General features: G+C 38.3%; 1 pseudogene; it reads left to right on the forward strand.

Moving 5' to 3' along the window:
• Nucleotides 1–16,643: 16,643 nt before the first annotated feature.
• Nucleotides 16,644–82,798, forward strand: LOC133765228 (N-alpha-acetyltransferase 15, NatA auxiliary subunit-like; annotated as a pseudogene).
• Nucleotides 82,799–144,179: the final 61,381 nt, after the last annotated feature.

Consider the following 144,179-nt stretch of genomic DNA (forward strand, 5'->3'; position numbering starts at 1 on the left):
TACAGGCTTATTCCAAATTCTGAAAAATATGCCTTGGACAATGCTAAGATTTCAGAGGAAAAACATATATTGATGTGCTTTTGCATCATCAGGCAGAGAGAACACAGGATTGCTGTAGCTATAGCATAGTGATTGATCAGCTCGCTTCATGTTCAATTAGAAGTTTCTAGAGCACAGAAGTTACAAACCTCCCACACAGGCTCAAAAGGATAAAAAAGAACATAGAGTTTGGCTAAATTATTAATTTTAACTGCACTGCAATCCGAAATCTGTTATGAAAATACTTTAGAAGTCAGAGAGCAGTGGTAAAATAGTATGAACTAGTTAGAAAGTAGGATTTCTATAACACACTGTGGACTAAGTAGACTGAATATAGTTTATGACGTCTGAACTACTTTTGGAAAAGGTCTCATAGGAGCATGACACAGCCATTTTTCCCAGAATTATGTATGATGAATTATACTATGTACATATTGGTCATTCTATGAATGAACAGTATGCATGCTATAGACATGTTGCCTGTAGAAAACAAAGTTTCCAGTGATGGATTTAAGACTCAAAGATTTCATTGTCAAGAGAATGCAATTATTTTTATAGGTAGTCATCTACGCTCAAAAGAAACTAAAAACATTTTCTGATTCACTTACAGAAAGTCTGTGAAAGTGCAGGGGAACAAAAGCATTCCAGTAAACCAGTTCATATTCTTCTACATCCTGTCCTTCAGATCTCTAACAGCCATATTTTTTTGCATTTCTTGTTAGATACAGGAAGGTCGATGTTAGCCTATGTGTGGAAGAGGCTGAAGGGAAAAGACAAGCCTGTGAAGGAAACAATATAACATCCTTGGAACGGTGCTTTGAAAGCAGCCTGGAGCTTACAAGTCAAAAGTCTTACTTATGTCTCATAACCTGTTAGGGGTTCTCAAACTTTCCCTTGGAGACATCTCAGGGGAATCTTCCTGGCCTGGTGCCAAAGGGACTATTTGGTCTGATCAAACTGTGTGCTAAAGCCCAGGTGAAACTTCACAAATTTAATGCCCAGAAACAACCCCCCCCCCAAAAAAAGGAGTGATGGAGAAGGAGAAATGGCAGGAAGAATTGAATCTCATACCTATATAAACCCCCGTCTAAATGCAGAGTGGGGTCTCCGTTCCTCAAATACCTGTAGTATCAGGTATACTGCTACATCAACTTTGCTAGCTTACTTACAGCCAATCTCTGTCTCACATCTGAAATTATTATGTGGGACAAGAACTTCTCTTCCAACTGTCTCTGGTAACATCTCTTTGGCAAGCCAGCCAAGAGGGATCTGGAGCCATATAAATCCAAGGAACCTCACCTACAGGATTCATGAATGCTCCATGTCTGGCATACTTCTAACTTTTCTCCTGCCTTGTCTATCATCTCATGGCAGTCATTGACTCTGATACGCATGCAGGCACAGACTGAGCAATGTAGGGCTCTTGCTGCAAGATTTCCACGGTAAAATGAGCAAGACATGGGATAAAGAAGTTTGCATTAGGCACCCACCGTCCTGACGACAATGTCCACACACCACTAGCACACTCTGAAAGCACACACTTGTCTATTCTCTGTGTGCTGCTGTGTTAGGAATGTGTTACAAGAAACCAAGACCTACTTCCTCTCCCTCTTTTCTTATCCTGTTACTTCATCCCTCTTGGCCCTTCTCATTTTTCTCATGGCCTGCCCAATGTATGCCTGCTGCCACGCCATTTCCTTTGTCTCTGGTGTTGGGAGATCAGGGATGCTGCAACTGAGACCAACACCCGATTTCAGCCATCTCAGTAATAAGAAAGAAACAAAAAGCTTCCTGCTTAAGTTTGAGGGAGGCTTTGATCTTTTAAGGCCAAAACCTATTTTTCTTTAACCCTTTCAACTAATTTGCTAGACTGTGGTTTCCTCCTTTTCCACAGTTTGCATTTAATTGGTCACTTTTGTCTTTAGCTCTTGTATCTGAGAAGTAAAAATAACAGGGCTACTTGACTCTCAGCCTATTGCCTTTTTTGACATATTTAAATTGTTTCAAGAAATGGCATGATGTCATGTGTTAATCGTTTTTATTGAAATTTTTCTTTGCTTTTTTTTTAAACTTTTATTTAATGAATATAAATTTCCAATGTACAGCTTATGGATTACAATGGCTTCCCCCTCCCATAACTTCCCTCCCACCCGAACCCTCCCCTCTCCTGCGCCCTCTCCCCTTCCATTCACATCAAGATTCATTTTCAATTCTCTTTATATACAGAAGATCAATTTAGTATACATTAAGTAAAGATTTCAACAGTTTTCATCCACATAGAAACACAAAGTGAAACAAACTGTTTGAGTACTAGTTATAGCATTAAATCAAAATGTACAGCACATTAAGGACAGAGATCCCACATGAGGAGCAAGTGCACAGTGACTCCTGTTGTTGACCTAACAAATTGACACTCTAGTTTATGACGCCAGTAACCACCCTAGGCTGTCGTCATGAGTTGCCAAGGCTCTGTGGCTCTGACCTGGGCATCCTTTGACTCCAGGGCAGGTCCATTTCCAGTGATCCAACTCTTGGCAGAGCTGCCAGGGCTCTTCACAAGCTAACTTCTGCTGAAGCCCAGGCTTACCACATTGAAAGCCACTGCAGTGGACTGGCCAGTTGGGTCTCCTTGAGGGCAGATCACTGTCCAGATCAGCCATTAATAGGCCTGCCACCCATTGCTTCTGATGCCTAGCTTTCTTTTCCTCCTGGTTTTTGTTAAAGCAGACCAGAGGATGCAAGTCAAGGGAGTGCCCATGTCCCATCTCTAATCTTCGGTGGCCTGAACTACAAGTCTATAGTTACAGGCATGTTCTGTAGTAGTTTTTCTAAGGTAGACAATGCCCATGAGGAAAATTATATTCTCACTTTAAAACTTTCTTTCCCTTTGGTCTGAAAGGGAGGTTTTTTCTACTTACTGTATACTTCGCTGATGGCGAAGTAAATCTAGCTATGAGATTATTATTTAAGTTCTTATTTTGGCTATGCTATTACAGAAATATGTTAGCCATCTCTTTTATAAGATCTAAAGATTAAATTGTGCATCCTACAGATTCCTTTATAATAGAATTAGTTTCCTACCTTGAGGAGAATAGAGAAACGAAAGAACAAGTTGGGCTTAGAATAGAGAAATGAGGGAGCAAGTCCTAGATCGCTTGCTGACAATAGCAATATCACATGAATACTTAGCAAATAGTTTCATCCACTAGATAACAACTTAAGAAAACATTTACCAGAAGGTCCAATGCCTTCTATAAATTTTAAGAATCATGTATTTGGAAACACCTCTTAAATATCTAACATGGTGTAGTTTGTTTAACCAGTAAACTTAAGCACAAACATATAAAATGTTTTTAGTTTCTTTCTACCAACAAGTATAAAACATATGATGCAGAGATTCAGGTCACACGATTTAAAATGTATCTTTGATTAATTTTAGCAGCTTAAATTCATGGACAATCTTATCTATAAGCCATTTAAAATAAAACTCTTAATAAAATTTCCCCATGTGGACATACAATATGTACACACATATAACATAATAGACCAATATAGCAATTTTAATAATAGCTTTTAAAATCTGTAACTCTTTTTGTAGATTGCCAATTGATTTGAATTGCTTTTTGTTTTTAGTAATCTCAGTTAACCATACTTCCTCTCAGTTGGTACTGTTAATACATTATTGGCTTCATCTGTTTACAGAGCCATCCCAAAGTACTGAATACAATAGAAGTGGCTGGAAAAAGTCCATAGGAACCTATAGGAGGACAGCTAAACACAGAACCAACAAGGCTTTAGTTTTATGAGCAGCAAATCATATATAACTGTGGATGACAAAAGACTTTAAGTCGCCATGTTTAAAATTATAAACTCATCAACCAACAAGAGGCACTTGCTTACTTCACAGTATTTTTGAAAGCACCTGTAGGATTTTACAAGTATTTAACCCTTTAGGCCTCTAGGGCTTTCTCGTTAAGATAACTATCATGTCTAGTAACACAAGATCATTAGATTTTAAATTCTCAAATATTTGTATTAATAGCATTTTCCATTGTAGAAACTTAAAATTTAGTACCACGACACATCTTGACATTACTTCTAATATAGTCCAAATAGCTTGATTAGTTGGCATCTCTATAAGATGAGAGACATAGGTCCTTCGATTTTTTCAGTTGGGCCCAAACTGGAAAAACCAAAGTCCAAGATTTACTGGAAATTTTAGAGTCCAGATTGTTTGAAACTTTGATTTTTTGAATGCCTGTCAAGAATGCCAAGTAGGCTCAAAATCCAAAATATCTGGTTGAAATGAGATTCCTTAAAATCATGACATAACATAGACCAAATGTGATCATTGTTACAAGGTGATTATTCAAATCTTTGAAAATAAGCACATATTTAAATAACCCATAGCTCTTAATAAAAATTCAGCTGTTTTTGAACAATTAGAATTTAACAGACATCAAGAGAACACAGTAGATTACTTTAACACATTACTTTAACAGAGAATCAGATTTTAATTCTATGTGAAAGAGAAATTGAGCTTCCTGTGATCTTATGCTGTGAGGTTTCCTACCTTTACCTTCTTTCATATTGATGACTGTATTTCTGTGTTTCTGTGTGTAACACATCTTTAAGCATCTTTTGCAGGGCAGGATGAGTGGCAACAAATTCTTTCAATTTCTGTTTGCTATGAAAAGTCTTTATTTCATCTTCATTCACAAATGAGAGCTTTGCAGGATATAATATTCTGGGCTGGCAGTTTTTCTCTCTTAGTACCTGGGCTACGTCTCGCCATTCCCTTCTAGCTTGTAGGGTTTCTGATGAGAAGTCTGCTGTGAGTCTAATTGGAGATCCTCTAAGAGTAATCTGACGTTTCTCTCTTGCACCTTTTAGAATGTTTTCTTTATGTTTCACTGTGGTGAGTTTGATTACAACATGTCGTGGTGAGGATCTCTTTTGGTCATGTTTATTAGGGGTTCTATGAGCTTCCTGTACTAGGATGTCTCTGTCCTTCTCCAAACCTGGGAAATTTTCTGCTAGTATCTCACTAAAAAGGCCTTCTAATCCTTTCTCCCTCTCCATGCCTTCAGGAACTCCTAGAAACCGAATGTTGGGTTTTTTAATAGTATCCTGTAGTTTCCCAACAATATTTTTTAGATTTCTAATTTCTTCTTCTTTTCTTTGGTTTGCCTGTTTCCTTTCCTGTTCTCTGCCTTCTAAGTCTGATATTCTCTCTTCTGCTTCGCCCATTCTGTTTTTAAGGCTCTCTAATGTGTTTGTCATTTGATCTATTGAGTTCTTCATTTCATTATGATTTCTCGTCACTATCACAGTTTCATGTTCTACTAGTTGTTTCATTTCATTTTGATTCCTCCTTAATATTTCATTTTCACGAGAGAGATTTAAGATCTGCTTCTTGCATTTCTTCGATCTCATCATCTTCATAATCTTGAATTGGGGTGTCTTTTTCATTTGGGGGCATCATAGTGTCTTCCTTGTTCTTGTTACCTTGGTTTTTGCGTTTCTTGTTTGACATGTTGGAGATACTCTTTGGTTTCTTCACTGTGGTGTTTTTCTTGTTATACTATGGCTCTATATTAAGTGGACTGTCTGCTTTCAGTGGAGCCTTGGAAGCTTGAGATGAGTGTGGCCTGAGAGCTCTGTTTGGTTCCTCAGGATTGAGGGTGTGTCAAAGGTTAGGCGTGGTAAATCTCTCTTTCTTTCATTCTTTTTTTTTTTTTTTTTTTGATTCAAAAGGGAAGTAATTCCGCACAGCTGAACGTAATTGGAGGTAGTTAGCAGGCAAATGATATACCCACAGGAGGCAGAGATTGGAAGCTCTTTCCCAAGGACCACACAGGGAATCTCTGCTGCCCTCAGTGTGGGCTCCAATTCTCCTGCAGTCTCCCACTGGGTTGCCAAGTTAGATGCTAATCTCCTGTTATTTCACCCCTCCCCCCAGAGTCAGGTTTTTCTGCTAGGCTCAGGGCCAGTGCAGACCTGAGCTTGCCCTGCTTATGACGTATGTCCAAAATGGCGCCTGCTCTTTGTCTTGCTCGCCTTTGAGGGGTGAGCGGAGAGAGAGAAAGTCGTGTCCGTATCGGTCACTTTTTTTTTTTCCCTCTCTCTCTTCTAGTTAGCCTGGTGAACTTTTCCCCAGGGGGTTTCAAGCCTTGTTCCCTCTAGTCTCCTCTTTCCGCTTGCCCGCTGGTGTCTCGGGCTATTGAGGTTCGGCTCACCTCGCGTTCCAGCGCTGGTGCGTTGAGTCCGCCGCTGGTGTCCCGAACTTGGGCTCCCACGCTCTCCAGGCAGGTCCACTGTGAATCACTAGTTCCAGAAGAGTTTCCTCTGCTGTTTCTTCCCCTACTCTTCCCTGAACCTGCAGTATCTCCACTTTTATTAAAATGTCTCTTCCCGGGCTATCAGTGTGCTCCCTCCTATTCTGCCATCTTGCCCCCAATCTCTCTTTCTTTGCTTTTGTAAGTGATCTATGAAATGAGGATTTTGTGTGTCACGCAGAACGTTTCTTGTGTTCTGCTGTCTTCATTGCATTTTGATTACTTGGAGAGGTTGATTTTTAAATAGTTAAGATTATCTGCCTAGCTTAAAATGTTTGAGTGATCGTTTTAAAACTCCAATTGAAAACTCTCGTTAAACACCATGATTAAGTTAGATTATTACTTTTATAATAATCTGAGATCCTATTTTGACCAAATGATTTAAAGCTCTAACAATGTTTTAGATGTGAAGTTTTAAATTAAGTGTTTGAACTTTGAGATTTCCAGGAAGATCCCTGAAATCTCCAAGGATCTGTCTTATCCTAAAGTAAAATTAGTTATTTAAGCTACTTTGGATTATATGAAATGTACTTTCAGGTTATAAAATGATGTCAAACTTATGTTGTGCTTATACAGATACACTGTTGATATGATATAAATATTTTAGAGATTGTATAACATATATAGAGATCCAATGATCCTGGTGTGATTTATCCAGCATCATTGTAGTCTTACAGGAAAAGAAGAGTTTTGGGGTCTTTGAAAGGCTTTGAGGCAGGGCCATCATTTTTACATAGTGGGTAAATCTACCGCCTGCAATGCTGTATAGGTGCCAGTTCCTGTACCAGCTGCTCTATTTTTGATCCAGTTCTCAGCAATAGGCCTGAGAAAAGCAGTGAGGGATGGCTAAAGTGTTTGGGCCCCTGTTATCCGTGATGGAGACTGTTTGAAGCTACTGGATCCTGGCTTTATCTTGGCCTAACCCTGGCCATTGTGGCCATCTGGAGCATGAACCAGCAGATGGAAGACCTCTCTCTGTAACACTGACTTTCAAATAAAAGGAAACCTAAAATCTTCCAGGTTGCTCCTGCAAACAGTGGTACCTACATGCCTGGGTTAATCACTACTCATGGGATTTCCAGAGTGAACCTCTCCCCCATGGCTATATCCTAGACCCCGATTATTGTGCCTCATTTTGCATTTCCCCCTCAAGCTCAGTGGGGAAAATAGAAAGGGCCGCTAGAGAAAGCTCAGGTTGTGCAGCCTGCATGTGTGCAGGCAGTGGTAGAGGTGTGTGCTCTTTCTCTCAACTCTGGTGCCTGACCATGAGCAGGTCAGTGTTAAGTCAGGGGCCTGGCATCCTCTCCCACAATTCTCCCCTCCATCATCACCCACAATCCTTCACCACCACCCTAGATACATAGCACATCCTGGTGTGGAAGTTTAAAACCTCCTAGGAGTGGATTGCCACCCATCAGTCTAAGGGTCAGGGTGATGGGTCCATGGGGGTCTCCACCCCAGGCAGGGCACTGATGTCGGGAAAGAGGGGTTACCTTGCAGTTGTACCTGCTGCAGTGTGTTTACCTGCCCTTCTCAAGTTTACAGCTGCAGGTCTGCTTGGAACAGAGTAAGAGGGAAAAAAAAAGACACATAAAGGAGAAAAGAGCACAGCTGCCCTCCAGGCCACTGCAGGCTGCATTCTTTTATCCTATTAATGGTGATGGATGGACACAGGCTCAGGTAAGGTAAACATTAAGTAGCTAGGTGTTGCCAGGTCAGAATACGGATCAAAAGCAGGGGGTGCAGCCAGATAGGAGGAAAGGCCCCAGATGAAGGGATTTTTGGGATACATGCAATCAGGCTACATAGTAAGACAAATTAAGTATGGAAGCATAGAAGTAATGAACCAGGCTAGCTCTTCACAAGTGAAAGCCAAGACAGGAGTACCTGGTTCCTCTTGTTTCCTGGGACTTCCAGGTTCACTTCACGTGTTTACCCCCAATCCCCACCATTTCTCTTTTATTCTCTTCCAGATGAGATACCAACTATACCATGCATACAGATACTAGGATGTATTTCAAAAATTGGCTATAGTTTGAAAAACAGACTTAAAAAAACAAGGATTTTTCCTGTAATGCTGTCTGTCCACAATATAAATTATTGAACGAAGAAACATGGCAAGAACATGGGTGCTTAAGTTTATAATACTATTTTACAGCTAAATCTATTTTGCAGTGGGCACGGTAAATGGAAGAAGTCCTTTATGTAAAGGCCAATGTGGCACTAAGAGAAAATTGTGAACTGTGCTAGAGTTGTAGGCTAGACCCAGACATGCTAGCCTTACTTAATCAACTGCTGAAAGCCCACCATGAGGCAGAGCCAAAGGAATGAACACCTTGGGACAATGCCCCTACAAAAGCTAAAAATGCCCTATACCCTTCCCTTCCAATACAGGGGTTTCTCTCTCTCACTGAGGGACTTGGACAATAACCTTCAATATAATTGGAATATATACCCTCCAGGAAGCAGTAGGAAAGGATGACCCTATCAAAATACAAGTCCACTTTTCAATTTAATACTTAAGCCAAATTAAAGGAGGGATAAGAAGTTTTAATCGTGAGTCTTAAAAACTTATAAACAGGGGCCAGTGCTGTGGTGTAGCAAGTAAAGCTACCGCCTGTAGTGCCAGCATCCTATATGGATACCGGTTAGAGTTCTGGCTGCTCCAATTCAGCTCTCTGCTATGGCCTGGGAAAGCAATAGAAAATAGCTTAAATCCTTGGGCCCCTGCCCCCACGTGAGGAACTTGGAAAAAATTCCTGGTTTCTGATCCACGTAGCTCCAGCCATTGCGGCCAACTGGGAAGTGAACCAGTGGATGGAAGACTTCTCTCTCTCTCTCTCTCTCTCTGTCTCTCCTTCTCTCTGCATAACTCTGACTTTCAAATAAATAAATAAATCTTAAACTTATAAAAAAGCAGTAAAAGGTGACTTCCATGTTTAATTTTACAAGGACATAGTTCTCCCCATGGGCACCGAATTAACTCACAGTGAAAAACAAGCAGTGACACAGCATTCCAGTGATTATGCAAATGCTTTGCAAAGTCAAAATCAAAGATACCCTTTTTAGAAAGGATGCCAGTGGATTGCCCTTAATTGGATTATAATACTCCTAGAGGACAAGGTAGCCAGGATCCTATGATGGCTTGTGTACTGGCAGGATTGCATACCAGCAAGACACAGTCAATAAACTTTCATGAATTAGCAACAGAACAGGAATCCAGGGAAAGTGCTACTACCTTTTTAAGAGTCTTAAAAAGGCCCATACATAATAAACTGATGTAGATCCTCATTCTACCACTGAGGACCTAGTGATAAAGGGTAGATTTCTAGCTCAAGCCACCTCTGATATTGGAATGAAGCTCCATAAATTAGGGATTGGACTAAGCACCCCCTTGACTGTTATCCAAAAGATTGCTTCCATAGCCTACTTTAACAGTGACCAGAATGAAGACAAGAGAGTAATGAAAAGACAGGTAGCAGGCCCAACTGACAGCCAGCTGTTTTAGGCAGAGATCCGATCCAGAGAAACCTGGCAAAGGCAGTCAACACCCAAACAGACCTCTTATCACTGTGAGAAGCCAGGGCATGGAGCAAACAGCTGTAATAACAAAAGCGGATCCCCACAAAAGTCATGCTAAAAATGGAGTCACTGGAAAAAGAATTGCCTTGAGAGTTGAAAGACTCCAGGGTTGGAACTGCAGATCCTCTTGACCCTAGGCTAAGGAAGCTCTTCTTCAATACTCATGGCCCCAGGCTGACCATTGCTATTAAGGTTACAGAGCCTAAGATCACCCTTGAGGCTGCTGGTAGGAAAATGAATTTTCTTTTAGATTCGGGAACCACCCACTGTGTTCTAACCTCTTATTTGGTGCAACTTTCTTCCTAGGAGAGGCAATTAATGGGAATCAATGAGATGCCTTCCTTAGGAGATGCATGCTCTCCTTAAAATGTCTCTGGAGCCGGACCATATTTTCTCAACAGTTCTTGCTAATGACTGAATGCCCCATACTCCTGCTGGGAAGGGGCACTCTAAGGAAATTAGAAAGTCAGGCACATGAGTTCTGTGCCTTCTCCACACATGAGGACAGCCAAATTACCACCATTGCCTTATGTAATCTTAGATCTTCTAGTATGCAACATGAAGATATAGATCTACAGGTCAACCACGAGTCTGGATCTAATAATTTAACATATCTGGCTGTACCTTAGAAGCTTGCCTGATTATTAAGCTTAATATGCTTCCAAAATTCAAAGCAGTACCTTATGAAGCCAAAAGTAGAGAGGACCTCTGACCCCTAATCAACACATTGCCACAGCAGGGGTTTGTTAACACCCCCTTGCAATATGAGTATTCTACCAGTAAATAAGAAAAATGGAGAATATAGATTAGTTCAAGATTTATAGGTCATTAATGAAAGAGTAATATCTATTTACCCCATCATGCTAAACCCTTACAAAATCTTAGGGGTCTACTAAACTGATCTTTTGTATATAAAGAGAATTGAAAATGAATCATGATGTGATTGGAAGGGGAGAGGGAGCGGGAAAGGGGAGGGTTGTGGGTGGGAGGGAAGTTTTGGGAGGGGGAAGCCATTGTAACCCATAAGCTGTACTTTGGAAATTTATATTCATTAAATAAAAGTTTAATTAAAAAAAAAATCTTAGGGGATATACCTCCTGAGACTAAGTGGTTTTGTTACTGGAGGAGCAAAGGGCCCTTGTCTACACACAAGAAAGAATTCAGGCATGAGACAGAGAGTAGTGGAAAGCAAAATAGCAAGGTTTATTAGGGTAGGGACATCTGTGAGAACGATGGGTACCTCTCCAGACAGGACCTGAGAGAGAGTGTGCAGTTTACATTTAGGCTGGGGTTTTTAAGGGGATGGGTCTTGCCTTCCCTCCCTCTCTTCCTCTCCTCCTCTCGAACAAAGGACTTGTTTGATGTAAATACAAAAAATTCCTTTCTGAGTCCCCTGCACCCTGAGTTATCAGACAGGGGGAAGCCTGGCTGTTATCACCCCACCTTAGAGGAACCTTAGAGGAATGATGGTTATCTGGTAGAAGGGGCAGGACGTTTGAAGTGCAGATACTGGGCTGTACCTGGAAGGTTCTCAGGATGACTTTGAGATGCAGATGCTGGACTTATGTCAAGTCCTTAGGCCTCTGTCACACACACATAAGCTCATTTCTGACATCCTACCTAACAGTTTTAAGTCTTAGCTCTTAAGAATGCTGATTTTTAGATTCCTATGTACTCCTCCTATGGTTCCTATTCACCTGTGAATAGGTTTGCAAATAAGACTTAAAGCAACAGTTAGCCTGGATAGTGTTGCCAAAGGGTTTAGGAAACATCCCCCACCTATTAGGATAGACCCTTATAAAGGATCTCAAGGCCCTATCTCTTGAGGGGTGTGGGGTGAGAAAATGATCTAATATGTAGAAGACTTTCTCATTTGTCCCCACACTGAGACTCCAATTTTGGGCTTTTAACTAGTACCTTTAATTTCCTGGCAGAACATGACTATCAGGTGTCCATGAAGCACAGCTGGTCCACAAAGAAGAAAACATTCAGGGCTTATTCTCACCCCTATGGAAAAAAAAAAAAAAAAAAAAAAAAAAAAAACTGGTCCCAGAGAGCATACAGGCTACCCAACAAATTCCTACACCTACAACTTTAAAGTAGCTCTGAGCATTTCTTGGACTAATAGGATGCTGCAGATTACAGTTCCCCAGGTACAGGGAAACAGCAAAGCTCCTGTATCATGTTCATAGCAGCAAGCTAGAACAGGGGCTGCTCTTGGGAAAGAGAACTAAACACAGACTTTACCTAGTTAAAGGCATGAATGACTAGGTCCCCTGGGCTAGGGTCGCCAACCCCAGATAAATTTTATCAGCTATATGTTAGCAAGGGGTAGATGGTTATGTTAGGAATAGTAAGTCAGGACTTGGGAAAGGTTAAGTGACCTGTTGTTTACTTTTCTAAAACTGCACATGGTTGCATAAGAATGGCCTCACTGCATATGGGTAATAGTGGCTGATTCCTTTCTGACAGAGGAGGACTCCAAAACAATACTAGGGGAAGAAATCATCCTTTGTACCTCATATCAGATAAACGCCCTACTAAAACAAACAGGCGGCCAGCACCTTGGCTCACTAAGCTAATCCTCCATCTGTGGCTCTGGTACTCCAGGTTCTAGTCCCGGTTGGGGCACAGGTTCTGTCCCAGTTACTCCTCTTCCAGTCCAGCGCTCTGCTGTGGCCTGGGAAGGCAGTGGAGGATGGCCCAAGTGCTTGGTTCCCTGCACCCACATGGGAGACCAGGAAGAAGCACCTGGCTCCTGGCTTCGGATCGGTGCAGCGCACTGGCCGTAGTGGTCATTTGGGGAGTGAACCAGCGGAAGGAAGACCTTTCTCTCTGTCTCTCTCTCTCACTGTCTAACTTTGCCTGTCAAAAAATAAAATAAAAATAAAATAAACAAAAAAGGCTCTCATTGACTGATAGGCAGCAGAATACTAAAACGCCAGATCCTCCTCCTTGAAAATCCTCAGATGAAAGTAACACAGTACTTCACCTTAAATGCAGAACCTTAATGTCAGTTTCAGGGGAAAATGGTCCCTTTCATCCTTTTACTGAGACTACCTAGCTGGCAGAAGTGACCTAAAAACCAATGCCTCTGCAGTGCAGATGAGGTTTGGTTCATAGATGGGAGCAGCTTTAGCAAAGATGGGACCGGCTTAGGAATTCACAGTAGTCATACCACAGCAAGTTACTGAAGCCAGTGCTCTTTCCCCAGGAACACTGACTCAATTAGTAGGACTGATTAGCTTAACCAGGGCAATAAAAATAGGCAAGTACAAAACAAAACAAAACAAAACAAAAAAAAAAAAAAACATGCCTTAGGAGCCTTACATGCCTTTGTAGCTATCTGGAGAGGGGACATACTTGACAGCCAAGACACGCTTATCAGGTATGGATCTCAGATTCTCAAACTCTTTGAAGCAGTAAATCTGTTCAGAGAAATTGCAATCAAACACTGCAGAGGTAAAAAAGGGTCTGATGGCATTTCTTTTGGTAACTCTTTTACAGACTCAATGCATAAAAAGGTTGCCACTACTCAGTGTGACATTTTATGCCCTTTAATCCCAACAGTCTCAAAGGAAACCTCAATCTCTCACTGCACTCTAGAGGAAGGTGTCTGGGCCAAAGAGCAGGGATACATGCAGAGAAAGGAAGGATGGTATCACAAAGAGGCAATTACAGATATACCTCAGGCATTACAATGTAAAATTATAGAAGAATTGCATGATTCCTGCCATTTTGGGAGACAAACTTACAGAGCTGTGTGGTGAATTGTTTCCTGAAAATGGCCTGATAAAAACTATAGTTTACCAAAAGTGGAGTTTTTGCATTATTAGGAATACTCAAGTTTCTGGACCTCTATCCTTTGATAAACACATGCAGAAGATTTAAGATTACTCTGGAGAAGATTGGCAAATAGATTTTATACAGATGCTACTCTGTCAAAGCTAAAAATATCTATTCTTTCTCATAGATACCTTTATTGGATGGGTAGAAGCCTTCCTAACCAGGACTGAAAGAGTTCAGGATGTGGTCAACTCCTAAAGGAAGTTATTCCCAAGTTTACTACAAAGCAATAATGGGATTTCTTTTACTTCCCAGGTTATGTTGGGGATTTGCAAGGCCTTACATATAACCTGATAGCTTTACTTCACTTGGACATCTCAGACTTCTGGTAAAATAGAAAAGGTCAACCATATCCTAAATTAAAACAAACAACAACAATCACAAAAACCCGAAACCAACCAAAGAAAAAATAAACAAACAAAAAAACCTCTTTGTCAGGAAACAAATCAAAACTGTCTTTTAGTTCTTCCCATTACCCTGCTCAGAATTAGGATACAGCCCAGCTCTCTCTAATCCTCTTTGAGGCTCTTTGTGAATGGCCTTTCTTGCATTAAGACATCCTACTAGACACAGGAAAAAATAATACTGCTAAATAGGTTATTTTTGTAATTCAATTTCAAAAGGCAATCTGAGACCTCATGTTTCACTTGTGCCAGGATACCAGTCCATCACGTTTATACAAATCCAAACCCAAGTTCTACTTAAAACATTGAATGACAACAATCCCAGGTCCCAACTCACTGCTACACGGAAAGTATCAGACCCTGTCTTACTTCCACAACAACAGCAGTAAGGGTATCTGGACTCTCCAGCTGGACCCATTTTATATACAGATAAAGCCATGCTGCTCTGAAGACCAAGAAGACTTTGGACCAAAATGGCCTTGGTCAATAGAGCCCATAGAAGATTTATGCATATTCATTCAAAGGAGCCTGAATAAGGAAAGACGCAGTCTTATTTTTCTCTTTATGCCAATATGCTTCCAATCTGTTCTCCTAGATAATGTTTCACCCTTTATTAGGCCACTACAGGTACAGTGTGCTTATTATATAACTCTTCTTATGGCCATTTTTGCTGGATTTGTTTAGAAGCATGGGGCTCATCCAGAGAGGCAAGACCAACCTCTCTGAGAATGGGGTCAGTCTGAAGCATTCATATATTATTTAACTTCTACTGAGTATCAGGGTGACATGCAACAGTTAAAAAAGGAACCCTATCAAACCCAGTTATGGAAACTGTTTATACACAGTTCACCCTAAAAACTATAGCCCCCTTCTCCTCTGTTTGCCTGAATTTTCCCAGGAATATCCTGTGTGATCCTTAAATAATTCTGCAACTTCACAGTCACAATAAACACTAATAACTGAACATTGTCCTTTCAACCCTCTTGCTCCACTCTAATATCTCATTGCCACCAAACATATTTACGACACAGCAGCTTAATTATACTGGAAGCTTTCAAGGGAAAAGTTCTGTCATGTAGAATCTAGCTCTGATGATCAATTCCTATTGGGGCAGCATAGGGATATATAATTGTCCCCTTATTCATAAAGAAGGAAAAGTGGCCTGGGTTATCATTGAAACCACCCAGTGTGCATTGTTCTTGAAAGATCAGACAAATAATGCCTCCTAGAGTACATGCCTTGTTTTAGTCCACTAGGTAAAACATCTTTCATTTTACAGACTTCAAATATACTGTTAATCAAATATTCCAATTTAGTATACATCACCTATCAGGATGTCTCTCTCCTACAGGAGGGGTGTACTTTGTCTGTGGAACTTAAACCTAGTAATGCTTATCAACTAATTGGCTAGGGCCAATTAGTTATTATCAACATTGTCCAGTTATTATCAACATTGTCTGTGTCTTACCTGTTATATCCACTGGCAATGGCTGTTCCCCCATACCAATTCCCTTATATACCATTTCTTAGGTCTTCAAAAAAGAGTTTCCCCCTGCCCTCTCATCCTGGTGGGATCAACGTCCATGTTGGGGCGGCAGGGCTCACCACGGGAACAACTGCTATAGTTTTCAGCAACAACATCTTTGTTAACCTCTCCATGAAACTAAATGGACTTAATACCCAGATCGCAGCATCCATCTCCACCCTCCAAAATCAAATAAACTCTTTGGCTGTGATCATCCTTCCAAACAGGTGAGTTTTAGGCATGCTAACTGCTGCCCAAAGGGATGTTTTTGCCATGCTCTAAGAAGAATGATTTTTAGGGGCTAAGCTAGGTAGGTTAAAAAAACATGTTCGGCCGGCGCCGTGGCTCACTAGGCTAATCCTCCGCCTTGTGGCGCCGGCACACCGGGTTCTAGTTCCGGTTGGGGCACCGGATTCTGTCCCGGTTGCCCCTCTTCCAGGCCAGCTCTCTGCTGTGGCCTGGGAGTGCAGTGGAGGATGGCCCAAGTGCTTGGGCCCTGCACCCCATGGGAGACCAGGATAAGTACCTGGCTCCTGCCATCAGATCAGCGCGGTGCTCTGGCCGCAGCACACCAACCGCGGCGGCCATTGGAGGGTGAACCAATGGCAAAGGAAGACCTTTCTCTCTGTCTCTCTCTCACTGTCCACTGTCAAAAAAAAAAAAAAAACAAACAAACAAACAAAAAAAACATGTTCAATATTTCTTGAACAAGGCCAAACAACTCTAGGATTAGACTGAACAAGCTTGGGATTTTGGGCTCAATATTTGTTTATAAAAATACTGGCTAAATTGCCCATCCCTGGCTCTGTAACTTCTACATTCTTACTATTTCTCTGTGGGCCATGTGCCATTAATGTTCTTGTCCATTTTATCTTTAACAGAATACAAATAATCTAGCTCTAGATGGTCATGAAGCAGTACTTCCAGACTATCGCATTGAATGATATGACCAGTGCTCTGAACTGTGCAGGACAATCTTTTCCAGATAACCTCCAAACATTGCAGGACAAACAGCAAGAGAATATCCCTAACCATCTCTATGCCCTCACGCCAGCTCAAAGGTAATATAAAAGTTTGACCTCCTCCCATTCTGATCTACAAGAGTAATGGAATACTTCTCTTGGGGAATGTTAGGTGGGAAGGTAGACGTTAACTTAAGTGTGTAAAAGTGACTGAAGGGAAAAAAAAAACAAGAAGGTCATGTGGGAAGGAAGGTAAGTCAAATATATGAATGTTTCTCCATATTAGTTAGTGATTGCTATTTACCAAATTATCACACCTTGGCTAATAACAAACCCACATTTACAATCTCACAGTTCCTGAGGGTAAGGAATCTGAGCATGGTGGGCTGGATCCTCTGCTTCAGGGTCTCTAACAAATTGTGAGCACAGTGGTGACTGGAACAAATCCATTTGCAAGCTTACTTTAATGGTTCATGTTAGGACTCTGTATCTTGAGGATGATGACACCGAATTCCCAGAGTTCTTGATGGCTGTGAGCTGGGGATCACTTCAGTTCTTCGCTGTGTGGATCTCTCCAGCATGGCAACGTGTCTCATCAAGCAAGTAAGAGTGTAAGTTTCCTAGCATGGCAAGTGACCCAGTCACAGATAATACCTATTGTCTTTGCTATATATAAGCCACAGTCCCAGCTTGACTCCACTGTAAATTATAAAAAGGCACAAATGCCAGGAGTGGAAGATTATATTTAGGGGACTATCCTAGAAGCTTCCTGCTGGATACCACAAGTACATACCCTTTATTTTCTACTTCTCTGCTTACTGATTTGTTCACATGCCAGGTTTTTATCAGAAACAAAACAAAATAAAAAACAACAAACTTACTGGCTAGACAATTCTCATTAAGAAATAAATAGCAGGCCAATGTTGTGATTGAGCGGGTAAGGGCCCCACCTGAGATACCAGCATTCCATATGGGTGCCAGCTTGTGTACTCGCTGCTCCACTTCTAATAGAGCTCCCTGCTAATGGCTTGGAAAAATCAGCAGAATATGGCTTAAGTATTTGGACCCCTGTCACTCACATGGGAGACCCAGCTGAAGCTCTTAGCTCCTGGCTTCGGCCAGATGGAGGATCTCTCCTTCTCTCTTTCTGATTTTCAAATATATAAATAAATAAATAAATCTTAAAAAACAAAATAAGTAAGTCCTTTTTCGTCTTTCGTCTTTATAAAGATATATAGATTGCTTCATTCTACAGACACTATTAAGTGACTGAAAGAATATGTATTGAAGGAAAAAATGGAAAATGTAAAGTAGAATAGATATGCATGGAAATAGATTTGATGTGGGAAAATGTAATGTGTACTTTAGGCACATCAGGTTTCATAGAAGTGTTACTGTTGACATGAGATTTCGGATTTGATTATCCAAGTGTTAAAAAAGAAGAAAAAAAATGGTTGTTTACATAATTGTCCATGTTTTTGAATGAAATTTGAAGCAAAATCTTTTTCAGTATTTATTCTCAAAAAAGTTTTTAAAATGAAACTTTATATAAAATAAACCTAGAGGCATTATTTCAAATTTCTCAACAAATGCACAATATTGATTCTGATAGGCTATTTTCTATACTGTTTCTGGATAAAATCCAGAGTTATATCACTCAACTTAAAGGAAAATAATTCTGTAGAGACCAGAATAATGGGATCAGATTCAGCAACTTTCTCATAGCTCAGTTTAAGTCCTGAACATAATTGAATCTATGTAGATACAAAATCTTATAAAAAACTCCAATACATATGAATTTTATTAGCTGGATTTGGTAACACTTCAGCTGGATAGCAGGATGTTTTGCCCCTTGGCCTAGGCATAGTATGGAGTTCTCCATGTGACACAAATATCATTTGCCTAAGGGATGAAGGTGGTAAAATTGCCATTCTTTGAGAAAATGTAAGAAAAAGTGTTGTTCCTTAGCGCAATTTGCTTTGTAGGAAATGCCTGGAAAGGCAATGAATAAATTAATAAATCTCCCACAGTAAAACTTTAGGTATGGTAATATATGACAGTAGTCTGTTATTTTGTGGTTGTATTGAAATAGAATGAGAAACTGGACGTCTTTAAAGGCCTAAAGCTTCTGTATGGAGACTTGTCTGTTCACAAAGACTCCTTTACTTAAGAACTCTTTGAGTGAATCAACCACTTTCTAATCTATTGTATTTGTGGCTCTAAAGGCACAAGAAGGAATATAAAGTGAAATACATTGGTATTTGCTTTTCAGACACCAAAAATAACGATTGTAACAGAACAAGAATATTATAGCAGCTAATATATATGGAATGCAGTTTGCATTCCAAATGTAAAATAAACTTTAATACAACCAATAAGTAATTTCATCTATGTCTAGCTGTATTTAATAGGTTTATGTTTACTTAGGGTAGATGGGTCAAATGATATTCAGTGGCTTTTAAAAATCAGTTAAGGGAAAAAGAAAATTTGGGGCAGGATATTCAAGGAGACTGAAATGTGAATGTGCATTTTTATGTTTCATATTTATGTAGAAAATGGATAGTCTGGGCCAGTTTTATTTATTTATGTTTGTTTTCTGTTTAGGTTAATAATATTTTTCTTTTTGTTTTTAAACATCCTGTCAGTATCATGAATTTTACCAACAAATATTTGCCAGGTTCTCTTGTGTGAAGGGAACTACTATAATTCCTAAAACCCGTAATTAAGTTAATAAGCAAAAATCAGTTGGGGAATCAGGCTATTGACACCATTTTTATATATTATGCTAAATGTACATATGCAAGATATATATTAGCAAACAGTAGATGCTCTTGAATGTGGTGATGAGACCTGAAGTAAAGATCTGTCTGGGTTATAGTGGTGAGTTTTCATTAGTTCTCTGAAAAGCTGTCTCGACACAGTGTGTATCATCAGAGGACTATCAGAGTTACATGAAAAATCATAGTAGAATTAGGAGGAAACTCAATTCATTTGTTCTGCCTCCCTGCCTTGTTTTATATAGCTTAAAGTTATGGGATATTATTGGAGTGAGAATTCCAGTTATATACCTCTCATTATATTATCGTATGGTTGCAAAAATTTCCCTCCATTATTAAGACATACATGCCCACACAGTTTGTCTTTTTGTAAGGGCAAATGGATTAATATTGTACAAACATAAACAAGAGTGTAGGATGTAGGGAAAAGTTGGGGGTGGAGGTTAACTGAAACACAGGCTGGGAATCTAGAAGTTTACTGGCTTGAGCTTGTTTTTCAGAGAATGTTCCAGGAAAGCTTATGATGCGATGATACTCAGAAGGAGCCAGATCATCACAAACAAGGAATAGCTAAAGCTGCAAGAAACCAGTTTGAGTCAGCTTTTAAAAAAACAATTCATGAATATGTATATTCTAAGGAGGAAAGTCCCTCCCACTCCTCATTTTCTATAACCTAGGCACTCCCTTAACCTTTATAATGAAAGCCCTAGCAAACTGCTTCTCAGGGAGGCAATTTTATTAGGAGACTATACCTTCATACTGTTTCCTTTACTTTATTATTATTACTATTATTATTATTATTTTTGACAGGCAGAGTGGACAGTGAGAGGTAGAGACAGAGAGAAAGGTCTTCCTTTACCACTGGTTCACCCTACAACGGCCACTGCGGCCGGCACACCGTGCTGATCCGAAGCCAGGAGCCAGGTGCTTCTCCTGGTCTCCCATGTGGGTTCAGGGCCCAACCACTTGGGCCATCCTCCACTGCACTCCCGGGCCACAGCAGAGAGCTGGACTGGAAGAGGAGCAACCGGGACAGAATCCGGCGCCCTGACCAGGACTAGAACCCGGTGCTCTGGCTCCGCAGGTGGAGGATTAGCCTAGTGAGCGGCGGCACGGCCTGTTTCCTTTACTTGTCACCAAAATAGAACTAATTTCTGCTTAAAGTGGATTATTTGTGACACCCCAAATGAATAAGCCCTTTTTATCTGCTCACAGTATATAGTCTATTTTGTTATTAATGGAGAGTTAGTTATATTTTTGCTACATTGTTTGGATTTTGGAATAAAGATACATGATCAAACAAATCTGTTGGCTGAAGCTTTTATTGACAGAATGGGAATTGATTTTGTTCCTACTGACCAGTCAAATGAGACAGGGATCAATGTTTCTTGATTTTGAGAAGGTTCTCTGACATAGGAAATTTAATACATAGAACATAAATAGCAAGATAGTCAAATGGGAATATTCCTAGCTAGTCATTCTGAGTGCTGAAAAGTAGGGTTTATTTTTTAAAAGAAAGAAATAGGAAAATTCAAGAAAGCATTCAAATTAGGCCCTTTGCTATCAAATCATTTAAAATACTTTGACTGCTTATTAATTCACTGCATTGGCAAAAAAGCTTCTATAATCACATACTTAACATTAATGTTATTTTAATAGTTGCTGAGTACTTTTATCAGTAACATTTTTATCATACTTCATTCTCAGAGCAATCCTTCAAAGTTGTTGTGCAGTTCTATCAACAATTTACAAATGAAATAAGTAATAAAAGTAAAAGTTGTATACCTCATTGCTAAATTCCTTTCTTAGAGAAATTGTGTTTTGCTTTATAGTTTGTGAAAGAAATTTGATTATATTCATCAATTCGAAGTAGTTGTGTTGATTACAATTATTTTTGGTTTGCTGGTTTTCAGAGTTTATTTTTCTTTCCCACCTAACTCTGCTCATCAGGGCATGTCAAGTTGATCCCACTGACTGAAGTTTGTTGATGAGCAAGCCTTTATTAGCTCATTAGTTTCTAGTCAAATGTGGCTTACTTATGAGAAAAGTAGTCACTGTCAGGCCCCTGCCAGGATTAGAGAGAGTAAAGTTACAGATAGTTGTCTAATGTCATTCTGGTCTCAACAGAGAGAACAAAAATAAATGTTCTCATTTTAAATTGCCCCAGGATGAAGCTCAGAGCATTATGAACCCCGTGTTATATTTTCACGTACTTACCACTCTTAAAATTTAGGGCCCTATAAAGCAGTATTCAATAGCTTATATCGGTTTCTCATGGAAATAGTGTCAAATTGCACAACTTCAGCATTTACTAAATATGTTTCAAAAAGTTAATCACTACTGTTGGCACCAAAAAAAGAAGTCCTAATTCATAAGAATATATCAAACTAATTTCTCATATTCAGGAGAGCGGCAAGATGGCGGAATAGGAAGGGAGCACACTATTAGTCCGGGGGTTGAGACAGGTTAATAAAAGTGGAGTTACCGCAGGGTCAAGGAAGAGTAGGGGAAGAAACAGCAGAGGAAACCCTTCTGGAACTAGTGATTCACAGTGGACCTGCCTGGAGAGCGTGGGAGCCCAAGTTCAGGACACCAGCGGCGGACTCAAAACACCAGCGCTGGAACGCGAGGTGAGCCAAACCTCAATAGCCCGAGACACCAGCAGGCAAGAAGAAAGAGGAGACTAGAGGGAATGAGGCTTGAAACTCCGTGGGGAAAAGTTCACGAGGCTAACTAGAAGAGAGAGAGGAAAAAAAAAAGTGACCGATACGGACACGAGTTTCTCTTCCAACACTCACCCCTCAAAGGCTAGCAAGACAAAGAGAAGGCGCCATTTTGGACATACATCATAAGCAGGGCGACCTCAGGTCTGCACCGGCCCTGAGCCTAGCAGAAAAACCTGACTCCAGGGGGAGGGGTGAAATAACAGATTAGGATCTAACTTGGCAACCCAGTGGGAGACTGCAGGAGAATTGGAGCCCACACTGAGGGCAGCAGAGATTCCCTGTGTGGTCCTTGGGAGAGAGCTTCCAATCTCTGCCTCCTGTGGGTATATCATTTGCCTGCTAACTACCTCCAATTACGTTCAGCTGTGCGGAATTACTTCCCTTTTGAATCAAAAAAAAGAAAGAAAGAAAGATACTTACCACACCTAACTTGGGAGTGTCATCTCTGACACACCCTCAACCCTGAGGAACCAAACAGAGCTCTCAGTCCACACTCATCTCAAGCCTCTAAGGCTCCACCGAAAGCAGACAGTCCACTTAATATAGAGCCATAGTGTAACAAGAAAAAACACCACAGTGAAGAAACCAAATATCTCCAACATGTCAAACAACAAACGCAAAAACCGAGGTAACAAGAACAAGGAAGACACTATGACGCCCCCAAATGAAAAAGACACCCCAATTCAAGATTATGAAGATGATGAGATAGAAGAAATGCAAGAAGCGGATCTCAAAAAATTGATAAGAACATTAAGAAGTTCTCAAAAACAAATTCTTGAACTACAGAAATCCTTAATGGACAAGATAGAAAATCTCTCTCGTGAAAATGAAATATTAAGGAGGAATCAAAATGAAATGAAACAACTAGTAGAACAAGAAACGGTGATAGTGACGAGAAATCATAATGAAATGAAGAATTCAATAGATCAAATGACAAACACATTAGAGAGCCTTAAAAACAGAATGGGCGAAGCAGAAGAGAGAATATCAGACTTAGAAGGCAGAGAACAGGAAAGGAAACAGGCAAACCAAAGAAAAGAAGAAGAAATTAGAAATCTAAAAAATATTGTTGGGAAACTACAGGATACTATTAAAAAACCCAACATTCGGTTTCTAGGAGTTCCTGAAGGCATGGAGAGGGAGAAAGGATTAGAAGGCATTTTCATTGACATACTAGCAGAAAATTTCCCAGGTTTGGAGAAGGACAAAGGCATCTTAGTACAGGAAGCTTATAGAACCCCTAATAAACATGACCAAAAGAGATCCTCACCACGACACATCGTAATCAAACTCACCACAGTGAAACATAAAGAAAAGATTCTAAAAGGTGCAAGAGAGAAACGTCAGATTACTCTTAGAGGATCTCCAATTAGACTCACAGCAGACTTCTCATCAGAAACCCTACAAGCTAGAAGGGAATGGCGAGACGTAGCCCAGGTACTAAGAGAGAAAAACTGCCAGCCCAGAATACTCTATCCTGCAAAGCTCTCATTTGTGAATGAAGATGAAATTAAGACTTTTCATAGCAAACAGAAACTGAAAGAATTTGTTGCCACTCATCCTGCCCTGCAAAAGATGCTTAAAGATGTGTTACACACAGAAACACAGAAACATGGTCACCAATATGAAAGAAGGTAAAGGAAGGAAACCTCACAGCAAAAGATCGCAGGAAGCTCAATTTCTCTTTGACATAGAATTAAACTCTGATGCTCTGTTAAAGCAATGTTTTAAAGTAATCTATTATGTTCTCTTGATGTCTGTTAAATTCTAATTGTTCAAAAACAGCTGAATTTTTATTAAGAGCTATGGGTTATTTAAATATGTGCTTATTTTCAAAGATTTGAATAATCACCTTGTAACAATGATCACATTTGGTCTATGTTATCTCATGATTTTACGGAATCTTATTTCAACCAGATATTTTGGATTTTGAGCCTACTTGGCATTCTTGACAGGCATTCAAAAAATCAAAGTTTCAAACAATCTGGTCCCTAAAATTTCCAGTAAATCTTGGACTTTGGTTTTTCCAGTTTGAGGCCCAACTGAAAAAATCAAAGGACCTATGTCTCTCATCTTATAGAGACACCAACTAATCAGGCTATTTGGATTATATTAGAAGTACTGTCAAGATGTGATGTGGTACCAAACTTTTAGTTTCTATAATGGAAAATGCTATTAATACAAATGTTTGAGAATTAAAAAGTCTAATGATCTTGTGTTACTAGACATGATAGTTATCTTAACGAGAAAGCCCTAGAGGCCTAAAGGGTTAAATACTTGTAAAATCCTACAGGTGCTTTCAAAAATACTGTGAAGTAAGCAAGTGCCTCTTGTTGGTTGATGAGTTTATAATTTTAAACATGGCAACTTAAAGTCTTTTGTCATCCACAGTTATATATGATTTGCTGCTCATAAAACTAAAGCCTTGTTGGTTCTGTGTTTAGCTGTCCTCCTATAGGTTCCTATGGACTTTTTCCAGCCACTTCTATTGTATTCAGTACTTTGGGATGGCTCTATAAACAGATGAAGCCAATAATGTATTAACAGTACCAACTGAGAGGAAGTATGGTTAACTGAGGTTACTAAAAAAAAAAAAGCAATTCAAATCAATTGGCAATCTACAAAAAGAGTTACAGATTTTAAAAGCTATTATTAAAATTGCTATATTGGTCTATTATGTTATGTTATATGTGTGTACATATTGTATGTCCACATGGGGAAATTTTATTAAGAGTTTTATTTTAAATGGCTTATAGATAAGATTGTCCATAAATTTAAGCTGCTAAAATCAATCAAAGATACATTTTAATTTGTGTGACCTGAATCTGTGTATCATATGTTTTAAACTTGTTGGTAGAAAGAAACTAAAAACATTTTATATGGTTGTGCTTAAGTTTACTGGTTAAACAAACTGCACCATGTTAGATATTTAAGAGGTGTTTCCAAATACATGATTCTTAAAATTTATAGAAGGCATTGGACCTTCTGGTAAATGTTTTCTTAAGTTGTTATCTAGTGGATGAAACTATTTGCTAAGTATTCATGTGATATTGCTATTGTCAGCAAGCGATCTAGGACTTGCTCCCTCATTTCTCTATTCTAAGCCCAACTTGTTCTTTCATTTCTCTATTCTCTTCAAGGTAGGAAACTACTTCTATTATGAAGGAATCTGTAGGATGCACAATTTAATCTTTAGACCTTATAAAAGAGATGGCTAACATTTTTCTGTAATAGCGTAGCCAAAATAAGAACTTAAATAATAATCTCATAGCTAGATTTACTTCGCCATCAGCGAAGTATACAGTAAATAGAAAAAACCTCCCTTTCAGACCAAAGGGAAAGAAAGTTTTAAAGTGAGAATATAATTTTCCTCATGGGCATTGTCTACCTTAGAAAAACTACTACAGAACATGCCTGTAACTATAGACTTGTAGTTAAGGCCACTGAAGATTAGAGATGGGACTTGGGCACTCCCTTGACTTGGATCCTCTGGTCTGCTTTAACACAAACCAGGAGGAAAAGAAAGCTAGGCATCAGAAGCAATGGGTGGCAGGCCTATTAATGGCTGATCTGTACAGTGATCTGCCCTCAAGGAGACCCAACAGGCCAGTCCACTGCAGTGGCTTTCAATGTGGTAAGCCTGGGCTTCAGCAGAAGTCAGCTTGTGAAGAGCCCTGGCAGCTCTGCCAAGAGTTGGATCACTGGAAATGGACCTGCCCTGGAGTCGAAGGATGCCCAGGTCAGAGCCACAGATCTTATTGGCTCTAAGCTGAAAAGCCCTTCACTCAGCCCAACTTCCAAAGTGACCACTGCAGCTGAGGGGATGGTCAAGTAGGGTCAGCAACATTGCAGGCAGAACTGTAAATTTCTTGTTAGAGATGCCACCTGCCTTTACCTGGCCAGCTCTCCTCCCAGGCCAGCCAAGTAATGAAAGTCAACAGAGTGCCTTCCCCTAGGAGGTTCACACCTCCCTTAGGATGTACCCCATGTGAAGAGATAGGTAGGTCTGGGCCTCTGAATTTACAAGGCCTAAAGCCCAACAGATTATTATCAAGCCCCTTCTATCAGGTTCTATTTGCCTCTCAATCAGAAAACTTAATTGTAGCTTAGACAGCACCTTTCTTAGCTCCTCTAATAATGACTCTGTCCTTTGTTCTAGACACTGTCTAGCGTACTTGGGCCTCATTCCTTCGTAATCATAACCTCTACCACCAATGGCTCTACTCCCAACCTGTGTGTACTGATGGTCCTCTTCCCCACTTAATGCTGTATAATTGTTCAAACCTGGTAAATGCCACTCTTAGGATCATTGGTTACTATCCTCGCTCTGTCTTTTATGACCTTGTCTAAATATGATCAGAGTCGGCAAACTTGGAAGGCTTCCATAGCCTTGGCAACTCATGACGACAGCCTAGGGTGGTTACTGGCATCATAAACTAGAGTGTCAATTTGTTGGGTCAACAACAGGAGCCACTGTGCACTTGCTCCTCATGTGGGATCTCTGTCCTTAATGTGCTGTACATTTTGATTTTATGCTATAACTAGTACTCCAATAGTATGTTTCACTTTGTGTTTCTATGTGGGTGCAAACTGTTGAAATCTTTATACTAAATTGATCTTCTGTATATAAAGAGAATTGAAAAGGAATCTTGATGCAAATGGAAGGGGAGAGGGAGCGGGAGAGGGGAGGGTTGTGGGTGGGAGGGAAGTTATGGGAGAGGGAAGCCATTGTAATCTATAAGCTGTACATTGGAAATTTATATTCATTAAATAAAATTAAAAAAAATAAAAAAAATTTCTCATATTAAATATATCTCAGCAATAATTCCAAGGAATGCAATTATTTAGTTACCTTCTTATAAAGTCTTTTCGGTCTTATAGATAAACAAAGAAATGGTATATTTGTGATTATTGATAAAAGATATGCTATAAAATAATGGGAAGAAAAAAACCATCAAAGATGAAAAGGTATTTTGATGTTCATTTCCTACTAAGAATTTCAACAGACTTACAAGATACAGAGGCTACATATGACTTTAAAGGAAAATATATATTTCGTCTGGAGTCAAATAAAACATCAACAAGCAATAAGTTTATCATCTTTCTAATGATTCCCCCTGCCTGATGTGAGCTGTTTTATTTGCCTTAGCTAAACCAAATAATTTATCAGTACTTTAGGTGCCATTTCTATTGTTTTTCTTATTTTACAGGATTTTTTCCTATATTTCCATTTACAGTTTGCTTTTCATTAATCAATTTTTGAGATGGTCATGGTTTTAAATCATTCAAGAAAATATTTAACTTGTATATTCATGGTTAGAACATATTCTGTTTCCTAAATACTTTGCCTTTTGAATTTCTTTTTAAAAATGTTATAAATTTTATAACCTTATATAAAATTTATAACATTATAAGTTAGTAAAACTTTATAAGCTTTTAGATGAAATGATTTTTCTATAAAATAGGGACACAATCTTTTCTCTAGACCTGACTCCTCAGAAGACCCTAGTGGTTTTATTGGATTCTGATTCAAATGCAGTAGCAGCAGTATCTATTTTTATTGTAAAACTTTTGTTTAATTCCTGCAGTTCTTGGTCAAATCATTGTCCATGCTGTAATCTTCAGATTGTGGTCTTGAGATAGACATGAATGATTTTTAAAAAAATAAAAAAAAATAAAAATAAAAATAAATAAGATTTCTATTGAACACTAAACTATGATTAGGATTTCCAGAACAATGTGGCTCTAGGACAGGCCTCATAGCGAGAACTGTGAGTAATGTTCTTCTTTATCTTTTTACAGTTTTTGATTTGAAGTCTGTTTGATCTGATATCAGGATGCCTACACCTGCTTGTTTTTGGTTTAACCCTCCATTTTCAGTTTGTGTGTATCTTTGTAAAGTGAGTTTCTTGTAGGCAACTATAGTGGGGTGATTTTTAATATGTATTCAGCCAACCTTAGTCTTTTGGTGAATTTAACCCATTTATGGTCAAGTTTAGTATTGCTAGATGAGAATTAAGATCTGTCTTCTTGCTGATAGGATGATGTTTTTACTTTTTCTATTAGTGATTTGGTGGTGTCATGGGTTTTCATGATGTTTACTTTTAATGCAAGATGCCCTTTGGAATTTCTTGTAAGGCTTATAAGGTCTGGAGGTGGTGAATTCTCTCAGTTTTGGCTTATTTAGATAATATTTATTTCTCCTCCAATTTACTTTTTTATTTTTTAAATATTTATTTACTTATTTGTTTTTTAACTTTTATTTAATAAATATAAATTTCCAAAGTACAGCTTATGGATTACAATGGCTTTTTCCCCCCAAATAACTTCCTTTCCACCTGCAACCGTCCCATCTCCCACTCCCTCTCCCCTTCCATTCACATCAAGATTCATTTTCAATTCTCTCTATACACAGAAGATCAATGTAGTATATATTAAGAAACATAAAGTGTAAAATACTCTTTGAGTACTAGTTATAGCATTACTTCACATTGGACAATACATTAAGGACAGAGATCTCACATGAGGAGTCAGTACACAGTGACTCCTGTTGTTTAGTACATATTAAGTAAAGATTTCAACAGTTTGCCCCCACATAGCAACACAAAGTGAAAAAATACTGTTGGAGTACTAGTTATAGCATTAAATAATAGTGTACAGCACATTAAAGACAGAGATCCTACATGATATTTTTAAAAAATTAATTAATTTTCTATGCCATTTCCAATTTAACACCAGGTTTTCTTTTTTTTTCATTTTCAATTATCTTTATATACAAAAGATCGATTCAGAATATACTTAGTAAAGATTTCATCAGTTTGCACCCACATAGAAACACAAAGTGTAAAAATACTGTTTCAGTACTAGTTTTAGCATCACTTCACATTGGACAACACATTAAGGACAGATCCCACATGAGATTTAAGTACACAGTGACTCCTGTTGCTCACTTAACAATTTGACACTCCTGTTCATGGCGTCAGTAATCTCCCTAGGCTCTAGTCATGAGTTTCCAAGGCTATGGAAGCCTTTAGAGTTCGCCGACTTTGATCTTATTCCGATAGGGTCATAGTCAACGACCTTTTTAAATATTTATTTTATTTATTTGAAAGACAGAGTTACAGAGACAGGTAGAGCCAAAGACAGCAAAAGAGAAGTCTTCCATCCACCTGTTCACTCCCTAAATGGCTGCAACGACTGGAACTGAGCTGATCCAAAGCCAGGAGACAGGAGCTTCTTTGGGGTCTCCCACATGGGTGCAAGGACTCAAGGACCTGGTCTATCCTCCAGTGCTTTCCCAGGTGCATTAGCAGGGAGTTGGATAGGAAGTGGAGCAGCTGGGACTTGAACTGGCGTCCATGTGGGATGCTGGTGCTGCAGAACAGGGCTTCAACCCACTGCACCACAGTGCTATCCCCTAAATAAATCTTTTTCAAATTTGTATATAGTGTAATTTTTTAATTTGTTGACATGACAGGTAAAAATATGAGAAAAGACACTCATAGGATGACTAGCCAGTAAACACATACACAGAGGCTTTTTCTAGTAGGAGCAGTAGAGTCATCACTGTTATGAGAATTGCTGCACATTACTATAGAATTTCCAGAATTAATGATGTGGATTATTTCTGTCTATTACCTCTGTTCCTCTTCCCTCAATACGCTTCAATGCTAAAGTAAAGATATTTGTTTTGGTACTTGCTTCCTTAAACTTCGATAACCCACATGAATCTTGATGAATTGTTTGATTTGCTTTTATTTCATAATTTCAAAATGAGAAATGCGTTTTTTTGTTAAAATGCTTTATAATAATTGTGGATATTATATACTACTTTTTCTTTTGAACAAGGATATTGATATTACATAATGTTTGATTTATGACAATGATCACAAAGTGAAGAAGGGTATATTGTCATGTACCAAACAGTATGTTATACATGCAATTTTTATACTCTGTATATGAGCTTCCAAATATGAGAGAAAATGTGTGACATTTATCTTTCTTTTTTTCTTTATATTTTTCCTTTTTTATTTTTTTATTTCATAAATGTGAATTTACAAAGTGCAGCTTTTGTATTGTTGTGGCTTCCCCCCCAACCTCCCTCCCTCCCGTGGCCCTCCCCTCTCCCTCTCCCATCCCACCCTTTATTGAGTTTCATTTTCAATTACCTTCATATACTGAAGATCAACCTAGTATATACTAAGCAAGGATTTCAACAGGCTGCATTCACACAACTGCACAAGGTATAGGGTATTGTTCGACTAGTAGTGTTTTTAAGTTTCATAGTAAAACACATTAAGGACAGAGATCCTACATGGGGAGCATGTACCCAGTGACTTCCGTTGTTGATTTAACAATTGGCACTCTTATTTATGACGTCAGCAATCACCCGAGACTCTTGCTATGAGCTGTCTAGGCTATGGAAGTCCCTTGAGTTCACCGACTCTGAACTTGTTTAGTTAAGGCCGTGTCACGGTGGAGGTTCCTTCCTCCCTTCAGAGAAAGGCGCCTCTCTCCTTGATGGCCTGTTCCGAGAAGTCTGATGTTAATCTAATTGGTTTTCCTTACATATAACACTTTTTTCTCATTGTCTTTAGGAGTCCCTCCTTGTCTTTATCTTTTGACAGTTGACAATGACATGCCTTAGAGAAGACCTTTTTTCTGTTGAGTTTGCTAGGGGTTCTTTGACCTTCCTGTATCTGGGTGCTCATGTCTCTTAGAAGACCCCATAAATTTTGAACTATATTTCATTTAGTATGCTCTCAATGCCTCTTTCCTTTTCTTCTCTTTCAAGAGTACCTATGGACTTTTTTCTATCTTTTGAATTTTTTCCATATTGTATGATTGGGTTATTTCAAAATTCTTATCCATGAGGTCAGAAATTCTTCCCTCTATTTGGTCTGTTGTTATTAGAGCTCTCAGTTGTATTCTTTTATTTGAAGATTTCATTTCCAAAATTTCTATTTGATTTTTCTTAATGAATTCTATCTCTTTAATAATATTTTTTATTAATGTCACTCATTGAGTTCCTAATTTCTTTAATCTTTGTTATTCTGCATCTCATTGTTTACCATCAATATTTTGACTTCTATATATGCCATTTTGTAGATTTCCTTCAGTTCAGGATGTAATTTAGCAGGAGTATTGTGTTCTTTTGCTTCTTCATGTTTCCTGTATCCTTAGGTGTATTCCCTCTGGTGTATTCCTCTGGTGTATTCATGCCTTATTCATGCCTCCTACTTATGGAGTAGGTTTCATTGTAAGAAGCTTTATGGTTTAGCTGGTATAAGGTTATGACTTGGCTTGTTGCTTTGAGCTGGTCCTAAGTGTGCCCAGTAATGTAGTCTTTGAGTGATTTTTTTGTCTTAATCAATGTCAGCTATGTCTATAAATGACACGGTGTACAAGTGAATTGCCTATTGTAGTACATAGGCTAGTCTATGTCCTCAGAACCTGGTATACTTTTGTTTTCTTATATTTAATTTAGACATCATATTACTTCTATTTCTTCTGTGAACTGCATATTTAGGAGTCGATTTGTCATTAATTGTTTGTTTTCATGGAATGTTTTTAGTAATGTCAATAAATTTTTTTTCTTCTAAATGCTGACAATATCACCTCCTTGTTAACCAAATTGTAAATGCTGTTATTTGAAGGATGTGACTTTGAAGTAGAATGCACTAAAGTTCCTTTTTGAATACAATTTCTACTAAACACTAAATGTGATTAGGCTTTGCACAGAAAGTTTGTTCTAGGAAATAATCACAGTAGGTGCCCTGAGTAACGTTCAGTTGTGCCACTTCTCCATGCTAATTTTAATATTGGAATATCTTGGTTTCTGTGAGTCTTATTTAATTTAGTTAGGAACTAAGATCTAATTTTCCATTCTTCTACTCTGGATTGCTTTTACTTTTCAAATTCTGTTGAATTAAGCTCTTGGACACTTATCACTTTGGAGGCTTCAGATTCCTGATCTTTAATTATAAATTTGATATGATTCCCCGAGGAAGTATTATTCTCTCTTAATTTCTCCCACTTTTCCTGACATGCTGCTGTGCCTGCAAAAATGGTTTGACTTATTCTGGTTTGTCTCCTATCTTACTCTGTTTTCATTCCTATATTTTTATTGTGCTACTTAATCACATTCCTCTATATTCTTTTCTGCATGAATCTGAAGTTTACTACTATTTGTTTTAACTGTTTTCAGTTGTTCTAGTTTTTAACACTTCTCTTCTTGTGTTTTCATCAGTAATGACTCTTGTCGAAGAACTTGGTTCTGTCTCCAAAGTAAGCATTTTGTAGATGCACTTTCCAGTTTGCTATAAGATTACCCACCTAAAGTTTCAGCATATTTTTGTGAATAGCAGTGTCAACCTGATTTTTAAATCTCCATGCAAACTAATCTCTCCAACTTCATATTCACTTAATTTCAATCTTGTCATGGTCAAATTTCTTCAAACTTAGATAAGCAATATATTCTAAAGCTATTACATTGTTCTAGCTTGCTTCTTGATTGTAGCATTTAATTCAGAATTTTCACTTTCAAGCCTTCAAATTCATTTTTTCAGCCATTTCTATCTCCTTTTGATGGCAAAGTAACCAGAAAGAATCCCATCTTGTAATATTATACCACTATGTTTTTGAGATCATTGCCTCTGGGTATCTGTTAGTTCTCTTTATTTTGATGTAAGTGCTATCTCACATCAATTACTTTTGTTGGATCCAGCAATAGGAGCCCATCTGTCATTATTTGTATGCTCTCATGGAGCACTTTCAATAAAATCTATATCATTTTCCTCTTTTCTAATTGCTGGTGTTATAATTTTTTTAAAGGCTTATTTTTATTTGAAAGTCAGAGTTAAACAGAGAAGAAGGAGAGAGAGAGAGAGAGAGAGAGAGAGAGAGAGAGAGGTCTTCCATCCACTGGTTCACTCCCCAGTTGGCGGAAATGGCCAGAGCTGTGCCGATCCGAAGCCAGGAGCCAGGAACTTCTTCCGGGTCTCCCACATGGGTGCAGGGGCCCAAGGACTTGGGCTATCTTCTACTGCTTTTCCAGGCCATAGCAGAGAGCTGGACAGGAAGAGGAGCATCCGGGACTAGAACCGGCGCCCATATGGGATGCCGGCACCACAGGCAGAGGATTAACCTACTGAGCCACGGCGCTGGCCCCTGCACATTATATTATGACTATATTTTCTCCAATAAGGTGATTCTAGGATGGTCCTCACAGGAAGAACACTGACTAAAGTTTTCTTGTGTTAATACCTATTCAAATTTTCATATTGAACTCCTGTAGCCTCTTATTAGTCTTGTTTATTTCAACTGATGATGTTATTCTTTTATTTATTTATTTATTTATTTATTTATTTTTTTAACTTTTATTTAATGAATATAAATTTCCAGTGTACAGCTTATGGATTACAATGGCTTCCCCCTCCCATAACTTCCCTCCCACCCACAACCCTCCCCTCTCCTGCTCCCTCTCCCCTTCCATTTGCATCAAGATTCATTTTCAATTCTCTTTATATACAGAAGATCAATTTAGTATAAAGATTTCAACAGTTTGTACCCACATAGAAACACAAAGTGAAACATACTGTTTGAGTACTAGTTATAGCATTAAATCACAATGTACAGCACATTAAGGACAGAGATCCCACATGAGGAGCAAGTGCACATGGACTCCTGTTGTTGACCCAACAAATTGACACTCTAGTTTATGGCGCCAGTAACCATCCTAGGCTGTCGTCATGAGTTGCCAAGGCTATGGAAGCCTTCCAAGTTTGCCGACTCTGATCATATTTAGACAAGGTCATAAAAGACAGAGTGAGGATAGTAACCAATGATCCTAAGAGTGGCATTTACCAGGTTTGAACAATTATACAGCATTAAGTGGGGAAGAGGACCATCAGTACACACAGGTTGGGAGTAGAGCCATTGGTGGTAGAGTAGAGGTTATGATTACAAAGGAATGAGGCCCAAGTGCACTAGACAGGGCCTAGAACAAAGGACAGAGTCATTATTAGAGGAGCTAAGAAAGGTGCTGTCTAAGCTACAATTAAGTTTTCTGATTGAGAGGCAAATAGAACCTGATAGAAGGGGCTTGATAATAATCTGTTGGGCTTTAGGCCTTGTAAATTCAGAGGCCCAGACCTATCTATCTCTTCACATGGGGTATATCCTAAGGGAGGTGTGAACCTCCTAGGGGAAGGCACTCTGTTGACTTTCATTACTTGGCTGGCCTGGGAGGAGAGCTGGCCAGGTAAAGGCAGGTGGCATCTCTAACAAGAAATTTACAGTTCTGCCTGCAATGTTGCTGACCCTACTTGACCATCCCCTCAGCTGCAGTGGTCACTTTGGAAGTTGGGCTGAGTGAAGGGCTTTTCAGCTTAGAGCCAATAAGATCTGTGGCTCTGACCTGGGCATCCTTCAACTCCAGGGCAGGTCCATTTCCAGTGATCCAACTCTTGGCAGAGCTGCCAGGGCTCTTCACAAGCTGACTTCTGCTGAAGCCCAGGCTTACCACATTGAAAGCCACTGCAGTGGACTGGCCTGTTGGGTCTCCTTGAGGGCAGATCACTGTACAGATCAGCCATTAATAGGCCTGCCACCCATTGCTTCTGATGCCGAGCTTTCTTTTCCTCCTGGTTTGTGTTAAAGCAGACCAGAGGATGCAAGTCAAGGGAGTGCCCAAGTCCCATCTCTAATCAACTGATGATGTTATTCTAACTTCTCATTCTTCTATACAGAGCTATTCATATTGTATAAATTTTGTTTTATTAACATCTTGAGAAGTCATTATGTAGAGTTCTGATTCCATATCACTATCTTTATAAAAATCATTTACTTATTTATTTGCAAGAGTTACAGAGAGAGAGGGAGAGACACAGAAAGAGAAAGATCTTCCATCAGCTGTTGAACTGCACAGATGGCTGCAGAAGCTAATGCTGGGGCCACGTTGAAGTCAGAAGCTAGTCGTTTCTTCCAGGTTTACCATGAGGTCAACACTTGGGCCATCCTCTGCTGCTTTTCCGACGCCATTAGCAGAGAGCTGGATCAACAGTGGAGCAACTGGGACACAAACAGGAGCCCATATGGGTCACCATCATCATAAGCAGTGGCTTTACCCACTTTGCCACAATACTGGCCTTAATGCACCTATCTGGTTCTAGGTCTTAATTCCATTGCCTTCACAGGTGCATTAGCAAGAATGTGTATCAGAAGCAGAAAAGCTGGGACTAAACTGGCACTCCAATATGCAATGCCAGAATAGCAAACAGTGATATAAATGGCTGTCCACAACACTGGCCCCAGTAATGATCTCCTAAATTTTAATGTTTCCAGACAGAACTGTTGGTATTTTTTAAAAAATCTATTGTATTAGACTCCTTAGCAGTAATCATTTTAGTAGTTCAGCTTCCAGATCTTTAATTTTGAGTTCTTTCTGCAGAATAAAGCCTTATTTTTCTCTCTTAACTGCTCTAAGTTTCCTTGACATGCTGGTTGTGACTTCTTTTGTTTTTCTACCATGTTCTATCTTCCTCTTTTTTCAATATCTTGTCAGACCTTACTATTTGACCATGGTCTACCACATTCATTTTCATGTGATTTTTGCCTTTTACTACTGTTGGTTTCACCTTATTTTCCTCCAGTTTTTCACATTTCTTTGCCAGTGTGCTTATAATAACTCTCACTGAAGAACGTGGTTCTTTGTCTCTAGATGTACGGATTATTAAGCTGTACTTTTCAGTGTCACTGCCAGATCACCCATCTGATGTTTTAGCATATCTTTTTTTCCAAAAAAAAAAAAAGATTATTTGAAACGTGGAGTTACAGGTAGAAGGAGAGACAGAGAGAGAGAGAGAGAGAGAGAGAGATCTTCCATCCACTGGTTCACTCCCTAAATGGCTGCAAAGCCCAGGGCTGGGCCAGGCTGAAGCCAGGAGCCTGGAACACCATCCAGGTCTCCCACATGGTGACAGGAGCCCATGTAGTTGTGCCATCTTTCACTGCTTTTCCAGGAACATTAGCAGGCAGCTTGATTGGAAATGGAGTAGCCTGGGCTTGAACCCACACTAATATGCGATGCTCGTTTTGTGGGCAATGGTTTAACCCACTGCATGACATTGCAGGCTCCCATTTTAGCATATTCTTGTGAATAGCTATTTCAAACTTACTGTTCTTTAAATCTCCACGGAAATAAATCTTGCCATCTTCATATTCATTTAACTTTGTTCTTGTCAATATTAAGAATGTTATCAATGAAACTGATTATAAATTGCTTTTCAAAACTGCTCTATTTTGGCATCAGCTTTGTGGTGTAGAGGGTAAAGCCGCTTCCTGCAGTACCAACATCCCATAAGGGCACAGGTTCGAGTCCCCGCTGCTGCACTTCTGATCCAACTCTCTGCTATCACATGAGAAAATAGTGGAAGATGACCCAAGTCTTTGGGCCCCTGCACCCGTGTGGGAGACCCTGAAGAAGCTCCCAGCTCCTGGCTTCAGACTGGCGCTGCTCTGGTCATGGCAATCATTTAGGGAGTGAACCAGCGGATGGAGAACCTCTCTCTCTCTCTCTCTCTCTCTCTTTCTCTCTCTCTCTCTCTTTCTCGCTCTCTCTCTCTCCCCCCGTCTCTCTGTCTTAAAATAAATAAAAATAAATCTTAAAAAAAACTGCTTTATTTTGCTTGCTCTTTGATTCTAACTGTTAACTCAGAATTTTTACATTCAGTGAACCAAATTCATTTTCCTTTTAATCATTGCTATATCCTTCTGATTTCAGCAGAATCTAGTATCAGTTTGTCTTGACAAATCTTGGCATTTTTCTTTTGTGAAAATTGCTCTGGCTGTGTTTGCACTTTTGCAAACTCAGAATCACTAGGTGATTCCTTTCCTTCCTCTTTTCCTAATTTTGGTGTATCCGTTATAACTGTTGTATTACTTCTGTGGACTCCACCGATTGGAGTCAATCTCATTATTTGTTTGCTCTCAGAAAGCAATTTCAATTTCATTAATATCACTTTCTGTCCATCCAAATTGCTGGCTTATTACTCTTTCCCTGGTCAATTATCCATCCATACTGTTATTTGAATGCCATGATCTTGAGGTAGAAACCATTAGGCTTTCTTCTAGAAGTAGATTTCTTTCTTTCTTTCTTTTTTTTTTTTTTTTTTTTGACAGGCAGAGTGGACAGTGAGAGAGAGAGACAGAGAGAAAGGTCTTCCTTTGCCGTTGGTTCACCCTCTAATGGCCGCCGCGGTAGCGCGTTGTGGCCGGCGCACCACGCTGTTCCGATGGCAGGAGCCAGGTGCTTATCCTGGTCTCCCATGGGGTGCAGAGCCCAAACACTTGGGCCATCCTCCACTGCACTCCCTGGCCACAGCAGAGAGCTGGCTTTGAAAGATAAAATGTGATTCAGTTTTACACAGAAAAGTGAGTATGACAGGCCTCAGATGAAGAGGACCAAGTAGTTGTATTTTGTCACTTCTTCATGCTAATTTTAATTCAGTTGGCAATGCCTATCTAGCTTTCCATTCTTCCAGACTGAATCACTTATATTTTTATAAACCTACTGTATTAGACTCTTCAGAAGGTATCACTGGGTAGTTCAGATTCCAGATTTTAAATTCTGAGTTCCATGTAATTCCTTATGAAAGACATATCTTTTCTCTCTAAACTGCTCTCCATTTCTTTGACATGTGCCTTGTGCCTATAAAAACAGCTTGTTTTCTTTATTTTTTTCTAATATAGTCTGTCTTGTTCTTTCTCAGCCTCCTCTTTTGACTTCATTACATGATTAACAAATTCATTTCTCTATGACTTTTGTGTTTTACTATGATTTGCTATAACTTTTTTCTTCTAGTCCAATTTTTCACATTCTTTGCTAATGTTTTCAAAGACAATAATTCTGCTTGAATATCTTATTTCTCACGCATTTTGAGAATGCACCTTCCAGTTTTGCAGTAAGATTATCTATCTGATGTTTTAGCATACTGGGAATAGCTATTTCAAAATGAGTGATCTTTAAATATTAGTGGGAACTAGCCTCCTCATGTTCACATTCATTTAGCTTTGTTTTAGTCATTGTTAAAAGTTTTCTCAAACAGATATAAAGACATAACAGGTTTTTTTACACTTCTCCATTTACCTTATTTGCTTTTTTATCATAACGATTAACACAGAATTTGATCCCAAGAAACTAAATTAAATTTGTCTTTGGCCATTTCTATTTCCTTTTCATCATAAAGGCAACTGGGCAAAATCCTTTCTTCTAAAAGCCTGGTATTCTAATTTGAAAAAATTGCCTCTGGTATCTGTACTTCTACAACTTCAAAATCCCAAGGTGATTCCTGGTTTTCATTTGTTAATATTTGTGATGGAGATATAATGACTCTTATCTCCATATTGATGGGCTCCATCAATATGAATCAGTCATATCTGTTTGCTTTCATGAAACATTTTCAATTACAGCAATATCATTTTCCTCCAATTTCTGGCATTTTTACTCCTTTCTTGGTTAATTACCCCTCATTGCTGATATTTGAATACCATAGAAATGACTAAGTTTTCTTTTGGAGTAAGATATCCATGGAACTCTAAATATGATCAGGTTTCCAGCCCCAAGATGACTTTAGGTCATAGCTATTTAAAGTTGTATTATGTAGCCTCTTCATGGTAAATTTTATAGCTAACATCCTACTTTGATTCAGTTCAGTTGGCAATGATTTTGTAACTTTTCAAAGTTCTGGAAAGAATGATTTTTTTTTAAACAATGATAATAAACTCTTTTTTAAAGATTTATTTATTTATTTGAAGGGCAGAGTTACAGAGAGGCAGAGACTGAGAGAGAAAGAGAGGGAGAGAGAGAGGTCTTCCTTCCAATGGCTCACTCCCCAGATGGCTGCAACAGCTAGAGCTGTGCTAATCCGAAGCCAGAATCCAGGAACTTCTTCCAAGTCTCCTACACAAGTGCAGGGGTGCAATGACTTGGGCCATCTTCTACTGCAGAGAGCTGGATTGGAAGTGGAGGACTGGGGACTCGAACTGGAGCCCATAGGGGATGCTGGCACCATACGCATTAGCTTTACCTGCTACGCCGCACCACCGGATCCTGTAATAGACTCTTGATCAGCTATCATTTTGTTACTTAAGGGTCCAGATATTTAATTCTGAATTCCATCTGCCTCCTCAAAGAAAGACATATCTTTCTCTCTTAACTGCTCTAATCTCCTTAACAAGCTTCATGTCTGTAAAATAGATGACTATTGTTATTATCTCTATTATGTTTGGTCTCTTTTTTCAATTTCCCATTTCAACTTTGCTACTGACAATATTTTACCACATTCATTTCCATATGACTTTTGCATTTTGCTATTTGTTTTGACCTATTTTTCTTCTATACAAAGTTTTCATATTTTTGTTAGTGTTTTTATTGCTAATTCCTGTGAAGACCTTGATTATCTATCATCAGATGTAGACATTTTGAAAAACACTTTCCAGTTTTGCTTTAAGAACATCAACCTGATATTTTGAAATATTCTTTTGAACAGCCATTTTGCTGCCTTGGAAAGCAGTGGAGGATGGCCCAAGTCCTTGGGCCTCTGTACCCACATGGGAGACCCGGAGGAAACTCCTGGCTCCTGCCTTCAGATGGGCACAGCTCTGACCATTGCAGCCAATTGGGGAGTGAGCCAGTGTATGGAAGACCTCACTCTTTCTCTCTCTCTGCCACTCCTTCTCTCTCTGTGTAAATCTGACTTTCAAATAAATAAATACATCTTAAAAAAAGAAATGACAAGATCAAAATTAAACGAAGTTAAATGACATTAACTGTCAAGCCAATTAAAAACCAGTCAGTTTGAAAAGATTCTTAAGAATTTTCTAAAACATTAAGTTGTTCACCTTACAGCAAAACTAGAAAATGTATCACAGAAGGTGACAAAAAAATCAAGATTTTCAATGGTAGTTATTATCTATAAAATACTATCACAGAAATGTGAAAATCTAGAAGAAAAGAAAAATAAGTGGAAAAAAAGCAGTAGTAAGCCACAAAAGTCACGTAGAAATCAATATTGTAGAGCAGAGTCAATAGAAAAGTGAAAACAGAACATTGGAAAAAGAACAAGGCCAGCACCGTGGCTCAATAGGCTAATCCTCCAACTTGTGGCGCTGTTACAGAGTTCTAGTCCCGGTCGGGGAGCCGGATTCTGTCCCGGTTGCTCCTCTTCCAGGCCAGCTCTCTGCTGTGACCCGGGTGCAGTGGAGGATGGCCCAAGTGCTTGGGTCCTGCACCTGCTTGGGAGACCAGGAGAAGCACCTGGCTCCTGGCTTTGGATCAGCGCGGTGCACCGGCTGCAGTGCACCAGCCGCAGTGGCACTGGGGGGTGAACCAACGGAAAAGGAAGACCTTTGTCTCTCTCTCTCACTGTCCACTCTGCCTGTAAAAAAAAAAAAAAAAGACCTCTCTCTCTCTCTCTCTCTCTCTCTCTCTCTCTCTGTGTGTAACCCTGACTTTCAAATAAATAAATAAACCTAAAAAAGAAATAACTGTGCTTTATTCTTGAATGTTATTTCTATCTGATAGTAAATTATTATTCATTTTCCTAATTAAGGATAGTCTCAGGGATTATAGGAACAGCATTGATTAAAATTATTTTGTGACACTTTTTCAGATCAAGTTTGATTTTGATTTAAGTTCTCTTTTGTCTGGTTGAGCTTTGTTGGCAATTATTTCCTAAATTTTGCTTCTCCTAAAATGCTTTTATTTTTCAAAGGCTACTGTATTAGACCCTTAATAAGCTATGGTTTTGGATGGTCCAGATTCCTGTCTTTAATTTGAGTTCTAGAAGCTTTGTTTTGCCACCCTGAGTGCTCTCAATTTCTTTCACATGCAGCTTGTGCCTGAAAAACATTTGATTTCTTTTATTTTTTCTATTTCTTCTCTCCTGCTCTTTCTTCAGTATCCTGTTTAGGATTTGCTACTTGACCTTGTTCTACTATATTAATTTCTATATAGCGTTTCTGGCTTACAATCATTTATTTCAACTTGATTTTTTTCTCTTCTGTATTTTTTATATTTCATTTAAAAGATCATAGCGAACAACTCCTTTTCAAGTTCTTGATTTTCTGTCACCACATGTATGCACTTTGAAGATGCACTTTCTATTTGTTAAGATAATTCATCTGATATACTTAGCATATTCTTGTGAACAGCAATTTCAAATTGATTGTTTTCTAAGTCTTACCATTTTCATATTCATTTAACTTCACTATTGTTAAGAGTTTCCTAAAATGAACTGAGATATAACAACTGTTTTGATGAAGTTGTTCCATTGTTTTTGCTTGTTTCTTGATTCCAACATTTATGTCAGAATTTTCAATTTCTTTTTTTTTTTTTTCTTTTTTGACAGTGACAGAGAGAGACAGAGAGAAAGGTCTTCCTTTTGCGGTTGGTTCACCCTCCAATGGCCGCCGCGGCTGGCGCACCGCGCTGATCCGATGGCAGGAGCCAGGTGCTTCTCCTGGTCTCCCATGGGGTGCAGGGCCCAAGCACTTGGGCCATCCTCCACTGCACTCCCAGGCCACAGCAGAGAGCTGGCCTGGAAGAGGGACAACCGGGACAGAATCCAGTGCCCCGACTGGGACTAGAACCCGGTGTGCCGGCACCACAAGGCAGAGGATTAGCCTAGTGAGCAGCGGCGCTGGCCAGAATTTTCAATTTCAAGCATTTTAATTAATTTTCTTTTCAGCCATATCTGTCTATTTTTGGGTGCAAAGGTGTTTGATCAGAACCCTTTTTTGTAATATTCTTGTCTCCTGTTCTTGTCTTAATTGTCCCTGAGTGTCTGCTTTTCTGCAAGTTCTGATCCCATGGTGTTTCTTGATCTTCCTCTTCTAATTTTGATGCAGGCACAACACCACTGTTACTGCTTTTCTGCATCAGTAAGAGCTAATTTGTTCTTATTCACTCCCTCCCTTGGAGAACTTGCAATAGCTTCAATATCTTTTTTTTTTAAACCATTGTTTGCATTATCCTTCCTTCCTTTGTCAATTAACCATCCACACTGATAGTTGAGGGCTATAGTCTTGTGGTAGAAATCACTAAGCGTCATTTTGGAATATGATTTCTACTAAATGATACGTTATGATTCAGTTATTCTTAGCAAAGTGATTCTAGGCCAGGTATCACGAGAACAGGTCCAAATAAAGTTATGGCATGCTGCCTCTTCATCCCATATTTGATATTGTGATCTGGTCACTTCTTTCTTTTTTTATTAAACTTTTATTTAATGAATATAAATTTCCAAAGTACAGCTTATGGGTTACAATGGCTTCCCCCTCCCCAAACTTCCCTCCCACCCACAATCCTCCCCTTTCCCGCTCCCTCTCCCCTTCCGATCACATCATGATTCATTTTCAATTCTCTTTATATACAGAAGATAAGTTTAGTATATATTCGGTAACGATTTCAACAGTTTGCCCCCATATAGCAACATAAAGTGAAAAAAAAATACTGTTGGAGTACTAGTTATAGCATTAAATAAGAGTATACAGCACATTAGACAGAGATCCTACATAATATTTTTTTTAAAAAAATTAATTAATTTTCTATGCCATTTCCAATTCAACACCAGGTTTTTTTTTCTTTTTTCTTTTTTTAATTAAAATTTTATTTAATGAATATAAATTTCCAAAGTACAGCTTATGGGTAACGTTACAATGGCTTCCCCCTCCCAAAACTTCCCTCCCACCCACAACCCTCCCCTTTCCCGCTCCCTCTCCCCTTCCAATCACATCATGATTCATTTTCAATTCTCTTTATATACAGAAGATCAGTTTAGTATATATTAGGTAACGATTTCAACAGTTTGCCCCCATATAGCAACACAAAGTGAAAAAAAAATACTGTTGGAGTACTAGTTATAGCATTAAATAAGAGTGTACAGCACGTTAAAGGCAGAGATCCTACATCATATTATTTTAAAAATTAATTAATTTTCTATGCCATTTCCAATTTAACACCAGGTTTTTTTTTTCATTTCCAATTATCTTTATATACAGAAGATTGATTCAGTATATAATTAGTAAAGATCTCATCCGTTTGTACCCACGCAGAAACACAAAGTGTAAAAATACTGTTTCAGTACTAGTTATAGCATCTCTGCACATTAGACAACACATTAAGGACAGATCCCACATGGGATGTAAGTACACAGTGACTTCTGCTGCTGACTTAACAATTTGACACTCCTGTTCATGGCGTCAGTAATCTCCCTAGGCTCGAGTCATGAGTTGCCAGGGTTATGGAAGCCTTTAGAGTTCGCTTTGATCTTATTCCGAGGGTCATAGTCAAAGCAGAAGTTCTCTCTTCCCTTCAGAGAAAGGTACCTCCTTCTTTGATGGCCCCGTTCTTTCCACTGGGATCTCACTCACAGAGATCTTTCATTTAGGTCTTTTTTTTTTTTCCATGGTATCTTGGCTTTCCATGCCTACAATACTCTCATGGGCTCTTCAGCCAGATCCAAATGCCTTAAGGGCTGATTCTGAGCCCAGAGTGTTGTTTAGGACATCTGCCATTCTATGAGTCTGCTGTGTATCCCACTTCCCATGTTGGATCTTTCTCTCTCTTTTTGATTCCATCAGTTAGTATTAGCAGACACCTGTCTTGTTTGTGTGATCCCTTTGATTCTTAGACCTATCAGAGCCATCAATTGTGAACTGAAATTGATCACTTGGACTAGTGAGATGGCATTGGTACATGCCACCTTGATGGGATTGTATTGGAATCCCCTGGCACATTTCTAACTCCATCATTTGGGGCAAGTCTGATTGTGCATGTCCCAAATTGTACATCTCCTCCCTGTCTTTTTCCACTCTGAAATTTAACAGGGATCACTTTCAGTTAAAATTTAAACACCTGAGAATAATTGTGTGTTAATTACAGAGTTCAACCACTAGTACTAGAACAACAACAACAACAACAACAACAACAAATACTAAAAAGGATAAAGTATTACATTGTACATCTAGAGTCAGGACAAGAGCTGATCAATTCATTGTTTCTTATAGTGTCCATTTCACTTCCACACGTTTCCCCTTTGGTGCTCAGTTGTCGCCGATCAGGGAAAACAAATGATATTTGTCTCTTTGGGACTGGCTTAATTCACTCAGCATGATGTTTTCCAGATTCCTCCATCTTGTTGCAAATGACCGGGTTTCATTTTTTCTTACTGCTGTATAGTATTCTATGGAGTACATGTCCCATAATTTCTTTATCCAGTCTACTGTTGATGGGCATTTGGGTTGGTTCCAGGTCTTAGCTATTGTGAATTGAGCTGCAATAAACATTAATGTGCAAATGGCTTTTTTATTAGCCAAATTAATTTCCTTTGGGTAAATTCCAAGGAGTGGGATGGCTGGGTTGTATGGTAAGGTTATGTTCAGGTTTCTGAGGAATCTCCAGACTGACTTCCATAGTGGCTTAACCAGTTTGCATTCCTACCAACAGTGGGTTAGTGTCCCTTTTTCCCCACATCCTCGCCAGCATCTTCTGTTGGTAGATTTCTGAATGTGAGCCATTCTCACCAGGGTGAGGTGAAACCTCATTGTGGTTTTGATATGCATTTCTCTGATGGCTAGTGATCTTGAACATTTTTTCATGTGTCTGTTGGCCATTTGGATTTCCTCTTTCGAAAAATGTCTATTGAGGTCCTTGGCCCATCTCTTAAGTGGGTTGTTTGTTTTGTTGTTGTGGATTTTCTTGATTTCTTTGTAAATTCTGGTTATCAACCCTTTATCTGTAGTATAGTTTGCAAACGCTTTTTCCCATTCTGTCGGTTGCCTCTTCACTTTCCTGACTGTTTCTTTTGAAGTACAGAACCTTCTCAATTTGATGCAATCCCAAATGTTAATTTTGGCTTTGACTGCCTGTGCTCCTGGGGTCTTTTCCAAGAAGTCTTTGCCTGTACCTATATCTTGCAGGGTTTCTCCAATGCTCTCTAATAATTCGATGGTTTTGGGTCGTAGATTTAAGTCTTTAATCCATGTTGAGTGGATTTTTGTGTAAGGTGAAAGGTAGGGGTCTTGCTTCAAGCTTCTGCACATGGAAATCCAATTTTCCCAGCACCATTTATTGAATAGGCTGTCCTTATTCCAGGGATTAGTTTTGGATCTTTGGTCAAATATAAATTGGCTGTAGATGTTTGGATTGATTTCTGGTGTTTCTATTCTGTTCCATTGGTCTATCCATCTGTTTCTGTACCAGTACCATGCTGTTTTGATAACAACTGCCCTGTAGTATGTCCTGAAATCTGGTATTGTGATGCCTCTGGCTTTGTTTTTGTTGTACAAGATTGCTTTGGCTATTTGAGGTCTTCTGTGTCTCCATATGAATTTCAGCATCATTTTTTCCAGATCTGAGAAGAATGTCTTTGGTATCTTGATTGGTATTGCATTGAATGTATAAATTGCTTTTGGGAGAATAGATATTTTGATGATATTGATTCTTCCAATCCATGAGCATGGAAGATTTCTCCATTTTTTGGTATCCTCTTCTATTTCTTTCTGTAAGTTTTTGTAGTTTTCATCGTAGAGATCTTTAACGTCCTTGGTTAAGTTTATTCCAAGGTATTTGATTGTTTTTGTAGCTATTGTGAATGGGATTGATCTTAGAAGTTCTTTCTCAGCGTGTATTTCTCTTATCTGTGTATACAAATGCTCTTGATTTTTGTGTATTGATTTTATATCCTGCTACCTTACCAAACTCTTCTATGAGTTCCAATAGTCTCTTAGTAGAGTTCTTTGGGTCCCCTAAATAAAGAATCATATCATCTGCAAAGAGGGATAGTTTGAGTTCTTCCTTCCCAATTTGTATCCCTTTAATTTCTTTTTCTTGCCTAATAGCTCTGGCTAAAACTTCCAGAACTATATTGAATAACAGTGGTGAGAGAGGGCATCCCTGTCTCGTACCAGATCTCAGCGGAAATGATTCCAACTTTTCCCCATTCAATAGGATGTTGGCCATGGGTTTTTCATATATTGCTTTGATTGTTAAATAATGTTCCTTCCATACCCAGTTTGCTTAGAGTTTTCTTCATGAAAGGGTGTTGTATTTTATCAAATGCTTTCTCTGCGTCTATTGAGAGAATCATATGGTTTTTCTTCTGCAGTCTGTTAATGTAGTGTATTACGTTGATTGTTTTGCGAACGTTGAACCATCTCTGCATACCAGGGATAAATCCCACATGGTCTGGGTGGATGATCTTTCTGATGTGTTGTTGCATTCTATTGGCCAGAATTTTATTGAGTATTTTTGCATCTATGTTCATCAGGGATATTGGTCTGTAATTCTCTTTCAATGCTGCATCTTTTTCTGGCTTAGGAATTAAGGTGATGCTGGCTTCATAGAAAGAATTTGGGAGCATTCCCTCTTTTTCGATTGTTTTGAATAGTTTGAGAAGAATTGGAGTTAGTTCTTCTCTAAATGTCTGGTAGAACTCAGCAGTGAATCCATCTGGCCCTGGGCTTTTCTTTGTTGGGAGGGTCTTTATTACTGTTTCAATTTCTGTGTCAGTTATGGGTCTGTTTAGGTTTTCTATGTCTTTCTGGCTCAATTTAGGGAGGTTGTATGTGTCCAAGAATCTGTCCATTTTTCTGATAGATTTCCCTGTTTGCTGGCATACAAGTCCTTGTAGTAATTTCTGATGATTCTTTTTATTTCTGTGGTGTCTGTTGTTACGTTTCCATTTTCATCTCTGATCCTATTGATTTGGGTCTTTTCTTTTTTTCGTTAGTTGGGCCAATGGGGTGTCAATTTTGTTTATTTTTTCAAAAAACAAGCTCCTCGTTTGGCTGATTTTTTGTAATGTTTTTTGGATTCAATCCTGTTGATTTCTTCTTTGTTTTTAATTATTTCTCTTCTCCTACTGGGTTTGGGTTTGGTTTGCTGCAGATTTTCTAGATCCTTGAGATGACTTGAAAGCTCATCTATTTGGTGCCTTTCCAATTTCTTGATGTAGGCACCTATTGATATAAACTTTCCTCTTAACACTGCTTTTGTTGTATCGCATGGGTTTTGGTATGTTGTGCTTTTATCCTCATTTACTTCCAGAAAATTTTTGATTTCTCTTTTGATTTCCTCTATGACCCATTGTTCATTCAGGAGCATGTTGTTCAATCTCCATGTGTTTGCATATGCTCTAGGGATTCCTGAGTTACTAGTTTCCAATTTCATTCCTTTGTGGTCTGAGAAGCTGCATGGTGTGATTCTAATTCTTTTGAATTTGCTGAGACTTGCTTTATGGCCTAGTGTGTAGTCAATCCTAGAGAAGATTCCATGTACTGCTGAGAAGAATGTAAATGCTTTATGTGTAGGGTAAAAAATTCTGTAGATATCTGTTAGATCCATTTGGGCTATAGTGTTGTTTAAATCTACTGTCTCCTTGTTGATCTTCTGTCCTGATGATCTGTCTATCTCTGAGAGTGGAGTATTGAAGTCCCCGAGAACTATTGTATTGGGGTCTAAGTCTCGCTTTAAGTCTCTTAACAAGTCTTTTAAATAAACTGGTGCCCTATAATTAGGTGCATATACGTTGAGAATCGTTATATCTTCCTGTTGAATGGATCCCTTAATCATTAAATAGTGCCTCTCTTTGTCTCTCCTAACAGTTTTTGTGTTAAAGTTTATGTTGTCCGATATTAAGATGGCTACGCCCGCTCTTTTTTCATTTCTGTTGGCATGGTATATATTTTTCCAGCCTTTCACTTTCAGTCTGTATGCATCATTGTTGGAAAGTTGTGTTTCTTGTAAGCAGCAAAAGGATGGGTTTTGTTCCTTAACCCAATCAGCCAATTGGTGTCTTTTAACTGGACAGTTCAGGCCATTAACATTCAATGTGACTATTGAGAAGGAGTAACTTTGCCCTGTCATTTGCCAAAGATATTTTCTAATATATGGTTTGAGATTCCTGTGATCATTTGCTGTGAGGTTTCCTTCCTTTACCTTCTTTCATATTGGTTACTGTGTTTCTGTGTTTCTGTGTGTAACACATCTTTAAGCATCTTTTGCAGGGCAGGATGAGTGGCGACAAATTCTTTCAATTTCTGTTTGCTGTGAAAGGTCTTTATTTCATCTTCATTCACAAATGAGAGCTTTGCAGGATATAATATTCTGGGCTGGCAGTTTTTCTCTCTTAGTACCTGGGCTATATCTCACCATTCCCTTCTATCTTGTAGGGTTTCTGATGAGAAGTCAGCTGTGGGTCTAAGTGGAGATCCTCTGAGAGTAATCTGGCGTTTCTCTCTTGCACATTTTAGAATCTTTTCTATATGTTTCACTGTGGTGAGTTTGATTACAACATGTCGTGGTGAGGATCTCTTTTGGTCATGTTTATTAGGGGTTCCTGTACTAGGATGTCTCTGTCCTTCTCCAAACCTGGGAAATTTTCTGCTAGTATCTCACTAAAAAGGCCTTGTAATTCTTTCTCCCTCTCCATGCCTTCAGGAACTCCTAGAACCCGAATGTTGGGTTTTTAAATAGTATCCTGTAGATTCCTGACAGTATTTTTTAGATTTCTAATTTCCTCTTCTTTTCTTTGATTTGACTGTTTCCTCTTTCCTGTTCTCTGTCTTCTAAGTCTGATATTCTCTCTTCTGCTTCACCCATTCTGTTTTTAAGGCTCTCTAATGTGTTTGTCATTTGATCTATTGAGTTCTTCATTTCATTATGGTTTCTTGTCACTATCACAGTTTCATGTTCTACTAGTTGTTTCATTTCATTTTGATTCCTCCTTAATATTTCATTTTCATAGGACAGATTTTCCATCTTGTCCATTAAGGACTTCTGTAGTTCAAGAATTTGTTTTTGAGAACTTCTTAATGTTCTTATCAATTTTTTGAAATCTGCTTCTTGCATTTCCTCTATTTCTTCATCTTCTTAATCTTGAATTGGGGTGTCTTGTTCATTTGTGGGCATCATAATGTCTTCCTTGCTCTTGTTACCTCAGTTTCTGCGTTTGTTGTTTGGCATGCTGGAGATAATATATGGGTTTTTTTTTTGCTGTGGTGTTTTTTTTTTTCCCCGTTATACTATGCCTCTAGATTAAGTGGGCTGTCTGCTTTGATGGATCCTTAGGCTGTGATGGGTATGGCCAGAGAGCTCTGTTTGATTCTTTAGGTTTAAGCGTGTGCCAATTGTGACTCACCCAGATTGTTCTCTCCCTTGCTCGATCTCTCTCTCTCTCTCTTTTTTTTTTTGACTCAGTTGGGAAGTAATTCCGCACAGCTGAGTGGAATTGAGGGTAGTTGAAATATGGCCTCTGTGAGTATTCGTTTGATCTACCCCTGGGGCCACACAAAGAGTTTATGCAGCCCTCAATGTGTTCTCAAGTTTCTCCACAGACCCAAGGTTACCGAGTTTGGGTACTCTGTGAGTTCGCTCGCCCCCCCTCAGATTTTCACAGTCTCAGATCGTTAGCTCCACCTGCTTTCACTAGATTCTAGCCTCCTGTTATTTCTCCCAACCAGAGTCAAGTTTTTTCTGCTTGGCTACTGGCGGTTGCCGCTTTACATATGTAAAATGGCTCCTGCTCTTTGTCTTGCTCGGCTTTGTAAGGTGAGTGGAGACAGAGGCTAGTGTCTGTGCTGGTTCCCCTGATTTATTCTTTTTATTTCTCTCCTCCAGTCAGCCTGGTGAACTTTGCCCAGTGGGGCCTCAGGCCTCCTTTTGCCTTTCCCCGCCAATATCTTGGGTATCTGAGTTTTTTGTCTTACCTCCCTTTCCCGCACTGGCGAGATTCTGCGGCTGGGCTCCCGTGGCTGGGCTTCCACGTGGTGGGCTCCCTGTAGGTCCTCTGTGTCACATCCACTAGATCCAGAAGCATTTCCTCTGCAGTTTTTTTCTTGAGTCTTTTCCTGAGGCTACAGTAACTCCACTTTTATTAAACTATCTTTTCCTGGACTATCGGTGCGCACCCTCACTATCCGCCATGTTGGCTCCGCTCCCCAGTAACTTTCTTTGTCAATTTTCTGTAAAGTTGATCTGACCATTGACGAAAATGGAGTGATGATGTGTCACATTACTATTGTACTATATTCTATGTCTCCCTTTAGATCCATTATATATATAGCAAATACATGTTAAATAGCCAGGCCTGGCATCAGGTGCATATATATTTATTATAGTCATATCTTCCTGTTGAATTGATTCCTTAATCATTACATAATACCCTTCATTGTCTTTTTAAACTGCTTTTGTGTTACAGTCTATTTTGCTGGATATTCACATGGCTAAAACTTCTCCTTCCTATCCATTAGCATGGGATACCTTTTTCCATTCTTTCACTTTCATTCTGTGTGTATCTTTGTTGGTGAACTGTGTTTCTTGTAGGAAGTAAATAGATTGATCTTGTTTGTTAATCCTTTCAACCCATCTGTATCATTTAATTGGAGAATTTAGGTAATTTATATTAAATCTTACTATTATTTGAATGGTGTGGTCCTGAGGTGGGAACCTCTTAGTTGACTTCCATAATATTTTCTGTTGAACACCAAACTGTGATTACAATTTCCACAACAAAGTATCTATAGCAGAGGACTCATACACAGATTCCTGAGTGAAGTTGTGTTGTGCAGCTTCACACAATGTTCTATACTGACCTCTGCTAAAAGTCTCAATTTTGGATCAAATGATAATGATTTTCTAACCTTTTGTTTTTTAGGGCAAGGATGAGAATTTTTTTTTTGCTAGGGGCTATTTGGATATTTATAACATGCATGGGCTATATAAAATTATCAACTTAAAAGCTAGCCTGCTATATTTGGTCAAACATTTCATTAAATTTCCCTAATGTGATACCTGGAATTGCTTTTATTTGGGAAGGTATGTGATATAAGCTGATATTAATAACATTGCTACTCACAACTGTTTTTCCAGGTTTGTGTCAGTCTGGAGCACAGTTGATTCTTTGTGACGGTAAGTTCTGAAAAGAACTGCTTGCAGCAGTAAATTGTTCTAAACATAGATCCATATTTCAATGCATTTCTCCTCAAAACGGGAAGTTCATCATTGCTTATGTAACATTTATAGAATTCTGGCTGTGGGAGGTTGTTATACCTAGCTTTCTGCTCATCAGCACTTTGCCACTGAACGATTTCATGTTGTAGATTATCAGGCAAATCAGCTGATTTCTCATTGAACAGAGTAGCAAAGATGTTCAATTCCATTGGTTTATTTTTCACATCCTTGAATCTTCCTTAAATACTTCAATTAGTTTAGAACATTCACCAGTTTATTAAAGTGTCACGAAAGTCTTTTATCCTTCCAGAGTGGGGAAATACACCATGTTCTTTCTTTCTTTTTGATCTTTCCACAGCCTTAATTTAACTTCAAATAATTTCATATTTGAAAATAGGGAGCTGAGAAGCTGGTTGGGGTCCTGCTGGTTGGGATCCTGCAGCTTGGCATTCGTCTCTTGGAGGTACTTGGTAGTATCCACCATGAAAGCTAGATCTCACAGCTTTTGCTATCACTGAGGTCCCTTGACGTATTTTCCCCTTCATCTACATGAATTGCTTAACTTCATTCTATATTTCATAAAACCTCATGGGCTTGTTCCTGCAACTCAGCTACCGCACTCGCAGTGATACATAAGATCACCATACTCAAAGTCAAGATCCTTCAATAGCTCCTTAAACTGGCAGCTATTAAACCCTCTGCTTTTCACAAAATATATGCATGACACTACTATTGACATTACATCGTTGAGCCTCAAAGACTGTACACAACGACTTTCTTGGTGTATAATACAGTGGCATATACTTGAATCACATGGATCAAGACTGAGATGACTCAGTTCTTTCTTAAAAAATACAATTAATCATTGTTGTGAGCAAACCATGGGTGCTGGAGCTCCATCTGTAGTAAGGCCATTTAACTTTTCAAACGTTAGCTTTAGTATTTTCATTGCTAAAACAAGGCTGTCAGACAAGTCCTCACATCTTGTGCCATGCATGGATACCAGCAATGCAGGTCTTGCATATCAGACTCTGCAGTTGTTCCATGAACAGAAATGGGCAGTTGATCTGTATTTGTTATGTCCATGGTCTTATCAAAAGCTAGAGAGAAAACGTGGACATTTTCTACAGAATCCTTTGGTGTTTTTTCTATCTATATCTGAGTCATAAACCTGATCTGGCCGGCACCGCAGCTCACTAGGCTAATCCTCCACCTGCGGCGCCTGCATCCCGGTTCTAGTCCTGCTTGGGGCGCCGGATTCTGTTCTGGTTGCTCCACTTCCAGGCCAGCTCTCTGCTGTGGCCAGGGATTCAGTGGAGGATGGCCCAAGTGCTTGGGCCCTGCACCTGCATGGGAGACCAGGAGGAAGTACCTGGCTCCTGGCTTCGGATCAGCATGGTGCGTTGGCCATGGTGGCCATTTGGGGGGTGAACCAACGGAAAAAGAAGACCTTTCTCTCTGTCTCTCTCTCTCACTGTCTAACTCTGTCAAAAAATAATAAAAAAAAGAAGAAACCTGATCAATATCGTTCTCTGAAACAAACTGACAAATTCAAACAATTTCACTTAGCTTGGTTCTAACCACTCTGCAGCAGCCACCATGTACTATTTCACAAACTGGGCCTCTGTGTGAGGCCACAGCTTCCTTGAAATTAACTTGTCCACTAAAAGTCTCATCTGAGTAATATTGTCTCTGTCAGAGGGTGACCTAGTGAGATTGCCATGTTGTGATTCCAAACTTCGCTGAAGAGTGTTGATCTTATCCAGATGCACTTGACCTCCCAATTCTTTGTTCATCACTTTTAAAATTTTTAATTAGCTTTTAACAGATTCAGTGTGACTCATAGAAAGATTTCTAAGAACATAATGTTATTAGCTTCCTCTCTTTTTTCCTGTCTCCTCCTGTCTTGCTCCCACCCTCTTCCTTTCTCCTTTTCTGTTTTTTTTTTTTTTAAGTTCTTGAGATAATACATTTTAGTTAAATTATGGTAAATGTGCTTAATACTTCACCAAATAAGAAGTTTAACAAATAAAAATAAAAAATAACATCATTCACTGGGAATAGAGAAAACGACTATAAACAATAATTGAATGGAAAAATAGCCATTTCACCCATATACAGTAAATTTTCAAGTAATTACAGATCAAAACTATAGTAGTATAATATTCTTTTTTATTTATTTATTTGACAGGTAGAGTAATAGACAGTGAGAGAGGTCTTCCTTCCGTTGGTTCACCCCCAAAATGGCTGCTACAGCTGGGGCACTGCGCCAACCCAAAGCCAGGAGCCAGGTGCTTCCTCCTGGTCTGCCATGCGGGTGCAGGGGCTCAAGGACTTGGGCTATCCTCCACTGCCTTCCCGGGCCACAGCAGAGAGCTGAACTGGAAGAGGAGCAGCCGGGACTAGAACCAGCACCCATATTCGATGCTGGTGCCACAGGTGGAGGATAAACCAAGTAAGCCACGGAGCCGGCCATAGTATAATATTCTTAACAATTGTTTTGACAAAGTTATAAAACAGCTTTACAGATTTATATTTGCAGCAATACTGATGCACACACAGACATTACTTTCTTTGGTTATTGTTTCTATTTGTAATTTTTAACTTCTGCATATAAGAGAGAACATGCAGTATATGTATTTCTGGGTCCTGCTTATTTCACTCAACATGATATCTTCAATATGTGTCCATTTTGCTGCAAACGATAGATATTCGTTTTTTATAGTTCCATTGTCTATATATGCATTTTCTTTATCCATTTATCTGATGATGGTTGGTTCCAAATTTTGCCTATTGTGAACAGTACCACTATTAACATGGTGATGCAGGTACTTTTTGATACATTGTATTCAAGTCTTCTGGGTATATACCAAGCAGTGAGATTGATGGATCATATGGCACATCTATTTCTAGTTTTTTAAAGGAATCTCTACATTGTTTTAAACAATGGCTGCACTAATTTACAATCCCACCAACAGTGGATAAGTGTTCCCCTTTGTCTACAAGTGCTTGTCATCACTTGCTACTCTCTGTTTTGAATTTTAGCCATTTTGAGGAGAGTGGAGGTGTTATCTCATTGTGGTTTTGATTTGCATTTCTTTGATGGCTAGTAATTTTAAGGATTTTCTCTCATACTTGTTGGCCATTTGTATAACTTCCTTTTAGAACTGTTTGTTGAAGTCCTTTGTCTAAACTTGATTGGTTGTTTTTTTGCTGTTGAGTTCTTTTTAAGCTACTGATAATTTCTGGATATTAGTCTTTTGTTAGGTGGTTTGTCATATTTTTTGCCACTCTGTTAGATGTTTCTTCACTTTATTGATCATTTCCTTTTCTGTGTAAAAATTTCTGAGTTTGATATAGCTCTATTTGTTTGACTTTGTTGCCTGTGTTTTGGGGGGTCTTGACCAAGAAATCATTCTCTACATCAAAGTCTTGGAGTGTTTCCCCTATATATTCTTCCAGCAACTTCATCATCTTGGTCTTAAATTTAGGTACTTGACCATCTTAAGTTGATTTTTGTATATGGTGAGAGATATGGATGTAGTTTAATTCTTCTACATCTATACGTCCAGTTTTGCAAGTGTTTGTTAAAGAGATTATCCTTACTTCACTGTATGGTCTGAAGACTTGTCAAAAATTAATTGGCCATATATATGTGGATTAATTTCTGAGCTCTCTATTTTGTTTCATTGATCTTTGTATTGGTTTGATGATAGTAACAAGCTGTTTTAATTACTGTAGAATTCTAGTGTGTTTTGGAATCGGGTATTGTGATGCTTCCAGCTTGGTTTTTCTTGTTCAGAATCACTTTGGCTATTTGGGGTCTTTTGTGATTTTACATTATTTTTAGAATTAATTTTCCTAACTCTGTAAAGAAATGCCAATGGTATTTTAACAGGAATTGCATTGAATCTGTAGATTGTTTTAGGTAGTATAAACATTTTAATGAAATTGATTATTCCAATCCATAATATATTTCCATTTTTTGTGTGTGTCCTTGATTTCTTTCATTAGTCTTTCATTCACTTCTTTGGTTAAATTTATTCCAAAATATTTGATTATTTTGTGGCAATTGTGAATGCAATTTTTTTCTTGACTTCTCTTTCTGTAGGTTCATCATTAGCATTTTTGTATGTTTATTTTATAACCTACAGCTTTACTGCATGATTTATCAATTCTAACAACTTTTTGATGCAGTTTAGGTTTTTACATGTACATCTGCAAACATGGATAATTTGGCTTCCTCTTTTCCAGTTTTGATGGCAATTCTTTCCTCTCCCTAATTGCTCTTGCTAAAACTTCCAGTACTGTATTGAATTTGAGTGGTGAAAGTGGATATCCTTATTTTCTTCCAGGTCTCAGGGGAAATGGTTTCAGCTTTTCCCCATTCAGGATGATATTGGCAGCTGTTTTGTGATATGTAGCACTTATAATTTTGAGGAATGTGTCCTTTTTACCTAATTTGTGGAGGGTTTTTGTCATAAAGGGATATTGAATTTTATTAGATGCTTTCTGTCTCTGCTGAGATGACAAAATGGTTTTTATTCTTCATTTTATTGATTTGATTTATGATGTTATTGATTTGCAAATATTGCACTACTTTTGCATTTCTCATATAAATCCCACTTGACTGTGATCTCTAACCTTTTTTATGTGGTTTTTGATTAGGTTTGCTAGTATTTTGTTGAGAGTCTTTGCATCTACGTTCATCAAGGATATAGATCTGTAGTTTTCTTTCTGTGTTGTGTTTTTGCTTGGATTTGGTATGAAAAGTAAAGCTGGACTCATAAAACAGTTTGGCAGAATTCACTCCTGTTCAATATTTTGGAATATTTTGAACAGTATTGGAGCTGCTTCGTTCAAAGTTTTGTAGAATTCAGTAGTAAAGCCACTGAGTCTCAGACTTTTCTTTCAAGAAATGCTTTTGATTATTGCTTCAGTTTGAATGCTTAGTATGAGTTTATTCAGATTGTCTCTATCTTACTAATTGATTAATTGAATTTTCTATATCTTCTTGGTAGGTTATTTTAATCCAGGAATTTATCCATTTCTTTGAGGTTTTCCAGTTAGCTAGGATACAGTTCTTCAGTGTAGTTTCTTATGATCCTTTGTATTTCAGTGCTGTCAGCTGTAATGCCTCCTTTTTCATCTATTGTTTTATTTATTTGAGTGTTTTCCCTTTTTTTATCCTTTGTTAGTCTGGCTAGAGCTTTATCTATATTTTTATCTTTTTAAAAAAACAATGTTTTAATAATATTTCTTTTGTATTTTTTTGTTGTTGTTGTTTCTGTTTCATTTGGTTTTGCTCTTTTTCTCTCTTCCTGCTTATTTTGGATTTGGACTTGTTTCTTCTTCTTCTTCTTCTTCTTCTTCTTCTTCTTCTGCTTCTGCTTCTGCTTCTGCTTCTGCTTCTGCTTCTTCTTCTCTTTTTTACAGGCAGAGTTAGTGAGAGAGAGAGACAGAGAGACAGAGAGAAGGTCTTCCTTCCGTTGGTTCACCCCCAAATGACCGCTACAGCAGGCATGCTGTGCCGAGCCAAAACCAGGAGCCAGGTGCTTCCTCCTGGTCTTCCATGCGGGTGCAGGGCCCAAGGACTTGGGCCATCCTCCACTGCCTTCCCGGGCCATAGCAGAGAGCTGGCCTGGAAGAGGAGCAACTGGGACTAGTACCCAGCATCCTAACCGGGACTAGAACAGGGATACAGGTACCACAGGTGGAGGATTAGTCTAGTGAGCTGCGGCACCCATTTCTACGTGTTTTTCTAAGTGGGAGAGCAAAAGAGCTTCCATTGACAGGTACACTTCCCAAATGGGCACAATGGCCAGCTCTGGCTCAGACTGAAGCCAGAGAGCTAGGAACTTCACCTGGGTTTCCCACATGGTTGTAGAGGCCTAAGGACTTGGGCCATCTTCCTCTGCTTTCTTAGGTGCATTATCTGGGAGATGGGTTGGAAATGGGGCAGCCAGGACATGAACCAGCACTGACTTTACTTTCTGTGCCATAGTGCCAGCCCCAACTTGACACTTTCTCTTACTGTATTTGGATTCCTTCCTTTTCTTAAGAATTTGATGACAATTTTCCATGGAGAAGACCATTTTGCATGAATCTGCTTGGGGTTCTTTGACCTTCCTGTAACTGGATGTCCACGTCTATTTTAAGATATGGGAAATTTTCAAGTATTATTGCATTCAGCAGGTTCTCAGTGCCTTTTTCCTTTTCATCTCCTTCAGGAATACCAGTAATATGAATATTTCATCCTTTAATGGTATCTTAAATTTGGCTAGTTTTTTCTTTCTTTACTTCTTTTATTTATTTCATCTGATTGGGTTATTTCAAAATTCTTGTCCTCACAGTCAGAAATTCTTTCCTCCACATAGTCTATTCTGCTGTAAAGCTCTAAGTCATATTTTTATTTAACTGACTGAAGATTTAATTTCCCAAATTTACATTTCATTCTTCTTAATGAGTTCTATGTCGTTAGCAGTGTTTCCATTCATATCACTCATTGATTTCCTCATTTCTTTAATCTATCTGTGTTCTCTTGCATTTCATTGAGTTTCCTTACATTATTACTTTTTTTTTTTGACAGGCAGAGTGGATAGTGAGAGAGAGACAGAGAGAAAGGTCTTCCTTTTTGTCGTTGGTTCACCCTCCAATGGCCACTGCAGCCGGCGCACCACGCTGATCCAAAGCCAGGAGCCAGGTGCTTCTCCTGGTCTCCCATGCGGGTGCAGGGCCCAAGGACTTGGGCCATCCTCCACTGCCTTCCCGGGCCATAGCAAAGAGCTGGCCTGGAAGAGGGGCAACCGGGACAGAATCCAGCGCCCGAGCCGGGACTAGAACCCGGTGTGCCAGCGCCGCAAGGTGGAGGATTAGCCTGTTAAGCCATGGCGCCGGCACATTATTACCTTGAATTATATGTCTGAGCAATTCTATTCTTCAGTTCCAGAGGAGTATTGTGTACTTTTAGAGGTGTCATGCTACCTTACTTCTTCATGCTTTCTGTGTCCCTACATTGATATCTGCTCATCTGATTTATTCATCCCTTCTTCTTTATGGAGTGGGTATTATTGTAAGAGTGTTATGGTTTAGCTGGAATGCAGAGTATCACTTGGCTTGTTGCTTTGGCTTTGGTTCTAGGTGAGCCCATGAATGTAGTCTCTTGAGTGATTTTTTGTCTTAATTTATGTCAGCTATGTCTATACATGACACAGTGTACTAGTCTATAGTTTGTAGGGATAGAGTGTGGCTTTGAGATGAATAGAGCTTTCCTTAGGTGTGTATCTTTTGTCCTCAGAGTGTTTAGTGTCAGTCTCCCTGATGAATGTGACTGCCAGGGCCTTGTTCTTCGTGCTGAGTGAGATAGGGGTGGGTGCTCCCTTGTCCTTCTGGCAAGCCTGAGTAATTCCAGGGCTTATTGCACCAAATGGTTTGGTTCTAGGACTCTGTGATATGGATGGACCCTTTCTCAGGTCTTGCTAGGAGAGTGCAACCTGTGCAGTAGTTTATATTACCAACCACTCTCATCCTAGGACTAAAGGATTTGAACTTACAGGGTAACTAAAAGGTATACTGGAGAGTATGAATCCAGAGAGGTAGAATGCTGGTAGGCTCATCCCTACATACTCCAGGTAGATTCCAGAGGCACTGAGAAATTTGAATGAATTTTTACAATCCTTATGTTGTTGGATATAGTGGGGTCAATACCCAGATCTGCTAGCATGGGAGCAGATTTTTATGGGCAGCCTCTGGTTAGCCCCTAGAATCTTGGGTGAATCCCATGGCTCATGTAGAGTGCATGTGCATAGCTCTGGGGCTAATGCCCCTACGCTCCCAGAGTTGTTGGATGCAAGGGATCTGTCCTTTCCCACATGTTACCCTGACTCTGACTATGTTGCTTGTAGGAGAACAGTCACGTTGTGTGACTTTGCACTGCTGAGTATCATGCTGTGCAGGAGTAGGGGAGGGAAAGGAATCAAGGCTGCTTTCCTGCTCCAAGCCCGGGAGTTGCTCGGACCCCAGTCAGCTCTCCCAGGTGATGAAAAATCACTGGGTGACTGTGGAATTTCCTCTGAGCTAAAACCGCAAGTGGTGGGGCACATGGCAATGACTTCCTGCATTGACTTGGTAAGATGGTGGCTCACAGCCGGCAGCCACCTGTGCCATGGGTGGCTGGCTGTAGAGGTGTCTGTGTCTTCTTTCCTCTTGTCCCTGAGAGTTTTCTTTGTTTTTCATTCTTCATTGAAAATTTTTGTCAGACCCCTGAAAATGTTGTCTGTCCTTTGTTCTTTTCATATCCCAGAGCAGTTTATAGTAGGTTGGCTATACCTATTCGGCCATTTTGGATCTGTATTTATCATGTTTTGAGCTGTCATGATGCCCAGATTGACTTTTTTCATCACTACTAATGTATCACCATGAACTAGGCACACAGATTTGACTTTATCTTCAACAAAGAAGTAATCATTTGTTCATTTCTCAGGAAAAGATGGACACCCCGCATGTTTTCTTTGTAGTACCATTTTAACATGTCACACTCCTTAAGTTTTGATGACTATCCGGTGTGTGAGTTGCTGGTGACAGATTATTTTTTTGACTGCTGTTCTGATCCTCCATCTTGGATTTGGAACATATTCAACATTCATATCTTTGGCTTTTGAGATCTTTCCTGGGTGCTGAAATCTCCTTAATGTTCATCTTAGATTCAGGTTTTGTGAGGATTATTGATCGTGGCTGTGTGGATAATGATTGGATTGGATTTAGTCTGTGTACAACATCGATTCCATTATTGAATGCAAGATCATCCATGTTGGGTAGAATCACGTAACTGCATCTCTTCTTGTCCTTACCAGATCACTGTTGTTTTGCCACAGCATGTTAACGGTTTTGTTAAGTGTACATTCCCAGTCTGCCTGGCAGTGACTGTCCTCTGAGTCACCACAATACATGCAGATGGACAACAAGTGTCGGCAAGAGCCACATATGTCTGTCCTGCCATGTACTCACATGGGTCCTGTGTGATGGATATCCCTAGCTTGTCTCTCAAAACTTATGTTGCTATTACAATTCTCTCAATATAAACTTATTTTGCTATGAAAAAATCTCTCTAATTTATTCAATTTTGAGTCCTGCCAGTGATTGCCTTTGCAGAGCCAGATCAAAGGATTTCTCAGAGTTGAGGGCTGGACATTCCTGTCCATTCTAGAGAGAACTGCTTAGTCTTTTTAGATTCTGTTGTACTGGAATCTTAGGATGCTGTCATTTTGAAAAATCCAGATTCCAGATTGTTAATTTCTAGTTCCCTCTGACTTCTTTTGGAAATTTTACTCTTCTCTAGGTGATTCACTTTCCTTGAAATACGTTCTTCAATCTTCTGTTTAACCTTGCTACTTGACCACATGCTACCCTACTCACTTCTATGTAACTTTTGAAGTTTACAATTTATTTCCACTTCTTTTCCTTTTTCCACTTTTCCCACTTCTTCTCTCATGTTTTTATTGACAATAACTTCTGTTGAAGAACTTGATTCTTTGTTTCTAAATGTATATGTTTTAAAGATGATGTTGCCAGTTTTGCTGCAAACTTATCAATCTAATATTTTATTCTGAATTGCCCTTTCAAACAGATTGTTTTTGAAATCTCCTTGAGAGTTACACTCTCCATTTTCAAATTCATATGACTTCTTTCTTGACATTGGTAGCAATTTATGTAATCAAATTGAGACATAACAGATTTTTCTGTAGGTGTTCCATTTTGCTTACTTGCTGTCTGATTATAACTTTTAACTCAGACTTTTTACTTCTAAGCAAAGGTCATTGTTCAGAATCTCCTGTTGTAATATTCCAGAATCTTGTTGACATGAAAATTGCCTATGGATATGTTTTTTCCATTCTGTATCCTCAGAATTCCAAGGAGAGTCTTGACTTTTGTCTTTCCCAATCATGGTGCAGATATTATATTTTAAAAATTATTTTTGTGGACTCCATCAATAAGTCAGTTTGTTATTGTTTTGTCCCTCTAGAGCACTTTGACTAATTCAGTATATCATTTTCCATTTTTGCATAGATTGACTTTTCTTGATCAAAATATTTTCTAATTGTTGTTAGTATCTTGAGGTCAGAATCACTATGTTCTGATTTGTAATAAGGTTTCTATATAATACTAGCTATGCTTAGGATTTGTACAAGTGTTTTTAGGTCTTTAGGGAAAACCTCATAGTAAAAGGACTGAGTAAGTCGCTGTTGTACAGTGTCACCAGGTAAAGTCTGGCTTTGACCTCCGCTAGCCTCTCTTTAGTTTTGTTTAGGTCAGTTGACAATGATATCCTAACTTCATTCTACAGAGAATTGCTTGTGCTTTTCAATATCTCTTGTATTAGAAACTCAGGGTACTATCATTTTGGAAAATTCAGATACCAAATCTTTATTTCTGCATTGCATCTGATTCTTATAAAGTTGTGAATTTTATCTTTCTTTTGTTGTTGTTGTTGTTGTTGTTGACAGGCAGAGTGGATGGACAGTGAGAGAGAGAGACAGAGAGAAAGGTCTTCCTTTGCCATTGGTTCACCCTCCAATGTCTGCTGCGGCCAGCGCACCGCGCTGATCCAAAGCCAGGAGCCAGGTGCTTCTCCTGGTCTCCCATGCGGGTGCAGGGCCCAAGGTCTTAGGCCATCCTCTACTGCACTCCCCGGCCACAGCAGAGAGCTGGCCTGGAAGAGGGGCAACCGAGACAGAATCCGGCTTCCTGACCAGGACTAGAACCCGGTGTGCCGGTGCCGCATGCGGAGGATTAGCTTATTGAGCTGCAGCGCCGGCCATGAATTTTATCTTTCAACAGCTTTCAGTGTCTAGGAATTTCTGCTTGTGTCTGTAGAAGAAGACTGACTTCTGTTAATTTTTCTTCTATATCTTGCTCTGCTCTTTCTTCAGTTTATTGTTTGTGGAGTGCTGTTTCTCTACATTCTCCCATATTCATTTCTGTATGCCTTTTAAAATTAATTAAATTTCTTTCAACTTTTTTTTAATTCTATTCCCAGTATTTTGATGTTTAGTCTGATGTTTTCATAGGTAACTCCTATTGAAGAGCTTGAATCTTTGTATATAAATGTAGATATTCTGAAGAGCAGTTTCCAATTTTTCTTATCAGTCTTATGTTTTAATATGTTTCTGAATTGCCATTCTGGCCTGACTGATTTTTCCATCTCCATGGTACCTAAACTGTATGTGTTCATATTCATTTAACTCTATTCATTATAGTTAAGAGTATCCTAAGTCAAACTAAGATGTAACAGCTTTTATTGAAGCTGTTTCATGTTGCTTGCTTGACTTTATATTGTAAACTTTAATTCACTTTTCACTTGCAATGCTTGAATTAATTTTTGGGGGGGGAATTCCTGTCTCCTTTGATATCAAATGTGATGGTACAGAGTACCATCTTGTAATATTATGGCATTCTATTTTTGAGAAAGTTACCTGTGTGTGTCTGCTTCACTCTTCTGTGAACTCAGAAACTATAGGTGCTTCTTTACTGTTTCCTTCTCTTATTCTAAGGCAGGTGACAGACTGCTGTAGTTATTTGGGGGGATTCCATCAATAGGAGTCAATTTGTCATTAGTTGTTCATTCTTTCAATAATATCAGAATCATTTTCATTTTTTACAATTTCTGGCACTGTCAATATTTCTTTATTCAAATATCAACCATGCTGTTGTTTGAAAGCTATATTCTTGAGGTAGGAATTGACTTTTCTTTTGGAAAAAATTTCCTGTTGTACATGAAACTATGATTAGGATTTCCACAACAAAGTGACTCTAGGAAAGGTATCATAGTACTAAGTAAAGATCTGAGAATCTTCTCCACATAAAATTTGGTATTGAATTCTGCTAATCTCTCTTTAGTCTCATTTTCTTCAGCTGAAAATCATTTTGTAACTTTTTTTTTCCTTTTTCTAGAGAGAACTTCTGTACTTCTCAATTTCTTTTGTAACAGAAACTTAAGCTATCATTTTGGAGTGTTCAGATTCCAGGTCCCTATTTTTCAGCTTCGTATGACTACTTATAGAAATGTTATATTTCTCACTCAACAGCTCTCCATGTCCTTGACAGGACACTTGTGTGCTTAAAATTTTACCAACTACTGTTAATTTTTATTCGGTGTCCCATCTTGCTCTTTTATCAATTTCTTGTTTATAGTCTGTACTACATGACAAAGTACTACTATATCTATTTCCATATGACTTTTGATTTTTATTACTATTTATTTCAAATTTCTTCTCTTCTACTACTCACTTTAATTTCCTAGTGTTTTCATAGATACCAACTTACCTTAAAGAAGCTTATTGTTTTCTTCACATGTGAACATTTTGGTGATGCAGTATACAATTTTGCTGTAACATCATCCAGTTTATGTTTTAGTATATTCTTCTGAATTGTCATTTCAAAATGAGTGATTTTTTTCAGTCTTCTTTTGATCTGCATTCTAATTTTCATATTAATTTTGTTTCTTTCTTGTCATTGTGTAGAGGCCCATGAATCAACTTGAGATATAGCAGGTTTTCGGAAGCTGTTTCATCTTGCTTGCTGGCTTTTGGATTCTAAATTTTATCTCAGATTTCTCAATTTAAGTGAACCAATTCTTTTTCCTTTGATTCATATCTGTCTCCTTTGGTTGTCAAAAGTGACTGATCAGAATCCCATCTTATAATACTCTGGAATTATCTTGTTGAGAAAGTTGTCTATGAGTGTGTATTTGCTCTTTTGCAACCTCAGGATCCCAAGGTGATTCTTGATATTCCTCTTACAAATGTGATGCAGATATTATATTGCCTCTAATGCTTTTGTGGACTCTTTCAATAGCAATCAATTTACCATTATTTATTGACTTTCACAATACTTTCCATAATGTCAGTTTCATTTTCTTTTTGCCATAGGTTGGTATTTTTGTTTCTGTGTCATCCAAAAAAGTACATGTTGTTATTTTAAAGTCATTGTCTTCAGATAGAAATCATTAAGTTTTTTTATATTAAGGCTTATATTAAACTTAAATAAACAATAAATAGATATTCCACAACAAAGTTACTCTAAGGGAGACCTCTTATAGTACTCAAGAAAAGTTTTGTTGTACATTTCTCCATGCAAATTTTGGCTTGACCTCTTTCTTGTCTCAGTCTAGTTGACAGTGATTTTCTAGCTTTTTCTTCTTGATGCAATTGCTTTAATTTTTTAAGTTTGGTTGTACTGGAATCTAGAGCCACTATAATTTTGAAGAGTTTACATTGCAGATCTCTAATTCTGTGTTCCATCTGACTCCTTAGAAAAGTATCGCTCATCTCTCTCAATGATTTTGAGTTTTCTGGAGATGCTGCTTGTGCCTGCAAAAGTAGACTGACTTCTCTGAAATTTTCTACTTGATCATATCTTGGTCTTTCTTCAATCCTTTTGTTAATGCCCCTTGACCACCTTTAACTATTCTCATTTCTTTATGACTTTTCATCTTTACTACTATGTTCATTTCAACCTCCTTTTCTTCTCATCATGTTTTTCATGTTTCCCTAGTGTTTTCATACATAATGACTCTTGTAGAAGTTCTTGATTCATTTGTCCAATGATAGACATTCAGAAGATGCAGCTTCCAGATTTGTTTTAAGATCAAGAGTATTCTGTTTTAATGTTATGCTCAATAGTCATTTCAACCTGACTGGTTTTTTAATCTCTATGGACACTTTACCCTCTATGTTCTTATTCATTTAACTCATTTGTTGTCATGGTTAAGAGTATCCCAAGTCAAATTGAGACATAAAATTATTTCTGAAGCTGTTGTATTTAACTAGCTTGCTTTTTGACTGTGACTTTTAGCCCAATTTTCAAATTCAAGCCTATAGATCCATTTTCTTTTTAGGTATTTCCATCTATGTTATCACTGGTGTTGGGGAAGAATCGTATCTTGTAATATTCAGATATTCTGCTCTTAAGAATGTTGGCTATGTATCTGCTTGTTCTTCTGCAACTTCAGATCATTTGCTTCTTCTCATAAGGCAGATATCATATTGCTTCAATCATTTGGGGTATACCATAAGCAGGAGTGAACTTCCATTTTTATTTGTTCTTGTGGAGCACTTTTAATAACATATATTGTTTTCTTGCTTTTTTTTCAATTGCTGTCATTCCCCCCTTCCTTTTCAAATATTATTCATTTTGTTATATGAAACCCGTGATCTTGAGGAAGAGATCACTAAGTTTTCTGTTGGAATAAAGTCTCTATTGTACATAAAACTGTGATTAGGATTTCTATAACAAGGTGACTCTCAGGCAGGCCTCACAGAATGCTAAGTAAAGATTTGTTGTGAATCTTCTCCATGCAAAATTTGACATTGGCTTCTGCTTGTCTGTCTTTCGTCTCATTTCCCTCAATTGACTATGATTTTGTCACTCTTCTAGAGGACACTGATTACATTTTTAAAATTCCGTTGCATTAAAAATTTGAGCAGCTATCATTTTGTGGAACTCAGATCCAAGTCTTTATTTATGAGTTGTCTGATGTAGCCAAGTGTTCCTTCTCATACTCAGTGGCTTTCTATTTCCTAGAATTGCTGCTGCTGTCTGTAAAAGTAGGCTTTAAATTTTTCTACTATACCTGCTTTTTCTTTTTCTTCATGTCTAGCATAGACAATGCTAGTTGACCATGTCCTATTATATTCACATCTACATGATTTCTTTGCATTACTAGTATTTTTTTCAATTTCTTATTATTTTCTCCCAATTTTTCACTTTATTTTTTAATATTTTCACATAATAACTCCTATAGAATTAAATATCTGGATCCGGATGTAGACATGCAGAAGGCATGGTTACCAAATTTGTTCCTTTGTTTCAATATGATTGTGAATAGCCATTTCACCCTTACTGGGTTTTCAATATTCAAAAAAATAAATGCTTCATTTTCCTATTCTAGTAACGTGTCTTATCGTGGTTAAGACATTCCTTCACTGAACAGATACATGAAAGTTCCATTTTTACTTAGTTTTTGTTTTGTAACTTTTAGCTAAGAGTTTTTACCTTCCAATCACTAATTCATTTTTTTATTAAGCCATTCTAACTCTCCTCTTTGCAAAAGTGATGGATCAGAATCATCCTTGTAATGTTCTAGCATTCTGTTTTTAAGAAAATCTCCTTGGGTGTGTGATTGATCTTGGACAACTTCAGTATTCCAAAGTGATTGTTAATCTTTCACTTGTTCTAATAATGATACATCCCTCATCTGGTTTAATTTATTTTTGTGGTCTCCTTCAACATTAGCCAATTTGTCATCACTCATTTGCTACTGTGGAATACTTTGAATTGAATTCATATCATTTGTTTCTCCCCCAGAATTGCTTCCATGGTCAAGTAGTTCTAAGTTTGATGCTCTTTGAAAATCAAAGCCCAGAAGCAGGATTCACTAAGCTTTCTTTTGAAAGAAGATTTTTCTTGAACACTAAGCTATGATCAGAATTTCCACAAACACATGGCCCTTAGACATATCTCATTGTCAGAGAGGTAGGTAAAGTTTGGTTGTGCTGCTTTTGCCAGCAGTGTTTGATGCTGATGTTGGCACGCCACTCCTAGGTCTCATTGAATTCAGTTGATTATGAGTTTCTAACTTTTTATTCTTATAGCTAGAATTGCCTATTTTGTTCTGATTAATGAGAATCATGAGCAGCTATAGAATCTAAAGCTTTAATTCTGAATTCCAATGGACTCCCCATGGCAGCTTTATTATTCTCTTTTACCTCCTCTTAGCTTTCATGAGTCCTGCTTCTGCATCTATAGTTGGACTTAAAAAGTGTTTTTACTGTATCACATCATACTCTGTCTTCACTGTCCCAGTTAGATTATAGTACTGGACCATATGCTACCATATTCAATTCTGTGTGACTTAGGGGCTTTAAAACTGTGGTAAGCTCTGTTCTTTTTTGCTAGTTTTTCAAATTTCTAGTGGATGTATAGGTAATAATGCAGTTGAATAACTTGGTATTTTGTTCCTAGGTGTGCAAATTTTGGAAATGCAGTTTCCAGTTTTATAAGTTCCTTTATCTTATGTTTAGTCTATCACTGTGAATATCATTTCAAATGGACTGTTTTTTCAATCAACGTGAAAATTAAACTCTCCATTTGCATATTCCTTTAACTTCTGTCTTACTATTGTGAAGACCACCCTCCATGGAACTGAGACATAAGAGTTTTCCCCAAAGAACTTCCACTCTGTTTGCTACCCTTTTTGAGTTTCTAACTTTTAACTCAGAATTTTCATTTAAACCCTCTAATTTCAGTTTCCCTTTAGCCATTTCTCATTGTTTTTGTTTGGGAAAGTGACTGATTAGAATCTCATCCTTGTAATATCCTGGCATTTGAGAAAGTTTCCTTGGGTTTCTGATTGCTTTTGAGGAGTCTCTATATCCCCAAGTGACCTTTAATGTTGTGATCTCTGCAGTGTGATGTACTTAACTTATTGCTGCAGACTCCATCAGTGAGAATAAATATTTACTTTCTTGCATCACTTTGTGTCACATCTGTACATCTTTATAATTTCCTTGGTTTTTGTTGTTGTTCTTGTTTGTTTTTTCCTTTCTCCAGCTGCTTTCAGTGATGCTCCTTCCTGGTCATATAATCATGCCTGAAGTTTGGATAAGACATGGTCTTTGCAGTAGAAGATACTAAGTTTTCTTTGGAATAAGATTTGTATTATATACTAAGATTTGCATTACATCTCCCTGGGATGTTCTAGGCTAGGCCTTGTGTCCAGAGAGAGGAATTAGTAAAGATTTATTGTCTGTCTTCTGCTAGGAATGGTTGCTGTCGACATCAACTATCCTCTTTTTAGGCTGATTTGCTTAGTTGACAATGATTTTCTAACTTTTTATTCATATAAATAGCACAACTTACATTGATCAAACCGTGTTGTTCTAGAATCCTGAGAAGCAATCATTTTAGAGAGTTCAGATTTTAAGATCTTTAATTTTGAGTCCTGTCTGACTTTTTATGGAAGTATTGTCATTGCCTCTGAGCTGCTATCCATTTCCTTTAGATACTGCTTATGTATTTGAAAGAATCAATGGACTTCTTTTCAGTTTTCAGTGATATCAGTCTAGCCCTGCTCTTTCCTGAACCTCCTGCAAGTTCTACCATACTTATTTTCATAAGATTTTTGAGACTTATGACTATTTCTTTTGCTTCTCTTTTCACTCTTCTAATTTTTCTAATTTTCTAATTTTTCCAGATCTATTATATTTATTTGAAATACAGAGTTACAGAGAGAGGCAGAGACAAAGAGAGAGGTCTTCCATCCACTGGTTCACTCCCCAGATGGCTGCAATAGCTGGAACCGCGCCGATACAAAGCCAGGATCCAGGAGCTTCTTCGGGGTCTCCCACATGGGTGCAGGGTTCCAAGGCCATCGGTCATCTCTGCTGCTTTCCCAGGCCATAGCAGAGAGCTGGATTGGAAGAGAAGCATCTGGGAGTAGAACCAGTGCCCATATGGGATGCTGGTGTTTCAGGCCAGGGCTTTAACCCACTGTGCCATAGTGCTGGCCCCAGATTACTATTCTAAGTATACATTTCAAATGGACTTGTTTTTAAATCTTCATGGGAATAAAATTCTCCATTTTCATGCTCTTTTAACTTCTGCCTAATCATTAAGAAATTGCCTCCATTGAACAATGGAATATTTTTTAACAGAAGCAGTTCTGTTTTCTTTTACTTCATTTTAAATAGTAACTTTTAATTCAGAATTTTCACTTTCAAGCCATCAAATTAATTTTCTACTGATCCCATTTCTAACTCTTTTCTTGAGAAAGGTGACTGAACAAAATCCCATCTTATAATATTCTGACATTCGGTTTTTCATAAAGTTTTCTTGACAGTGTAATTGCTCTTGGATAACCTCTGTATCCAAAGGTGATTCTTGACCTTTCTTGTCCTTATCATGGTACAGACATATTATTACTTCAATTATTTTTATGGACTCCTTCAATATTAACTCATAAGTTACTATTTGCTCCTGGAGAACTTTCAAACATGTCCATATCATATGTTTTTTTTCCCAGTTGCTGGCATTCTATCTCCTTTTATGGCAATCTGTAATATTCTTTGGCAGCTGAAATGTAGAGGGAGGATTTACTATTTTATTTTGAGACAATATTTGGTTTGAACACTAAACTCTAATTAGGATTTCCTTAAATAGATGTCACTAGGATGGTCATCTTAAGAGCTTTGAGTAAGGTTATATTATGCTGCTTCTGCCAACATTTTTGTGTTGATGGCAACAAGACTTTTTCAGTCTCTATTTTCATTCTTATAGATAGAATTGTTTACATTGTTAAAACCCTGCTGTATTTAGAATCCTTAGAAGCTATCATTTTTGGAGAGTTCAAATTTTAGATATTCCATTCTGAGCTCTATTTCACTACTTAGGGGGAGTGTTGATTTTAGCTCTTAGCTGCCCCCCATCACATTGAAACTTTGCTTGTGTGTATAAAGATAGATGGAGTTATTTTCATTTTTGCATGATATCCCAACTTGTTCTTTCATGAAACTCCAGTTTAAACTGTGTTTCTTAACTATATTTAAATCTGAAACTTTTGAGCTTTACTAATTGCCTTGATAACTAAAATAAATCTTCTTCTTCTTCTTCTTTTTTTTTTTTTTTTTACATTTCTCTCCAAAGATGATATCTCCTGTTGAAAATCTGATTTTTTCTCTGGAAACGAAGTGAAATAGAAGATCCAGTTTCCATTTTTACTGAAAGTTGGTGAAGCTTATGCTTATATCGTGCTTTGAATATCCAATTCTAAATGATTTGTTTTTAAATCTTCATGTGAGGCAAACACTCAATTTTCATCTCCTATTAACTTCTGTCTTGTCATTGTTAAGAACTTACTCCAGGAGACTAGTGCTGTGGCACAACAGGTTAAAGCCCCAGCCTGCTGTGCCAGCATCCCATATGGGCACTGGTTCGAGTCCCAGCTGCTCCTCTTCTGATCCAGCTCTCTACTATGCCCTGGGAAAGCAGTAAAATATAGCCCAAGTCCTTGAGCTCTGCATCCATGTGGGAGACCTGGAAGAAGCTCCTGGCTCCTGGCTCCAGATCAGCTCAGCTCTGGCTGTTGCAGTCATTTGGGGCGTGAACCAGTGGAATAGATGCCCTTTCTCTCTGGCTCTACATCTCTCTGTAATTCAGTACTTCAAATAAATAAAATAAACCTTTTTTTTTTTTTAAAAAGAACTTACTCCATTGAACAGAAATAGTTGTAGTATTTATGTTTTCTTGACTTAAATTGCAAGTTTTGACTCAGAATTTTCATTTTCAGCCACCAAATTAACTTTTTATTGAGCCATTTCTGTTTTCTTGGGAAAAAAGATCAGAATTCCTCCATGTACTATTCTGTTATACTGTTTTTCATAAGTTGCCTTGGGTGTCTGATTGTTCTTGGGCAACCTCAGTATCTCAAAGTGTATCTTTCATTAGTCTTAATAGTGATGTAGGCGTCATATCACTCCATCAGTTTTTTTTGTGGACTCCTTTGTTAGTCAATCTGTCATTATTTATTTTCTCCTATGGAGCTCTTTCAAATACATCCATGTCATTTCCTTGGTATTCCATGTCATTTCATTGATATTCTCCCTCTTGTGGTCAAATAGTTATAAATTATATTCTTTGAAACCTGAATTCTAAAGGTAGTATTCACTAAGTTTTCTTTGGAACAGGATTTGAACACTAAGCTTTGTTTATGGTTTCCACAAATAGATGACACTAGGACAGGCTTCTCAGATCACTGAGGAAAGTTCTGTTGTGTTGCTTCTGCCAGCAAAGTTCAGTAGTGATGTTTGCTAGCCTCTGAAGTCTCATTTAGTCCAGTTGCCCATGAGATTCTAACTTTTCATTCTTGTACATAGAAGCTCTTGTGTTTTTGAAACTCTGTTTACGAGAATCCTGAGCAGCTATCGTTGTAGAGACTTCAGATCAAGATTTGTCATTCTGAGTTCCTTCTGATGCCTCATGGAAGCATTTCTTATTTTTCTGTCTACCTGCTTTGAGCTTCCAAGAGTGCTGCTTATATCTTTAAAACTAATTTGAGGCCAGCGCCGCGGCTCACTTGGCTAACCCTCCGCCTGCGGCGCCGGCACCCCGGGTTCTAGTCCCGGTTGGGGCGCCAGATTCTGTCCCGGTTGCTTCTCTTCCAGTCCAGCTCTCTGTTGTGGCCCGGGAGTGCAGTGGAGGAGGCCCAAGTGCTTGGGCCCTGCACCCGCATGGGAGACCAGGAGGAAGCACCTGGCTCCTGGCTTCTGATTGGCGCAGCTTGCCGGCCACAGCACTGCAGCCGTAGTGGCCATTTAGGGGGTGAACCAACTGAAAAGGAAGACCTTTCTCTTAGTCTCTCTGTCTCTCTCACTGTCTGATTCTGCCTGTCAAAAAAAAAAAAAAAGTAATTTGAATTCTTTTACATTTTTGGATATATTCTTTTTTTTTTTTCTAGCTCCTGTTTAGATTGTATTACTTTACCACATGCTATCCTATTCAGTTCTTTATGACTTTTCACATTTAAAACTTTTATTTTCTTCTCTTCTGGTTTTCACATGTCTTCTCTAGTGTTTACATAGGTAATAACTCTCTTAAACAAATGGATATCTTATGTCTAGATGTACAAAATTTGAAAATGCTGCTCTAGTTTTGTTGAAAAGACCTCAATCTTACGTTTTAGCATATCTATTTTATTTTATTTTATTAGATATACTTCTTTTACTTGAATATCAGAGTTACATAAAGAGAGAAGGAGAGGCAGAGAGAGAGAGAGGTCTTCCCTCCGCTGATTCACTCCCCAACTGACCACAATGACCAGAGCTGAGCAGATCCGAAGCCAGGAGCCAGGGGCTTCTATCAGGTTTCCCATATGGTTGCAGGGGCCCAAGGACTTGGGCCATCTTCAACTGCTTTCCCAAGCCATAGCAGAGAGCAGCTGGGACTCCAACCAATGTCCATATGGGATTCTGGCACTGCAGAGGGCGGCTTTACCAGATATGCCAGCCCCTAGCATATCCGTTTTATATTACTTTCTTTTTAAATCATCATGTGAACTAACTCTCCATTTGGTATTCTTTTAGCTCCTATTTCTTCATTACTCTAAATTTTCTTAATAAAAGTGATAGCATTACTTTTACTTGATTGCTTTTTAACTTGTAACCTTTAACTTGGAATTTTCACTATGGGGCCTATGAGTTCCTTTTTTTTTTCAACTTTTATTTAATATATATAAATTTCCAAAGTACAATTTTTGAATTATAGCGGCTTTTCCCCCATAACCTCTCTCCCACTCACAACCACCACATCTCCCACTACCTCTCCCATCCCATCTTCATCAAGATTCATCTTCAATTATCTTTATATACAGAAGATCAACTTAGTATACGCTAAGTAAAGATTTCAAAAGTTTGCACCCACACAGTACACAAAGTGTAGAGCACTGTTTGAGTTCTTTTTGTTTTGAGAGATTTCTTTCTCTCTCTTTGCAGCGACAACAAATCAGAATTCCATCTTATAAGATATTCTGTTACTCTCCTCTTGAGACTATAGCTTCTGGTTGTAGTCTGAGTTTCCAAAGGTTATTCTACATCTTTCATACCTCTGAATCATCATGTAGACATCATTTGAACTTCAGCTATTTTGATAAAATGCATCAATGGGAAGTATTTGTTTGCTTTAGAGAAGCACTTTCAGTAACATAAATATATTTCTTTTTTTTTTTCTAATTGCAGAAATTCTTATTCACTCTTTGATCAAATAGTCACCCATACTGTTATATTAAGGTCATAGTTTGAGGAACAATTAAGTTTTCTTTTGAAACAAATTTTGTATCAGACACTAAACTATCATTAGGATTTCCATAAGTCGATGAGGCTAGGATAGGACTCACTTTCAGAACACTGAGTCAAGTTCTCTGTGTCTTCTCCAAATGAAATTTGCTATTGCCTTCTGCTGACCTTTCTTTAGTATTATTTTAGTTTAAATGATTTTCTGAATTTTCATTCTTGTAGATAGAACTATGTGTATGTTTCAAACTCTGTTGTAGTAGCATCCTTAGGGGCTGTCATGTTGAAGAGCCCATGTTCTAGATCTTCGCTTTTTAGTTCCATCTTATTATATATGCAAGGAATATTATTCTTTATTAACAGCCCTCAGTTTCTTTGAGACACAATTATGAGTGTATCCTATTTACCTTTACCAGTATATCCTGCCTTACCCTTTGTTCAACTTCCTGAACAGACTATCATATTTTAGCATATTCTCATATGTATTTCCATATGACTTTTGAAAAGATACTGTTGTTTACATAATTTGTTCTTTCCCAGTTTTCATATTTTTTCTAATGTTTTCATAGATAACAACATGTTGAAGTATTTGATTCTTTGTCTCATATGTAGACATTCTGAAGATGCAGTTTCCACTTTTACTGTAATATCAATTTTATATTTAGCATATTATTTTGAATATCATTTCAAACTGATATATCTTCAAATCTCCACAGCAACTGACCTCTCTTTCACTTCTTTGCTGAGTTTCCTAAATTGTTTTGAGACATAACATTTTTTTATGAAGTCATCTCATTTTGCTTGTATCCATTTATCACTGGAACTATTTTTTAAGATTTGTTTGTTTGAAAGGGAGAGTGACAGACACAGGGAGAGACAGAGAGAGAAAGAGATCTTCCATCCATTGATTCAATCCCAAGTGACCACAATGGCCAGAGCTGGGCCAAGCCAAAGCCAGAAGCCTGGAGCTGCATCTAGATCTCCCATATGGGAGACAGGGGAATAAGCATTTGGGCTATTTTCCACTGCTTTTCCAGGTACATTAGCTGTGACCTGGAATGGAAGTATAACAGCCTGGACTTAAACTAGAGCTCTGATATGAGATGAGTGTGTCAAAAGTGGCAGCTTAACCCACTGTGCCACAATGCCAAGCCTCAACTGTAACTTTTAAAACAGAATTTTAATTCTTAAAGAAAAATTAATTAATTTTAAAGGCAGTGCTATAAAGAGAGAGAGAGAAGGAGAGGCAAAGAGAAAGGGAGATTCACTCCTCAAATTGCTGCAGCAGCCAGGGCTGGACCAGGCTGAAGCCACGAGTCTGAGTTTCACCCAGTTCTCCCATGTGGACCACCCTCCATCTCAGTCCCAGGCACATTAGCCGGGAGCTGGATCAGAAGTGAAACAGCAATGACTTGAACCAATGCCCATATGGGATGCCAGTGCTGCAGGTGGTGGCTTAACCCTCTTTGTCATAGCACCAGCTCCAGAATTTTTGCTTTTAATCCTTTTAATTTGTTTTCTTTTGAGCTATTTCTACCTCATTTTGTTAGCAAAAATTATTGATTAGAAACCTATCTAGTAGTATTGCGTTAGTCTATTCTCCACAATGTTGCCTATGCATGTCCACTTGTGCTTCAACAAACCCAGAATCCCAAGGTGACGCTTAATGTTTTGCTTCTTTTCTTCATGAGACAAAATCGTGTATTTCAGCTATTCTTGTGGTCTCCATCAGTAGGAATCAGTTTGTCATTACTTGCTTGTTCTTGTGGAGAACTTGGATAACATCAGTATCATTTTCTTTTCTTCCAATTGCTGATGCTATTACTCATTCTTTAGACAAGTAATCATCCTTGCTATTATTTGAAGACCATGGTCTTTTAAGTACGAATCACCAAGTTTTCCTTTGGAATAATATTTCTGCTAACTACAAAATTATATTTAGGATTTCCACAAAAATGACTTAAGAGACATCTCCTAGCTATGTGCTGAGAAACTTTCTATTGCGCTTCTTACCCTAGAGTTCAGTATTGGCTTCTGCGTGGCACTTCTTTTGTCTCCTTTAGTTCCGTTGACAATGCTTTCTAAAGTTTCATTCTTCTCAATGGAAATACTCCTCTTTTTCAAATTACATTATATTAGACCCTTGAACAGGTTGAAGAATTTGATTCTCTGTCTTGAGATGTAGATCTTTGGAAGATGTAATTTCCACTTGTGGTATAAGAAAATCAATCGTATGTTCAAGATTTTATTTTGAAAATCTTTTTCAAATTGTTTTGTAAAAATTCACGGGAGCTAAACTCTTTATTTTTACAATCATTTTAATTCTTTTCATTCTTAAGATTTTCCTTTATCAGATTTAGCTATAAAAGGTTTTTCTGAAGCCATTACATTTTGTTTGCTGATTTTTTTTTGACAGGCAGAATGGACAGTGAGAGAGACAGAGAGAAAGGTTTTCCTTTTTTCCGTTGGTTCACCCCCCAGTGGCCGCTGCGACTGGGTCACTGCGCTGATCCGAAGCCAGGAGCCAGGTGCTTCTCCTGGTCTCCCATGCGGGTGTAGGGCCCAAGGACCTGGGCCATCCTCCTCTGCACTCCCGGGCCACAGCAGAGAGCTGGACTGGAAGAGGAGCAACCGGGACAGAATCTGGCGCTCCAACCGGGACTAGAACCCAGGGTGCCGGCGCCACAGGTGGAGGATTAGCCTATTGAGCTGCGGCACCGGCCTTGTTCGCTGATTTTTCATTGCAGCTCTTAACTCATAACTTTTACCTTCAACCCTCTTTAACTCATTTTCTTTTGAGCTGTTTCTGTCTTCCTTTTTTTTCTCCAATGTGAATGAGCAGATATGTACTCACTGATGCACAGATTAAAATCCCAGTATGATTTGATAGTTTTCTCTTTTACTTCAAGGCAAACATAATACCCATTCTTCTATTTTTGTGGGTTCCATCAACAAAAGCATATTTCTCATTGGTTTTTTATTTTTATTGTTTTTTGCTCTTGTGGAACACTTTCAATACCAGTGTATTATATTATTTTTTCTAGTTTTTTATTTTTTGGATTGCTATATACTTAAATGAATGTTTTATTTTACTTTCATTTTATTTTGAAAATTAATTTATTTTAAAGGCAGAGTTATAGAGAGGGAGGGAGAGTCAGAGAGATAACGAGAGGGGGAGAGAGAGAAAAAGAGAGGGAGAGAGAGAGAGAGAGAATGAGAGAGAGAGAGAGAGAGAATCTTCTGTATGCTGAATCACTCCTCAAATGACTGCAATGGGTATGGCTAATGGGTGTGCTAAAGCCTGGAGCCTTGAACTCCATCCAGATATCTGAGGTAGGAGGTTGGGGTCCAAAAACTTGGGACAGCCTCCACTGTTCTCCAGGGCTCATTAACAGGGAGCTGGATTGAAACTAGAACAGCCAGGACTTGAACTAGCACTCTTATGGGATGTTGGTATCGTAGGTGGTCGCTTCACCTGTTGTACCATAATACCAGCCCCATAATTTTGGTCTATTTTAGAAATAGTTCAGATAATAGTACTGTATGGTGAAAACAAGTATAGATTTGGGTTTTTGTTTGAGGAAATTTGACCACATGTCCATTTTCTTACTATCTGAATTAAGTTGCCAAACAAGGTTCCAATCTCAGTGTCATATTTTGCTTTTAAATTTTTCTTGAATTGCTATAAAGCAATCAGTATTCCTGTTGGGTTTGGTTTTGGAATAGTTTTCTTAATATTACTACAACTTATTACTACTTAATATTACATACTACTTTTATGTACTCTTATAGAAGGATTATCTAGCTAGCTCTATGTAGTACTACACAATTTGTGGCAAATATCTCTAGGTATCATGCTTATTCAGCATGTAAAGCATACGTTGTCAGAGCCTATGTCAAATGTGTATTTTCAAACATTTCATGTCTCTTTCCTCCTTTATATTGAAAATGTACTTGGATATTGATATGAGAACCATGAAAAAGCAGCCTATCTACTGCTGTCTTGAAAAAATTTATCAACACCTTGCTGAAGAAGAAGGCATCTATCTTTTTTGACCATTTGCAGCAAATCAGGCCTAGTCTTTTTTATTCACATAAAATCTATGTATGTTTGCCTCTTTCTTTGCTAATAATTCTATTTTCTGATTTTACTGTTTTTCCTTATAGCAAAGGCAGTATGAAGTCAGCTTTGTTTCTTCCTTCAATATTTGCAATGAGTAAGAACAATTTTGCTGCTGTTGCTATATTCCGACTAGAGACATCAAAGAGGAGGGCAGTGTTTCCATTGTCATCTGTAATATTTAGATTGGCAATATGTTTTAGGAGATTAGTATCACATTCCTTTTCCTGGCATTGTACGGCTTTAATCAGAACCAAACTTTTATTCTGTTGTCACAGGCATTCAGCAGGCGTCTTTTTTCTCTACCAGGAGAGTTACCACTTCTGGATGGCCATGAGCAGAGGCCAAATGCAGACTGACCCTCTTCTTGTGGTTTTCACCACCTCTAGAATCCGATAACAGCACTGTAGATTAGCCAACCAATCTCATCACACAAAGTTCCATAGTTTCTTTGCTTCAACTCCCTACAGTCATAACCAAGCAATTCTGCTAGCAGTGCCCTTTTGAATTTCATCCAAATTCTGTTTTCTGGATAACCCTTCCCTGACTTGTAGAGCAGATTTTCTATGAGGCTTTCCTTGGATAAACTATGTAAATGAAGTTCAATACTTTAATATTATATTTATTTGAGATGGAAATATACACATACAAAGAGTGACATATGTATGTATATATATATATATATATATATATATATATATATATATAGAGAGAGAGAGAGAGAGAGAGAGAGAGAGAGAGAGAAAGAGAGAGAGATAATGAGCTTCCATCTGCTGACTTACTCTCCAAATGCCTACAAAGCATGGGCTGGGCAAGGCCAAAGGTAGGAGCAGGAATTAAATATAGCTTTCTCACATGGGTGGTAGGAACCCAACTATTTCATCCATCACTTGCTGCCTCTTAAGGTCCAAATTACCAGGAAGGTAGAATCAGACATGGAACTGATATAGGATGTAGGTGTCATCCCAACTGACACCTTACCTGCTAGGCCAGTACACATCGCAGAGTTTAATATTTTTAAATTCAAATAGCATATTCTGTTGTTTGACTTATAGTCACAATAGAAAACTAATGATAAAAATATATACCCTGGCCCTGTTCCCATAGCAGAAGGTGAATTTCAGATGAAACGTCCTGTAAATATATTCTTCCACCTAATCGTCTATCTGGTGTTACTAAATATTAGTGTTACTTGTTGCCGAATAAGATGTCATAATGAAGTCATTACTGAGTTGTAATTAAATGACACTATAAACTAAGAAACAGAGCTTAATGGTTGAAAATTTTTTACTACATCAAATAAGGAAAGTTTTCTTCAGTGTTTGAAAATTGCTTCGAACATGATTGATAAAGACCTGGTACATGTCATAAACACAGATGAATAGGGGATAATTTTTGATAACCAACTGAAAAGTGATGAACTTTGGCTCTTGGTAATGCAGTTTAGTTTAACAACAGCTGATGCAGTTCTCAACTGAAGTGGCTTATGCAGTAGCCCTGAACCTTAACAAGACATCTATGAGTGAAGTCTAGGCCTCTCACCTTGTGAACCTCCACACTTGAAAATCCTCCACTGAGGCTCAGCTTAATCTTGTTCTCTGGCAGGATGGTGTTTGCCAGATTTGCCACCGGGGAGGAGGTGGAAGTGGTTTCAAAAGTTGTTAAAATCTACCAGGATCTCGGCCATGAGAGAAAGCTGTTTTCCATAGACAAAAGGTAATTCAGTTTTGTCTTTCATCCAACTTCTTCTCAGACAGAAGAAAATGCTAGTTGAGCTGTTTTGGTTTAAAGGAAGATGTTAGACTGATTTTATCTTTTCCTTTTTTTTCTTGTGCTACTTCTTTGTCCAGCTCAGCAATATGATGTCCCTAATCCTACATGTGTCTGCAATTCAGAGTGATGAAACGACTTATGAAAAAGACAACATTCTTATGAAAAAGACAACATTCACTGAGAAATATAAGAAGTCATTCTAATCTATTTGTTTTTCAATATCTTCTGACTCCTCAATATAAATATAAATACAGTAGTGCATGTCACCTTCAAAAATAAAAACTAGGGGTGAGCATTTGGCCTAATAACTCAGACACCATTTAGGATGGCCACATCCTATATCAGAGTGCCTGGAGTACAGTCCCAGCTCTTCTTCTAATTCCACCTTCCTGTTAATACAAACCCTGGCAGGTAGCAGGTGATGGTGCAAGTAGTTTGTTCCCAGTCACCCATGTAGGATACCTGGATTGAATTATTCCCTCCTTACTTTAGCCTGGTCCTACCCTGTCAGTTGCAGGCAGTTTGGGAAGGAAGCAGCAGACAGGAGAAGTATTACTCTTTATCTCTCTCTCACTCTATCTGCCTCTCAATTAAAAAATGAAATGAAAATAGATATTTGGTTGTTTCTGTCAATCTTTTCAGTTACCACATAAACTACTGATGGAGACCCATTGAAGGGTATGGGGTAGGCAGTAGCAACCCTAAGTGAGAAAGGCAAAAATTCAATGGGAAGAAACGTATGCCAAGGTAAAGTGACAATACAGTAGTCAAGGTTTTGTGGTGGTGATGGATTAGGGTATTCAAGCCTGAAACATCCAAGGAATGGCAGTGGCTATGTTGATTGTTAGTTAGAGAAGTAAACTGGCTTGGCCAAGTGGTGTTGGGGGCAGTGAGAGGCGTCGGCACAACACTGCCCACAGTGAGCTTCCCACCCAAGAACATACTTTTCAAGAAGCTGTGGAGATGATAAGAACTGTGTAGAAATGGAATCAAGTTCTATAAATAGATTCCCTTAATCCCAAATTTGCAAAGCCTGGGGAAACACTGCCTGTGATATACTGAACTGTTTGGGGAAAAAAATAGAAGCTTATGAATTGATTCATTGAGGTTTGAGAAATGACTTAAAGAGTCATGTGTGTTGACATGTTTGTGTCCTTCTTCAGAGTCCATACTAGAATTATGATGATATCATTAAGTCTTAGAGAAATGCACTAAAATGGGATGAAGATGATTTTCATATCTTAAGGGGCAATTCCTTACTACAGACTCAAAGGCGAGATCTTGAGGGTTACAGGAGAATAAGATATCAATTATTTAAGCTTCAGTCTGCAGAGAAGGATCTTGGATTGATATACTATTGTTCATCATTTATTAGAAGATTATGAAGTTATTATGAAATGACAACAAAGATTTTAGAAGAATTTGGGAAAACGTGATATATAGCTTCAATAAAATTGGATTATGACTAGTGATTTTTTTGTATCATAATCAAGTTATTCAGGAAGCAGGTCTCCATATAGAAGCCATGTAACATCTTTATTTCTTTGAAAAGTAGATTTTATAATAGACTTGATGTAGAAGTAAAACAAGGTAAAACAAGACACTGCTTACAATTGTATCATTAGAAGATGCTGTTAATGTGTATAGAGGATTACTGGACAGAATCCCTGAAAACTGGGCCCACTACAAATGAATGGAAAAAGTACCGAAGCCATCTTATATGTTAGGAAGACTAAACATTTGCTTGCAATGTTTAAATATCCCAGGAGACTCTCAGGGAGAAGACCAGTATTTGGTGAGAAATTTAAAGAATTCTTGGATAAGTTCTAAAAGATGAATTTCAGCAAGGATTGTTTACTAGTCCTCACTATTCTGATGTTATAATGCAAGGATAGTGAAAAGGTGGAAATCTTAGAGGAACTAGTAGGAGGTGATGAAACCTCTCTGCATAGCTTCTAGTTTTTTAATCCTAATGGTAGAAAGGAGGCAGCACTAATCACAATACTTTGCATGTAGTACTACTTGGTACAGCACTATAACAAAATTGGTCAGCTGTCTATTGCTATGGAGTCCATAAATACTGCTATTGAAATTATACCTACATTGATGAACTCTTTCCTGTGAAAGTGAAAATAGTAAAAAAGTTGTAAAATGGATGGATGTAGCCCATGCCTTGGGCATACCAGACAGATTTCATCAACTTCAAGTGTACAAAATACATGCTAAAAGCTGGTATGATTCCAGAGGCAGAGGAAATGTGCACAAACATTAATAGGTAAGGAACATCAGTTGTAGAGGATTTGAATAAAATGCAGTGCAAGCGGTTCCAGATAAGCCATGCTCAGGCTTACAAAGCCCTGGATATGTTTGGTGAAGTATTTAAGAAATGTCATAAAATGGGGAGACATTGTACAAATATTATGGACAACCAGTTTGACTTTCACACATACTGTATGAGGAATTTTACCTTTACTTAGATCATATGTGGGTTTAGTAGTACTAGAGGATGTAGTTAAACACCTCCATCTTACTTCAAGGCAGCAAGAATTGCTGCAGGTATCATCCGAAGCTTCATGATAGGCACTTTACAGATGAGAGTAAGAAACAAAGCTGAGATGGCAAGCATGTCTTTAAAAAGCTGAAGAGGCTACACAAGGAGCAAAGAAGAGCTCAAAAGAAAACTCAAATAGATCTAAAGGGGTAAAATTCAGAAAAATAAAAGCAATGGAGAGATCTGTAAAATGATGATGAAGAGGAGGAGGAAATTGGAGTTACAGAAAAATAAATAACTCATCCCTGAGAAAGTGGCCAAGTTGGAAACTCCATTGGAAGAAGCTATTAGCTTTTTAAGACTCTTGAAGAACTCTGTGAAGAACAATATAGAAACTCATCCTTTTGCCTATGAGATTTACTTTAGGGAAGAAAGTTTGTTTGGATGCTGCAATCAGTAAAGAGGTCATTTGCTAGTGATTCTAGTCTCCCTGGCTTCATGGATGCACTATTCAACTCTTCAGCACTGCAATGTGTAAAGATTTGTCTAACAGCCGGCTCTGCGGCTCACTAGGCTAATCCTCCGCCTTGCGGCGCCAGCAACACCGGGTTCTAGTCCCTGTCGGGGCACCGATCCTGTCCCGGTTGCCCCTCTTCCAGGCCAGCTCTCTGCTGTGGCCAGGGAGTGCAGTGGAGGATGGCCCAAGTGCTTGGGTCCTGCACCCCATGGGAGAACAGGAGAAGCACCTGGCTCCTGCCATCGGATCAGCGTGGTGCGCCGGCCGCAGCGCGCCTACCGCGGCGGCCATTGGAGGGTGAACCAACGGCAAAAGGAAGACCTTTCTCTCTGTCTCTCTCTCTCACTGTCCACTCTGCCTGTCAAAAAAAAAAAAAAAAGAAAAAAAAAAAAGATTTGTCTAACAGAGTTGGAACAGTATTAAAACAAGAAACGAAGTGTAGCTTTGGAGCAAGACATCCAAATAAATTTGATGAACCTTTCTGAAAAGGAATTTTGATTCGTTGCTTTGCATATTATCAGCTGCCAATGGTATATTATTTCGGTTCTTCTAGTCAGAAGCAAGCCATAGAGTAGACAAGATACTTAATGAATCTGTCACTAATAGAAAACTCCAGATATGTATGGCGGTATCAGAAGCCTTGTGTGATGGTAGCTTAGGAGGTCAGAGAAGCTGCTGAAGATTTTAAAGCAAATTCTCATAAATATTTCCCTTACACCTTGGCTTTCATGCCTCCTGGATATTGAGAGGATATGAAGGTCACAGGTAATAGAGACAACTTGGCAGAAACTGAAAAACTGGCCAGTGAAATTTTAATATCATTAGTAAACATATGGGATAAATTTTGACCATACCTTCTATATATTTCTGGTGCTTTGTTCTAACTTACACAGAATGTGAGGATCAATGTTCCTGCCTTCAATTAGGGCTTTACATTTTTATACTGCTGAAAAAGTATTTTTCTTTTTTAATTTTTATTAATACAAAGAGAATAGATTTCATATATTTCATAGATACAGTTCTTTCTTTTTTAAGAATTATTTTATTTATTTGAAAGACAGAGTTACAGAGAGAGGCAGAGCCAGAGAGAGAGAGGTCTTCCATTCTGTTGGTTCACTCCCCAAATGACTGCAACGAACAGAGCTGAGCTGATCCAAAGTCAGGAGCCAGGAGCTTCTTCCAGGTCTCCCACGAGGGTGCAGAGGCCCAAGGAATTGGGCCATCATCTACTGCTTTCCCAGGCCATAGCAGAGAGCTAGATTGGAAGAGGAGCAGCCAGGACATGAACCGGCACCCATGTGGGATGCCAGCACTGTAGGCGGGAGCTTTAGACCACTATACCACAGTGCCGGTCCTTCATAGATACAGTTCTAAGAAGATAATCATGCTTACCTTCCTTCCTCCTCAAATTCACCTTTCTATTTCTTTTGTTTGTATTTATATGGAGAGTTTTAAGAGCAGAATGATACTTACTATGATACTATCATACCCTCAACTACCTCCCCCTCCCTCTTCTTTTCTTTTAATTTTTAAAATAACATACTTTCAATCTTCTTTATATTCATAGGCTTAACTCTCCAGTAAATAAAGAGTTCAACAAATAGTAAGTAGAAAAACCACTGTTTCTAAAGAGTATAGACATCCTAACTTTTTGCTTTTTTTCTGTCTTTTTTGGTCAGAGTAATTCTAATGGTAATGAGGTGATATCTCATTGTGATTTTGATTTGCATTCCCCTAATGGCTAGTGATACTGAGCATATTTCATATATTTTTTGGCTATTTGTATTGCCTTAGAGAACTGTCAGTTAAGATCCTTTGTCCATCTCTGTCTTTTTTTTTTTTTAAGATTTTATTTTATATACTTGAAAGACAGAGACAAAGAGATTTTCTATTCATTGATTCACTCCTAAAATGGTCACTGGGCCAGGGCTGGGTCAGGCTGGAGCAGGAACTGCCACAAGTACAACAGAGGTCCAAGTACCTGGACCATCTTCTACTGCTTTTCCAGGCACGTTAACAGGGAGCAGGATTGGAAACGGAGCAGCCAGGCTTCAAACTGGTACTCTGATATGATGTTCCCACATCACAGGAGACTTAACCTGCTTTCCTACAACACTGTCCTTGCCCTTTCCTTTTCTATATTGGTTGTCTTGTTGTTGATTCTTTTCCATTCTTGATATATTCTGTCTACTAATGCTTTGTCAGATGAGTAGCTTACAAATATTTTCTCCTATTCTATTGTAATTCTCAACTCCATTGTTTCCTTTGCTGTGCAGAAACTTCTTCAGCGTTTGTATAGTCATTCATCTAGTTTGCTTTTGTTGCCTGTGCTTTTGTGGTCTTATCCAAAAGATCATGGCCCATCCCTATGTCTAAAAAATTCTGGTTATTTGACTTCATATGCGCTTATCTTCTGATAATTAAAAAACTGTATTTGAATTATTTTGAGATTTGCTTGTCTTGTGTAGTAATGAAAAATAAATAGAAGAAAATGAGTAAATTTGGAGATTTTTTTCAGCTGAAGATGTTTATTTCTGCCCTTGAAATCAAAACCCAATTCAAACTTATATTTAAAATTCAGATAGTCTTAGGTGGCGCCGCGGCTCACTAGGCTAATCCTCTGCCTGCGGCGCCAGCACACTGGGTTCTAGTCCCGGTCAGGGTGCCGGATTCTGTCCTGGTTGCTCCTCTTCCAGTCCAGCTCTCTGCTGTGGCCCAGGAGGGCAGTGGAGGATGGCTCAAGTCCTTGGGCCCTGCACCCGCATGGGAGACCAGGAGAAGAACCTGGCTCCTGGCTTTGGATCAGCGTGGTGTGCCGGCCGCAGCAGCCATTGGAGGGTGAACCAATGGCAAAGGAAGACCTTTCTCTCTGTCTCTCTCTCTCACTGTCCACTCTGCCTGTCAAACAAACAAACAAACAAACAAGAATACAGATAGTCGGTGTTTACTTGAACATATCATGAGTCAAATGATAACTTTTCACTGGTCAGAATGACAGATCATGAACTTGTCTTTCTCTGCAATAAAATGTACAACCAAATATAATTAGGATTTTCCCTTTCCACACATACCAAATAAACATTCTTTCCACGTGTATCTCCTCTGCCTGGCTCTTGGGAGGCTATGTGCAAAGGGAAAAAAGCTTTTGGCATAGAAAGAAATGTATCATGGAAAGAGGAACTAGGAGAAACTGGATTTGTCTAGACAGAGGATCTGTTCTGGCAAACATACATGTTAGGATGGTGCCTGGAGATACAACAGTTCCCTTTAGTTTGCCTCAGAAAAAGACATATAAAGTCTTGGGACTGTGACTGTTCCAAAAAAGCTGGAAAAAAACAGCAAAAACAGTATGTTACTTGTTAGTGCCTATGTCAAGAGGAGGAAAAACCAGGCATCTGAAGATTGTGTACTCTGACTGATTCAGTATTTTTAAATGATTTTTAGCTTTATCCATATATCCAGTGGATGGGCCACTTCATTTTTCAGACTGATGTGTGAAATACTGCTCTATTCTATCCAGCCATGCAAATGACTAATGTTAAATAAGAATTCAAGGGGCCGGCACTGTGGCAAAGTGGGTAAAGCTTCTGCCTGCAGTGCCAGCATCCTAGATGGGTGCCAGTTTGAGTTCCAGCTGATCCACTTCCAATCCAGCTCTCTGCTATGGCCTGGAAAAGCAGTAGAAGATGGCACGAGTCCTTAAGCCACTGCATACATGTGAGAGACCTGGAAGAAGTTCCTGGCTCCTGGCTCCTGGCTTTGGATCAGCCCAGCTCCAGCCACTGCAGCCATTTGGAGAATGAACCTGCGGATAGAAGACCCCTCCTCTCTCTCTCTCTCTCTTTACCTCTCTCTCTCTCTTTTTTTGCCTCTCTGTGACTCTGCCCTTCAAAGAAATAAATAGATCTTTAAGAAAAAGCATTCAATGACATCATAATTGACATAAAAATCTATCCATGTAATTATTACTTCATAGCCCTTTTGCATTATATCTATATTAGTAAAGTAGGGAACATTCTTGTAAATTTTTCTATGTGATTTTTTTAACATTTATTTATTTTACTTGAAATTCACAGTTACATACAGAGAGAAGGAGATACAGGGAGAGAGAGAGAGAGAGAGAGAGAGAGAGAGAGAGAGAGAGAGAGAGAGAGAGAGAGAAAGTATTCGCATATGCTGATTCACTTACCAAATGCCCATAGCAGCTGTGGCTGGGGCTGAGCCAAAGCTCTGAGAAAGTAATACAATCCAGGTCTCACATGTGTGTGGCCAGAACCCAAACACTTGAGCCATCACCACTGCCTGCTAGAGTCTGTGTTAGCAGAAAATGGGACTCAGAAACCAGCGTTTTATTGAATCCAAGTACTACATAGTGGGACGGTAGGCTTCTAAGCTGGTACTTTAACCACAATGCTAAACACCAGTTCCATGTTTCTAGTTCTTAAAAGTACCCTGAACAATCAATATTAGTAGTCTAATTCTATCATTGTATACCGTGGAATCCTCCAATTTTCCAAAAATATATTATGAATTTGATTGCTTTGGTTCCTTAACATATAATATACCATAAATTAAATATGAATCTTAGAAAGACAAAAAGAGGTGTCTTCTAGGGATAATTTTTATGTTCTGGAAAAATCAAATTCTCCATAGTAGTAATAGTATTAATAATATAGTATTAATAAATATTTTACATTTCATTCATATAAAGCTCTATAAATATCTAAAGGAACATTGACTTTTTTATAATTGATAGCTATTTATTTAAATAGCCAATTTGAGTAATTTGTAGGCTATATGTTGGACATCATCTACAGTAGAAGGTGCTAAATACATTTTGTCATAGATAATTTAGTTGGGCACATTGACAATAAAGAGAATTTAAATTTTGGCAGGTGTCCATGTAAATAATCATGGTTAGTTGGAAAGAAAAAATAAGTAAGGAAAATATAACAAATATGATTATTTGCTCATATCAAAATAAATAACTTTTCTAAATGTAAGAACAAGTATATTTGTAACTATAAAATTACTTACCTTTAGGATCAACAGTGTCTTTCTTTTAAGGTCCATAAAGTAAATATTTTAGACTTCATGGACCATACAGTTCTTGTCCCAATACTCAACTTTGTCTTTGAAACTCAACAGTAGCCTAGATTTTATGGAAATGAACTGATGTGGATGTATTCCAGTAAAACATTATTTTGGGATACTGCAATTTGAACTTCAAGATAATTTTTACATACCACAAAATATTGTGATATTTTCTTCCAAATAAAAAAAATGTAAAATTCTTACTTAGCTTATAAGCCATAGGAAACCAGACTGTGGGTGGACAGCCAACATTTATTACTTTCTCTGTGCTCTCCAGAAATTTATTTTGTTTGATTTTATTCCAAAGTCACCTGATTCATTTCTTTTCATATTCAAAAGCAGATGTAGATCATAAACTGTAAAGCCATGTAATGTTAAACTTTTAGTAAATATCAGAGTTCTCAATATAGAAGGATCATTCATATTTCCTTTCTCTGTCCTTTTTCACAGCATCATTTTTAGAATTAGGTGAGGCACTGCTTGATATGAAACACTTATAATATATTGATTTTTTTCTTTTTTTCCCAATTGTTTTGCTTTATTATTACTTCTTAGTCATTTCCATTGCTTAACACAAAGAATTCTAAAGCTTAATTAAAAATCTTGATTATACAATCCATGTGTATTTCCCCCATGCCTTGGGCATTATCTGGTTCTTGAAATGAACCTACAAGTACTGCTGGTGTTACGTATCTGAAAGCACTGTCCTGACCCGAGCCAAAGCCCTAAGCCATAAAGAGTTTTAGTTTTAATAAATGCTAATAAAGCACAAATCAGTGATCTGGGCATTAAAAAATCACCATTATACCAAAATTTAAAGAAAATGAAGTTGATTTGCCTTGGTGGAGAAACTAACATAAATTATAATTAAAGTATTTAAAAATTGTTTTTGACATTTTGTAACACATTCTAAGAGGTGATGCCATAGTTTCTAATGAAACAAAAAGTAAGAAATCTCCATTCTGTCTTTCCTAGTTACTTTTCTCCACATCCCTGCTAGAATTTGTTACTTTTTTCTTTTTGATAAAAGCCATTCTTACAAAAAGGGGGTGATACATCATTGTCGAATACCTCAACATATGTTAAATACCAGAAGAAATAGAGTCATCTATTGAATGTGAAAGTTACTTTACAGTGTTTACTGCTAAAGGCGCAGACGGGATTTTGTGGTGCAGTGGTATACTTGCATCTATCAGAGTGGTTGGGACGGAGTCCTCCCAGCTTTCAATTCAGTCTCTTGCTATTGCTCCTGGAGGCAACAGATGGTGCCCTGAGTACTTGAGTTCCTTTCACACAGGTAGGAGGCACCAAATGAGTTCCTTGCTTCTGGCTTTGGCCTTGCCCAGCCCTGACTGTGTGGGAATTTGGGGAATGAAGCAGCAGGAGGAGTATCTTGTTTTCTCTGTTTTTCCCTCTCTCTCTGTCACTCTACTTTTGGAATAAATAATAAATAAAACTATAAAAAATGAAAGACCGAAAATTTAAATTTAAAGGCAATAAAGTTGACTTTCATTTGTATAGAAACATATAACTAAAGAATTTGAAAATTATTTTTCTACATAGTAAAACTTTTTCTAAGATGTGATACGTCATTTCTAAGATGTGATAAGTCATTTCTAATGATAAAAATTATTTCTTAACAAGATTAAATTCAAGGGAAAAACAAGTCCATGTGTTGAAAATGAAAGTAAAGACTTTTTAAGAGTTTAGTGCTTAAAGTAGTTTAGTATTGAGAAGCTTAATATCCTAAAGACAAGCTTAAATAGGTAGAATACCAGTACTTACTTACCTTACTCTTCTCTTTTCACCAACACAAATCACTGTAGGAGAAGCCCCCAGGCAAGGTGAATATAATTCAGAAAATAGTTGGTATTGAAAAGTTTATAAGCCTTGGACCTCCAGTGGTTTCATAGATTTTTACCTGGTGAAAAAAATCTATGTAGGCATCTGCTCCTGCACAGAATTTTAAACTGTAAACAATTTACTCAATACTCTTTAATACTCTTTAAATTATTTTAGTAGACTCTAGAAATTAGAATCTAATCATTCATGGTACAATGACTCAGATATTTGTATGTATATGAGGACGTATGAAGCAGTATTTTTTTTAACTTGGTGAATCAATTACTGATCCAGATTACGCTATTATTATGTCATTAAAGCTGTTAGGATGCTCATACACATACACACATACACACACACACAAAAAGCATATATTTAAAAGGGCAAATAAATAATACCTATACTGGCTCAGCTTGTCCAACTGCTATGGACTGAATTGTTGCCCTCTCCAACTACCCAAATGACCTTATTAGCAAAACAAACTGCTGGTTCACTCCCAGATGGCTGCAAGGGTCAGAGCTGCGCCATCCAAAGCCAGGAGCCAGGAGCTTCTTCTGGATCTCCCATGCAGGTGCAGGGGCCCAAAGACTTGGGCCATCTTCTGCTGCTATCCCAGGCCATAGCAGAGAGCTGGATTGAAGTGGAACAGGCAGAACTCAAAGCTGTGCCCATATGGGATGACGGCACTGTAGGTGGTAGCTTTACCCATTATGCTACAGCGTCAGCCCCTATAAGCATATTAAAAAAAAAAAGATTTTACTTCAGATGAGGATATACTGCTTTGTAATATTTTGGACTCTTCTGAAATATGTGAATTGGGGCCAGTGCCGTGGCTCACTTGGTTAATCCTCCACCTGCAGCCAGCATCCCATAAGGGCACCGGGTTCTAGTCCCGGTTGCTCCTCTTCCAGTCCTGCTCTCTGCTGTGGCCTAGGAGTGCAGTAGAGGATGGCCCAAGTGGTTGAGCCCCTGCGCCCACATGGGAGACCAGGAAGAAGCATTTGGCTCCTGGCTTCAGATTGCTGCAGCACTGGCCATAGTGGCCATTTGGGGAATGAGCCAACGGAAGGAAGACATTTCTGTCTTTCTCACTCTCTATAACTATACCTGTCAAATAAAGAAAAAAAAAGAAATATCTGAATCAACTTTCATTATGAGATATAAACTGAAGCATAGAAAATTTTAAGATGTTAAATGCACCCAGCATTATAGTGTTTTCACCTGCACTGAGATATGTACTGAAGTCTCTCCATCCACATAATAAATATTTCCAAAAGCATTTTGAAAAACTTAAAACAATGTTAATTTAGTTCAGTAATGATAGAGGAGAGTCATAAAGAACTTATTTGTAAATTTGTGTGATTAGAGATTATGGTGTCTTCTAGAATTAAATGAATGCCTAAAAGAGTTTGACATTAGATGTTTTAATAAAAATCTATAATGCTTTTTATCCTTCTCACTAAATAAATAACTGAAGGGATCAAGTAAATTAAATTGTATCTTTCTCATATTTTGAACACATTTACATTAGACTCTTTTCACTTAATTTCTTTGGTTACATAATTTTATTATATTAGTTCAAAATATCCTGTAAGATGGCCATCATGTACTCTGAAGCTTATTTGAATAGCCATCTTTTTTTATATTTAGTGAAATTAATTACTTTATTTCACAATTTAAAATAATTGAGTATTGAATCAATTTTAGTAGAATAACTAAGAATTTTAGCACCCAGTGTTAGCAAATTAGAGGAGAGACTACTTAAGAAATGAGAGAAATGGGCCTGAGTGTTATAGAGAAGGGAGTATTTTTAGTGCTAGAGAGAACTGTGTGGCAGGGAAGCAGTGACAGTAATTGAATGTAGTCCCAAACGCTTTCTCTTTAAGGAGCATGGAGAGATACATGAGATGAAATGTAAGGAAAAATTGCATCATGATTTACTTTTTCACAACATATTGAAAATCTGAAAATTTCCTCCAATGTACATCATCAAGAATAGAAATTAAGGCACTTCTAATTTATTATCTAATCTTCAAATACACAGAACTTTCTAGGTGACAAAAAGCTATTAATCAGATTCAGAAGCTTAAATCAACATTTTTGGCAGTAGGATTTAGTGTGAAATATTGTGTTATAATCAGATCTGTGCCATCACATGAATGACTCTAATGTCATATGAAATAATATCTTTTCCTGAATTGTCATATATGAACTAGTGAAAAACTCTTAAAATAATTTCAAAATTCTTTATTCTCTACAACTGACAGTGATTTGATATTCCTGAATCTAGCACATAAATCAATTTGATCCAGGGTACATGAATCAAATGAAATTCACTAGCTATTTTTTGATCTTCTTGAAATGATTCATTCTCTTATTTTCTTAGTATAAAAACATGTATGGCATATAGAAGACAAATGATACATTAAAAAACTCCATGTTCTTATCTACAATAATAATATATGACCCAATTTTCTCCATATAGGAAATTATCATAGATATGTTTTTGATGTTTCTTATGTATGTTTGGCTGCTAGTTTCTCCTTAATAGGCTCCACAAAAATCCTTAATTAGAACATACAGTTTTAGATACTCCTCTAACCAGTTCGTTTTTGCTTATAAACCAAAGAAAACCTGAGTGCTTAAAATTAGTCCATTCTGTTATAAATTACATTATTTTACCTTGAATAAATTTGTTCACATACTTTCATCATTAGGATAGAGCCAGTGTGCTCGCTTCGGCAGCACATATACTAAAAAAAGATAGAACCGGAGTATTTTTAAGGCACTTTAAATAGAAATTTGGAGAAGGCAACTTTAATTATTTATTTTTATTTGAAAGGTGTGTTTGTGTGTGTGTGTGTGTGATATTTGTTGGGTGCCTACTAATCACTGGAAACTCTATTCATTGTTTGGGAAATATGATAAAACAATGATGAAGAATTAATACTCAACATTTAGCTAAGTTAAAACGTCTGGCAATACCATGCATTAATGAGGATGCTGAGCAGCTGTAACTAATATACTGTTCATGGGAATAAAAGATTGTATCATCATTTTGGAAAATAATTTGGCAGTTTCTTAAGATGTTAAATGTATACTTACTAGGTAATTTCCAAAGAGGAATGAAAACATATATCCACACAAAGAATTAGACTTATTGAATTTTCTTTCTTTTTTTTTTAACTTTTATTTAATGAATATAAATTTCCAGTATACAGCTTATGGATTACAATGGCTTCCCCTTCCCATAATTTCCCTCCAACCCGCAACCCTCCCCTCTCCCGCTCCCTCTCCCTTTCCATTCACATCAAGATTCATTTTCAATTCTATTTATATACAGAAGATCAATTTAGTATAAATACTTCAACAGTTTGCACCCACATAGAAACACAAAGTGAAACATACTGTTTGAGTACTAGTTATAGCATTAAATCAAAATGTACAGTACATTAAGGACAGAGATCCCACATCAGGAGCAAGCGCACAGTGGCTCCTGTTGTTGACCCAACAAATTGACACTCTAGTTTATGGCACCAGTAACCACCCTAGGCTGTCGTCATGAGTTGCCAAGGCTATGGAAGCCTTCCAAGTTTGCCGACTCTGCTCATATTTAGACAAGGTCATAAAAGACAGGTTGAGGATAGTAACCAATGATCCTAAGAGTGGCCTTAACCAGGTCTGAACAATTATACAGCATTAAGTGGGGAAGAGGACCATCAGTACACACAGGTTGGGAGTAGAGCCATTGGTGGTAGAGTAGAGGTTATGATTACAAAGGAATGAGGCCCAAGTGGGCTAGTCAGGGTCTAGAACAAAGGACAGAGTCATTATTAGAGGAGCTAAGAAAGGTGCTGTCTAAGCTACAAGTAATTTTTCTGATTGAGAGGCAAATAGAACCTGATAGAAGGGGCTTGATAATAATCTGTTGGGCTTTAGGCCTTGTAAGTTAAGAGGCCCAGACCTATCTATCTCTTCACATGGGGTATATCCTAAGGGAGGTGTGAACCTCCTAGGGGAAGGCACTCTGTTGACTTTCATTACTTGGCTGGCCTGGTAGGAGAGCTGGCCAGGTAAAGGCAGGGGGCATCTCTAACAAGAAATTTACAGTTCTGCCTGCAATGTTGCTGACCCTACTTGGCTGTCCCCTCAACTGCAGTGGTCACTTTGGAAGTTGGGCTGAGTGAAGGGCTTTTCAGCTTGGAGCCAATAAGATCTGTGGCTCTGACCTGGGCATCCTTCGATTCCAGGGCAGGTCCATTTCCAGTGATCCAACTCTTGGCAGAGCTGCCAGGGCTCTTCACAAGCTGACTTCTGCTGAAGCCCAGGCTTACCACATTGAAAGCCACTGCAGTGGACTGGCCTGTTGGGTCTCCTTGAGGGCAGATCACTGTACAGATCAGCCATTAATAGGCCTGCCACCCATTGCTTCTGATGCCTAGCTTTCTTTTCCTCCTGGTTTGTGTTAAAGCAGACCAGACGATACAAGTCAAGGGAGTGCCCGTGTCCCATCTTTAATCTTTGGTGGCCTGAACTACAAGTCTATAGTCACAGGCATGTTCTGTAGTAGTTTTTCTAAGGTAGACAATGCCCATGAGGAAAATTATATTCTCACTTTAAAACTTTCTTTCCCTTTGGTCTGAAAGGGAGGTTTTTTTTTTTTACTTACTGTATACTTCGCTGATGGCGATGTGAATCTAGCTATGAGATTATTAGTTAAGTTCTTATTTTGGCTATGCTATTACAGAAAAATGTTAGCCATCTCTTATAAGGTCTAAAGATTAAATTGTGCATCCTACAGATTCCTTCATAATAGAATTAGTTCCCTACCTTGAAGAGAATAGAGAAGTGAAAGAACAAGTTGGGCTTAGAATAGAGAAATGAGGGAGCAAGTCCTAGATCACTTGCTGACAATAGCAATGCCACATGAATACTTAGCAAACCGTTTCAACCCTTAGATAAGAACTTAATAAAACATTTACCGGAAGGTCCAATGCCTTCTATAAATTTTAAGAATCATGTATTTGAAAACACGTCTTAAATATCTAACATGGTGTAGTTTGTTTAACCAGTAAACTTAAGCACAACCATATAAAATGTTTTTAGTTTCTTTCTACCAACAAGTTTAAAACATATGATACACAGATTCAGGTCATACAAATTAAAATGTATCTTTGATTGATTTTAGCAGCTTAAATTTATGGACAATCTTATCTAAAAGCCATTTAAAATAAAACTCTTAATTGAATTTTCATAACGAGCAGCTTTGCATCACAAAATTGGGATGGGAGGATGTGGGGATTGCCCTTTAGCTGGAGTAGGGGGATGGGAGATAGGGAGGAGGGGAGGAAATAGAATGTAAATCAATAATGTTACCAGGCATGGTGACACTCACCTTCATACCTAAAGATCTTGGCCAGTTCCAGATTGATATCAGTAACTAGCACAATTTTCCTCCCTTCCTGAGGCCTCTCCAGAGAGACTGTATAGGCACCCTCTCACTTGACTGCTCCTAGACTTGAGCTCACTGTCTTTCTATGTTCTCCCTCAGTCTGGACAGTCGCCTTAACCCTTTGCCTCTCTTTCCCACTATTTATTTGTTTCTATTGACTCCAGTGAATAAAACTATATCTTTAACTCAGTGTGTTACATCTGTTTGTGCTGTAATTATTCTTTTGCATAGTGTTTTCTCAGTCTGTTTTGCACGTTTCCAGAGCTAAGTACATAATTTAGCACATATTAGAAAAATCAACAATCTTGATGTCTTCACGTAGATGTGACCTATGAATATAAAAACCTGAGCTTTTCTCTCAAACATATGTGATTTGCATGCACAGGTGTTGGTTTACTTCTCATTTCACAGAATTTTAGCTACTTTAAGTCAAAAGCACTTTAACTTGTGGATCTAAATGAAAACTCATTCAAGACCTGGGAAACTCTGAACTGTTATTTCATTTAGCAGGTTCTCAATGCCTTTTTCTTTTTATTCTCCTTCAGGAATACCTACACTATAAATATTTGTTTATTTAATGGAATCCGATATTTTGCATAGACTTTCTTCATTCTTTTAAATTTTCTTATATGTATTTTTGTCAGACTTGGTTATTTCAGAGTTCTAATCTCAAGATCTGAAATTCTTTTCTCCAGTTGGTCTATTTTTCTGTTAATGCTATCAACTGTATTTTTAAATTTACTGATGGAAGATTTCACTTCCAAAATTTCTATTTGATTCTTCTTAATGAGTTCTGTCATGTTAAGAATATTTTCATTCATACCACTCATTGTACTCCTCACTTCTTTAATGCATGTGAATTCTGTTGTATCTCACTTAGTTTCCTTACAATCATTATCTTGAACTATATGTCTGTCATTTCACATATTTCCTTCAGTTCTGGGGTTAATTCCAGAGAAGTATCGTGTTCTTTTGGAGGTGTCATGCTACCTTGCTTCTTCATGTTTCCTGTGTTACTGTGTGGATACCTGCCCATCAGGTAGATGGGTTCATCCTTCTTTATGGAGTAGATTTTATTGTGAAAGTGTTTATGGTTTAGCATGGAAGTCCAGATACGAGAAGCTCAAAGAACCCTAAACAGACTCAACCAAAAAAATTCTTTCTTTAGGCATATTGCCTTTAATTGTCAAAAGTTAAAGACAAGGAGAAAATCCTAAAGTGAATGAGAGAAAAGTGTCAGATTACATTTAAAGGGAAACAAATTAGATTAACACCAGACTTCTCAGCAGAAACCCTATAGATCAGAAGAGAGATGGATGATATATTCAAGGTCTTAAAAGAGAAAACTCCCCACCAACAATATTATATCCAGGGCCAGCTCTGTGGCATAGCATGTTAAAACCACTGTGCATCCCATGTGGAAGCTGGTTCAAGTTCTATCTGATCCTCTTCTGATCCAGCTTCCTGCTATGGCCTGGGAAAGCAGTAGAGGGTGGTCCAAGGGCTTGGGTACCTGCACTTGCATCGGAGACCTGGAAGAAGCTCCTGGCACCTGGGTTCTGATCAGCCCAGCTCCATTCATTAAGGCCACATAGGGAGTGAACTAGTGGATGTAAGACCTTTCTGGTTCTCCCTTTCTCTGTCTGTACTCTTCCTCTCAACTAAAAAATAATATCTTTAAACAAAGAATATTATATCCAGCAAAACTCTCTTAATGTCACCTTACTAGTTAAGGTGATCAGCTTAAGTTCATGACTGATCATAAAGATAGGATTAAGTGTCAAAGGGATCACATAAATAAGACCAGAGTCTGCTAATAATAATAGAATTAAAAAAGGAGAGAATGATCCAATATGGGAAGCAGGATACACAGCAGATTCATAGAATGACAAATGCCCTAAAAAGCACTCTGGCCTCAGAATCAGCCCTTAAGGCATTCAAATCTGACTAAAAAGCCCATGAGAGTATCCCAGACATGGAAAACCAAGACACTGTGGCAAAAAATGACCTAAATGAAAGATCTTTGTGAGTGAGATCTCAGTGGAAAGAATGGGCTATCAAAGAAGGAGGTACCTTTCTCTGAAGGGAGGAGAGAACTTCCACTTTGATTATGGCCTTGTCTAAATAAGGTCGGAGTTTGTAAACTCAAGAGGCTTTCATAGCCTTGGCAGCTCATGATAAGAGCCTTGAGTGATTACTGACATCATAAATAAGAGTGTCAATTTTTTTAAAGATTTATTTTATTTTATTTGAAAGACAGAGTTTCAGAGAGAGGTAGAGATGGAGAAAGAGGTCTTTCATTTGCTGGTTTACTCCCCAGTTGGCCCCAATGGCTAGAGCTGTGCTGATCTGAAGCCAGAAGCCAGAGTCTTTTCAAGGTCTCCCACGTGGGTTCAGGGGCCCAAGGACTTGGGCCATCTTCTACTGCTTTCCCAGGCCATAGCAGAGAGCTGGATAGGAAGAGGAGCAGCTGGGACTAGAACTAGCACCCATATGGGATGCTGGCACTTCAGGCCAGGCCGTTAACCCACTGTGCCACAGCACCGGCCCCAAGAGTGTCAATTGTTAAATCAACAAAGGGAGTCACTGTGCACTTACTCCCATGTAGGATCTCTGTCCTTAATGTGTTGTTCTATGAGAATTAACAGTAAAAATAGTCTTCAAACAGTACTTTATACTTTGTGTGTCTGTGTGGGTGCAAACTGTTGAAATATTTACTCAGTATAGAGATAATTTTCTGTATATAAACATAATTAAAAATAAATCTTAATGAAGAATGGGTTGGGAGAGGGAGTAGGACATGGGATGTTTTGTGAGTGGGAAGGTGGTTATGGGGGAAGAACTATTATAATTCAAAAGTTGTACTTCGAAATTTATATTTATTAAATAAGTTTTCTATTAAAAAGATACAAAAAAAGTGAAGGAGAAATAAAGTAGTTTTCAGATAAGCAAAAACTGAGAGAATTCATCACCTCTAGACCAGCTTACAAGAAATTCTGAAGAGCTTTCTGATTTAGAAGTAAATATCATAAGAACACATGGCATCACCAAATTCACTAACAGATTTGGTAGAATCATTATACAATAAACAAAATGAGATATCTTAGCTCTTACTATCAATATAAACTTTGAATGTAAATTGATTAAATTCATCTACCAAAAGACTCAGGTTGGCTGCATGAATAAAACCTTATGACACAGACTGAAAATGAAGGGTTGGAAAAAGATACACCAGGCAAATGGAAACCAAAAGTAAGCAGGCAATGCTATCCTGGAAACAGATAGACTTTAAATTAAAAAAAAATTAAAAAGAAGACATATTTTTATGAATGGTTGTGTTCAGCTAGAAGATATAGCAACCATAAATATATATGAACCAACACAAACCCACTCAGATATAATCAGAAAGCTATTAGACCTAAACCAATACTGTTTCAGTACTAGTTATAGCATCACTTGGCTTTAGATGACACATTAGGGACAGATCCCACATGGGGTGTAAGTACACAGTGACTCCTGTTGCTGACTTAACAATTTGACAATCCTGTTCATGGCATCAGTAATCTCCCTAGGCTCCAGTCATGAGTTGCCAGGGCTATGGAAGCCTTTAGGTTTCGCTGACTTTGATCTTATTCTGATAGGGTCACAGTCAAAGTGGAAGTTCTCTCCTCCCTTCAGAGAAAGGTACCTCCTTCTTTGATGGCCCCGTTCTTTCCACTGGGATCTCACTAACAGAGATCTTTCATTTAGGTCTTCTTCTTTTTTTCTTTTCCATGGTATCTTGACTTTCCATGCCTACAATACTCTCATGGGCTCTTCAGCCAGATCCGAATGCCTTAAGGGCTGATTCTGAGGCCAGAGTGTTGTTTAGGACATCTGCCATTCTATGAGTCTGCTGTGTATCCCACTTCCCATGTTGGATCTTTCTCTCCTTTTTTGATTCTATCAGTTAGTGTTATCAGACACTTGTCTTGTTTGTGTGATCCCTTTGATTCTTAGACCTATCAGAGCCATTGATTGTGAACTGAAATTGATCACTTGGACTAGCGAGGTGGCATTGGTACATGCCACCTTGATGGGATTGTATTGGAATCCCCTGGCACATTTCTAACTCCTTCATTTGGGGCAAGACTGATTGTGCATGTCCCAAACTGTGCATCTCCTCCCTCTCTTTTTCCACTCTTATATTTAACAGGGATCACTTTTCAGTTAAAATTTAAACACCTAAGAATAATTGTGTGTTATTTACAGAGTTTAACCACTAGTACTAGAACAACTACAACAACAACAAATACTAAAAAGGATAAAGTATTACATTGTACATCTAGAGTCAGGACAAAAGCTGGCTAATCCTCCGCCTTGCGGCGCCGGCACACCGGGTTCTAGTCCCGGTCGGGGCACCGATCCTATCCCGGTTGCCCCTCTTCCAGGCCAGCTCTCTGCTGTGGCCAGGGAGTGCAGTGGAGGATGGCCCAAGTGCTTGGGTCCTGCACCCCATGGGAGACCAGGAGAAGCACCTGGCTCCTGCCATCGGACCGGCGCGGTGCGCCGGCCGCAGCGCGCCTACCGCGGCGGCCATTGGAGGGTGAACCAACGGCAAAGGAAGACCTTTCTCTCTATCTCTCTCTCTCTCACTGTCCACTCTGCCTGTCAAAAATTCAAAAAAAAAAAACCCAAATAAGAATTTTAAAAAATAAAAAGTGAAAAAAAAAAAAACTAATTTAGTGGGAATATAGACAATATAGCTATAAAGAATAATTGATTGGAAAATGACCATTTCACCCATATACTGTAAATTTTAAAGTAACCACAGATCATTACAACTATGGTAATACAACTTTCTTAACCACTGGTTTGACAACAGTATAAAACAAAATATTACAAAATTATAATTGCAGCAATACAGATACACATGGACATTTCCATCTTTGTTTTTTTGTTGTTTTTGTAAATTTTAGCCCCAACATGTAAAGGACAACACACAGTATTTGTCTTTCTGGGTCCTTCTTATTTCATTAAAAACTACAAAAAAAACAGAATGAAAGAATGAAAGAGACTCTGAGAGAGAGGGGGATGGAGGGAAGGGTGGAGGCAGGAGAAATATCATATTAGAATTGTATCAATTAAACACTTTGAATCTTAAAAACTAATTAAAAATTAAAAATTTAAAGAATAAAGCAAAAAATTAAAAAATAAAATGAAGATTCTTAATGAGATGATAGAAATGTCATCATCATAGAAATAGTGACTAACGGGCTGGCTCTGTGGTATAGCATGTAAGGCCGCCATCTGCTGTGCTGGCATCCTATATGGGCACCGGTTTGAGTCCCAGATGCTCTACTTCTGATCCAGCTCTCTGCTATGGCCTGGGAAAGCAGTAGAAGATGGCCCAAGTCCTTGGTCCCCTGCTCCTGGCTCCCGGCTTTGGATTCACACAGCTCCAGCTGTTGTGGCCATCTGGGTAATGAACCAGTTGATGGAAGACCTCTCCCTCTTTCTCTCTTTGCATTTGCATCTCTGTAATTCTGCCTTTCAAATAAATAAATCTTTTTTTTTTTTAAAAAGTGAATAGCAATTGAAAAATAGCTGGGGAAACTTTGTGACTCAGCAGGTTAAGCCACTTCCTGAGAAGCCTGCATCCCATATCAGTGCTGATGTGCACCATTGCACCATGGGAATCAGCAGATGATGGCTCAAGTACTTGGGTTCCTGCCACTCATGTCAGAGACCTAGATGGAGTTTCTGGCTCCTGACTTGGACTTGTCTGGACCAGGCTATTGCTTCCTTGTGGGGAGTAAAACAGGTGATGGACATTGATTCTCCTCTCTCTCTCTCTCTCTCCTTCTTTCCCTCTCTCCTCTCCCTCTCCCCTTCTCCATCATTTTAAAATAAATAAATAGACTTTTAAGAGTGCCTGATGATAAAGTCAGTTAAATGTAAATCAAAAGGAATAAGCATAGATGGATTCATAGGAAACTGAGAAAAGTTATTATATATTGAAGGGGTGTAGAGTCATAATGAGGCAGAAAAATGAAAAGATGTTGTGTGTGATGGTTTTTGTATTAACTGTTCTCCTAACTCATGCAGATGTTTAAACCCCAAAGTCCTAAATTAACAGGACTAAAAAGGTGGAAATCTAATCCAATTATGGTGTGCAGGAAGTAGATTATAGTGGGAAGTCCTTAGGTCCTTGGGGGTGCCCTTTCAAGAAGTTTCTCATGGGAAAATTATTGCTTCCTGGTTCCTGTCCTGGTTCCTGGTTCATTGATCTATCCTTTTTTTTTTTTTTTACTATGGACCCCTTCACTATAGCCAAGGTCTGGGCTGTTGCATGTGGGCTTTGAATCTTAAAGCAATGAGCTGAATGAGTGCTTTCTGTTTGTAAGTTAAGCTGCTTCAACTATTTCATTATAGTAATGAAAACCTGACTAATCAAAATGGCAGAGGATTTTTTCAAACCATTTACTCAATTGTATTTTCTGGATTTAGAACTATAAGAATGCATTAGATATTCAAAAGTAAAGCAAATCATTGACTGACTAGATAGGTCCTTCTCTTTCTTTATACTGCTGTTCTGTTTGTAACTGTAATGTGAAAATGTGGATGAAGACTTCTGTGTGTCTCTCAGTGACCGTAATAACACCATGCTAAGTTGGAGATTTGGCCCTCATAGTAATGTGGTGACTTTCTTTGGTTTTGTTATTAGAGAGATGCTGTCCTCATGAAAATAGTTTGATAGAATTCCATCCTGTTCAATATTTTGAAACAGTTTGTAAAGCATTGGGGTTAGTTCATTTTTCAATGTTTTTTTACATTTCATTAGTTAAAATTATCAGGTCCTGAACTTTCTTTGATGGAAGACTACTTAAAAGGTTTTATTCACTTGAATTGAAAGGTAGAGAGAGAGAGAGAGAGAGAGAGGAAGGAAGGAAGGAAGGAAGGAAGAAAGGAAGGAAGGAAGGAAGAAATTTTCTATTCATGGGTTCACTCTTCAAACGGTTGCAACAGTCAGGACTGGGTCAGGCTGAAGTGAGAAGCCAGGAATCTCATTTGGGTATCCCATGTGAGTGGCAAGGTCTGAAGTGCTTGTGCCATTTTCTGTTGCTTTCTCGGGTATATAAAAATGGAAGTAAATCAGAAATGGAGCAGCTGGGACTTGAACAGGCACCAATATGGGATGCTGGCATTGCAGGCAGCAACTTAACCTGCTATGTCACAATGGCAGCCCCTAATGGTAAACATTTAACTATGGCTTAAATCTCATTACTTCTTTAACAGGTCTGTTCATGTTTTCTATTTTTGTGATAAAATCTTGGTAGTTTACATGTATCCAGTAATTTATCTAATTCTTTGAGGTTTTTCCAATTTGTTAGCATGTACTTTGTTCATATTAGTTTCTTATGAAACTATTATGGATTCTTTGGATTTCTGTAGTGTATATTATAGCTCCTTTTTCACCTCTAATTTTATTTATTTCTGTTTTTTTCTGCTTTTTCTTTGTTAGCCAGGCTTTTTTCTCTTTTATCTTCTCAAAAAGCAGGTTTTCACTTGCTTGATCTTTGTATTTTCTTAGTTTTAATTTTATTTATTTCTGCTCTGATTCTTATTATTTTTTGTTTACTGCTAATTTGGGGTTTGGTTTCTTCTTGTTTAGTAAGTCTTTGAGATGCATTGTTAGATCATTTATTTAAGATCTATTTTTTAAATGTAAGTACTTATTTAAAAAAAAGAAATATATCTGCATACCAATATTGTTGATGAACATAGATGCAAAAATTCTCACAAGATTAGTAGACTGAATCCAACACTACATCAAAAAGATCATACATCACAATCAAGTGGAATTTAATCCCAGAAATGCAAGCAAGCATTGTTCAACATTCAAAAATCAATACATGTCATAAATCACATCAACAGAATGAAGAACAAAAATCATATGATCATCTTAATACATGTCAGAGAAGAAGTGAAAGATGTCTTCAGTGAAAATTATAAAACATTGATAAAAGAAATTATTAAGGATACCAAAAACATGGAAATATATTCCTTGCTCATGGATTAGGATTGGGGGAAAGAGGCAGGGAAAGGGAGTTAAGAAGGGAAACAGAATGAGGAAGAAAGCATTGTTCTAGCATACCCAAGAAACAGTGTCTGACATGTATGAAATTTGTTTATTTAAGTGTTTCCTGAGCACAGGTTGAACTTTAATGGTTAACCTTAATCCTTTCTATCATTGTCACTTCACCACCTGCTCCCATGTCTGCTTTCAACTTGCTGTCCTGCTTAAGCACTTTGGTAGGTGATAAAAGAGCTTCACACATCATGTCCACTTGTTCAGGAAGATTATCATGCATCATATTTCCTTGCATTGATATTCTTATGTTTCTCATATCAGGTTTATGTCCAACTAGTCAAGCCACTAACATTACAATTCAGCCAGTATATATCTCTCCTGCAGGCTCCCTTTCCTTCTTCAAGTGGATAACTATTTGAGTTGGTTAAAATCCTGCCATCAGGAGGATTTCTTTTCTATTGTCAACTTGGGGAAAGGAGGTCAAAATGTAGCTGCAGTCTGCCTTTAATTTGTGCTTACATGCCAAGATAATCCATTCCTTAATGAGCATCATACTTTCTGGTCATCATCATTTGGTTATAAGATCCCCATTCCAATATGACCAAAAGTGTGAGTTGAGAAAGAGGCACTGATGCAAAAGACGATTGTGGAAGAAAGGGGTTTGTCTTTTCGGGACTGGCTTATTTCACTAGTTATAATGGTTTCCAGTATCTATTTTATTTTAACAGATAAGATTTCATTTTTTTAACACCAGGCAATATTCCATAGTGTATATACACCGTGATTTCTTTATCCAGTCTTCAGTTGATGGACATCTGAGTTGATTCCATAACTTAGCTATCATGAATTGAGCTGCAATAAACATGAGAGTACAGACCACTCTTTCATATGCTGATTTCTCTTGGTGTTCTCCTGATCTGTGGTAACAGAGTATCTAAAAGATAATCTATAGGAGTGAAACTGACACTTTCAGATGTGATGATTTGAACAGTCATTGTTTCTATTGTTGAGGAACAATTTTTCTATACGATTTGTTGAACTCTTAGTGTAGGGCTAATCTTATGAATATAAAGTTAACTGAAGTAGATCTTTGTAAAAAATAAGAATGGTAATAGAAGAGGGAGGAAGAATAATGGTGGGAGTGTGGGTGGGAAGGAGGGTGGGGTAGGAAGAATCACTATATTCCTAAATTTGTATATATGAAATACATGAAGTTTGTATACCTTAAATAAAATTTTTTAAAAAAGAAGAAAGGGTTTTGAGCCACCTGTTCATCTCAAGCTGCTTAGTTTTGTCTGCATCTTGTAATCTAAACCCATGTTTGTAATCTCTATCTTGATGAATTGTTGTGAGTCTTATATTAAGAATCTATAGGTTTGGCAGAACCCAGCTCTTAAGGAATTGTTCTGGCTGCATGTTCTCTTGGTATCTGATGATCACTTGTTCCATATCTACCAAGATGTTAGATATAACATATGTAATAATTTATTGTTTACTTTGCTGTAGATATTTGGATATGTCCCGGATCACTGGGCTTCTAAGACCTTACTGATATGGTGTTTCCTTAGAATATCATATATTTTATCTCCCAGACTCTGAAGGAGAGTGTATATCTTTTGAAGACTTAAAAATATTTAGTGACTTAATACTCATCAAATTTATTAGCATGTGATTGTTCATATAGTGAACCAATGTAACATTCTGAAGAACTTGCAAGTAAATTGCAGAATGTTCTCATAAGTATTTTTTCACTAAAATAATGGTTTTAGAAATATTTGTTAAATATGCAGCAAAGTATAACAATGACATTTGTTCTAATTATCTAATTTTTTGTATTTTAGTTGAATTTCATCAGAAAAAAATGGTTTGAATAAAATCACTTGAATCTAATAAGATCTGTAGTTAGTGCTACCATCCTTAGATACTGCAAGAAAAGCTGCTTTGCTGAGCCTCACATTTTAGAAGCTCAGCCCAGGGTATGTTCCAGCAAAGGATATTGCCACTCCCTGCCTCTTCAGACCACACTTTGGCTCTTTTTTTTTAAAGATTTATTTGTATTTTAAAGTTTGTATTACAGAGAGAGGAAGAGTTGAGGAGATATCGTCCATCCACTGGTTCATTCACCAAATGTCCACAATGGGTGGGACTGCACCAGGATGAAGCCAAGAGCCAGGAGCTTCGTATGGGTGTCCTGCATGGGTCCAAGCACTCGAGTCATTTCTACTGCTTTCCCAGGTGGGTTATCAGGGAGCTGGATTGGAAGTGGAGCAATTCATTGCAGGTTGTGGCTTAACCCATTATGCTTCAATGCAAGCCCCCATGCTCTGGTTCTTGATATTGGGATTTCCTAAAAGCCTTGAACACATTTTCAGAGTCTTGGTGTTGAGGGAATGTTGAGGATAAAACTCAGCTTCACGTCTGTGAGTTGAAGAAGATTGACAATATAGGACTCAGCGGTGAAAAGAGGAGGCAAGTTTTATCAGGCAGACAGTTTGGAGGGAGGGGCTAGTGGAAAGAGACAGCAGCAAGGAGCGGCTAGTGGAAAGAGACTAACCTGAGGGGAACTCACAGTCCTGGGGTATTTATGGGTTGGATTTTGTAGGTGGATAGGGCTGAAGATAATTTGTTCCACAGTGATAACTATTGCTAGTGGGCAGGGGGACCCATTATTAGGGTTGTGATGGAAACTTTTTTTATTTTGTTTAGTAGAATTTTGTGAATAGGCTAGTTAAAAGTAGGCACATCTGGGCCCCTCCAGGTTGAGTATCACATCCTGTCTTGAAAGTCTGAACATGCAGGCAAGAGACTCTGGGATGGAGGATTCTGATCAGGGGCAAAGTTAAGTTTTAAGATGGAGCCTAGTTGGTCTCATCTCTAGGATCTCAGAGTCCCTGTCATTGGTAGGTCCCACCGCTGGATCTGTCTTTCTGAGTCCTATTCTTCTTTGTCCTTTAAAAGGTTTAATAATAAAATATTTTCTTAAAAATAGAATAAATATAAACAGAAAAAATAGTTTAGGAGGTATTTTATTTGCTCTTCTGTTGGAGGCAGATCAAATAGGAATCTGTGGTTGAGAAACTTATTCCAGTTTTTTAGCTTTTAAGAAGTTCCGAGGCCGGCGCCGTGGCTCAATAGGCTAATCCTCCGCCTAGCGGCACCGGCACACCAGGTTCTAGTCCCGGTCGGGGCGCAGCATTCTGTCCCAGTTGCCCCTCTTCCAGGCCAGCTCTCTGCTGTGGCCAGGGAGTGCAGTGGAGGATGGCCCAGGTCCTTGGGCCCTACACCCCATGGGAGACTAGGATAAACACCTGGCTCCTGCCATCGGATCAGCGCAGTGCGCCGGCCGCAGCGTGCCAGCCGCGGTGGCCATTGGAGGGTGAACCAACAGCAAAAGGAAGACCTTCCTCTCTGTCTCTCTCTCTCACTGTCCACCTGTCCACTCTGCCTGTAAAAAGAAAAAAAAAAGTTCCTGTATTAGCTCTCTGTCACTGAAGCAAATATCTTAGAGAAACCAATTATGAATGAAGAAAGCTTGTTTGGCTCATGGTTGTGGAGGTTCACAGTTCAAAATGAAGCAGGCCCGATTACTTTGGTGTGTGGTGAGGCTAGAAGATGGTAGTAATGGAATGGCTTTGGATGAGCCATCAGATTGTTACCCAAATGTGGAGAGAGAGCTCTATTCAGTTATAGCCAACCCTCACATGAGAACTGCCCTCCAAGGGCAAAACTCCAATGGCTTAAGAGCAGCCAAGTATATCCACCTCCTAAACCCCATAACTGGATCAAATTTCCCCTTAGCACCACTAATGTGATTCTGGGGGACTAAACACCTACAAGAGTTCAGGAACTAGATGTTTTTCACGCCATAGCATTCCCTCTCTACTTGGCTAGAAGCAGAGTGACTTCAGTGTATATCTATGCTTCTGAGTTCCAGATTCCCCTTCTCTCTCCTCAGTGTTTTCCCAGGGAAAGTAAAATAACACACTCTGACCCTGTCACTTTAATGCAGTCAAGATAGAAAACTGCTAGAGATATGTGTGTTGCTGGGTGTTGACAATGCACAAATGAAATACATGTGATGCTTCCTCATTTATACATAAATAACATTCTTGTCCATTGCATGACAATTTTAATGTCAAATTTTAAAATTATTTAGCAATTTTTAAAAACTGATAATCCCTATTTGTGTAATTTTGAATAATTCTTTTCACAGAAGCATGTATTACATACATCAATAAATATGCTTCAATGTTTGTAATGGTAAAGCTTATTAGGGAAGATATGTTTCAGAATTTTTTGTAACCCTCTCTATAAGGCATAATTATAGCAAGAAAAAGCTCAATTTGAAAAACTGTGATGCATTTTTTGTTACTTGCATCAAACTATGTAATTCTTCTCATCATTATTTACATTTCAGAGTGTGTTTCCTCAAAGCGTCAAAACCCATCTGTGCCTAAGTCTCATTTTCCTGAAGTTAAATGGCCATAGCACTAGACATTGTCATTTTAAGAATCTGACACTGGTTTCTTGCAGCTTTCCTTGCCTGTAGTGAATTGACTTTCTGTATTCACAATATTGCAACTTAGGTCTTCAGGACCACTCTCTGAGAAGAGTTCAAATTAAGTAAACTATTTCAGATTCTCTCTGGCTGTGTTCCTCTGACCCTCTTGCTTACATCCTACCCTCTAGGTTTCATTGTTTCTTTTTTGACAAGGCTGCTTTAATGTTTATAGAAGAGCTGTGATTATTGCTTTTGGCAACTAATTCTTTTCCTTTTTTTTTTTTTTTTTTGACAGGCAGAGTTAGACAGTGAGAGAGAGAGAGAGAGAGAGAGAGAGAGAGAGAGAGAGAGAGAGAAAGGCCTTCCTTCCATTGGTTCACCCCCCAAATTGCTACTATGGGTGCCCCAACCGGGACTAGAACCCCGGGGTGCTGGCGCCGCAAGCGGAGGATTAGCCAAGTGAGCCGCGGTGCTGGTCGCAGCTAATTCTTTATATTTCATTCTAAAGACTTCAGCTTACAACTACTACTCCTACTGTTGAGGAACAGTGTTTTCTTCTTCTTACTATATGTTGACCTCTTTACTTAGTGTAGGGTTAATCTTATGAGTATAAAGTAAACTGAAAATAGATCATTGTAAAATTAAGAAAGGGAATAAGAGAGGAAGGAGGAAGAAGGGTGGGACAGTGGACAGGAGGGAAGGCAAGGCAGCTATATCACTATATTCCTAAATCTGTACATATGACGTTTGTTTTTCTTAAAAAAATTTTAAAAAAAGACTTCAACCTGATTTTCTAGAAACCTACCCAGCCAGCCACTTAGGACAAACCTGCTCCAGTCTCCTTCAGAATCCAGAGGTGACACTTTTCTCTGTACTCAGCTTTAATTATAGCTTGGAGTTGGATGCTAGGAGAGATTCTATACTCAAATCACCTACATCCTGCTAGGGAAAGATGATGGACTTCCTCTCCCCCACCTCTCCTTGCCTTTGCTCAGGTCAGAATAAATATGAACATTCAAAAAGGTTTTTGTTTGTTTTGTTTCATTCCCCCCTCCCCATGCCTCTTTTATACTTTTCACACCTGGTTATCTTGGAGAGTTCTCAGAACAATTATTTATACCCTTACCCAGAGGGCTTCCTGCTTGGCTGCCGCAGGCATCCACAAGGCCTGCAAGACACCACTGTTAGCTTGAACTCATGCAACCATAAAACTCCAGAAAATAGAGAAACACTTTCTCTGAGCCTTCTCACTGTTGCTGCTTCTTGAGACATAGTCCTTAGGGGCTGTTGCTTCTTGAACCACCGTCCTTCATAGCCCTTCCTCTCTGAAATAAAATATTGTCCCTTCTCTTCTCCCCAACTACGTGGGCTATTGTTTCCTGAAGCCCAGACTTTCAGTGTTGTTGTTGCTGCTTCTTTTTCTTATGCACTTGTTTTTCAGAGCCTCCCCTTCCTCCTCTTTGCCCTACTGTTATTGTTTCTTAAGACACACACCATCCTCTGTAAAGTAAAAATTTGTCAATAAATTACTAATAAACCAGTCTTTGTTGTCCCATGTACCTTGGCCCGCTGAATACCTGTCATATCCTAGGATCCTCTCCTCTCTTATTAGATTTTAATAGGCATTCCTGAGTTCCAGATTATGTTTGAAATCAAATAATTAATAACCACACAGATAAAGCTTATCTGACCAATATCCTTAATAAGTATTGAACAACCCTTAGTTTCAAAGAAAATTTAATCAGTTTTAGAACTAAATAACTCGTACATAGAACACGGATTTGTGAGACATTTGAGAATATTCAGTCAAATCTCATGCCCTGATGTATTAATTCTCTTAAGCAATATTAAGTCGTCATTTGAACATGTCTTGTTCAGTCTCAGTTTTTAACTTTTTTCTGACAAATTTTTATTTATATTCTGTCATCTATACCTATTTCTCCACATATACACTCAGTAACACACTTATTGTGCTAGAATACACATAGCATGAGATTTGTCAACCTAGCCATTTTGAAGTGTGCATTGAGTGGGTTAAATGTATTCATGCTGCTGTAAAACGATATGCAGAACTATTTTCATCTTGACAAACAGAAACTCTATACCTATTAAACAATAACTCTCCAATCCTTCTCTTATCTCTAGCAACCGCCAGAATTTCTATGAATTTGCCTACAGTAGATATCACTTATGAGCAGAATTGCATAGAAGGAAGTAATTACAAAAGTTTATGAACAATGGAATTAAAAATAAGTTTATTTTGATGCACAAAATGAACATCCAGGATTTTTTTCCCTGAAAACTTATTCGGAAACCTCTTACATGTGTCTTTTTGTGTCTGGCTTATTTTACTTTTGTATGATGTCCTCAAAATTCATGTTGTAGCATTGTGGGGACTCCCACAGGAATCTCAAAAAGAGTCACAGATCACCACTTACCTGAAAAGGAGATGAACTGTGGAAACACAGTAAAATATTGAGTTAAGAAGTACCACTAGCCACAAAAATAAAAGTAAAGTGGAGTTATAAGTCAGGAGCTGAGGCAATGCCTAACGGCTGTTAGGGAGACACTCCTAATCATACCAAGCAGACATCCCTGGTCAGCCAGATAACAATGTGCTATGGACAGTACCCTCCTACCCACGCTGACTGGACAGTTCTAACATAAGCAAGGAGGAACCAGCATTGATTGGACAAGTTGGAGGATGGCAAGCTGGAGAACTGCCGAAAATGAGGATAAAAAGGGAGCCCTTGCACCACTCTCCATCCTCTCGGGGATCATGGCCCAGTGTGTGTGAACCTCTGGATCTCCACACATCCGGAGCTGAAGTGGCAGCCTGCTACTCTGCACGGAGCAGGGAGCAGCACAAGCCAACCTGCAGAGCTGTCCCTGAGCTGTAACCCCACTGTCTGAGTGTGTGAGTGTGTGTGTGTGTGTGTGTGCGTGGCCCAGTGTGAGCGAACCTCTGGATCTCCTCGCACGTGGAGTCAAAGAGCCAGCCTGTTAGCTTTTGCTATGAGGCACAAGGTGACAACGGGATCATGAGGCCATCTGGAGATGCTGTGTTGCTGCCCAGCTGCTGTCTGACCAGGGGAGCTGCCACCTCACCACCTCGCCTGGAGTCCTTATCAGCCTGCTGCTAGAGTTGACCGCAGAGCCCGCAGAGCTGGAGCAGGCTGCTCAGCAGGGGACCTCTCCAACTTCTCCCTGGCTGTCTGCCTGGGAACTTTGAGCCTACTGCCCAGAGAGACAGCCTTCCCACAACTTCCTGCCTGTAAGTGACTGATCTGAGATCCGTCTCTGCCAAGACATGGAGCTCTGGACCTTGAACACTGACACTCTTTTTCGTGACAATGATACGAGCCTTGAAAACGCAGCTTTTACAAATAGTGTTAATCACATGTATTGATAGTGATATTAATGATATTGATAAGTGTGTTAAGTAATTATGTTAAGTTAGGTGATTAAGCTAAGTAGTTAAGCTAAGTAGTTACATTAAGCTAAGTAGCTAAGCTAAGAAGTTAAGTCATGACTAAGTAGTGATGTTAAGTTTATTACGTGTATTAAATAGTATAGATTGATAAGTATATTGATACTGATAAGTGTATTGACCTCAATGAGCATGCTGATAAGAAATGTGATATAAAAACCCCTGGTGTGTCCCCGGTGTGTGAATAATAAATTGGAAAAGACAGTCTTGTGTCCTGGTGTTCCTTTCTTCCCCGTGACTGACAAGTCATACGTTACACTTGCTACTGTCAAGCTGCGTGACAGTAGGCGCTCGCGACAAGCATGGAACATAAAAGGGAAATTCCTCTCATTTAAGGTTGAATAATATTTCATTGTAAGTATATATCTAATCTTGCCTATCTTCATTCAACCAGGAATGTTCTATGATTCCACATTTAATTTATTGTGAATACTGCTGCTATGGACATAGATGTGAAAAAGAGCTATCCAAGAACCTGCTTTCAAATACTTTGAGGTGTAATTGATTGATCATGTAATTTTACGCTCAGGAATGGTCATATTGTTTTGCACATTGCTATACCTTTTTACAGTCCCACCAGCAATTCACTAGGCTTTCAATTTATTTGTTTGTTTGTGAAAACATTGGCCCTCCCCTCCCCTCCCTTCCCTTTGTAGCAGTCATCCTATTGGGTGTCATGAGATATATTAGGTACGGCTTGTATTTCCTCAGTGACAAGTGATATTAAGCTTATTTTCATTATTTTCTTGGCTATTTGTGTATCTTCTTTAGAAAAATGTCTACTCATGACCTTTTCTCATATGTTGTTTTAGATATTTCTTTTGTAGGAGCCAGAATTATGGTACAGCAGGCTAAGATGCCACCTGTGATGCTGGCATCATATATGAGCACTGATTTGAGTTCTGGCTGCTCCACTTGCAATCCATATCCCAGCTAATGCACCTAAGAAAGCAGAGGAAGATAACCCAACTGCCTGGGCCCCTGTCATCCATGTGGGAGACCCAGATGGAGTATAAAGCCCTGGCTTCAGCCTGGTGCAAGGTGCAGCCCTGGCTGTTGCAGCCATCTGGGGACTGAAACAGCAGATGGGAGCTCACTCTCTCTTTCTCTTTTTCTCTTGCTCTCACTCTTGTTCTCACTTGTTCTCTGTCTCTCCTTCTCTATCTCTTCCCCTATCTCTATAGCTCTGCCTTTCAAATAATTTTTTAAAGTTGTTTCTTTTGTTGATGTTGACAGTGTTCTTGTAGCTTTGTATGAGAACATATTAATGAGCTTTTACTTACTTGAGCTAAAATAACAGAGGAGAATTTTGGGGAGGAAAATGTTTATTTCAGCTAAATCTCAGAGGTTTGCAGTTTAAGATTGAGTGGCCACATTAGTCTGACATCTGGTGGAGGCTAGCAGTGGCAGACGGTGCAGAGGAATAATCACTTGATAAGCAGGGAGGCAGAGAGAATAGCTGGGTCACATTTGGCTCCTGAGAGAAATACCTTCCAATGGTAATGCCCAGAGGACCTGAAGACCTGCCACTGAGCCTACTTCCAAGGCACCATAATTAGATCAGGTCTCCTCCCAATCCATCAACCATTAGCATTAACCCATTAACTATCAAAAGACTGGTGTTTACATGTATATATGTGTTTGGGGAATTGAGTCCTGTTTATTCATAACAATGAACATACTAGACATTGATTTTTTATCAGATACATGATTCACTTAAATTTTAAATCATTATATGCACTGTCTTTTTACTGTTTGGTAATATATGCACAGTAAATAAAACCTTAATATTCAGCCGGCGCCGCGGCTCACTAGGCTAATCCTCCGCCTTGCGGCGCCGGCACACCGGGTTCTAGTCCCGGTCGGGGCACCGATCCTGACGCGGTTGCCCCTCTTCCAGGCCAGCTCTCTGCTGTGGCCAGGGAGTGCAGTGGAGGATGGCCCAAGTGCTTGGGTGCTGCACCCCATGGGAGACCAGGAGAAGCACCTGGCTCCTGCCTTCGGATCAGCGCGGTGCGCCGGCCGCAGCGCGCTACCGCGGCGGCCATTGGAGGGTGAACCAACAGCAAAAGGAAGACCTTTCTCTCTGTCTCTCTCTCTCTCACTGTCCACTCTGCCTGTCAAAAAAAAAAATAAAAAAAAATAAATAAATAAAAACCTTAATATTCATGAAATCCAACTTGTCTATTTTTTCTTTTTGTTGCCTCTTTCATGTAATATACAGAAAATCACTGGCAAGTCAGTTATGTTGCTTTATTTTGTAAACTATTTTTATTTCTATACATTATTTTATTTTTTGACAGAGAGGTCTCATCTGTTGACTCACTCCTTAAATGCCCACAATACTAGGGGCCAGGGCAAGCCAAAGCTAGGAGTCAGGGACTCATTCTGGGTCTCTACATGGATGCCAGATACCCTAGATCTTTTTTTTTTTTTTTTTTTTTTTTTTTTTGACAGGCAGAGTGGATAGTGAGAGAGACAGAGAGAAAGGTCTTCCTTTTTGCCGTTGGTTCACCCTCCAATGGCGGCTGAGGCCAGCGCATCACACTGATCCGAAGCCAGGAGCCAGGTGCTTCCCCCGGTCTCCCATGCGGGTGCAGGGCCCAAGGACTTGGGCCATCCTCCACTGCCTTCCCGGGCCATAGCAAAGAGCTGTCCTGGAAGAGGGGCAACCGGGATAGAACCCGGCGCCCCAACCGGGACTAGAACCCGGTGTGCCGGCGCCGCAAAGATACCCTAGATCTTGTACTACTACAGATGACTCCCAGAGTCTGCATTAGCAGTAAGGTAGTAGCAAGAGCATGGATGTGATTCAAACACACACTCTTGGATATGGGATGTGGGCATCCCAAGTAGTAGTGTAGCTACACTAACCAACTGTCCCTCCTTACATCTTTAAAATGATTGGCCATATAGACTTGAGGAGATCACTCATGCAAAAAAATTGCATAGTTTCAGAAATAATGTACTTTCAAAATCAAATTTTAGAAATACTATTATACAGAATGTGTTGACTATCAAAAGTCTCATGTCTCAAATCCTCTAGTTACCTATAGTTTTTGAAACTTCTAAAAAGTTATTTACTGTTTCCAACAAACCACACCCTAAAAGTAGTTATCAAGGGTTGAAATTTCAGGGACTGTGTTGGTGCTGTTAAGCACATTTTAGATAGGATTAGCTTTCCTGCCAAGTGTAATTGCTCTTTGTCTCACAATGTCTTATCACCTCTCCCAGGCTTCTCATGCAGTGAGGATAGATTGCATCCTCTTTTTGACTCCTTAGAACCTGAGAGCTGAACCAATGTTTTCTTCTTGTCTGAGGTTCCTAAGAACTCATATGAAGTAGGGTATTGATACTTCATTTCTAATTATATGACATGGATGAGTAGATTGTATAGTTGTTTACTTTATGTATGCATTATTTATTTATAGTTGGAAAGCAGAGATATAGAGAAATCTCCCAACCAGTGGTTCACTCCTCAGAGGCCCATAATAGCTTTTGCTAGGCCAGATTTAATCCAGGAGCCAGGCCCTCCATCTAGGTCTTTCACAGGGATAGCAGGTACCCAGCTATCATCTGCTCTCTCCCAGGGTGTTCATGAGTTGGAAACTCAGTTGGAACCAGAGGCAGGACTCAATCTTCAGAGTTCAACCAGATATTCTGATATGGGATGTGGGGATCTTAACTGTGTGCCAAATGCCTACCCCAAGATTGCATGATTTTTGTGAAAATTAAAGATAATGTATAATATTTGGCAATAACATTGACTACTATTATGATTGCCATTTTGACTCACAGTGTTGGTACTAAATGAAAGAGGGAACACATAAATACTACAATGACCTCTGAGATGCTGTGAGTTAGTATTTGTAGCTACATTATTCCTTGACTTCATTTGTTGGTGTGACTAGGAGCATATTAACTTAAAATTTCTGAAGAACACAAATTGTGTAGCTGACCAGCTTAACCACTGTAGATGAAACATACTATTGCTTATGAGTAATTTAGATATTTTCCTGTTGATACATTTTATGCTTGAAGAATTTACAATATCATGTTGGAATATTCTATCTTATATAATTATAAATTCTCAAGAATTCTTTAAGAATATGATTTCAGTTGGCTTGTGTTGTCCATACCAATGTTTACATAGTCAAAATTGCTTTGCCCCACTTAGTAAAATACTTGATTTGTACAGTCTAGTAGTTGTGTAGTTAAAAAGTAAAACTGTTTTCTAGTATCAGTTGTTGATAAAAGAAAATGTTGAGTGAGTGAAATCTGTTAAATAGGATAAATTTACATATGTTTTACATTTTATAATCCAGTCATTATTGTAAATGTAATTAAGGTATAGTAAAATGAATATACATGCATAAGTGTACATGATTATATGTAACAAGCTATCATGCTAGGATATAATGTGTTTGGAATATCTCATACTCAGAAGTTGATAGTGATAAAGAAAGAGCTGTTTTTCTTAGAATTTATTTATGTATTCGAAAGGCAGATTTGAAGAGAGAGAGCGAGCGAGCGAGCGAGCAAGCTGCAATCCCCAGTCTTCTGGCTCATTTCCCAAATGGCTAAAACGGCCAGGCCTGGGAGGAACTGAAGCCAGGAACCAGGAGCTTCAGCCAGTCTCCCACACTGGTGGCAGCAGCCCGAGTAATTGAGCCATTTTTTGCTGCTTTCTTAGGTGCACTAGCAAGGAGTCAGATTGGATGTGGAACAGCTGGGACACAAACCAGCACTATATGGGTTGCTGGTGTTGCACAGAGTAGTTTAACCCACCACATCACAATACCAGCCCCATAGCAGCTACTTTTTTAAAAAAAACTTTTATTTAATGAATATAAATTTCCAGTATGCACCTTATGGATTACAGTGGCTTCCCCCTCCCAAAACTTCCCTCCCACCCGCAACCCTCCCCTCTCCCGCTCCCTCTCCCCTTCCATTTGCATCAAGATTCATTTTCAATTCTCTTTATATACAGAAGATCAATTTAGTATAAAGATTTCAACAGTTTGCACCCACAAAGAAACACAAAGTGAAACATACTGTTTGAGTACTAGTTATAGCATTAAATCAAAATGTACAGCACATTAAGGACAGAGATCCCACATGAGGAGCAAGTGCACAGTGGCTCCTGTTGTTGACCCAACAGATTGACACTCTAGCTTATGGCACCAGTAACCACCCTAGGCTGTTGTCATGAGTTGCCAAGGCTATGGAAGCCTTCCAAGTTTGCCGACTCTGATCATATTTAGACAAGGTCATAAAAGACAGAGTGAGGATAGTAACCAATGATCCTAAGAGTGGCATTTACCAGGTTTGAACAATTATACAGCATGAAGTGGGGAAGAGGACCATCAGTACACACAGGTTGGGAGTAGAGCCATTGGTGGTAGAGTAGAGGTTATGATTACAAAGGAATGAGGCCCAAGTGCGCTAGACAGGGTCTAGAACAAAGGACAGAGTCATTATTAGAGGAGCTAAGAAAGGTGCTGTCTAAGCTACAATTAGGTTTTTTGATTGAGAGGCAAATAGAACCTGACAGAAGGGGCTTGATAATGATCTGTTGGGCTTTAGGCCTTGTAAGTTAAGAGGCCCAGACCTATCTATCGCTTCACATGGGGTATATCCTAAGGGAGGTGTGAGGCATGGGATCTAGTGGGACCAGAAATACACATAATTATCATCTACATTGTTAGATATATTTATTAATATTTATTATGTGTATTAAAATGCTTACACATGGTTCTTAGAATCTCTAAATTATAGTTCTATTATAATTCAACATTATTCTAAAACATTCTAAAAATATAATATATATTGTGTATAAAACTCCCACTTCTTAGAGGGGTGAAAATGTGACAATGTTTCCTGGGCAGATCCTCTGAAGGCTATTTCTGTAGTCATCTCTCTTTTTTTAAATAAAGATTTTATTTATTTATTTGAAAGATAGAGTTACAGAGAGAGGGAGAGACAGAGAGAAAGGTCTTCCGTCCACTGGTTCACTCCCCAAATGACTGCACAAGTCAGACATTGGCTGGTCTGAAGCCAGGAGCCAGCAAGTTCCTCTGGGTGTCCTACACAGGTGCAGAGGCCCAGGTGCTTTCCCTGGCCATAGTAGAGATCTGGATCAGAAGAGGAGCATCTGGGACCAGAGCCTGCACACATATGGGATGCAGGTGCTGAAGGTGGAAGCTTATCTCACTGTGCTACAGTGCCAGCCCCTGTAGTCATCATCTGTTTTTATTTTTTTAAGATTTATTTATTATTTTATTTATTTGAATGACAGAGTTACAGAGAGAGGTAGAGACAGAGAGAGGTCTTCCATCCACTGGTTCACTCCCCAGATGGTTGCAACAGCTGGAGCTGTGCCAATCTGAAGCCAGGAGCCAGGAGTTTCTTACAGATCTCACACGTTGGTGCAGGGACCCAAGGACTTGGGCCATCTTCTGCTTTCCCGGGACATAGCAGAGAGCTGGATCAGAAGAGGAGCAACTGGGACTAGAACCAGCGCCCATATGGGATGCTGGAGCTTCAGGCCAGGGCTTTTACCCGCTACACCACAGCCCTGGCCCCCTGTAGTCATCTCTTGAGTGGTTTGAACTTTGTTGAATTCCTTCAGCAGCTATTCTATTTATTTATTTATTTTATTTATTTGAAAGACAGAGTTACAGAGAGAGATAAGGAGAGAAAGAAATATCTTCCATCCACTGGTTCATTCCCAAATGGCCATGATGATTGGGTATGGGCCAGACTGAAGCCAGGAGACAGAAACTCCATTTAGGTATCTCACATGTGTAGCATGGGCCCAAATATCGGGACTGTCTTCTGCTGCTTTCCTAGGCTTATATAAGGGAGTTAGATTGGATGTAGCACAGCCAGAACTTGAACTGGCTCTCATAAGTGATACTGATGATACAGGCCATAGCTTAACGCTTTGTGCCATGATACTGGCCCCATTTTTTTTTTTTTCAGCCATGCTGTCTTTGACATTTAACTATGAATATCTTTATACATGAGAAAATAATAGTGACTTTTGTCTATGAATCTTTATCTTGGATTTCTAGTTAATGAGAATTGTTTTCTGGAGGAAGGAGTTTGGTGTGGCAGTGAAGACTCTGGTATGCCAGCATCCCTTTTTGGAGCATTTGCGTTTGAATCCCAGCTCTACTTACAATTCCATTTGCTGCTGGTGTGTACCCTTGGAGGCAGCATTGATGGCCCCAGGACTTGGTTCCATGCCACCAATGTGGGAGACCTGGATTACATAACAGGCTCCTTGTTTAGCCTGGCTCAGCCCTGGCAGTTCTAGGCATTTTAAGAGTGAGGTACTAGTGTCTCTGACACTTTCTCCTTGTTTATCTGCTTTTCAAAGACAATGAAAAATAAAAATATAATTTAAAAAAGGATTGACTTCTGGGGCCAGCGCTGTGGCGCAGTAGGCTAAAACTCCTCCTGTGGCGCAGCATCCTGTGTAGGTACCAGTTCAAGTCCTGGCTGCTGCTCTTCCTACCCAGCTCTCTGTTGTGGCCTGGAAAGCAGCAGAAGTTGTTTCAAGTGCTTGGGCCCCTGCACCAATGTGGGAGACCCGGAAGAAGCTCCTGGCTCCTAGCTTTGGATTGGCCCAGCTCCGGCGATTGCAGCAATTTGGGGGAGTGAACCAGCAGATGGAAGACCTTTCTCTTTGTCTCTCCCTCTCTCTGTAACTCTACCTCTCAAATAAATAAATAAATGTTTGTTTTTAAAGGGATTCACTTCTCAGGTTCTCTTCTGGTATTTCATGTTGTTTAGCCTTACAACTTCTTCTTCTTCTTTTTTTTTTTTTTTTTTTGACAGGCGGAGTGGACAGTCAGAGAGAGAGACAGAGAGAAAGGTCTTCAGTTGCCATTGGTTCACCCTCCAATGGCCGCCACGGCTGGCGCGCTGCGACCGGCGCACCGTGCTGATCCGATGGCAGGAGCCAGGTGCTTCTCTTGGTCTCCCATGGGGTGCAGGACCCAAGCATTTGGGCCATCTTCCACTGCACTCCCTGGCCACAGCAGAGAGCTGGCCTGGAAGAGGGGCAACCGGGACAGAATCCGGTGCCCCGACCGGGACTAGAACCCGGTGTGCCGGTGCCATAGCCTTACAACTTCTAACAGGGGAATTTAGCCTGCTTATATTCTTCACCTATTAGGAACATCTTCAACAGAGATAGTTTTGTATAAGTGTGGAGTAGAGAGGGAGTGGAGTAGAGCATGCAGGGAGAGATGCGCAATGAAGTACACAGTGCAGTCAAGTCTACTGTGGCAGTTATCTGGTGACAAGCTGATCTCTCATTCCACTGTAGGTCTTCCTTCAGGTGTACTTTCTTAACAGATAAAAAACAGATAAAAGGCTTCAGTGTTTTCTGCTATTATGAAAAGTCTTCTTTATTCAGTAATTATCAATTTCCAATTTACCTTGGTTTTAGTGGTCAGATAATGCACTGTGGTTGTCATGATTTTTATACATTTCACAGTGTTAAAGCAGGAACACCCTGGGATACTTTTCAGTAATTTTTGTGTGAATGAGGTTTGGATTTTCATTGCTAATCCATGTATTTCTTCTTTAATAAAATATTTTTCCAGTCCCACAAATGTGCTTTCATAGCGTGTTAAATCTTCTGGTCTGGATGGAAATTTTAAATGTTAGCAAAATTGAGAAATAATTTTGGAACAAGTACATCTGCTTTAAAATCCTGAAACACAAATACAGAGAACAAACTTTGTCTTTTCCTTTCCCTAATCTTCCCATAATTCTGCTGCTTTGAATGCTTTAATTCCACTATTTAGTTCTATACTGCATGTTCATGAAATTTAGAATAATATTTTCCTTTAGATGCTCAACTGCTTACTGTACCGTTGTGTCAATCACTGATTACAAGAATCCATGAGGAAACTGATTATTTGTATGTCAACTGAGAGACAATTTAATTTTAACAGAATTTTAAATCTTCCTTATTTATGTTCTAGTCTCCCTGTCCATCTCTAATTAGTTTGAGGCCAACACTTTGTTGTTCTAGTAAAGGACATGCTTAGGTTGTGATTATTGAACTTGTGTTAAATAATAAAATGAAAATACATGCAATTAGACTTGGAAGCTGTTGGAGATTTGCAGCAGGCTACCCTGTGAGCATTGCTGAATTTCACGAGCTAAAATTTAAGCACAAAGAGAGATGACAAGAGAATAATCCTCAAAATATTTCATTCTCAGTAAAATCTGTGTGTGGGGAAATAAAAAAAAATACAAAGGCAAAATGAATGCTTTTGAAGTCCTTGACATTTTGCCAAATACAAAGAGGATAAAGGACATTATAACAAATGCTGTTATCTTCAGAGTTTTACCAGTATGGTGGGAGTGGTAGCATATCTCAGATGTTGGGACCAATGACAAGTGTTTCTTCAAATGAAATCTTCATTAACAGAATCTGCCAGCTGGGTCCATAACTTTAGGAGGAATTTCATTTTCATTTTAAGCCACCAAATATTGCCCTAGTCTTCTTTGTCCCTAAGGAATATAGATGCCCTTGAATTATTATTATTATTATTATTTGTAAGGTACAGTAAAAGTGCTATGTAGAGAAGTTTGGCAAGTGGTTTTTTTCCCTAAATTACAGATATTTGTGCATGGAATACCATCCACTCAGGCTTCTCTTCACATGCAGGTACTTAGTCTGTAATAATCCACATGGTATGAAATGTAAAAGATTTCAAAATATCAGGAATTTTTTAAACTATAAATTATCTTCAAAATCAGGAAGGTTTTGTTAGCTCATGTTTGTGGAAAGAGAGAATGGGCTTGGGATGTTTTGATGTACTGTGAAAAGACCCTGAGCTGATAGTAACAGATGCTTAGGTACAACTGTCCAAAGCCCAGGTCTTTACTCTCCTATCTGCCCCCATGATGCTGGGCTCCATGTTTTACTCCCTGACAGCATAGGGAGCATAGGCCAGTGCTCCCTTTCACTCACAATACCAGTTAAAAATCAGGTGTTTAAATTTACTCTTTGGGTCAAATAGAGATCACCTACTCTCCATTTCTATCTAGAACATTGTTATTTCAGGTACAGATGCTCCTTGAAACATGTCAAGGCCATGTCCTGAAAAGCGTGTGTTAGTTGAAAATACCAAAGGTTAAAATGCATTGTATTGTATCTATCCCAGTGAGCATCATAGGCAACTCAGTGCAGTGCTGAGTAATTTATATTTACTCTTGAGGGTGCTTGGCTGACTGGAAGCTGAGGCTAGTGCCACTGTACAGCACTAGGGAAGAGAATTGACTGGACTAAATATGGTTAGCTTTAGAAAATATCAAAATTTTAAATAAAAGCATAATATCTACTCAAAGTTTAGATATTTTCAATCATGGTAAGTTTGAAAAGTTCTAAGTATAACCATTGGGTCAGGAATACTCTGTGGGAATGACCAGAATCTTACTGAATATTAGATTTTAGTCCTCATCTGGTATCTTCTATCCATTGCAACAACACCCTCTATGAGATTGCTGGTTATTCTGGTCCTTGAAGACATTTCCGGAAATGTTGACCATATAAAGCAGATATCTCTCACATCATATTAGAAAATTGTTCCTTTTCATAAGTGTTTTGCTTTGAAAAGTTGTTTTTCATAGCTTTTAGGAAAATAAATGAAGTGAATAATTTACAAAGAGAAAACTTCAGAGTCAAATGGACATTGATTCCTCTCTAAGCTTGCAAACCACTTGCAACAAATTAATATTTGTGAGAACAAGTTGTCAAGTGGGCCACTGCATGAAACCCAGAATGAGTAGGAGCATCCACTTTCCGATATGTGCTTAACACCACTATGCGAATCAGCAACCTTCCAAGCTGTCAGATATTGAAACGATTGTGATGATAAGAGTAGATGGAGTACATGCCCCATAATTTCTTTATCCAATTTTCTGTTGATGGGCATTTGTGTTGATTCCAGGTCTTAGCTATTGTGAATTGAGCTGCAATAAACATTAAGGTGCAGACCGCTTTTTTGTTTGCCAATCTAATTTCCTTTGGGTAAATTCCAAGGAGTGGGATGGCTGGGTTGTATGGTAGGGTTATATTCAGGTTTCTGAGGAATCTCCAGACTGACTTCCATAGTGGCTTTACCAGTTTGCATTCCCACCAACAGTGGGTTAGTGTCCCTTTTTCCCCACATCCTCTCCAGCATCTGTTGTTGGTAGATTTCTGTATGTGAGCCATTCTCAAAGGGGTGAGGTGAAACCTCATTGTGGTTTTGATTTGCATTTCCCTAATTGCTAGTGATCTTGAATATTTTTTCATGTGTCTGTTGGCCATTTGGATTTCCTCTTTTGAAAAATGTCTATTGAGGTCCTTGGCCCATCTCTTAAGTGGATTGTTTGTTTTGATGTTGTGGAGTTTCTTGATCTCTTTGTAGATTCTGGTTATTAACCCTTTATCTGTTGCATAGTTTGCAAACACTTTTTCTCATTCTGTCAGTAGCCTCTCCACTTTCCTGACTGTTTCTTTTGTAGTACAGAAACTTCTCAATTTGATGCAATCCCAAATGTTAATTTTGGCTTTGACTGTCTGTGCTTCTTGGGTCTTTTCCAAGAAGTCTTTGCCTTTGCCTATATCTTGCAGGTTTTCTCCAATGTTCTCTAATAATTTAATGGTGTCGGGTCCTAGATTTAGGTCTTTAATCCATGTTGAGTGGATTTTTGTGTAAGGTGAAAGGTAGGGGTCTTACTTCATGCTTCTGCACATGGAAATCCAATTTTCCCAGCACCATTTATTAAATAGACTGTCCTTACTCCAGGGATTGGTTTTGGATCCTTGATCAAATATAAGTTGGCTGTAGATGTTTGGGTTGATTACTGGTGTTTCTATTCTGTTCCATTGGTCTATCCATCTGTTTCTGTACCAGTACCATCGTGTTTTGATTACAACTGCCCTGTAGTACGCCCTGAAATCTAGTATTTTGATGCCTCCAGCTTTGTTTTTGTTGTACAAGATTGCTTTAGCTATTCAAGGTCTCCTGTGTTTCCATATGAATTTCAGCATTATTTTTTCCAGATCTGAGAAGAATGTCTTTGGTATCTTGATTGGTATCGCATTGAATCTATAAATTGCTTTTGGGAGTAGACTGGATAAAGAAATTATGGGAAATGTACTCTATAGAATGCTATACAGCAGTAAAAAAACAATGAAATCCGGTCATTTACAACAAGATGGAGGAATCTGGAAAACATCATGATGAGTGAAATAAGCCAGTCCCAGAGGGACAAATATCATATGTTCTCCCTCATTGGTTACAACTAACTGAGCATCAAAAAGGAAACCTGGTGAAGTGAAATGGGCACTATGAGAAACAGTGACTTGATCAGCCCTTGCCATCACTGTTAATGTACAATTTAATACTTTATCCCTTTTAGCAGTTTTTTGTTGTTCTACTTAATACTATTGGTTGAACTCTGTAATTAACACACAATTATTCTTAGGTGTTTAAATTTAATTGAAAAGTGATCTCTGTTAAATGTAAGAGTGGGAATAAAAGAGGGAGGAGATGTACAATTTGGAACATGCTCAAGCTGACTTGCCCCAAATGGTGGAGTTGGAAAAGTGCCAGGATGTTCCAATACAATCCCATCAAAGTGGCATGTACCAATGCCATCTCACTAGCACAAGTGATCAATTTCAGTTCACAATAGATCATAATGATAGGTCTAAGAGGCAAAGGGATCACATAAAAAAGACTAGTGTCTGCTAATACTAACTGATAGAATAAAAAAGGGAGAGAACGATCCAACATGGGAAGCAGGATACACAGCAGACTCATAGAATGGCAGATGTCCTAAACAGTACTCTGGCTCAGAATCAGCCCTTAAGGCATTCAGATCTGGCTGAAGAGCCCATGAGAGTATTGTAGGCATGGAAAGCCAAGACACTCTGGCAAAAAATAAAAAAAGACCTAAATGAAAGATTTCTGAAGGGAGGACAGAACTTCCACTTTGACTATGACCCTATTGGAATAAGATCAAAGTCGCCGAGCTCAGGGGGCTTCCATGGCCTTGGCAACTCATGACTAGAGCCTGGGGAGATTGCTGATGCCTTAAACAACAGTGTCAATTTGTTAAGTCAACAACAGGAGTCATTGTGCACTTACTCCTCATGTAGGATCTCTGTCCTTAATGTGTAGTTAAATGTGAATTAATGTTATGACTAGTGCTCAAACAGTATTTTGCACTTTGTGTTCTGTGTGGGGGCAAACTGATGAAATCTTTACGTAATATATACTAAATTGATCTTCTATATATAAAGATAATTGAAAATGAATCTTGATGCTAATGGAATGAGAGAGGGAGTGGGAGATGGGAGGGTTGCACGTGGGTGGGAAGTTCTGGGGGTTAAAAATCAATTGTAATCCATAAACTGTACTTTGGAAATTTACATCTACTAAATAAAAGTTTAAAAAAAGAGAAAAAAAAAACCAAAATTGATGTATCATTGGCCCAAGTAACCAAAAAAAGAGTTAGAACATCCAAATTAATAAAAGCAGAGATGAAAAAGAAGATGTAAAAACATTTCCCAGAAACAAAAATAATCATCAGGAATTACTACAAAGAGGTATATGCCAACAAAGCAGAACAATCTAGAAGAGATGGATAGATTCCTTGACACATACACTTTTTTTAAACTTTTATTTAATGAATATAAATTTCCAAAGTACAGTTTATGGATTACAATGGCTTCCCCCCTCCCATAACTTCCCTCCCACCCACAACCCTCCCCTTTCCCACTCCCTCTCTCCTTCCATTCACATCAAGATTCATTTTCAATTCTCTTTATATACAGAAGATCAGTTTAGTATATATTAAGTAAAGATTTCAACAGTTTGCCCTCATATATCAACACCAAGTGAAAAATACTGTTGGAGTACTAGTTATAGCATTAAAACACAATGTACAGCACATTAAAGACAGAGATCCTACATGATATTTTTTAAATATTAATTTTCTATGCAATTTCCAATTTAACACCAGGTTTTTTTTTCATTTTCAATTATCTTTATATACAGAAGATCAATTCACTATATACTAAGTAAAGATTTCATCAGTTTGCACCCACACAGAAACAAAAAGTGTAAAAATACTGTTTTAGTACTAATTGTAGCATCACTTCACATTGGACAACACATTAAGGACAGATCCCACTTGAGATGTAAGTACACAGTGACTCCTGTTTCTGATTTAATAATTTGACACTCTTGTTTATGGCGTCAGTAATCTCCCTAGGCTCTAGTCATGAGATGCCAAGGCTATGGAAGCCTTTAGGGTTTGCCGACTTTGATCTTATTCCAATAGGGTCATAGTCAAAGTGAAAGTTCTCTCCTCCCTTCACAGAAAGGTACCTCCTTCTTTGATGGCCCGTTCTTTCCACTGGGATCTCACTCGCAGAGATCTTTCATTTAGGTCTTCTTTTTTTTTTTTTTTCCATGATATCTTGGCTTTCCATGCCTACAATACTCTCATGGGCTCTTCAGCCAGATCCGAATGCCTTAAGGGCTGATTTTGAGGCCAGAGTGCTATTTAGGACATCTGCCATTCTATGAGTCTGCTGTGTATCCTGCTTCCCATGATAGATCGTTCTCTCCCTTTTTTATTCTATCAGTTAGTATTAGCAGACACTAGTCTTGTTTGTGTGATCCCTTTGCCTCTTAGACCTATCATTATGATCTATTGTGAACTGAAATTGATCACTTGTGCTAGTGAGATGGCATTGGTACATGCCACTTTGATGGGTTTGTATTGGAATCCCCTGGCACGTTTCTAACTCCACCATTTGGGGCAAGTCCGATTGAGCATGTCCCAAATACAATTTAACAAAATTGAATTATGAAGACATAGAAAACATAAACAAACCAGTAACCAAGACAGAGATTGAATCAGTAATAAAGACCCCCCCAATAATGAAAAGCTCAGAACCAGATGTACCCAGTGCTGAAGTGAACCAGACATTTAAAGAAGAACTAATTCCAATTCTTCTAAAACTACTCACAACATTTGAAAGTGGACAGGGGAATCCTCCAAAACTCCTTCTATGAGGCCAGCATCACCGTATTTCCAAAACCAGAAAACAATACAACAGAGAAAGAGAACTAAAGACCAATATCACTGATAAAGATTGATTCAAAAATCCTCAGAAAGATACTAGCTAAATGAATCCAACAACACGTCTGAAAGATCATTTACCCAGAACAAGTTGGATTTGTTCTTGGTATGCAGGAGTGATTCAACATACACATCTACTAAATAAAAGTTAAAAAAAAAAAAAATAGGTGGAGGCCAGCGCCGCAGCTAAATAGGCTAATTCTCCACCTGCAGCACCGGCACACCGGGTTCTAGTCCTGGTCAGGTGCTGGATTCTGTCCCGGTCACTCCTCTTCCTGTCCAGCTCTCTGCTGTGGGCAAGGAGTGCAGTGGAGGATGGCCCAAGTCCTTGGGCCCTGCACCCACGAGGGAGACCAGGAGAAGCACCTGGCTCCTGGCTTTGGATCAGTGCGGTGCGCTGGCCACAGCGGCCATTGCGGGGTGAACCAACAGCAAAGGAAGACCTTTCTGTCTCTCTCTCTCACTGTCCACTCTGCCTGTCAAAAATGAAAAAGAGTAGGTGGAACGTTTTTATTGGTCAAACCCAGAAGTGGCGCATAGAACATTCGGCAAGCTTTCACTATTAGAACTTAGTGCAATGGTGGTAGCTAATTACTGGAGCCTGGGAAATGAGTCTACTTGTATGAGCTGAAGAGATGAGACCTGAAAGCCTGGTTATCAGCTAGTAGCATTAACATGGAAGAAATTTATTTATTTTTCTTCTTTTTAAGGCATCTTTACCTATATAAGGGCACCTCAAAAAGTTTACAGAAAGAGAATTGAAAGAGAAGTTTCTTCTGGTTAAAAAAATGAAAAAAAAATGAAATCCACATACATTTTTGCATGCATTTCCATGAAGCTTTTGAAAACTGTTCATATGCCTTAAGTTTAAAATAAATGTATTAAGTTTTAATTCCTTTTTCTTTTTCTTTTTTTTTTTTTTTTGACAGGCAGAGTGGACGGTGAGAGAGAGAGAGACAGAGAGAAAGGTCTTCCTTTTGCCGTTGGCTCACCCTCCAATGGCCGCCGCGGTATCGCGCTGCGGCCGGCACACCGCGCTGTTCCAATGGCAGGAGCCAGGTGCTTCTCCTGGTCTCCCATGGGGTGCAGGACCCAAGGACTTGGGCCATCCTCCACTGCACTCCCTGGCCACAGCAGAGAGCTGGCCTGGAAGAGGGGCAACCGGGACAGGATCGGTGCCCCGACCGGGACTAGAACCCGGTGTGCCGGCGCCGCAAGGCGGAGGATTAGCCTAGTGAGCCGCGGCGCTGGCCTTAATTCCTTTTTCTATGAACTTTTTGAAGTATTATTGTAGGAATAATACAAGAGTATATTATGTTTATAAAAATTGAAACATTACAGGTGAATGTTAAAGTTCTCTTTGATTTCTTCTAGTATTCTCATTGTTGATATAAGAATTTTACTGTCAAATCTTGTGTCTTCCTCTCATTTTAGTATGAGACGTACAATTATTCTGGAAAACTAATCATGGCAAGCAGGGCGCAGCAGTTACCACGTGCTTATTGCTCACCATCCATTCCTCTAAGAGACTGGCATGTAGCAGATCATCTACTCATAACGAAAAATCTATGAGGTGGTTATTAATATCACCATCCTTACTCTACGGGTGAGCAAACTGAGGCACATCAAGATTCCCAAACTATTTAAGTTTGTAGAATTACTATTTTGTAGATCTGATGCTGGGTCATGTGCCATTTTCCTTCAGTTTGCATGCCTCTCTGGCATACTCCACTGCCCCATGAGCCAGATGAGCTCCAATCACAAGGCAGTAAGAAGGACTGGAATCACCCTCCAATTTTCAAAAATAGAAGACTAACAAAATGAGATTATCATATCACAGGCCTGTGATCCCTGAGAAATAGGAAAAAATTGGGTTAAGTTTTATGACTGGTATTGCTTACTGAATGGAGGAAATTTTCAAAACATGATACAGAGGAAGGGGGTCAAGATAGAGCCCCCTCTTTGGATGGATTTTTTGACACATGATCAGTGTGCAGGGAGAATTAGTGACACACAGTAACAAGAAGTCTCAGTAGCCTCAGCAAGGGTTGCAGATTCCACATGGAATGTTGCATTGAACCTTTGGTTGAATACCAGTCTACACAAAAACACAGTCAAAAAATAATACTAGGGAAAGACCAACTACCAAGGACCTCCACAATAAAATTAACTAGAGCTCTCATAGCAACAAGAATGATTCCTGTTTCCACCAGACACAGCTGAAGGACCTGTGGGATACACAGGGCTTTCAGCACAGCACGCCTCCTACCATCTGAAGACCAGGCATATTGGGGCTGGGCCTAAAGAAACCAAAAGAATACCAGAGGGGCCAACAGGGACAGATTACACTGACAGATAAGGGAGTTCCAGGAAGTCCTAACAGCAAGTGAGTTTGTGTTCCTTATTATAACTTCAGCATCATCTGCAACATCAGAGTTTTTTCATGACTGGTATGCAGACCAGCATCAGGAATTTTGCTAGGGGCTTCCAAGGTAGATAAGGGCTGGCATCATCAACTTTGGTGAGGCAGGATGTATAATTCATTCAGTCATCCTTCTCTCTCTCTCCCTTTCTTCCCAACTCTTTCCTTCTTTCCTCCCTCCCTCTCTTTCTCATTGATACTGTATTACTTATCTTTATTTTCTTAGTCCATGTATCTTTGGTTCCCTTCTTTCTTGCTTTGCAAATTCAATCACTCATTGTATGACTTTTCAGCCAACAGTGGACCACATGTACAGTGGTGGCCCTATAAAGTTATAAAGGAGCTTAAAAATTCTTATTCTTTGGTGATGTAATATCTGACATAACATCTTAGTATAACATATTACTCACTTCTTCATGGTGATGTTCTTATAAAACGACTTATTGCATTATCAGTGATATAAAGATGCAGCACATCTGTACAATGATGGAAGCACATAATACTTGATAATAAATGATTGTTACTAGCTTATAAATTGACTAAACTATACTTTTCATCATCACTTTAGAGTATAGTCTGCTACTTATAAAAATGTTTATTGTAAAACAGTGTGCTGTGTTATGCAGGCCACAGCCTCATCCATCTCATGCATACTGTGTATCTTCATGACAACATTTTTATTTTGTGTTTAATTTAATCCCATGTTATTTTGTTCATTTTTGTCCTAGGAGCAATAGGTTATATACATATGTATATATACATATTAAATGGGTTATATTATATACATATTATATTCTGTATATACTACATGACATATATATTACTGGTTTCATGCTATACTGCACACACACAAACATGCATGTATCATGAATGTAACCCAAGTATATAGTAGCCTATGAGGTTTAAATGCAGTCTATGATGTTTAAATGATGATGAAATCACCTGTTATATTTCTCAGAATGTGTCTCTGTTGTTAAGTGACTTATTATTATTTATGGTTTTATGTTATAGGCCCCAAAACACTCTGTAGATATGTGTATATTATTCTACATAATTTATTTTTAAAATCAGTTAAGAAAATAAAGGAAAATATGTACTTAAAATGTTAAATAAAAAGAATACTAGAGAGTCAACCTTCAGAAACCATAAAAAATTTGTGCACAGAGAAAAGTAATAGCTACATGTTGACTATAAGCCAAATAATATCAGATATTATATTAAATGTGAATAGAATAGTTATTTTAATTATAAGAAAAAGACAAAAAATCCTAAAAGATAAAATGAGTTATGTAAGCTATTTTACTGACTATGAGAGTAAACTTCAAAACTCTAAGAAAAAAGTCCAGAACTTGGTATCATTAAATTTACAAGGTCTAAGATGAAATAGGCTTGCAATAAAGAAGGGAATGTGATCATATAGGGAGAAATTATTCTATATTTCCAGAGAATCAGATACTGAAATAACAAAAATGATGTATTTAATGAATAAGATTATTAAAAATGTTGCTGAGTTCTGAATTTACTCATAAAAGTCTTATGTGACAAGTGTTGAGAATAGGAATTAAAAATATTTTAAAAAGTGTAATTGCATGAAAATCAATATCAAATATAAATTTCAGTGATTTAAATGAATAGCCATTGGAAATTTATAAATTTCAGGGAACAGTAATAGAAAGCATTCAGAAAAAAGTCTACAGAGGAAAATAAAGACTCATAAATTAACAGCAACTCAGGACTTTTGGGAAAATATCAAATAATAAAACATAAATATAATTTGAGTGCCAGGAGGGGAGACATGATAAAAATTATAAAACATTGGTGAAGGGCCAGACTTTCTGTGATCAGGGTGCTGACATGTTAAAGGCTGTCCATGTGGAGTTCTATATTTTGATTGACAACTTCCACAGACTAAAAGCATCACTATTCATATTATTATTTTTAGTGCATTCTTACAAGCCTTCATCTCAAAACCAATAGACTTAAATCACAGGGAATATCCCTAAAAATGGTTTACAATACAAAATTAACTATTTCATATTCAGCTTGCCAAGACACTATCTATTGGGATAAACAAGATGCAACTCTATTGTTCTTCACACAAGTTCCTGCTAAGAAAGGACATTTTCTGTCCACATTAAAAAAATGCATAGAAAATTAATCAATTTTTAAAAAATATCATGTAGGATCTCTGTCCTTAATGTGCTGTACATTGTGTTTTAATGCTATAACTAGTACTCCAACAGTATTTTTCACTTTGTGTTACTATGTGGATGCAAACTGTTGAAATCTTTACTTAATATATACTAAACTGATCTTCTGTATATAAAGAGAATTGAAAATGAATCTTGATGTGAATGGAAGGGGAAAGGGGGCAGGAGAGGGGAGGGTTGCGGGTGGGAGGGAAGTTTGTGGGGGGGGGAAGCCATTGTAATTCATAAGCTGTACTTTGGGAATTTATATTCATTAAATAAAAGTTAAAAAACACAAAAACAAAAAATAAATAAATAATAAATAATTTCAAATTTGATGAAAAGTATAAATCTACTGGTGTAGAAGGTTCAATGAATTCTAAGTTGGATGAACATAAATAAAGTAATAATGAGTTATATTAGAAGGTAAATGATGAAAAATCTTGTAAGAGTCACAAAATGATCTGTTTCTTAAGAGATGATATATAATAAGTTGGTTTCCAGCAGAGACTACCTGGAAAATAAGTGAGGTGACATTAAAATACTGGAAAAATCCCTGTCAATTTAGCAATGAAGAGTCAAAATATCTTCCAAAATTATAGAATAAATATATTTTTCAGGGTGATATAATCTAAGAATCTTTATTATTAATCCATCTCCTTACAGGAAATATTAAGGGGAATTTCTGAATCATGAAGAGGATGACACTGAATAGAAATATGGATGTATGCAAATAAATATGTAGCTCCAAAAATACTTACAATAAAGACACATGTAACATCATGTCTTGTTAGTTTGTATTCCTAAATGTAGTTGATTATCAAAGGCAAAAATAGTAGCCATGCATTTTGGATTGTTGAGTTTCATAAAAATAAAATTATAACCACAGCGACGCCAAATGTAAGTTAAAATCACATTGTGATATTTCATACCCACTTTTTGGGGAAATGATAAAAATAATTATTTAAGAATGTAGCAAAGTTTATTTGATATGTAGGGTTATTTTCTCAGGATTCTGTGGTGATTTCATATAAATTGGTAACTCCCAGAGATAGTTGATGATAATTATTTTGTCTCACTATCTGGGTAACCTTGAGAAATTTGATCACTAAGTCTTAGGTCCTTGGTCAAGAGTATGAATGTAATAAGAATCTTACTGCTAACACCCATTGTTACTTAATATAAAATTATTAACTGAAGTCACATTTATTTTAAATTCTGATAGATCAAAAAGACAGAAAAGCAGCAAGGAAACAGCAGAGTTAATTGACACTATAGATCAAATGGACCTAACAGATATCTATAGAGCTTTTCATCCAACAATTGGAAAATACACATTCTTCTCATCATTGCATGGAACTTTCTCTAGGATTGACCACATCCTAGGACATAAAGCAAGTCTCAGCAAATTCAAAAAAATCTAAATCATATCATGCATCTTCTCAGACAACAATGGAATGAAGCTGGAAATCAGCAACTCAGGAATCTCTAGAACTTATGCAAACACATGGAGACTGAAAAACACATTCCTGAATGAACAGTGGGTCATAGAAGAAATCAACAGAGAAATCAAAAAATTTTCTGGAAACAAATGAAGATGACAATATACCATATAAAAACTTATGGGATGTGGCAAAAGCAGTGTTAAGAGGAAAGTTTATAGCAATTGGTGCCTACATCAAGAAATTGGAAAGACCTTAAATAAATGTGTTATCAATGCATCTCAAGGATCTAGAAAAACAACAGCAAACCAAACCCAAGACAAGTAGGAGAAAAGAAATAATTAAAATTAGAGAAGAATTCAACAAAATTGAAACAAAAAATTTACAAAAGATCAGCAAAACAAAGAGCTGGTTTATTGAAAAAAATGAATAAAATTGACACACTATTGGCCCAACTAACAAAAAAAGAGAAGAGCCAAATGAATAAAATTAGAGATGAAAAAGAGAATATAACAACAAGCACCACAGAAATATAAAGAATTATCATAAATTACTACAAAAAGCTGTATGCCAACAAACTAGATAACCTAGAAGAAACAGATATATTCCTGGACACATACAACCTACCTAAATTGAGCCATGAAGACATAGAAAACCTAAACAAATTCATTACCAAGATGGAAATTTAATCAGTAATAAAGACCCTCCCAACAAAGAAAAGCCCAAGATCAGATAGCTTCACTGCTGAATTCTACCAGACATTTAAAGAAGAACTAACTCCAATTTTTCTAAAGTTATTCAAAATAATTGAATGGGAGGGAATGCTCCCAAATTCTTTCTGTGAAGCCAGCCTCATCTTAATTTCTAAACTTGGAAAAGATGCAACAGAGAAAGAGAACTATAGACCAATTTCCTGGATGAACATAGATACAAAAAATCCTCAACGAAATTCTAACCAATTGAATCCAAGAACACATCAGAATGATCATTCACCCAGACTAAGTCAGATTTATGCCTGATATGCAGGGATGGTTCAACATTTCCAATCAATCAATGTGATACATCACATTAACAAACTGAAGACCAAAAACCACACGATTCTCTCATTAGATGCAGAGAAAACATTTGATAAAAACAACACCATTTCATGATGAAAACTGTAAGCAAATTATGTATACATTGATATGTATGTATACAATGAAAGAACATCCCTCAACATGCTCAAGGCAATTTTTGACAAACCTATGGACAGTGTACTACTGAATGGGGGAAAGTTGGAAGCATTCCTGTTGAGATCCAGAAAAAGGCAAAGATTCCCACTCTCACAATAGTTATTTAATCCAACCCTGGAAATTTTTAAGTAAGAAAAAGTAATTAAATTGATACAAATTGGGAAAGAGAAAATCAAACTATCCCTATTTGCAGCTGACATGATTTTTTATATAGAGGATCCAAAAGACTCCACCATGAGACTATTGGAACTCATGGAAGAGTTTGGTAAAGTCACAGGCTATAAAGTCAATACACAGAAGTCAACAGCCTTTGTATACATAGACAATGCTATGGCTGAGAAAGAACTTCTAAGATCAATCCCATTCACAATAGCTACAAAAAATAAACACCTTGGGTAAATTTAACATATAATATCAAAGATCTCTATGACACTCAACAAAACATTAAAGAAAGTAATAGAATAAGGTATAAAAAAATGGAGAAATCATCCATGTTTATGGATTGGAAGAATCAGTCCAAAATGTCCATTTTCCAAAATCAATTTACAGAGTCAATGTGATAATAATCAAAATACCAAAGATATTCTTATCAGAGGTAGAAAAAATGATGCTGAAATTCATATGGAGCCACAGGAGACCTTGAATAGCTAAGACAATTTTACAACAAAAACAAAGCTGGAGGCATCACAATACCAGATTTCAAGACATACTAAAAGGAGGTTATAATCAAAACAGCCTGGTACTCATACAAAAACAGATGGATAGATCAATGGAGCAGAATAGAAATGTCAGAAATCAATCCAAGCATCTATGACTAACTTATAGTTGACAGAGTAGCTAAAACAAGTCCCTAGAGCAAGGACAGTCTCTTCAACAAGTGGTTGCTGGGAAAACTGGATTTTCATATACAGAAGTATGAAGCAGAGATCCTACCTCACACCTTACACAAAAAAATCCATTCAAAATAGATTAAAGACCTAAATCTATGATCTGATACTATAAAATTACTAGAGAACATTGGGGAAAACTTACAAGATTTTAATACAGGCAAAGAGTTCTTGAAAAGATTCCAGAGGCACAAGCAATCAAAACCAAAAATAGGCAGGCGCCGTAGCTTAACAGGCTAATCCTCCGCCTTTCGGTGCCGGCACACCGGGTTCTAGTCCCGGTTGGGGTGCCGGATTCTATCCCGGTTGCCCCTCTTCCAGGCCAGCTCTCTGCTATGGCCCGGGAAGGCAGTGGAGGATGGCCCAACTCCTTGGGCCCTGCACCCCACGGGAGACCAGGAGAAGCACCTGGCTTTTGCCTTCAGATCAGCGCGGAGCGCCGGCCACAGCGGCCATTGGAGGGTGAACCAATGGCAAAAAGGAAGACCTTTCTCTCTATCTCTCTCACTATCCACTCTGCCTGTCAAAAATAAATAAATGAATAAAATAACAAATGTAATTACATCAAATTGAGAAGCTTCTGTACTACAAAAGAAACTCTCAGTAAAGTGAATAGGGAACTAAACGAATGGGAGAAATCATTTGCAAACTATAAAAATGATAAAGGATTAATAACCAGAGAGATCAAGATACTCAACAACCACAAAACAAAAAACCCACTGAAGCAATGGACAAAGGACTTAAACACACGTTTCCCTAAAGAGGAAATCCAAATGGCCAACAGACACATGAAAAAAATATTTAGGATCACTAGCCCTCAGGGAAATGCAAATTAAAACCACAATGAGATTTCACCTCACCCCAGTTAGAATGGTTTTAATACAGAAATCAACATTAAATGCTGGCAAGGATGTGGGGAAATAGGTACCCTAATCGACTGTTGGTGGGAATGTAAACCGGTAGGACCACTATGGAAGACAGTTTGGAGATACCTCAGAAATTTGAATATAGACCTACCATATGACCCAGTCATCCCACTCCTGGGATTTTACCCAAGGGAAATGAAATCAGCCAATAAAAGATTTATCCTCACCCCAAATTTATTGTAGCTCAATTCACAATAGCTAGGACATGGAAACAACTCAAATGTCCATCAAGTGAAGACAGGATAAAGAAATTATGGAATATTTACTCTATGGAATACTACACAGCAGCAAAAAATAAAAAAATGAAATCTGGTCATTTGCAACAAAATGGATAAATCTCGAAAACATCATACTTAGTGAAATAAGTCATTCCAAAAGGACAAATAACATATGTTCTCCCTGATCTGTGATAATTAATAGAGCACCTAAAAGGAAATCTGCATAAGTAAAATTGAAACTTTGAGAAGCAATGACTTTCACAGCCCTTGTCTTGACTATCTTGGAAGAGTTTTTTTTTTTTCTCTTCATACTATTTGTTGAACTCTTTACTTAACATAGAGTTAATCATATATGTATATAAAATCAATTGAAAATAGACATCAGTAAAAAATTAAAGTGGGAATAAAAATTATAAATCCTTGGAAACATTTAAAAAGTATTTTCCTATTTTATTGGTGTTCAAACCAATCTTACAGTTTCTGAACTAAGTAACAAGTATATTCTATTAGAGCAAAAGCAGACTTGGCCTCTTTACATTTATTTTCATCTTCCAAACTAATTATACAAATGCATACAAATTTGAGATTGGTGTCCAATTTATGCTTTGAAAATCAGAGACATGGACTTGTTCAGTATATTTATTCAATTTTTGAACTCTAACTTTATCTGCAACAGAGATATATAACACAGTGTATACATTGTAGTCCTATAGTTTTATTTTCTTGTGCAAATTTGGAATTGATCCTTGATCATTCCTGAAAATAATATATAAATACCAGATTCAGTATTTTTAAAATCTAAAACTGGACATTACTGTAGCCATTATAAATAACATGTAACCCAAAGCAAATGTGAGAACTTTTTATTGATGTATAATTGATACAGAAATGGCTTGTATTGGGGGCTGGAGTTGTGGCATAGCAGGTTAAGCCTCCACCTGCAATGCTGGCAGATCACAGAGGTGCTAGTTTGTATCCCATCTGCTTTAGTTCCAATCCAGCTGCCTGCTAATAGCCTAGGAAGCAGTGGAAGTTAGTCCAAATGGTTGGCACCTGAACCTATGTGAAAGAACCAAAAGAAGCTCCTGGTTCCTGGCTTCAGCCCAGCCCAACCCTGACCATTGCAATCATTTGGGTGATGAACCAGCAGATGAAAGATCTCTCATTATTTCTCTTCCTCTCTCTGTGTAACTCTGCCTTTCAAATAATTAAATCTTTCTTTATAAAAAAAATTCTCACCTTTGATGTTTACATTTTGGTGAGTTCAGTCATATGTTTCCTTTGCTTTATTTTGTTTTAAACTTGGTAAAGCACTATGCAGTGTGCTCGTCCTTAACTGAAACTTGAGGCAAAAACAGCAGTCAGACATTGTAAAGTGGAGCCCCATAGAAAGAAATTTGATTCCTTTATAGCCAATCCTAATGTTTTACTGCCCAGTGTCTGCCTTATACATCGTTTAGAAAGGGTCATGGTAGCCTTTATATAGTTGAAATTGGCCATATTTAGTTAAAGGCCTTTGGAACTTACATCCAATTTCCAGATGTCTTGGCAGTAGCGTTCAGATAACCACAATTCTTGTTAACCTAACCCTGATTTTCTGGTCTAGACACTGAGGTGAAATAGTATTTATAGACTCCTCTAGGCTGCTTCCCCTGTTCTATCAAGTCCTGTCTCCTTTTCTGCCAGCTTTTGCATTTGATGGTTTCCAGGAAATGCATAGAGTGAGATCATCCCTAAAGCAGTGACTGCCAGAGAAGGTGAGAAATAAATATTGGCCTTACAGTTTTTCTTCCCAAATCTGTATTAGGTGATTACATAGGAAATGTCTATATTTAAAAATATGTGCCCAATGAATCTTAGCTTATTTGCCTCTTGAATTTCCTCATATGATGGATGATTAAGATTTTTACCTGAAGATACTAAAAATACATATAGAACTGTTGAGTTAATTGCATTATCCATCATTATAAGAAAATTACTGTAGCAAAGAAATTATGACAATGGAGACAAGAAAGAATTTGTATAATGGAATTATAAAAGTACAGTTTTCATAGTATTTCAAGTGACTGGGAGGCAGATCTTAAAGAGTTCTTAATGTCTAGAAGTCTGAAGATCTTTCATCTTTGTTCCTTGTTCTGTATCTCTTAACTTTGCACACTCTATCTTCTTGATAAAGAAAGTCATGATAAAGGACAATTAGTTCTATTGCAGGAAAGAAAATGAGAAAATATGAAATTTGTATGTGTGAGATTGTCAAAAACTGAACTAAAATGTCCTTTTCCCTCGGCTGGTATATAGTACAAAGCTGTAGGTGAGCAAGCAGTCTTTAGGAGCTGCTGTGACGCGAGCCAGCAGGTAAAAATAAAAGCTGCACCGTTAAAAGAGATTAGAGGTTATGGGAAAAACACAGCTAGTCTTACCCTGGGCAGAGGTTTTCTAGTTGGTCTAGAATCCAGTAAGTTTTGAAGAAGTTTACCTTTGCCTAGGTGATAAGTTCCTTATGTAATTGCAATATAGAATACATAGCTGTTTATATAACAGTCTTTATTGGGAAATTTGAGATTTCAGAAAATACCAATGTCCTGCCAGTTTAAGGATACATTGTAGAGCTGAACTTTGAGTTACTGTGCAAGATTATTTTTTTTAATCTGTCATTTGTAATATGTTTTTGTGAGAATCCTTGGGATTAAAGTTTTGGTTAAAAATTGTTGTTTGACTTGAAAGCCTATTTTTCCTTGCTAACTCAAATCTGTGAGCTTGGTACCAAGTCCAGGTATAACATTCCTATTTGGAAGCCATGCTTATATTTTCTTGCAAAGTGGTTTGAATTAATAAATTAGCATAATTTATTAGCTAATAATTGTGTAATAGTCAAAAAAAGAATTAGCATAATTGTGTAGTAGTCAAAAAAAGAATTTATATATCTATAGTCAGAGATGGATAACGAGCAACAATAACAAAAACACACACCTCTGTAAAACAATGATCACAGTAAGTGATATGTCCAGTAGTAAATACAAGAGAATATGGGATACAGTGCCTCAAGTGTAGAGACTGAAGAAGCCCTACTTCAGGTAGGAGGGCAAAGAGAAGTCTTCCACGGGAAGTGAGGTCTGAGCCAAGCCTTGAGGCATCCCATTGGTATAAACATAAAGTGTAAAGGAAGCCCAGGAAGAAAGCACAAGTGTAGAGATCCTCCGAACATAAAAAAGGCCAAAGTGGCTGATCATAGCTAGAATTGAGTGGAGTAGAATGCTATAAAGTAAAACTGAAAATTCCAAAGGGCCAGACAGTCTACAATAGTGACTATTTTTTTAGCCAATAAAGTAGTAGTCATAAAAACAGCATATCACATTCACAATATGTCACACATTAACTAATTTAATCCTAACCATACTTCAAAGATAAAGTTGTTATTATTAACCACTTCTCTATAAAACATCTTTTCCAAGATCACATAGTAAAATTTATAGATAATAAGGAGTGAACTCTGGTACTAATCCAGACAGCTTGGCTTTAGAATCTATGAAGTTTTCCCAAAGTTCATGGAAAATTCATATTATGGAAAAATGCAAAGATTTCAGTATTTTTTACACCAAACCATTTTTATTTAATTTTTCATGAACTGTTTCAAAGAACTTCATATGGTTCCACTTAACATTCCACTTATATATGTTATATTATATATAATATATTTATCATGTATATTATATGTAGTATAGTATATTATATATTACATATATAAATTATATAAATTTTTCAAGCTGTATAAGTATTTTAATGTCTTGTCATTAAGGTAGTTTTTAATGAGAAGCTAATACAAAATGTTAAACCAGGAAGAAAAATAGGATTTACCCTTTCCAATAACATATATTTACTTATTTTATATTTGAAAGACAGAAAGACTGAGAGACAGAAATACTTTCCAACTGCAAGTTTACCCCCTCTACCCTCATCCCACTCCCAAATGCCTGCAACAACTAGGAAGGACTGTTCAGGGCAAAAGACAGGAGCCCCGGAGCTTGGATCTCAAACTGTATCTCCTACATGGGTGACAGACCCAAGTACTTGAGAAGTCACCTGCTGCCTCCTAGGTTATATATTATCAGGAAGTTAAACTCAGGAGTGCAGTGGGGACTCAAACTGAAGTATTCTTGAATGAGATGCAGGCATCCAAGCAGCATCTTAACTGTTGTACCAAGCACCCATCCTCTATGTATTCTGTAAAAGATCCCTCTGGCCACTGTGGAGAAGATAAGTGTGTGTTTGAGAGATGGTGCTTGCAGAATTGGAAGCAGTAAGATCAGTGTATAAACCAACACGATCAGTCAGGCAAAGATGGTCATGATTTAGACTAAGCAGTAGTTAGGGAGCTTATAAGGATTAGTCAAAATCAAGTATAACTTGAAGACAGAGATAAGATTTGCTGATGGGGCTGGCGCTGTGGCGCAGCAGGTTAGCACCCTGGCCTGAAGCAAGCTGGCATCCCATATGGGTGCCAGTTGGAGAACCGGCTGCTCTACTTCTGATCCAGCTCTCTGCTATGGCCTGAGAAAGCAATAGAAGATGGCCCAAGTCCTTGGGCCCCTGCACCCACGTGGGAGACCCAGAGGAAGCTCCTGGCTCCTGGCTTTGGATCGGCACAGTTCCTGCCATTCCGACCAATTGGGGAGTGAACCATTGGAATGGAAGACCTCTCTCTCTCTCTGTCTCTCCTCTCTCTGTATAACTCTGACTTTCAAATAAATAAATAAATATTTTAAAGAAAAGATTTCCTGATCAATGAAAAGTGTAGATTATGAAATAAGACTATAAATGAAGATCTTAACTTTTGGATAATTGAATGTGTGGATGATGATCCAATTAACTAAGATGGGAAACATCAGATAAGAGGGGTGTAAATTGGGAAAGGAAGAAGTATAGCAGTTCTGCTTGGGAAACTTAGTTTGGCATGCCTTTTAAATACTCAAGTGGAGAGTATAAGTAGACAGCTTAGATTAATAGTTGGTGCTTAGGGCAATGTTATGAATAAATATATAATACTGGGCATCATAAATAAATGGATAATCTGTAAAGCTAAGGAGCCAAGAGTTTGTCAGTGGAGAACAGTGTGATAGCCATTCTGATTTACTTGATATGTTTCAAATATCTTACAGTTTCTCATACATTTCTTTGCATGGAAATAACTTTTTCTGAAAAAAAAAAAAAACTAATTTTTTACTTCTTAGCTGGAACCTTCCCTCTTTAGTAAAGCATTTTCCTGATTACCCATGAAGAGTGAGGGATTAATTAAAACATTTGTTCCATTCTCACACAAATTTATCTATCCATTCATCCAGCCATCTATCCTTCCTTCCATCCATTCATCCATTTGAATTTATGGGTAGCTAACCTATGCTAGAAAGTTCATTAAGCATTTGAGAATGTCATAGTAATTTAAAAATACTATACCTCTACTCTTTGGAATGTTTCTGTTTACATACATATCTTATAGCCACATTTTTCAAAGTTGAACTGTAACCTAATGAGTTAGGAAAACAATTTAATAGAGCTTGGTTTGCATGAACGAAAAAAAAATTCAAAAGAAAATATCAGAGAATACCATGCATGACAATGATACATATTATCTTGTGAACCATTTCCTCCATGTGCTCCCAGCCCTACATCTCCCCCTCAAGGATCTCATAGACTAAAGCATAGAGTTATGGAGAATTTCAAATAGTTTCAAAGGCCTTGTATTAGGTCACTTACCACTTTATGTCTCTTTCCTCCCATTTGACTGAACTCTGGGGAAAGGAGCCCAATCTATTTTCAGCCTTTAGCATTTGAATCCTCAGCTTATAACTCCTAATTTGGTCAGGAATGTGAAAAATGTTTATTGCAAAGATGGTGCTAGGGAAAGATGTCATAAGAAGTGGCATTAGAAGGAGACACCACAAATGCATCAGTGAAATTTGGCCTCTGGGAAGTGAGGAGTGATTAACCAAGTGTTGGAATTCCTTGCATATCAGTGCAGAATAACTCCAGAAATAGGTTCACAGAATAGAATAGGTACACAGAATAGAATAGGTACACAGAATAGAATAACTCTGTATATTAAATTACATGAAAGTCTTCTATATTTAAGATCTATTTATTTATTTGAAAGGCAGAGTTACAGAGAGAGAGAGAGAGAGAGAGAGAGAGAGAGAGAGAGAGATTCTACCCATCGATTCACTCCTCAAATTGCTGTAACAGCCAGGACTGGGCCAGGCCAAAGCCAGGAGCCAAAAGTTTCATCTGGGTCTCCCACATGGGTACAGGGGCCCAAGTCCTTGGGCCATGTTCTGTTGCTTTCCCAGGAGCATTAGCTGGAAACTGAATAGGAAGTGGAGCAGCCAGGAATCTATTTGATGGCCATATGGGATGCTGATGTCACAGGTGGCAGCTTAACATGCTATGCCTCAATGCTGGCCCCAGAAATGTCTTCTTAAAGTTCCAATCTGTATTGTCTATTAATGGAAGGATGGCTTTTTGTTTTATAATATCAACTTCAGATTGTTTTGAAACATAAATTATAAATCATTGTTACTTAATTAGTGCCTAATTTATTTGCTTAGTTTTAGTTTTTTTCTTTTTTTAAATCCACTTGAAAGGCAGAGAGACAGAGATGGATAGAGACAGAAAAAATTGAGAGAGAGAGGGCTGGCATGTGGCTCACTTGGTTAATCCTCTGCCTGTGGCACCGGCATCCCATATGGGTGCTGGGTTCTAGTCTCAGTTGCTCCTCTTCCAGTCCAGCTCTCTGCTGTGGCCCGGGAGGGCAGTGGAGGATGGCCCAAGTGCTTGGGCCTCTACACCTTCATGGGAGACCAGGAGGAAGCACCTGGCTCTTGGCTTCGGATCAGCACAGCGCCGGTTGTAGAGATCATTTGGGGGGTGAACCAATGGAAAGAAGACCTTTCTCTCTGTCTTTCTCACTGTCTAACTCTATCTGTCAAATAAAAAAAAAATGAGAGAGAGGGAGTATGGGAGAGAGAGGGGGAACTAAGAAGGAAGGAAGAAAGGGAGGAAGGAAGAAAGGAAGGAAGGAAGGAAGGAAGGAGGGAGAGAGGGAGGAAGGAAAAGAAATGAAAGGGGAGGGGCAGACCTTCAACCTGCTAGTTCACTCTCCAGTTGCCTTCAATAGCAGAGGCTGAGGCAGTTCAAAGGCAAGAGCTGTGAACTCCATATGAGTTTCCTACATAGGTGGAAGAAACCAAAGTAAAGATAACCTTGTTTGCAGTCTCCCTGGGTTCACATTAGCAGGATGCTAGAATCAGAAGTCAAGCAATGACTGAAACCCGGCACTCTGTTGTGTGATAGGGGCATCCCATGGGATTTCGTAACTGCTAGGCCAAGTATCTGCCCTGACTCTAATTTATTGAGGCAAAATTTTATCCTTTGTTCCATTGTGCATTTCTGATAGCTATAGATGACATTAACATCCTGGTTTGTACCTCTCAATAATAAAAAAGAACCAAAAAGAATAAAACCTCTCCCCATTCTCAGCCTCTTTTATGAATTAGGGCATAGGACCTTAATCAGAGAGTGTGTACTTTGGTCCCAGATGGTATAGGTGCATCTTGGGAAGGTGGGCATATTAAGTTCACAGATAAACATTTCTTTGCAAGGGTACAAGAATTCCAGCTCACTTTAACTAACTGCCTAGTTACACAAGATCACACTGAGTTCCCAAGATACTTTCGTTAAATGTGGAAGTTCCTGTTTACCATGGCCATCATCACATTGAATGGAATAGTTGGAAGCATTCCCACTGAGAACTCTACTATGAGACTATTGGAACTCATAGAAGAGTTTGGTAAGGTAGCAGGATATAAAATCAATACACAAAAATCAAGAGCATTTGTATACACAGACAAGAGAAATACACGCTGAGAAAGAACTTCTAAGATCAATCCCATTCACAATAGCTACAAGAACAATCAAATACCTTGGAATAAACCTAACCAATGATGTCAAAGATCTCTACAATGAGAGTTACAAAACTTGAAAGAAAGAAATAGAAGATACAAAAAATGTCAAAATCTTACATGTTCATGGATTGGAGAATCAATATCAAAATGTCCATTCTTCCAGAAACAGTTTACAGATTCAATGTGGTATCAATCAAAATACCAGAGGCATTCTACTCAGATCTGTAAAAAAAATTTGCTGAAATTCATATGGAGCCACAGGAGACCTCGAATAGCTAAAGAAATCTTATACAACAAAAATAAAGTTGGAGGCATCACAATACCAGATTTCAAGACATACTACAGGACAGTTATAATCAAAACAGCCTAGTGCTGGTACAAAAACAGATGGATAGACTGATGAAACAGAATAGAAACACTAGAAATCAATCCAAACATCTACTGCCAACTTATATTTGATCAAGGATCCAAAACCAATCCCTGGAGCAAGGACAGTCTATTCAATAAATGGTGCTGGGAAAACTGGATTTCCATGTGCAGAAGCATGAAGCAAGACCCCTACCTTACACCTTACACAAAAATCTACTCAACCTGGATAAAAATCTAAATCTATGGCCCGATAACATCAATTAGAGAACATTGGAGAAACCCTGCATTATATTGACACAGGCAAAGAGTTCTTGCAAAGACCCCAGAGACACAGGCAGTCAAGGCCAAATTTAACAATTGGGATTACATCAAATTGAAAAGTTTCTGCACTGCAAAATAAACAGTCAGGAAAGTGAAGAGGAACTGACAGAATGGGAGAAATTATTTGCAAATTATGCAACTGATGAAGGATTAATTACCAGAATTTACAAAGAGATCAAGAAACCCCACAACAACAAAACAAACAACCCACTTAAGAGATGGGCCAAGGACTTAAACAGATATTTTTTGAAAGAGGAAATACAAATGGCAAACAGACACATGAAAAAATATTCAAGATCACTAGCCCTCAGGGAAATGCAAATCAAAACCACAATGAGGTTTATCCTCACCCCAGTTAGAATGGCTTTCATACAGAAATCAACAAACAACAGATGCTGGTGAGCATATGGGGAAAAGGGACACTAATCCACGGTTTGGGGGAATGCAGACTGGTAAAGCCAATATGGAAGACAGTTTGGAAGTACCTCAGAAATCAGGATATAGCCCTACCATATAACCCAGCCATCCCAAACCTCAGAATTTACCCAAGGGAAATTAAATTGGCAAATAAAATAGCTGTCTGCACCCCAATGTTTATTGCAGCTCAATTCATAATGGCCAAGACATGGAATCATTCTAAA

Source organism: Lepus europaeus, chromosome 8, assembly GCF_033115175.1.
Source record: "Lepus europaeus isolate LE1 chromosome 8, mLepTim1.pri, whole genome shotgun sequence".
Taxonomy (NCBI): Eukaryota; Metazoa; Chordata; class Mammalia; order Lagomorpha; family Leporidae; genus Lepus; species Lepus europaeus.